The sequence below is a fragment of the Syngnathus leptorhynchus genome, chromosome 4 (genome assembly GCF_054491065.1).
Source record: "Syngnathus leptorhynchus isolate UIUO chromosome 4, UIUO_Slep, whole genome shotgun sequence".
NCBI lineage: Eukaryota > Metazoa > Chordata > Actinopteri > Syngnathiformes > Syngnathidae > Syngnathus > Syngnathus leptorhynchus.
In genome coordinates, this window is record NC_141198.1 from 3406902 (window position 1) to 3551080 (window position 144179).

Genomic DNA, 144179 nt, shown 5'->3' on the forward strand with positions numbered 1-144179 from the left:
TGTGGACGAAGCAACGTGACTTAATATAAGTACTCTGAAGAACTGTTTTACTGCTTTTTCATCTTTATCTTGCATTGGGGCATTGTCAAAGAGAAAAGCCCAGCGCTGTAACTTTTTTTGAACCCAAAGAATCAATAAGAACAAATTGGATCAAATTCAACCCATCTGGTGTGAGTATGGCTTTGTTGTGTTAGTGTGAAATCGTCCTTAAACAGAAAAAAACGAATAGTCAATTGGTATTAGTTTTATGCCGCAGGGTATGATTGGGCACCCCCTTTGAATTTTCCAAAAAGACGAAGAAAAAATAAGCCATGTCAGATGGATACTGCAGTATGTGGTTACAAACACAGCCCTGTGCCGCTCTCTAGTGGTGACATGAGCATTGCAGGTAAAGGCTACGTCCTGCACAATCTCAAGTGAGTAAATAGCATTTACAGTAATCCCTCCTACTTCGCGGCTTCAACTATCGCGGCTTCGCTATATCGCGGGTTTTCAAAAATGCGGAAGTGAATTATTTTATCGCAGAAATTTCATCATTTCACGAGGTTTCGCGGCCACTTGAGTTTCTTCATTTTCCTTTAATAATGATAGCTTACGTTTAAAAGTGAAATGAATAAATTAAAGAGTCAGTACAGTATACTTTATCGTCACATGTGACTTCAGGGCGTTCTCGCTGTTGTATATTTTGGACTAACTCATGTTCCGTAGTGGGAAAACCCCGGATGTGGGAGGGGGAGCTTCGGGGACGTTCAGTGTCGCGATGTACGGCCAGTGAACTGACTGTGATGAAAGGAATAAAGCAGAAATGAATAAATGAAATTGAATGAATAATTGAAATGAATAAATTAAAGAGTCAGTACAGTATACTTTATCGTCACATGTGTCTTCAGGGCGTTCTCGCTGTTGTATATTTTGGACTAACTCATGTTCCGTAGTGGGAAAACCCCGGATGTGGGAGGGGGAGCTTCGGGGACGTTCAGTGTCGCGATGTATGGCCAGTGAACTGACTGTGATGAAAGGAATAAAGCAGTATCCATCACGTCGTTGTCCGAACCATGCTTGCTACATCAGAACCTGGAAAATAGTAAAGATATAACACTCTCCACCGGCGGTGGCCTTCATCTGGACATAGCAATACACTGTTAGTCTCGTCGCTAAGGCATGAATGCGGAGCGCACAGTCCATTGATATGAAAGTCCCCTAGCAGCGAGCTGGTTGATGTCAGCGATAAAAATAGAATATCTTCCAAGAATAGCTCAAAAAAATCTAGTTTCTATTTCGCGGAAATTCCCATTTCGCGGTTGGGTCTGGAACGTAACCCCCGCGAAGTAGGAGGGATCACTGTATTGTCTTTCTCATTAACCAGTTCTGGGTGGCCCCGCCTACTGCCCGATGACTGCTTGGATAGGCTCCATTGGATAGGCTCCAGCATGACCGCGACCCCTGTGGGGACAAGCGATATAGGGAGGGACGGATGGAACTCACTCACTCACTCACTCACTCACTCACTCCATAACTCCATACAGGGATCCGAGAGTAAGAACACGCACTGAGAACGGTGTTGTCAGCGAAAAAAAAAGTTCTCTGTAACCGTTCCAAGATAAAATACGTCCGTGGTTGAGATATATTTTCATATACCCATGTAGTTCGACATTGCAAACAGTTAGTGAACTTACAACTTAAGTTAAACTTTAAGTTACTGTCTGATAAGTAACTCCTGGCGTCTTGCAAGGAAAGACAAATGCACCCATCCAGTTTGATTGCTTGAAGGTGTTATCGGTTCCTGGTTGGAGACTTTGGTAATTGCGCGCTGTTGTGACCATTCGCCTCAAGTTGAACAGAGCCCACAGAGTCATTTGTGATTAGTTAATTTGCGTATTCAGGCCGGGTCCAAAAGGAGACGGTCGCGGTAACAGAAAAGAGAGACACGAGGAGACTCGCGCGGAGACAGAGGCGCGCGGACGCGAGGTAACGAGGAGACAGCATGAGCAGGAATAAAATATTTCTTTCGAACAAAGATGTCTGTGTCACGAGAAGTCATTTTCCAATCACCACCCAGCTTTGCCCGGTGGCCGGTCCGGACGGGCGCCGGGACGGACCCATGCCTCAGAAAATACACATAATCTTGACAGGCATCCTGTATGTGCAGCATACCCATCTTTACCCATTTTTTTGACAAGTGCTATCGCTTAATTTGTATTGGTAATTATTTGTTTTTTTTATAATCTATATATTGTAATGTTACATTATTCCAATAGCCATCTTCACCCCTGAAATTAAACTATGATGGGAAAAGTGAAACGAGATGATGAAACATGCAGTTTAATGTACATTTTTCCAAGTCAACAAAGTGTATCTGCAAAATAATGTTATAATGCCCAACAGTCACTGTAAAATGTTGATTCTATGAGATCTGGGTAGTACCCACTGGGTACAATTGATTTAAGCAGCAATAAGCGAGGCATCTTTAACCGATCGCTCACGTTGCCACATCCAGTTAGATAACGACGTCGACGTAGGACTCGGAGCTTGACGGGGGGATTTAGCGTTTATATGTCTGTGATTCTAATTCGGTTTGCTTTTTTTCCATTAGCCACAGTGCGGCAGAGAGGTGGACGCGCATCCGGTCAGCTATGGCACCGTTTGGACTGAAAGCCGTTGTTGGAGAAAGTAAGAAGTGTTTTTCTCGTTTATTATCTGTTATTTGATCAACACCGAGTAATGACCTTCAAGCAGTACAACCAACGCTTGTACTGTTGTGTTAATGAAGTTAAATTTCAAACGAGTGAAAACAAAAAAAATCCTCAAACTGTATTAAAATTTCAAATTGATGTATTTTTAATTTTGAATCCTCCTGGTTGCGTTTTCTCTCTCTCTCTCTCTCTCTCTCTCTCTCTCTCTCTCTCTCTCTCTCTCTCTCTCTCTCTCTCTCTATCTATCTATCTATCTATCTATCTATCTATATATATATATTTTTTTTTTTAATTATTTATTTTTTTTCATTCATCTTCCGAACCGCTTATCCTTACGGGGCTCGTGCGGCACGGTTTTTTTAAATGCTTGCATTATTTTCATAATGTGGCTCGAATTTTTTTACAAAGACTACGTGCCATGTTTTTAAACTAGAATATCTTAAACATTAATTTTGTTTTCGTAATAAAATTAGTTCAATTATGTATTATTTTTGTATTTTTCTTATAGTCCAATAAAACACCAAATAAACAGCCTCCAAAGGGTCGTTTCAGATGTTGCCAAGTGTTGAGGGAGGAATTGTTACTGGTAAAAGATCATTGTATGTAGGTCGTTTTAAAACGTCTTTCACATCTTAAAGAATCTTCATTACTGATCCAGGCAGGGCGCCTCCATTTTATTTGATCTTCATAATTTTTTTATATCACTTAAACTGTCCAGGGTCACGGGGAGCTGACAGGTGATAGGCAAACTTCAAATTTAATTCAATTTAATTTAGTACCTATAGTTCCAATGTAATAAAAAAATATTTATCAACATTTTGCATTTGCTAGTTTCATCGAGACCATGTCTGGAGACTAAATCCAGCATTGTTGCCAATATTGTCATCATTAAAACATGTCATGCCAGAATCTTAGTCCTGTCCAAAAGTCACTTCTAACAATTGAGACAAAAATAGGATGAATTCTTTCAGGGGTTTAGTTTTTTGTCTATCTGTTTCTGAGGCCTGTTGTTTTTCTGTGACGATGTCACAGAACACAGAACCGCTCTGAAATAGTAATGGCGAGTGTTGTATGGGCTAAGAGGATTTGAAGCAGATTAGAGGCAGGGATTGCGTTTACCCTCCATAAAGGACAGACTGGATTGTTAAACCCCAGTGATGGAAACTGGAACACTCCTTATCTGTATGCCCATCCACCCAAGTAAAACAAATTGTGAACCATCAGCAGTATTCTAATAGGTTTTTTTTTATGCTCATTTGCTTTTTGTTTCAAGTTCAAATCTATTGCTGTGCATCCAAACTGCGTCGATGCTTGAGGTTGTCTCTTTCGATGTATCAACACTCTGCAATCTGTTCAGACTCAATCGTGCATTTTATCCCCAGATGGGTAGACTCCCACTCTCGTACCCCCAGTTGGCATTGTGGTACAACTAGTGCAAAAAGACACGTTAAACCAAATAGTTTAGTGTATTCTCAACAGTTGTCACCCTACGAATGACACCTTCCTATTGTTGCAAAGTTGCAAGCCGCTGTTATAAGAGTTAGTTCAGTGGTTCTTAACCTGGGTTCGATCGAACCCTAGGGGTTCGGTGGGTCGGTCTTAGGGGTTCGGCAGAGCCTCCACTGCGGAGGTCTGAACACGCCTTTAAGTCGTGTAAATTTGTGATGATGCAAAAGTCACACTGATTTCCTGGTATGTAATTTGTTGTGAGTTCATGCATTGTGTTGGTTTTTTTCTTTGAATAAGGTGATGTTCATGCACGGCTCATTTTGTGTACCAGTATAAAAAAAATCTGTCTTGAATTTGAAAAAACATAATTTTTTTTTTACTGAAGAGGGGTTCGGTGAATGCGCATATGAAACTGGTGGGGTTCAGTACCTCCAACAAGGTTAAGAATCACTGAGTTAGTTTCCATCCATCCATCCATCCTTCCATGCATCCCATGTTAGGTTAGTTGAAATGGGTGAGGGTTAATAGTGCTTTGTAGATATGTTCCCTCTGACTGACTGGATTGTATCCATCAAATATGGAGTCACCTTTCTGTATATGGTTGTTTCTGTTGTTGATCATAACAAGAAGTTGGATGCAGGGGCATTGTTGAGGCGACAAGGAAATACATGCTATGTCATCTTAAAGAAGTCCGAGGGCCCTTTATTGGTAGACTGACATCCATTCACATGGCATTAAAACAGGTATAATTTATTTTTCGTGCCAGCGCGAGTCTAGTCTAGCGTGTTTGGGGCATTACGGTGCACGGAGTTGCTTCTCCCCGACACTTGATAATTTGGTAACACAAGGTTTGTCTTATAAATCGATGCATGTTCATTTTCATGCCAGGTTAAGTCAGCGTGTTTGTTGATTGCGTTTGGCATGTAAATGGATGCATGTCCATTTTTATGTCAGGTTAAGTTAGTGTGTTTGAGAAGTTAGTAGACACACTGGTGCGCCCCCCCAGCGCATCTCAGAATTTGGTGACAAAAAGTAGACTACATTTTAGATTACTTGCAAGGAATTCTGTTGTGCAGCGTAGGTGGTGTAACACAATCTTGGTGGATTTGATGGAGGCACAGCAAACAGATTCGTGTGTGGTGGATGTCATCTATTTTATTCACAAATATGACAACAACGTAGGACAATCCCTCAGAATACTTGTGTGAATAAATTAATGAGCATTATGGGTAAAATGCATTGTGAGAAACAAAATGCCTAAATAATCTTGTTGTTGTCTTTTAATTAGTGACCATGAAAATTTCACAGACTTAATAAAATCTCAGTCTGAAGACTCGGCTTTGTTAGGTTGGTTCCCAGTTCTTTATCTTTAATGCTCGCTATGCTAACAGTAATAACCAAGAGTCAGCCTTCGCAGTTTAACTATTTAATGTATGCCAGGATGATCAAGACACAGCTGTGGAGCCTTTTCTGCTGGATGCGGAAGAAGGTCTAACCCTGACCGCTAGGATTCCTGCTCTTATACTACTCTGGGTCGCCCTCCTGCAAGGAGGCGACGCTGCCTAGCCTGTGCGATAATGTGTGACCTTGTAGTCTGAACTGAGAGCGACCTCTACGTATGCGCAAAGACTGTCATTAGGGAAGAGAAAGCTAATGAAGCAAGAGAAGGGTTACAGCGTATAACGGCATAACTCAAGCTACCTAGCTAATCACATGTGCCAAAGAGGCCTATTCTAACAATTAGGACTAAAAACTCTACAATTTGTCTTTAAATGTGAGCAGGTTTGAGATTATAGTCTCTCAAGGGTCTTTTCCAAATCTCAGTCTTCAGATGTACAGATTGCATTAATTGATGCACGCCACTTTGTAGGATGCAACAATTTTCTTGTCTAAAGAAAGGGTGGTTGCAGTGTATTAATACGTTCTGAACTGATGATTGATTATTACATTTATGTACACTATGAAGAAAATATAAGGGATATTTTTAATATAATAATTTATTATTGATAGATTCATTGGGGTGGAAGGTGGGGTGGCAATACCTTTTGGTGGGGTTGGCAACTGCCACCTATCGCCACTCTGCAAAACCGTCTATGTACTTGACCCTTTTCTTTTTTGTCAGGAAACCCTTGCCTTTGCACCACCAATAAGTTTTCAGATGCTGAAATTTGGAGTTCTCCAAGTCGATGATTCAAAATGGCTATTACTCAGTTACATTATTCTAATATAAAACCATAGTTTTTAATTTTAAGAAATATTTTGTCATTCCATTTATCTAGTTGCAAGCGGCACAGTGACGAACTGGTTTGCACGTCCGCCTCACAGTTCAGATGTTTAGGGTTCAATTCCGTCTCCAGCCTTTTTGTATGGAGTTTGCATGTTCTTCCCATGCCTGTGTGGGTTTTCTATGGGTACTCCGGTTCCCTCCCATATTCCATGGTAGGCCAATTGACCACTTCAAATTATCAATTATTATGAGTGTGAACGATCTATACAGTATTTGCCCTGCTTGCGACCAGTTCGGGGTGGACCTCGCCTACTACCTGAAGATTGCTGATATAGGCTCCAACAACTCACGAGAAGATACGCTGTTCAGAAGATAAACGAATGAAATGAATTTATCTAGTTGCATTTATATTAATATTAAATGGTGCCACTGTGCCAAAAAATATCCTAATTTAAGTCACATTGTCTCACATTATTTCTCACATTCAATGCCATTGGCGGTGATAGACGTCAAATATGCCTTTTACCAGGAAGTTTTTTTAAATAAATAAATAAATAAATAAATAAATTGTTGTGTACCTCTCATGTTACAGAGATTATGAACTGTGTCATCAAGAAGGCAAGAGAAAAAGGAAAATGGAAAGTAAGTGCATGTTTTCTTCTGGATTCCCAGAGTATTTAAGTCCATAAATTCCCCATTATGAAGAGTTCTGTCTCTTGTTTGTAGGTGCTTGTGGTAGACAAGCTAAGTATGAGGATGATTTCCTCCTGCTGCAAGATGACAGACATCATGTCAGAGGGAATCACCAGTGAGTACCATTGGTTTTACCACTAGAAATTCACGTGACAGACAAAAAAATTCTTTTTATGGTTTACTTCAGGATTAATGATGTCATAGTATCATTTGTGTTTCTCTTCACGCTTATTCTGCTAAGTACCGTAATTTTTGGACTATTAGTCGCTCCGGAGTATAAGTCGCACCAACCGTAAAATGCACAATAAAGTGAAAAAAAACATATATAAGTCGCACCGGAGTATAAGTCGCACTTTTGGGGCTAATTTATTTGTCGAAATCCAACACCAAAAACAGACATGAACAGGCTAAACGATACGGTATGCTAACGTGACATATACACAAACGAAGAGCTGAGAAAGGGCCTGACGTAACATTCAGAGTTATTCAAGTAAGTATTACATAAATAACACGTTTATCAAATCATCTGTGTTACTCCAATTCATTAAATCCATCGAAGGGGCTTTATGTAAACAATGCCGCGTATGCACCGCATATGCTGACGTCGAACCCGTTGTAAGTTGCATTTCTAATTATTCCACAGACCCATATAACGATATATAAAGTATATTTCAAATAACTATCATATTACAACAATATTATCAAACCATCTGTGTCACTCCAAATCATTAAATCCATCGATCAAATTCTTCGTTCTTTATGTCAACAACGCCGCGCGTGCGCTGCAGAGATCTAGTATATAACTATATTGTAGCGTTAACAAAGTACCAGGAAAGACGTGGGTTTGGTAAACGGCTCTTTATTTAACAAAACAAGAGTTCAACGAGCCAACAACTACTGAACTAAAATAGGGACCGGGCGTGCGTAAAAGCCATGTCCGAGCCCCATCCACCGTCCCTGGAAAGCCACCCGGCCGAGCACCGGCCCCCGACTTCCATCCACGGAGGTGAAAGAAAGCTCCGTAGAGTATGACCGGGCGTGCGTAAAAGCCATGTCCGAGCCCCATCCACTGTCCCCGGACAGCCACCCGGCCGAGCGCCGACCCCCGACTTCCATCCACGGAGGTGAAAGAGAGCTCCCGTCGAGTATGACCGGGCGTGCGTAAGAGCCATGTCCGAGCCCCATCCACCGTCCCCGGACAGCCACCCAGCCAAGCGCCGACTTCCATTCACGGAGGTGAAAGAGAGCTCCCGTCGAGAAGGACCGGGCGTGCGTGAAAGCCATAATAGTTTTTCAAACCTTCTGTGTCACTCCAAATCATTAAATCCTTCAAACTCTTCGTCCTCCGTGTCACTTACAAACAAAGCCGCTAATGATGCCGGTAGTACATGGGGCCCTTCGTCATCTTCGTCATCTTCGTCATCCCGTGATCGAATCCTTTGCCCTTTATGTAAACAACCGCCGCGTGGCACGGGTGACGTCACTTGCAGTTCAAATGACAGTAATCCCTTGCTACATCGCGGTTCGTTTCTCGCGGTTTCACGACATCGCGGATTTTTGAATCTTGACAATTTGTGAAATAAATCACATATAAGTCGGTCCTGAGTATAAGTCGCCCCCCCACCCAAACTATGACAAAAACCGCGACTTATAGTCCGAAAATTACGGTAAGATCTGCAGCTGTCTGACCAAGGCTGCAGATTCCTGGTATTGGGGCACATTTGCTCAATAATTTGTCTTGAAAATGAAATTTCACAGCTCTTCAAGACAAATTATCTGCTTCTTTTTTCCCCACCTTTGGTTATTGAGATATGTTAATTATCTAGTGCAGAGGTCTGCTACCTGCAGCTCCGGAGCCGCATGCGGCTCTTCATTCTGATTGTAGCGGCTCCCTTTGGCCCTGAAACCCCCCCATTAATAAATGGTATTTCTTCATTCATTTTATTTATTTATATTATTATTATTAGTTTATTGTGCGGTGGATTTCCTGGAGCAGGATAATGAGAACTTTGCTTCATATGGCCACACAGATCTTGTTTTTGTGGAGGCCCTCAACGTTCAAGTCAAGTCAAGTTTATTTGTATAGCCCTAAATCACAAGTCTCAAAGGGCTTCACATAGACAATCAATTGACACTTATTCTCAAAGCATCCCCTGATCTTGGGCTCCCAAAAGGGCAAGGAAAAATTCAAAAAAAACCTACCAGGGGAAAAATGAGAAACCTTGAGAAGGGACCACAGATGGAAGGATCCCCCTTTCAGGATCACCAGGCTGCAATGGATGCAAAGAGCGCACATAAAATAAATAATATGGAAATCAAAAAGTGGATGTCCAGGCCAAAGTGAAGAGCTGTCGGAGGTGCCTTCGATTGTCCTGGCAGTGTCCTCTAGGAGGGTAATCCGCTGCAGTTCATTTGCAAAGTTGTAGGAAGCAATGGTCCACAAGCAGCTTCTTTTACTTTGGCACCTTATTGCTTTCGGGGCCGAGGGTCTAACCTTTTACCACCCCGAAAGCGTCTCCAAAGTATAGTTTTCAGCCTGGACATGTCAGACAGTATCCAGTTTCCAGGGGTCACCACGAGGAGGTAAACGAAATGAGTCCCTACTGCACACCTGCTTGGTGTCGTAGTGCTCACACCCGTTTAATAGACAGGCCAATAAACGCCGCCGCTCTGCGCTTAGTGACAGGTTCCCTTCATCACACACTAACGAACAAACTGTACATACTTGCGGACATCCAACTCCTCCGTAAGAGAGCCACACTGTCTCTGGCTCGCCAGGCGCAGGAGCCTGGTTACCTTCTGCGCGTTCGTCTACTCTCGCCAACACCTAGAGGACACCGGCAACTCAAGTCGAGACACCCATTTGTCCCTGCTGCACTGGCGCTGCTGAATGAAGCTGACCAGTCAGGCAGCAACGTAAAAACTTGGGCAGACAACAAATGGAACACAGACTGGAAAAAATAAACTCTTCCCGACTCTGCGGATTCATTGCAAGACCAGGACAATACCACCAGCAATATGTTTCCCCAGACCAGCTTGGGAAAGGCTTAACCGCCTTCGAACTGGTGTTGGTCTCTTCCGCTCAACCCTGCACAACCCTGGGTTTGGCGCCTACTGCGGCATGCACAGAGGAATAGACTGCAGACTATGTTATAACATCTTGCCCCATCTACCACCATCCTGGTGGGGCCCATGGTCTGACCTCCATAGATGATGCTCTGGTCAGCTGGTTGACTGACACTTGCCCTCAAATATAACATCTGCACCTTCAAAAAACCATCTCCTCCATGTGAAGAAGAAGTAGATTAGTTTATTTTTTTGGGCAGTTATCTTGGAGTTTGAGTTGATGCCATCTAATTATAAAAATTTAAAGTAAGTAAGTTACAGCCCCAAGGTATATCTGCAACGAATTTTAGACACAGAAGTCACATTAAAAAAAAAAGCAAAAAAAAAAAAAAACTCAGAGGACCAGAAAACACTGATATGGGCTTGTTAAAGACGCTCCTAATTTATTTCTAAAACTGCTAAGCTGCAGCTAAATGTTTTATTCATATGAAAGTGGGGTGGTTATTATTTTACTTTTACGCAAATATAGGAAGGACTTATTAATAGGCCTACAGTTCGCAGTTTAATCTATTTCAAAGTATGCCTACACTGCATTTCTGTTGTTATATTCAGTGGTTGTAACAGGTAAAATAAATAAAAGTTGAAAACTTTTAAAAGTTTACAAGCGCTGTTTTTCTTTGCGGCTCCCGACGATTTTCTTTGGGTAGAAGAGGGGGCAAAATGGCTCTTATGATAGTAAAGGTTACAGACCCCCGGATCTAGTGAATAAAGTGATATACAGCTAGGTACCAGTAGAGAGTGCTAGTGATATGCATATACAGTGGCCTAAGAGTCTGGGGAGACAGTAAAAAAAGTGAACTGCCATGGAGACCAGTTAAGTGTTACCGCAATAAAATCAACTCAAATGACAAACTCGAGCATACATTGATAGAGTAATATCTCAAATTATTACAAAACATTAGGAATGTCGTAGAATAATGAATCGGTGGCCCGAGGAGGGCAACTCGGTGAGCATTAGTTAGCACGTCCGCCTCAGAGTTAGGAGGGTGCGGGTTCGATTTCTACCTCCGGCCCTCCCTGTGTGGCGTTTGCATGTCCACATCCCAAAAACATGCATGGTAGGTGTCAGCCTCAGCTATATATAGGAGCAGCAGAACATAAATAGGGTCTTAAATATTATTTGTTGAGAGGATAGTGAATGTGGTGCTTCCAAGGAATACATTGATCTGTGGACTGATCTTTTTGGGAGATGTTGGCCAAAGCATCAGTGAAGATGCTTATGGTGAGGAGATGGAGCCTGTCTGTCTATTCTAGATTCATCATGTCAGATTTTTAATAATGGATTGACAGTTTAAACATTGTTATTTTTTTGCAGTTGTAGAGGACATAACCAAGCAGCGGGAGCCTCTGCCCAGCATGGAGGCCATTTATCTGATAACACCCTCAGATGAGGTAATAAGAAATCTGTGAAAAAACAAATAAACCGTATGTATGTATGTATGTATGTATGTATATATGTATGTATGTATGTATGTATGTATGTATGTATGTATGTATGTATGTATGTATGTATGTATGTATGTATATGTATGTATATCTCTCCCAAAATACTCCCGAAGCACCCTCCACAGAACCTCCCGAGGGACACGGTCGAACGCCTTCTCCAAGTCCACAAAACACATGTGGACTGGTTGGGCGAACTCCCATGCACCCTCGAGGATCCTGCCGAGGGTGTAGAGCTGGTCCACTGTTCCACGGCCAGGACGAAAGCCACACTGCACCTCCTGAATCCGAGGCTCGACCTCCCGACGGATCCTCCTCTCCAGCACCCCTGAATATACCTTACCAGGGAGGCTGAGAAGTGTGATTCCCCTGTAATTGGAACACACCCTCCGGTCCCCCTTCTTAAAGAGGGGAACCACCACCGCAGTCTGCCAATCCAGAGGCACCGTCCCCGATGTCCACGGAATGCTGTAGAGGCATGTCAGCCATGACAGCCCCACAACATCCAGAGCCTTTAAGAACTCCGGACGGATCTCATCCACCCCCAGGGCCCTGCCACCGAGGAGTTTTTTTAACTACCTCAGTGACTTCGACCTCCAAGATTGGAGAGTCCGCCTCAGAGTCTCCAGGCCCTGCTTTCACAATGGAAGGCGTGTCGGTAGAATTGAGGAGGTCTTCGAAGTATTCCCCCCACCGACTCCCGACGTCCCGAGTCGAGGTCAGCAGCACACCATCTCCACTGTAAACAGTGTTGACCGTGCACTGCTTCCCCCTCCTGAGACGCCAGATGGTGGACCAGAATTTCCTCGAAGCCGTGCGGAAGTAATTCTCCATGGCCTCGCCAAACTCCTCCCACGCCCGGGTTTTTGCCTCAGCAACCGCCGAAGCCACGTTCCGCTTGGCCATCCGGTACCCGTCAGCTGCCTCCGGAGTCCCGCAGGCCAAAACGGCCCGATAGGACTCCTTCCTCAGCTTGACGGCATCCCTTACCGCCGGTGTTCACCAGCAGGTTCGGGGATTGCCGCCACGACAGGCACCAACAACCTTACGGCCACAGCTCCGGTCGGCTGCCTCAACAATGGAGGCGCGGAACATGGTCCACTCGGACTCAATGTCCCCCGCCTCCCCCGGGAGGTGGGAAAAGCTCTGCCGGAGGTGGGAGTTGAAGCTCTTCCTGACAGGGGATTCTGCCAGACGTTCCCAGCAGACCCTCACAGAGCGTTTGGGCCTGCCAGGTAAGACCAGCATATACCTCCACCATCGGAGCCAACCCACCACCAGGTGGTGATCAGTTGACAGCTCCGCCCCTCTCTTCACCCGAGTGTCCAAAACATGCGGCCGCAAATCCGATGACACGACCGCAAGTCGATCAACGAACTGCGGCCTAGGGTATCCTAGTGCCAAGTGCACACATGGACACCCTTATGCTTGAACATGGTGTTCATTATAGAAAATCCGTGTCGAGCACAGAAGTCCAACAATAGAACACCGCTCGGGTTCAGGAGGGCCGTTCCTCCCAATCACACCCTTCCGGGCGAGGGAAAACTGAGTCCATTTTTGTTTGTCAAAATCAGTGATATTTCAGAAGTGAAATCAAGTTTATAGGATTTACAGAAAGTGTGCAATCATTGCCTAAACAAAAGTAGGCAGGTGCATAAATTTGGGCACCCCAAAAGAAAAATGACTTCAATATTTAGTAGACCCTCCTTTTGCAGGATTAACAACAGCCTCTAAACACTTTCTATAGTTTCCAATGAGAGTCTGGATTCTGCTTCAAGGTATTTTTGACCATTCGTCTTGACAAAATATCTCCAGTTCAGTCAGGTTTGATGGTTTCTGAGCATGGACAGCCTGCTTTAAATCACACCACAAATTTTCAATAACATTCAAGTCTGGGGACTGAGATGGCCATTCCAGAATGTTGTACTTGTTCCTCTGGATGAATGCTTTAGTAGAATTTGAGCAGCGTTTTGGGTCGTTGTCTTGTTGAGGTATCCAGCCCCTGTGCAATTTCAACTTTGTCACTGATTCTTGAACATTGTTTGCAAGAATCTGCTGATACTAACTTAAATCCATGCGACCTTCAACTTTAACAAGATTGCCAGTACCTGCACTGGTCACACAGCCCCACAGCATGATGCCCTACCAAATTTGACTGTGGGTAGCAAGTGTTTGTTATGGAATGCTGTGTACTTCTTCCTCCATGCATACCGCCCCTTGTTATGTCCAAATAACACAATTTTTGTTTCATCAGTCCACAGCACCTTGTTCCAAAATGAAGCTGGCTTGTCCAAATGTGCTTTACCATACCTCAAGTGACTCTGTTTGTGGCATGTGTGCAGAAAACACTTCTGCCGCATTATTCTCCCATACAGCATCTCCTTGTACAAAGTGCACTGAATAGTTGAATGATGCACAGTGTCACAATCTGCATGAGGATTATGTTGTAGGTGTTTGGAGCTGCTCTGTGGGTTGACTTTGACTGTTCTCACCATCCTTCGCCTCTGCTTATCTGAGATTTTTCTTGGCCTGCCATAACTAGAACTTTGTTTGTGGTCTTCCATTTCTAAGTTCCTCACAGTGCAAACTGACTGCTAAAATCTCTGAGCTAGCTTTTTGTATCCTTCCCCTAAACTATGATGTTGAACAATCTTTGTTTTCAGGTCATTTGTCAGTTGTTTTAAGGCTCCCGTGTTGCCACTCGGCGGGGTACTGGGTAGCACGTCCGCCTCACAGTTAGGAGGGTGCGGGTTCGATTCCACCTCCGCCCTGCGATTGGCTGGCAACCAGTTCTGGGTGTCCCCCGCCTGCTGCCCACTGACGGCTGGGATAGGCTTCAGCACGCCCACGACCCCCATGGGGACAAAGCGGTTCCGAAGATGGATGGATGGATGGATGGATGGATGGATGGATGGATGGATGTTGCCACTCTTCAGAGGAGATGCAAAGACGAGAAGAACTTGCAACTGGCCACCTTAGATACCCGTAACTGGAGATGTTTTGTAAAGAAGAATGGTCAAAAAACCTTCAATCAGAATCCAGACTCTCATTGGAAGCTAAAGGAAGCGTTTAGAGGCTGTTATTTCTGTAAAAGGACAATTATTCTGTTGGGGTGCCCAAATTTATGCACCTGCCTTCTTTTGTTCAAGTAATGATTGCACGCTTTCTGTAAATCCTATAAACTTCATTTCAGTTCTCAAACTGCACTGTTTGTATACTATATGATATATTTAACTGAAATTGCTGATCCAAACAACCAATGATTTGTAAAGTAAAATCATGAAAATGATCAGGGGTGCCCAAACATTTGCTTACGACTGTATACACTGTATACATATATACACTGTTCCACACCCTGAACAAAACTCACAGTGCTCCCCCTGAATCTGATATTTTACTTCCCGATGGACCCACCTATCCAGGCTCCAGCATCCCTGACTAGACCTTACCAGAAAGGCTGACGACCTCTGTAGTTGCCACGCGCCCTCTGGTCTGCCTTTTAAAAAGAGGCTCATCACCCATTTTTGCCAATCCAGAGACACTGTCCCCGATGTCCATGCAATGTATACAGGCGTGTGAACCAGCTTTGCCATCAAGGAAGTTTTTAACCACCTCAGTAACTTCAGCTCCAGAGATAGGAGACCCCAGCTCATTTAGATCACAATTCCAGATTGCCCACATGAGCATTAAAGTTCCCAAGCAGAACAAGGGAGTCTCCAGTTGGAATGGGATACGGGACACCTTGTGTGGGTACTCTGAGCTCTTGTTTGGTATATAGTAATCCCTCGTTTATCGCGGAGAATTGGTTCCGAGACGACCCGCGATAGGTGAAAATCCACGAAGTAGTGTCACCCTCTCATTTTTAACATACATACATTTTTTGTGTATCAATAAATGTATATTAAACCATATAAGTGTATATGTTATTAGAACATTAACTAATAGTTTCAAACATGCAAATACTATATTAATAGTATAATGTATAAATAGTATAAATATGATACCTGTGTTTCTGTGTGTAACATATGTAGCTATAGCTAAAGTATACATTCTGTAAATGTTTTTAGAACTCTTTTATTATTATAACAACTTTTTTATAACAAAGTACAAGTGTACATACTGTAAATATGTTTTTAGAACTCTTATTACTATGAGAATTTTTTACAACAAGGTACAATACTGTAAATATATTTTTAAAACTATTATTATTATTATTATTATCAATCCATCCATCCATTTTCTGAACCGCTTTGTCCCCACGAGGGTCGCGGGCGTGCTGGAGCCTATCCCAGGCGTCATCGGGCAGTAGGCGGGGGACACCCTGAACCGGTTGCCAGCCAATCGCAGGGCATACAGAGACGAACAACCATCCGCACTCGCACTCATACCTAGGGACAATTTAGAGTCTTCACTCGGCCTACCAAGCATGTTTTTTGGTTGTGGGAGGAAACCGGAGTGCCCGCAGAAAACCCACGCGGACACGGGGAGAACATGCAAACTCCACACAGGGAGGGCCGGAGGTGGACTCGACCCGCACCCTCCTAACTGTGAGGCGGACGTGCTACCCAGTGCTCCATCGAGCCGCTATCATTATTATTACTATTATTATTATTATAACAAGGCGGCTCGGTGGCGCACTGGGTAGAAAATGGATGGATGGATTATTATAACAACTTTTTTTTATAACAAGGTACAAGTGTATGTAGTGCAGTTGTGTGGGCACTCCTTGGCTTCTGCTGGTGTACGCGCAACTTTCGTGCCATAATTCCTCAATTTAGAATTTCTATTTTGAATTTTTTTTGGGAGGGAGAGTCCGCGATGTACTGAAGCCGCGATAAATGTATGCGATATAGCGAGGGATTACTGTATAGGCGCAAACAATAATCATTAAGGTGGAGGGAGGCTACGCTCTCATCCATTAGGGTGAACCCCAATGTACAGTTGCAAAGCCGACGGACAATGAGAATGCCCATACCTTTGGATGGATGGATGGATGGATGGATGGATGGATGGATGGATGGATGGATGGACAAAATATTACTCGTCCCAAAAGCCACAGGTTCATACCTTACAGAATGGAGTTTTTCTATGTGACTAAATACATACACTTGAGTCACATGCTTTTACCCTCAAAGCACTGGAAACCTCACTAACCCTAACCCTTCACTCATGGTGCCTGCTTAATTTGGTGGTGAAACGCAGGAACGCAAATAGTTATAAATATAATTTATTATTATTATTATTTTAAATGTTTCATAAATGTTATATTCCACATAGTCATCACATGATTTCCTTATGTAAACAAAGTGTCTTTATTAATAGTCTAAAAGTGACCACTTTTTACTCAAGCTCATGAGAAATCATATCATCTGTTCACAGTCCGTTGAGGGTCTTATTGATGACTTCAGAGATCCACGGTCTCCTAGGTATAGAGCAGCCCATGTCTTCTTCACTGACAGTGAGTAACAATTACATGTGTAATACATTCATCTTGTAATACATTCATCTTGAAAGAAATACATGCAACAAATGGTTTATTTATAATAACAATATACTAAATAGCAGCACGGTGAGGTACTGGTTAGCAAGTCCGCCTCACAGTTCAGTTCAATTCCACCTCCGGCCCTCCCTCTGTGGAGCTTGCATGTTTTCCCTGTGCCTGCGTGGGTTTTCTCCGGGCACTCAAGTTTCCTCCCACTTCACAAAAACATGCATGGTAGGCTGATTGAGCACTCCAAATTGCCCGTGAGTGCAAGTGCGGATGGTTGTTCGTCTCTGTGTGCCCTGTGATTGGCTGGCAGCTGGTTCAGCGTGTCCCCTGCCTACTGTTCAATGACTGCTGGGATAGGCTACAGCACGCCTGCGACCCCCATGGGGCGAAGTGGTACAGAAAATGGATGGATGGAATATACTAGATATAATCTTTAAAGTTTTACAATAATGCTTTTTGACTGCTGGGGTTACTATTAGACTAAACCTCAACCTTTTGGTTAAATGGAGCTTTTTGTCTGTGCACGTCTTAAAATGAAACACAATTCACTGTGAGCATTAATTGATTTGCTGAGTGAATATTAACTAAATTAAATACCAATTTTGGGTTTGATTTATTACAGCAATTCCAGACTCCATGTTTGGACTCTTGACCAACTCTCGCGCCTCCAAAGCCATGAAGGCCTTGGCTGAGATCCATGTAGCCTTTCTGCCCTATGAATCTCAAGTAAGAAAGTGTGTTTTACTGGCAATACATTGACTTATCTTAATATTATCTGAGTCAAGACAAAATCACAATGGTGTTTATATTTTCATTAAAATTGTCTGTACTGTATATAATGTAGCTACTCAATATGAATATATGTTTGCTACAGCCCTTTGTTCATCAAAACCCATTTAATTATTTAGCAATTGTGACACCATTGGTTTGTTACAAACATCCAACAGCAGCCAGACGGACGGGCGATTCTTTCATGCCATAGCAATAATAAAATAACCATGAACAGATTGGACGCGTACACTTGAAGCCTCGATTAATGAATGTTTTGAGGACCATTTGGATGAATGGTTGAATCCTCTTTCCCTTTGGGGCAGGTTTTCTCCCTGGACAAAGTAGATGCTTTTCAGGACTTCTACAGCCCTTTTAAAGCTGACGTGAAGAACAACATGCTTGAAGGGTGTGCTGAACAGATTGCAACCCTCTGTGCTACACTCAAAGAATATCCTGGAGTCCGATATAGAGGGTGAGACGAACAATCCTTTTCGCCATGGGGTATACAGTCCCCTCTCTCTCTCGCTCGCGCTCTCTCTCTCTCTCTCTCTCTCTCTCTCTCTAATAAAAAAACATTTAGATACAGATTTTTGTTTTTACTTTTGTTATTGTTGACTAATATTTGACCTTTGACTGAATATTTCTTTGGTAATGATCATCGTAAATGTAAGAAACTAAAGAAAGAGCGAACACCTTTTAACATTGAGCAACCTATTGTACGAACATCATAAGTCAAGTGAGTAATTAGTAATTGCAGCATGAACGCTCTGGCCGAATATGAACTATGATTTCATAAACATCATGTAAATCACTCATTTGGGTAATAAAATGCTGTTAGAGGATGCAGCTTCCTTGCGCTCTATAGTAGCACAATGAATACTTGTTTGAGTCGTCACTTGCATCCACAAACCAGCTAAACTAGATGATGTTAATGAAGCACTGTCAATATCAGTTTTTTTTATGTTGTGGGTCCAAGGGAGACCTGTTTGGAGTGGTGGCTTGCATTGAGCAAAATGAGAGCTTAGTGCAAAAAAATGAGATGATAAGATGTCTGCATTTTTTTTTTTTTTTTTTTTTTAAATAGTAATGAATACAAGGCAGCACGTTGGAGCACTGGTTCGCACGTCTGCCTCAGAGTTTAGAGGTGCAGTGGTCGATTGCGGCTCCGGCCTTTCTATTTGGCGTTTGTGTGTACTCCCCGTGGCTGTGTGGATTTTCTCTGGGTACCCCAATTTGTTCCCACATTCCAAAAACATACATGGTAGGCCGAGTGAGCACTCCGAATTGCCGGAACATGAGATTGTGAGTGTGAATGGTTGTTTGTCTCTATGTGCCCTGTGATTGGCTGTAATAATACCAGAGCAACACGGAAGTAACACAGCACTAATAGGGGTGGATAAAAAAAACATACCAGTAAAAGTCACTGAGACGCGGCAATAACAAAGCAGCAACACGGTAGCACAGCACTAACAGGGCTGGTTAAAAAAATTTACCAGTAAAAGTCACTGAGCGCCGTCTTCATCTTCCTTCTGTGCACTGAAACCATTGAATTCTTCCTTCTCAGTGTTCGATTGGAATAGCGTCAGATATACTTCGCCACACACTTTCTCAGTCTCTCTTTCGTTGCTGCTTTTATGCATTTCTTCTAGCATTTTCCATGATGATGGATGCTGATTTTATTCATGCACAAAGGGCCAAGTTACATCAAACTTACGAGCTAGACGTATAGCTCCAGAGTAGATGTGACCAGGAAATACATAAAGAAAAAGGGTGACGCATCTGCCCAGTGCCCCCGAGTGACCGGAAGAAACCTCTACAGTGCATGTTAACAGCCAAATCGACTGCCTTTAATTTAAAAGCAGCATCATATACATTTCTTTTGTCCCCCCCCCAAAATGAGGGTTTGTGTATAAAAGCTTCATTTCTTCAGTAATGTCCGTCTTGATCTTGTTCTGTCTCTTCTTTGTGTGAATTGAAATGAACCAGCTCAGTGGCCTAGTAGTAGAGTGTCCACCCTGAGACTGGAAGGTTGTGGGTTCAAACCCCGGCCGGGTCATACCAAAGACTATAAAAATGGAACCCATTGCTTCCTTGGTTGGCACTCAGCATTATGGGTTGGAATTGGGCGGTTAGATCACCAAATGAACCCCGAGCGCGGCACCGCTGCTCCTCACTGCTCCCCTCTCCCCCAGGGGATGGATCAAAATCACATGGGGATGGGTTAAATGCAGAGGACAAATTTCACCACACCCAGATGTGTGTGTGACGATGATCATTGGGACTTTTTTAACTTTTAATTATACGGCACTATTTGCCTGGCGGATGGACATGCAATCAACACACCACTCTTCTCCCCTGTGACCATGTCACATCTTCCTCCACCCAGTAAAGTGGTGTCGCACAACAGCGGTCTACAGCCTTTTCACGAGTGTATAAGTGATCAAGTCCTCACAAAAATCTAAAAAAATCCAGAGATATGTCGCACCGGACGACAAGCCTTCAGGTTTCAAAACTTGAGCAAAAAGTATTTTGGGGAACACTACATTTTGGGGGGAAAACTCTCCCAAAATGGTACTGTAACTATTAAATTTTTTTTTTTGCGTGTGTTATTCAGAGAGTACAAAGACTGTGCTGTTCTGGCCCAAATGCTACAGGACAAGCTGGATGGCTACAAGGCTGACGACCCCAGCATTGGGGAGGTGGGAGATTTAGATAAACACAAAGAAGCAAAAGTAGAAATGTTTTTTTTAAATATTAACCAATGTTAAACTTACTTCACATTATAGAAGTAAATGTTAAAAAAGGCCTACATACATTTACATGACCCACACATACTACCTTGAAGAAACAGTAATAAGTTGATAACATTTATGTTGAGCTGCCACAATGTGGACACTTTGTAAAGATTTGTCGCTCTATACATCAGCAGGATGTTCGGAGGCCGCGATAAGGTTTTTAAAGACTTAATCTGTTAATCCTAATCTTTCATATTGTACTTTAAAAAAGAATGCTGTGGTATTTACCAATGTCTTCCTCTCTGACAATTGTTTTGGAAATACATATTATATTACACATTCTTACACAATAGTATATGCACAGCCTTTTGAAGTACAGAATTGGTTCTTCAAAATTATCAGTGATTACACTACATTGTTTTGATGTGATTTTACTCTGCTGAATCCCTGTGTATATATATGTATGTATGTATGTATATCATGTTTCTCCAGGGACCTGATAAATGTCGGAGTCAACTTATCATTCTGGATCGAGGATTTGATCCAGTGTCACCACTTCTACATGAGCTCACGCTTCAGGCAATGGCCTACGACCTGCTTGGCATTGAGAATGATGTCTACAAGTATGTAGGCATGCACGCACGCACGCAGACATATGCACACACAGGATTCAGATAAGAATTCGGATCCCTGAAAGGTTTGCAAGTTCTTTTAATAATAAATAATTAAGTAAGCCCTTATTTATTGAAAATGAATTCATCAAAGAAAATTTGTTTTATTTCGGGCGTATTTTCAGTGATCCCTCATTTATTACTGATAATTCGTTTCAAGACGATAGGTGAAAATCCACGATGTAGGAATCAATCTTTGTACGACAGCCGCAGTTTTTTTTTTAAACACTTAGGCACGCACGCTCCTATTCTATGAAGCTCTCTTCCATCTCCGTGGATGGAAGTCGGGGGCCGGCGCCCGGCCGGGTGGCTGCCCGTGGACGGTGGATGGGGCTTGGACATGGCTTTTACGCACGTCCGCTCCTATTCTATGGAGCTCTCTTCCACCTCCACTTCCTTAGCTCTGTTAATGTTTAGAGTAAATTTACGGATCAATATGGAAGGAAAACATAGGTAACCAGTACCAATGTGTTAGATCGGACTTTAGTCAGTTCCGATCATTTTATAAGTGCTCGTTTGAGAAACGCGATTGTTTACACTTTGCTGAGACTCATGGGAGTCTGCGAGCTGAGGCTCATGAGAGTTTGCGGGTGGTTAATGCTATAGTGATAGCTGCTATACGCACGAGGCTATTTCATGTCAAAATCGGCTGCTCTGTTAATGTTTCGAGTAAATTTACGGATCGATATGGAAGGGAAACATAGGAAAGCAGTACCAATGCGTTAGATCGAACTTTAGTCAATTCTGATCATTTTATAGGATAGTTTGAGAAACGCGATTGTTTACAGAGGGCAGCTCATTGGTTATTGGCTAGTGGATGCATACCGCAACCCTAGTCAACCGCAGTTTGTTGCAGTATAGCTTCTATTTTATGCGCTTTATAATCCGGTGCACCTTATATATGGACAACGTTTTAAAATGGGCCGTTCATTGAAGGTGCACCTTATAAACTGGAACCAGCTCAGTGGCCTAGTAGTAGAGTGTCCGCCCTGAGACTGTGGGTTCAAACCCCGACCGGTTCATACCAAAGACTATAAAAATGGAACCCATTGCCTCCCTGCTTGGCACTCAGCATTATGGGTTGGAATTGGGGGGTTAGATCACCAAAATGATTCCCGAGCGCGGCACCGCTGCTGCTCACTGCTCCCCTCTCCCCCAGGGGATGGATCAAAATCACATGGGGATGGGTTAAATGCAGAGGACAAATTTCACCACACCCAGATGTGTGTGTGATGATGATCATTGGGACTTTAACTTTAATCCGATGCGCCTTTTAGTCCGGAAAATACGGTAAATCCCAAGTAATTCAAGTCAAGTCACAGATTATGTCAAGTCCAAGTCAAGTCACCTTATTATTGCAATTTTACCCGCAGAATCTGATCTTAATCACGTGAAAGGACAAGATATAAATAATTTTAAGTAACCATCATTGTCCAATGTGTCTAACGTGTTTAAAAAATATGACAATAATTTGGATTTGCACTGTAATTACTGATATTCAGTAAAATACACCATGGAATCAAACAAAAAATACCTCGTACGATGATTTATTGACAGCTCAATCTAAACAAATTAACATCTGCCGACAATGTTTGTCACATTTGAGTTGCAAATACTGGGCAGAATGGCTCTTTAAATGACAGACAAAGTTTAAAGATGTCGTCAGGCTGTCTGAAATGTTTCTCTTGCATATTTTGCACTGGGCTGTCCGTCTTTTGCCGTCATAAAGGTAATTACGGTAGACAAAGGTCTACCGCTCCCGCTCCCATGTTTGTGTATGTCTGATATAAAGGGGCGTGATTCTCCAATAAACACGTTAGGTACGTAGAGAGGGCACGGCTGATTGATTGACAGGGTAATGATCCAATTATGACAACGCTATTCTCAGCCTGCGCTCCTACCGTGTTATCAATGTTGTTGTTTTTTATTTATTATTAAATTTATATTCAAACTGAAAACATGAACTAAATAACACTGAAGTCATTCAAGTCGTGTCTCAAGTCAAGTCCCGAGACTTTAACTTCCAAGTCAAGTCTCACAAAGTCTGTTGTTGCTTGTTCATGTCTGTTCTTGGTGTTGGATTTTGTCGAATACATTTCCCCCAAAATGCGACTTATACTTCGGAGTGACTTACATATATGTTTTTTTTTTCACGTTATTGTGCATTTTTTGGCTAATGCGACCTATATTCCGGAGCGACCTTTAGTCAGAAAAATACGGTATTTAATATATGCCCTAAGGCAGGGGTGTCCAAACTTTTTGCAAGGAGGGCCAGATTTGATAAAGTGAAGGGGCCCGGGGGCCAGTAGTTTTTTCGGACATTTTTTTTACTACAATTTCATTCAAATAAACACTGTTATAAAACAAATTTCATTCTCCCAATTGTCACAAAATAACCAAATATAAGCCACTCAGGCAGATGTGAACAACTCTAAAAACACAAATTCTGCCTTTCATTCATATCTGAAGAGTCCGATAACATTGAACAAACTGTATGAAATACCTTAAATTTACATGAGTTTAAAATTATTTTCGCCTCATGAACATTTTAAACAGGAGTTATAAGTAATACATAAAATACGATAACATTGAACAAACTGTATGAACTGTATGTATGAGTTTAAAATTATTTTCGCCTCATTAACATTTTACACAGGGTTCACGCAGCCGGTTCGCGCGTACCCTTTTTACAACGGGTTTATTTCCGCATTTGACTTGCGCATGCGCCGCATAGCAGGACAGCTGGAGTCATGTTCTCGCTGTGAAATCACGCCGGGTCGCGCGAGATTACATTTCTGCGGCATAAATATAAAATAGCTTTGGTACGTGTGTATTAAAGCGCTGGTCAACAATGGCGGCGGGCCACATACTAAAGATTTTATCACAGAGGCTGCGGGCCTGATGAAATTTGACCACGGGCCGCAATTGGCCCGCGGGCCGGACTTTGGACACCCCTGCCCTAAGGTGTGAGTGTGGATAGTATGCCCAGCGATTGGCTTGTAACCAGTTCAGGGTGTCCCCCACCTACTGCCCGAAGTCAACTGGGATAGACGCCAGCACGATCGCAACCCTCGTGACGAGAAGCGGTTCAGAAAATGGATGGATGGATGTTTGAACAAATTATCACTGTAACTCTGAGTTCAAAAGAGGAAAAAGAAAAAAAAAATCATCTAAATTAACAAAGAGGAGCAAGAAGAATGAATTTGAAATCAACTTCACACATTCCATTGCATAATTGGGTAACAATATTTGAAATACCGTAATTTTCGGACTATAAGTCGCGGTTTTTATCATAGTTTGGGTGGGTGGGGGGTTGGGCGACTTATACTCAGGAGCGACTTATATGCGATTTTTTTCACAAATTTTTTAAATTCAAAAATCCGCAATGTAGTGAAACCGCGATAAACGAACCGCGATGTAGTAAGGGATTACTGTCATTTGAACTGCAAGTGATGTCACCCGTGCCGCGCGGCGGTTGTTTACATAAAGGGCAAAGGATTCGATCACGGGATGACGAAGATGACGAAGGGCCCCACGTACTACCGGCATCATTAGCGGGTTTGTTTGTAAGTGACACAGAGGACGAAGAGTTTGAAGGATTTAATGATTTGGAGTGACAGACGGTTTGAAAAACTATTATGACTTTTACGCACGCCCGATCCTTCTCGACGGGAGCTCTCTTTCATCTCCGTGGATGGAAGTCGGGGGCCGGCGCTCGGCCGGGTGGCTGTCCGTGGACCGTGGATGGGGCTCGGACATGGTTTTTACGCACGCACGGTCCTATTTTATGGAGCTCTCTTCCACCTCCGTGGCTGGAAGTTCAGTAGCTGTTAGCTCGTTGAACTCTTATTAAATAAAGAGCCGTTTACCAAACCCACGTCTTTCCTGGTACTTTAATGCTACAATATAGTTATATACTAGATCTCTGCAGCGCACGCGCAGCGTTGGTGACATAAAGAACGAGGAATTTGATCGATGGATTTAATGATATGGAGTGACACAGATGGTTTGATAATATTGTTGTAATATGATAGTTATCTGAAATATACTTAATATATCATTATATGGGTCTGTGGAATAATTACAAATGCAATTTACAACGGGTCCGGCGTCAGCATATGCGGTGCATACGCGGCATTGTTTACATAAAGCAAGATCGATGGATTTAATGAATTGGAGTGACACAGATGGTTTGATAAACGTGTTATTTATGTAATACTTACTTGAATAACTCTGAATGTTACGTCAGGCCTGTTCTCAGCTCCTCGTTTGTGTATATGTCATGTTAGCATACCGTATCGTTTAGCCTGTTGTTGCTGGTTCATGTCTGTTTTTGGTGTTGGATTTTGACAAATAAATTTGCCCCAAAAGTGCGACTTATACTCCGGTGCGACTTATATATGTTTTTTTCACTTTATTGTGCATTTTATGGCTGGTGCGACTTATACTCCGGAGCAACTTATAGACCGGAAATTACGATAATTGTATTCTTGAACACGTTTTAAACATTTTAAAGTTAAACTGACTTTTAAACATTTTTAGGGCTTCACTAAATCTCACAAAGGTACAAAAAAATAAAAACCTACCGTAAACATGTCACGGCTCCGCTCTGCTATTGCCGTGTTTGCGCTGGTCCGCGGGGTGCACATATCCAATGCGGAGATGCTCGCGCTAATCAGTGTTGATCGCTGCCACCTGTGCCCTTGTTACCAGCTGATTAGGGTGCGTATTTAAACCCCGTAAGCCCATCAGTCTGCAGTGGTTCGTCTACCTCGATACACGTATGTCTGCCACCTGGTTTTGCTATGCCACCTAATTCCCGGTTGCTTGGTCCACTGTGTAGCGTGATGCGTGTTTCATGATTCACTGTTTTTATGATCTGCTCTGGATTCTGTTTGGCTTGACCTTTGCCTGGCCCCGACCACCAGATTGCTATGACCGTCTGCTTCGATGACATACAATGCGCGCTCGCTGACTGGCTCAACAGCTTCTCTTGTTGTCCTGCTTTGGCGGCATTCCAGCCCTCCTTGTCTCTTTTAAACTAAAGAGCCTGTATTGCATTTGGTTGTTCTGCCCCGTTCTTGACAAAACGAAGCACTGCATCAGAGATGCTGCTGATTGTGCTGATGCGAACGAAGTGGAAGAGTGGATACGTAGTGGGAGGCTGAGATATAGCGCGGTCAAAACTGCTCTTACAGCTCTAAGCCAAACAGAGGCAAGGATACAGATCAACATGTTCCCATTGGTCTCATCTCCTCTACCGGCAAATTGTGTACTGTAAAGTCTTATGGGCGAACAAAGGCCTGCGCTCCAAGTGACGCTGCAAAAATCTGCGATGCACCGAATATATCCGCAATATTTATTTTCATAAAAACCAGAGATGAACCGAGGCCGCAATAGGTGAAGCGCAAAGTGGCGCGGGATCACTGTACCTTGAATAATGTTGCTAAACATGCATTGTCCCCTTTTAACGAAAATTGACACATATTCACTCTCTTCTGTGTGATACATCTGAACACTCCCACAATGACACACAATTGAGGACAAATAGTCTTGGTTCATCAGAACTGATGATTTTGTTTCACCGAACACATAGGTTCAGGTATCAAGATACCGTTACTACGCTTGTTTGCTATAGTCTGCATAGAGTCTTACCGAATTAACCATGAGCAAAACATGCCTGCAGAAATACGCATGTTGAAGATGAGGGAATTTGTTCTCGCTGTGTCAATTTTAAAGTAGAAATTTTTTAATTTTTAGTAAGTGGGATGTTTCGTAATAGATAGGCCAAAGATAAACTGTTATATTTGGAATGAGAAAAATACAAGCGTGGGTGATGTGAATATTTGGAATGAGGTGCTCATTGTATACATTTCGATGTCAGGTTTGAGACCAGTGGAATGGGGGAGACTCGAACAAAAGAAGTATTACTGGATGAAGATGATGACCTCTGGTTGACTCTGAGACATAAACACATTGCTGAAGTTTCAACGTGAGTGTATATTACCCTTTTTGACATGGTAATGTGAAATATTTTTGAAGGAGCAAGTATAACAGCAGAGATTACCGAAGCTTACTTTTGTATTTCTTAACAAATATGCTGACAGGATTTATGTTATCTTTGTCTTGTTTCCATAGGGCTGTGACTCGCTCTCTGAAAGAATTTTCTGCCAGCAAAAAAATGAACACAGGAGAAAAGGTAGAGGAAGAACATCCACATTACTTAGAACAATCTTTCTTGGTATTTGACTGTATTTTAGTCTATTTTATTCACGTGCACAAAGGCAAAGGAATCATGAAAAATTAGGGACACAATGTGGCTGCAAGAATTTCATAGAAATGTTGATATGCCATTGTGCCACCAGCGCAGATAAAGTGAAAATATATTAAGGTAAAAGGTCATTGACGAAAACGTTTATCTTCAGTTGGAGTTTTTGCTTATTGACTGGGTTGAATTGCATGTAACGTACTCCTCTGCGCTTGTGGGAGTACTTTCCATGCAATACAGCTTCCTCTTCTGGCCCTAGTTAAGACATTAAAAATGTAAAGATACAATTGTGTCCCTTTGTCTTTTTTGATTGATGACCAATCTAATCTCCAATAGCCTATCATGACCTTACAAAAAATCTTGTTAGTTTCATAGTCCAACTTGGTGAACACACCATTGTTGGTATGCAAAAGCCAAACACATTCTTAATGTTGAATCTGAAACTTTTTTGCGTGGCATTGTGGAATGGAAAGTCTGTACAATGGGTACATATTTGTAAAGTACAACCAAACGAGTTTGGATTAGCTAGTGACCAATTCAGGGTGTAACCCTATGTCCAACTTTCTTTTCTTGGTAGTCCATCGGGGTCCGATGATGACGTTGTCTCTGTACTCAGCGATGATTGCGCATGTGGCTCCGCAGACCGAAGCTGGAAGCACATAAGCGCCCGCAGGTGCTACATTTAAAACCTGCATTTTGGGTTGAGATGGACGCTGCTCTGTGACATCTGCCCCTTGCTGCAGCTAAACACTGTCGCCGATCCCTCTCAAAGGCAGTGGGTGTTTTAAAAGTGAGAGACCTGCATTCCGTTCTCACACGAGCATGCACTTCCAGATGGCGTGGTTGAATATCACTCGACTTCAGATTGCTTCTCAGAGTGGCCTTGTACCCCAGTTTGGGAATGTCCTCGTTGCTGTGAGCCCTCTTTCAGCTCACCATAGATGACCAGCTCAGGGGCTTAGTGGTAGAGTGACCGCCCTGAGACTGGAAGGTTGTGGATTCAAACCCCGGCCGGGTCACACATGTAGGACAAAAGGTAAAAGAAATGGATAGGAAGTTGATTAAATACTTTGGCACCCCTAAAATGAAGTCTACATTTGGACAGGGACGTTCGTATGGAGGGCAACACAAGTCTAGCCTTATTTCTGGTGTTATGGCAGTAATAGTCTTCCCTTCTCCTGTAAAAGCTATTGAGTGTGCTGAGGAACTGATTGTGGGTTGCTTTGAAGACAAACTGAGCTGTGTGGAGAAGGTTTACCTGGTATATGCTGAGAATTGATAGTTCCTGGAATAACGGTAGTGGATGAGCCAGGTAGTTAGCATGTAGAATGATTCGGACACAACGCTTTTGTAGACAACAAATACGATTCAACTTGGTAGGTAGGATGAGTGCTGGCCCAAATTACGTTGCAATAATTGATATATGGGTAGATTAGGTATGGATGTTGAGTTTTGTTCGCACAAATCTGTGGTCGGTCTAACAATCTGCACCTCATATTGCCCTTGTCGAAAGAATATCTTTGCTGTCACGTGTCAGATCAGCACTTATCGACCTTAAGTGACCCGACCCTCCGTTTAAAGGGTTAAACTCCCCTTCGACCCCGCTGCTGTAACGCAACCCTCATAGGGAGACGAGAGTTTCCAGGTCAGGGCGGGGAAGGATTTGTCCGTTTCTAACTGCCTCTAAGATATCAATTCGGACAGAATTAATTCATTCTTTTTAGGACGCCAATCCCTTTAAAGTCACTCTGAAACTCAGAGTAACCACTTGAGGCCCGGAATCAAGATGACTGCGCCCTTTTTACCAGCGGCTACTTCCCCTTTTTTGATTTGAAGCATTTGTTATCGCTCGGATAAATTTATCTGTCTTTGGTAAAATTTGTTGATTTACTAAAGCGCACTCACCCGAGCTGAGCTGAAGATAACTACTTCGAAACAGATCTGACAATTCCTGATGTTAAGGATTAAAGCTGTCTTCACTTTAAAAAGAATTGAACGGATTGAAAGAATGACTATGATAGGGAAATAAAGAAAAATTTAAGTTCTAATCACTGCATATAAAACCATGCTCAACATAGTTAATACGAAATAATCGACAACCGAATAAGGGATTAAGAAGAAATTTAATGAATAATAAAAAAAAAAATTACAAATCGAAATTACAACAACGAATTCCACAACCATCTCAGAACAAAAGGAGACAAAAGGTCTAAAATCCTATTTGGTTGAACAAGTCTCGTGATCGCCTCTCCTTTGTTCCAAAATCTGAATTCTGTTTAAAAAAAGAGGAAAGGTCTGGCCATGAGGAGATTAGCCAACGCTGTAACATTGGCGTCTTCCCCTTTCTGCCTGAAGCGGCTGTCTCCTCTGCCTTCCTTGACGCTTAAAATTCCACAAAGACCTATTTGAAGCTTGAAATTTGATGAAATTAAATTTGAAGACTTTGAAAATTCATTTTAGTAGATTTTGGTCCAATCTCAAAAAGAATGACAATCCATCTTCGTCTAAACGGCGTTCTTTATCCGGGCAAGAAGTGCCAGCATACTGGAGAGAGAGAGAGAGAGCAAGTTTCTTGTCCAGAACCAAGCTTTTATAGGCTCCTGGCATTACCTCATCGGCACTACCTCACCGGTCCGTGAGGTGGCCTTTCTGGAAGTTTCGAGAATGTTCCTTAGCTGATTCCTGTCTAGGTCAGCTGGAAACCACTGGTTGTATTGGCAACCTTGCTTAAAGGGTACCTTTAGTCGACCTGTATAACGCAGGCACTGATTTAGTATAAAGTAAATGTACAATATCAAAAAAGAAATAACACAACTCCTTTTAGGGACGAGATATATAGCCTGAAACATTGCCATTGGTAGGTGCTTATGATGGTGAGAAAGTGCTTGTTACTGATAGGAAGGTGGAGCTTCAGGAGTCTCTCAGTGATGCCAGTGGGGAGGCTAGGAATCTGTCTGAGAAGGCTGGTCCTGATGGCAAATCCAAAACCATGTATTCTTTCTTCGTCCTTAGCTTTTCCTTTCCATAAAAAGGTATATCCACTTCCTGTTTCGGACACTGATCCGTCCTCTGCAATCCGAGTTTCACTTATTGTGGCAATATCGATTCGGTATCTTGCCAGTTTTTTGGCTACGAGTGCTGTTCTTCTTTGAGGTCTTATGACACCATCATCTCTGTCCATAAGTTCCAAGTTCCTATAAGAAGCTTCTTTTTCTGTTTCTGTTGTGGTTGACCGCAGGTGGTAAATCTTGCCAACCGCGGTTAACTGGCCAGATTGGTTAGGGTAGGAATTTCTTTAGGGCACCTTTTCTGGCCCCTTCCCTTACTAGGGTGAGCAGTGCGATCCTACAGAGGCTGCTCAGTCGTCTAGGATGCTGCCGGGGTTCTCCGCTGCCCTGGGTTCGTAGAAAAAACAACCACTTGTTCCCAGGCCGCCTACTTGCAGGCTTGTGACTAATGACTTCCAGTGGTTACCTCCACCTGCCACCGTCGCCACTCCCCCAATGCCGTAGGACTTTGAGTGTGTGTCGGGAAACTGAGTAGCATAGACACCTGTGCGTGATGTTGATTTAAGTGGGAGAACCGTTGCACGGGGAAAACCTCTCAGAAGAAACCTACCCCAGTGCTACAGAGAACCATTACGCCTGGAGACCTCTCCTGCCGCAGTGGATGGCCGTGACGTCTTTCGTGCTCTGTCACGCCCTTAGCATGCCACAATGCCTTGCTGCAGCGCCTTCCCAGCCATTGAACCCTTGGAGGGTTTCCTCTGCCTAGTCTGCTGTAGCAGTCTTGTACGTCGTTCGGGTGAGCATATCCCTAGATGGATTGCCTGCCAAGGCTATCAAGTTCTATCTACCCGGTTTAGTGAGCCGTGCTTTGTCTGGACGGTTTCCAAGGACCCTTTTGCCATGGGTGACCCTACCAGGGGCAAACAGCCCCAGACAACTTGGCACCGAGGATCATTAGGACACACAAAGCCCTCCACCACGAAAAGGTGACGACTCACGGAGGGGCTATATGCAACAATGAATCAATTAATCAACAACTAATACCATACTGTACCTGATGGGTAGGTAACTTCGGTCCTCAAGAGCTGGCGTCCTGCATGTTTTCTGTCTCCCTGTTGCAACATAGCTGATTCAGATGATCAGATAATTAGCAAGGTCTGCAGAAGCTGGATAACAATCCGTTTCATCATGAATCATCAAGGACCGGGGTTGCCTACCCATGCTGTACAGCCCGGTGGTCACCACCACAATTTCCGCTACTCCATTGATGAGGCTGACCCCAAAGACCACAATGTCCACCTTCCCCTCAATTGCATCAGAATACTTGTCTCATACATTAAACATTTTGTGTTATACATTTACTCAGACTTGTTTGTCATGTTGAACACGTCAAATGAATCAAATGACACAAGCAGTTGCACCAGTAATGTTTTCTTCTTGAGTTGGAAAAATTAAGTTTAAGTTTTTCCACAGTTTTTCAGGTTTTTCATACTCACTTCTCTAGATGTAAATAGCTGTAGCTAAAATGTCCTGTCCTGAATAACCTGGTCGCTTGTCTCATACTTATATTTTGATGGCACCTGGTTTATTTTATCAGTGTACAGCAAGAATAAAGAAGGAAACACTAGCCTCCATATTCCAATACTATCTGAGGTGAATATTCAGATAATATCATCAAATAGATATGGTCACTGCTAAAGGACTGCACAGCAGTGCACATGCCAACAAGAAGGTCAGAAGAGAATTCATCAAATCAAATCAAATTCATCACTCATTACTGTCACTTTTGTCTTTCAGACCACAATGAAGGAACTGTCACAGATGCTGAAGAAAATGCCTCAGTATCAAAAGGAACTAAGCAAAGTAAGAAAAGCAATTGTTGAAATGTTCATGTTTGCTGTTGCTGCCTTCACAAATAAAATAGTACCGTATTTTCTGCACTATAAGGTGCACCAGATTATATTGAATCTTTTGTTTTAGAAATTATTTCATATATAGGGCACACCGGATTAAAAGGCGCATAGAATAGAGCCACTGCATCGAACTGGGATTGACTAGGGTTGCAGTGTGCATCCACTAGATGGTGATGTGCTAAAGGGAATGTCAACCCAGTCAATGAGGTAAAGTCCGTTTCTGTGTAAAAGTGATACGAAGTGATACGGTTTGGCTTCTTACTTGGTCCAGCAACCCCACTCATTTTTTCTGATCATAAACTTTCTTTAGTTTAAAAGAAAGAAGCAAGTGAGTGTGTTGATGCGTAATGCATTGATCAGCTTCTTAGCTTTGGTGTCTATGTGCTGCGATGAGGGGTGGGGGGTTCACTGTGACTGCCTCCTGACAGGTTTACCTGTATGTCAATCAAACGATGGGATGAAAGTGATACGTTTGGCTTCTTACTTGGTCAAGCAACCCCACTCATTTTTGCTGGTCATAAACTTTATTTATCGTATTTTTCGGACTATTAGTCACGTTTTTTTCATAGTTTTGGGGAGGGGGGGTTATACTCAGATTTATATATGAATTTTTTCACAAATGTTCAAAATTCAAAAATCCGCGATGTAGTGAAACCACGATAAACGAACTGCGATGTAGCAAGGGATTACTGTAATTTGAACTGCAAGTGACGTCAGCGGCGTGGCCGTTGTTTACATAAAGGACAAAGTATTCGATTACGGGATGATGAAGATTACGAAGGGACCCACGTTTGAAGGATTTAATGATTTTAATGACTTTTATTTATTTTATAGTTATTTTATATATTTTATTTTGTGTGTCAACTTGTTTTTATCGTTACAGTTCAGTAGTTGTTGGCTTGTTGAACTCTTGTTTTGTTAAATAAAGAGCCGTTTACCAAACCCACATCTTTCCTGGTACTTTGTTAACACTACAATATAGTTATATACTTGATCTGTGCGGCGCACGCGCGGCGTTGTTGACATAAAGGACGGGGAATTTGATCGATGGATTTACTTATTTGGTGTGACAGATGGTTTGATAATATTGTTGTTATATGATAGTTTTTTGATATATACTTTATATATCGTTATATGGGTCTGTGGAAAAATTAGAAATGCAACTCACGACGAGTCCGACGTCAGCGGGGCATACGCAGAGCATAGGTGGCGCATACGCGGTATTGTTTACCTAAAGGACAATCGATGGATTTAATGAATTGGAGTGACGCAGCTGGTTTGATAAATGTGTTATTTATGTCATAGTTATTTGAATAACTCTGAATGTTACGTCATTCTCAGCTCCTCGTTTGTGTATATGTCATGTTAGCATACCGTATCGTTTAGCCTGTTGTTGCTGGTTCATGTCAGTTCTTGGTGTTGGATTTTGACTAATAAATTTGCCCCAAAAGTGTGACTTATACTCCAGTGCGAATTATATATGTTTTTTTTCCACTTTATTGTGTATTTTATGGCTGGTGCGACTTTTAGTCCGAAAAAAAACGGTAGTTTAAAAGAATGAACCGAGTGCATGCGTTGATGCGTAATGCGTTGATTAGCTTCTAAGCTCTGGTGTCTATGTGCTGCAGGGGGGGGGACCATTGTATGCGCAGCCAAATCGCTGCAGTTCACTGTGATTGCCCCCTGATAGGCTTACCTGTATGTCAATCAAGCAATGGAATTAAAGTGATTCGGTTTGGCTTCTTACTTGGTCCAGCAACTCCACTAATTTTTGCTGGTCATAAATGTTCTTTAGTTTTAAAGAAAAAAGTGAGTGTGTGCGTTGATGCGTAATGCGTTGCTTTGCTTATTAGCTTTGATGCCGGGCTTGCTGCGGTGAGAGGGGGGTTTCACTGTGACTGCCTCCCGATAGGCTTATATGTATGTCAATCAAGCGATTCTAGCCTATAGAAAAAATGTTTTTTTTAAAGGTCATGCGATCGACCAGTAGTAATTTACTTCAGTGATGCCCCTGACCACGGTTGCCGTGATTCTGAAAGCGATGCGACCTTGTAATTTACTCATCAAACTAAAACGTACGGAAACATTTTGGCAGAGCGCTGTGGACAACCAGTATGGATCAACAAATTCATCAATTGATCCATATATAAGGCGCTATGCATTATAAGGCGCATTATGTTTTTTTAAGTACCGTATTTTTCGGACTAAAAGTCGCTCCGGAGTATAAGTCACATCAGCCACAAAATGCACAATAAAGGGGGAAAAAAAACGTATACAATTCGCACCGGAGTATAAGTCGCATTTTGGGGGAAATTTATTTGACAAAATCCAACATCAAGAACAGACATGAACCAGCAATAACTGGCTAAACGATACGGTATGCTAACGTGACATATAAACAAGCGAGGAGCTGAGAACGGGCCTGACGTAACTAACAGTGATCCAAATAACTATAACATAAATAATACCTTTATCAAACCATCTGTCACTCCCCATCATTCAATCCATCGATCGAATTCTTCGTCCTTTATGTAAACAACGCCGCGTGTGCGCCGTGCCGCTGACATCGGACTTGTCGTCAGTTGCAGTTCAAATTATTCCACAGGCCCATATAACGATATATAAACTATATATCAAATAGCTATAATATAAACAATTTTATCAAACCATCTGTGTCACTCCAAATCTTTAAATCAATCGATCGAATTCTTCGTCTTTTATGTAAACAATGCCGCGTGTGCGCCGACGTCATCAGTTGCAGTTCAAATTACAGTAATCGCTACATCGCGGTTCATTTATCGCGGTTTCACTACATCATGGATTTTTATCCCTAAATTAAGAAAATAAAATTCAAAGTAAAACTTTTTAATTGAGGGATTATGGCACGAAATTTGCCCACACGTCAGCAGAAGGCAGGGAGTGCCCACACAATTGCAGTTCGTACACGTGACCTTTTTATATATTTTTTTTATAATAATAAGAGTTCTAAAAACACATTTAAGAGCATTATACCTTTTTATAGAAAAATCATTATCATAATAAAACAGCTCTAAAAACATATTTACAGTATGTACACTTGTACCTTGTTATTAAAATTGTTATAACAATAAAAGCTGCTCTAAAAACATATTTACAGTATGTGTTAAGAATTCTCCATGTTATTTATCTTATTCAGCCGTGCTTTGATTTGAGGTAGGTTGCTTTATTTTGAGGGCTGTTTTCAGCCGATACCATTTCAAATCATTAAATCTCCTGACTCCGGAAGTCAGTGAATGGAATTGTCAGTGAGGCTGCAATTATTCCACAGCCATAGTGCGCCCTCATACGGTTTAAAGGGAAAATAACGTGAAGTGATCAACTATACTAGTAAGTAATGTGTTAATGATCAAGTAAAAAATTGTGAATAATTTCACTTATAAGTCCCTCCTGAGTATAAGTCGCCAAAAAACTATGAAAAAACCCCGCAATTTATAGTTCGAAAAATACGGTACATTTTAAGTTTTTAAGTGCATCTTATAGTGCGGAAAATATGGTAACATATTTTTATTCAACGTGCAAATGTTTGCATGTCAAATTTTGTCTTGTTCTCAAACAACTACTCTAATGATCTTTTTTTCTTAGTATTCAACCCACCTTCACCTGGCTGAAGATTGTATGAACCGCTACCAGGGAACGGTTGACAAACTCTGCCGTGTGGAACAGGTTATTAAAAAAATAATTATAATAAATAACAATCGTTAGTACCGTGTGCAATGATGAACATGAACTTTGACCAGCGGTGGGTCGAGTTGCCATAAATTGTACCCGAGAGAATCTAAGCTAAGAGTCAGTGGGTGTTTTTTTTCTTTCCATTTAGTCAAACCAGTGATGTTGTACTTTTCTAAAAAGATCATACATTTGTATGGTAACTTGGTTACAAGTGCCCCCCTGAGTGCAACCATACCAACACTGAACCCAGTTATGAAAACAAGTTTTACACATCTGAAGCAAATTACTCTTGACCTTTTTCTTCCATTCTGAAAGGACCTTGCAATGGGCACTGATGCAGAGGGTGAGAAGATAAAAGATCCCATGAGGCTTATTGTACCAATCTTACTGGACACCAATGTCAGCGTCTGTGACAAGATTCGGATCATTCTGCTTTACATCTTTCTCAAGAATGGTCAGATGTGTACTTTTCATACTGTACTGCATAATCAGAATCTGAGACATACTTCACCCAAGTAAATGCACATTTTATAATTTTTAAATGGCTTATTTTGTATACTTTTTTACTACTATTCCGTCATTGCCATAATCAATAAACAGAGACTTACTTCATTTGTGAGTAACCTAGCTCACAAATTCAGCACTGCTATTTCTGTTTTCATATATTATCCAAAATTTTGACCTCTTTTGTGATACTTAATAATTTCCAGGATTTCTCCCACCTCACTATAGATGTGAATGTTTTACACATGTTTACAATGTTTGCTTATATCTCAACTGTGCATGTGTGTGTATGTGTTGCGTATATGTTTCAGGTGTGACAGAAGAAAACTTATGTAAGCTGCTTCAGCATGCCAGCATCCCACCAGAGGACAGTGACATCATTTCCAACATGGCACACATGGGTGTGCCTATCATCTTTGAGGTGTTCTGTGTTCTAAAATCCCCTTTTACATATGAAAGAGACGATCCTGATGTATTTTACACCTGATACCCCAAACACCTACAACAGGCATAGTTAAATTTGGGACCAATGTGTGCTTGAAATCCCTGCATTCTTCTAACAGGAAGTAGATGGAAAGTAGAGACACATTCAGGGTTGGCTTAGCATCTGTCTCACTGGAGGGATAAACAAAATAAGATAAAAAAGAATACTTCTATAATGCTATAATGGAACCAGTTCCAAGTTGGGATGTTGGGTAAAATGCAAATAAAAAAAGATTACCCTGATTTTCAAGTGTGCTGACATCTAGAAGGTCACCCAGCAAAGGCCATGAGCCTGTCCAGAAAGCGGAGTCTATCTCACCCAGATAGTTTCCACCAAAATCCGTTTCACCAAGTAAGTGTAGGTTCAGGAACCACTCATCTGTCCAACATCTGCAAATGTGTTGGACAACGCCTCGGAGCACTGCAGAAGCTGGCCAACAAGCTTGATGCAGAGCCAATATCTACAAGACCCAGGGTCCAGAGCTTCATAGAGTACTCCTGCCTAGCCTGGATGTATGCCACTCAGACCGCTCTCAAGCGGCTTGACACCATCCAGAAAAAAGGCCTTAAAAATTATTGGAGTGGATAAGGACCTTACCCTACAGCAGTATGCCATCAGCAACCTGAGCCATTGAAGAGTGGTTGGGAGTGAAACTGTAAGTTGCACACCCTCAGCTACCCAGTGGAAGTCAATGTTCTGCTACCCACACCCCACATCCCAGGTCGCATTAGCCGGAGGACACTACCAAGCAACACCTTGGAAATCCCTAAATCAAACACCAAATTACTCAACAGTAGCTTTCTTCACTCAGCAATTATGATATGGAACAGCCTTCCCTTTGCGATTGTTGGAGACATAACATAATGCTGAACAAACACCTCAGTATATGACTGTGGCGACCCTTTAAATCTCAAGGATATAATTAATGTTAAAACTATTTTTTTGGGGAGACAATTCTCACGTTTTGCGAAAGTGCTGAAACCAGAAGAGGAAGGTTGAAGAATTATCAAAAAACCATGAGGACCATTCTATAGCTGAACAGGTAATTGGAAACACGTGATCGTCATGATTGAGTGCAAACAATGTTGTGAGGTTCACCACTTAGTGAGCAAATGTGTGATGTCCAACAGTTTAAGAACAAGGTATCACAACATATAATTCCTAGGAATTTCGAGATTGCATTGCCTATGGTTCATAATTTTAAATTCCAAAATTTGGAGAAGTGGCAAGGTCACTTACAAACTGTTTGCAGGAATTATGGATAAGGTGTCAAAAAAGAGCATGGATTGTTTTTAACAAAAAGTTAAAAATACAGCATCTGTGATGGTATGTGGGGGTATTAGTGCCCATGGCATGGGTAATTTGCGCATCTGTGAAGACATCAATAATGCAGTATATGCAGATTCTGGAAGAATGTATTCTGCCATCCATGCAACATGTTTTTCAGGAATGTCCTTGCATATGTCAGTAAGACATTGACAAGCCACATTTTGCATGTTACAATAGTTGGCTAAGTGGTAAAACAGTGTGAGGATGTGACTGTTCTGAGAGTCCAGACCTGTCCCCCATTCAAGGGTGCAGAGAGAGCTGGGTGGCGGCCAAAGGCGGTCTGATCCCCGGCTACAGAAGCTGGCTTTAGGGACATGGAATGTTATTTTTCTGGCAGAGAGACAGCCCGAGCTGGTGTGCAAGACAGAGAAGTTCTGAAGATGGCCGACCTGGCAGACCCAAACGTATTGCGAGGGTTTGCAAGGAATGTCTGGCAGAATGCTCTGTCAGAAAGAGTTTCATGTCCGGCAGCAATTTACCCCCATGCCCGAAAGGCGGACAACATTGAGTGTGACTGGACCATTTTCCGCACTGCCATTGTTGAGGCACCCAATCATTATTCCCGTAAGGTGGTTGGTGTCTGTCGTGGCGGCAGTCCCCAAACCCACTGGTAGACAACAGCAGTAAGGGATGCCATCAAGCTGAAGACAGAAACCTATCGTTCCTTTTGGTCTGTGGGACTGTGGAACACAGCTGTGGCAGTTGCTGAAGCAAAAACTTGGCCATGGGAGGAGTTTGGCGAGGCTATGGAAATCAACTTTTGGATGGCTTTGAGGAATTTCTGGTCCATCCGGCGTCTCAGGAGGGGTATACACACTGTGTAAAGTGGAGATGGGATGCTGCTGACCTCAACTCAGGATGGTTTGAACCGGTAAGGAGAATACTTCGATCCTCTCAATTCTACTGACATGCTTTTCATTTAGGAAGCAGAGGCTGGAGACTCTGAGGTAGGCTTTCCTATCTCTGGGGTTGTTCACCGAGGTGGTTAAAGAACTCCTCGGAGATGGATGAGTTCTTAAAGGCTCTGAATGTTGTGTGGCTGTTATGGTTGCCAAGCATCTACAGCATTGGTTGACATCGGAGATAGAACCTCTGGATTGGCAGACCAGGGTGGTGATCCTTCTTTTTAAGAAGGGGGACCTGAAGGTGTGTTTCAACTACAAAAGTATCACATTCTCCAGCCTTCCTGGTCAGGTCGATTCAGCGGTGCTGGAGAGGAGAGTCCGTCGGAGGTGAAATCTCAGATTCAGGACGAGTAATGTGTTTTTTGTTGGAACAGTGAACCAGCACTACAACCTTGGTAGGGTTCTCAAGGGTACATGGAAGTTCGCCCAACCAGTCTTCATGTGCTTTGTGGACTTAGAGAAGGACTTTGACTGTCGCTCAGGGAGCTCTATGGGGGATGCTTCGAGAATACGGGATACCAAACCCACTAATAAGGGCGGGTCGGCCCCTGTCAGAGTTTGTTTCTGGTGACGGTTAGACTCTGCCGAGGCTGCCCCTCATTCTTCTGTTAACAACCTTTATCGACAGAATTTCTAGGCGCAGTGAGGCATTGAGGGTGTCCAGTTTGGTGATGTCAGTATTGCCTCTCAGCTATTTGCAAATAATGTGCTGTTGGGTTCTTCAAGCTGTGATCTTCAACTCCTACTAGAGAGGTTCGCAGCCAAGTGTTAAGCAGTTGTGATGATCAGGACCTCCAGATCTCAGTCGGAAAAGGGTGGAGGAATGCCCTCTATTGGTCTGTGATGAGAACCTGCCCCAAGTGAAAGAAGTACCAGGGTCTTGTTCAAGAGTGAGAGCAGGATGCAGTGGGATATCGACATGCAGATCGGTGCAAAGTCTGCCATGATGCAGATTATGTATACGTGGTAGTGAAGAGAGAGCTGAGCCGGAAGGTCAGCTATGTTCCGACCCTCCAACTATGGTCATGAGCTGTGGGCTGTGACACAAGCGGCCAACATGTGGTTACTCCACATGATGTCCAGGCTTTTCCTTGGAGATACGAGGGTGAAAAGCTTGGTCATCCAGGAGTGACTCCGAGCTGAGCCACTGCTCCTCCGCGTTGAGAGGAGCCAGATGAGGTTGTGTCAGGTCTAAATATGATCAGACATGAAATCAACCGCTAGAACAAAGAGGAGAAGACAACCAGGATAAGTTTACTCGCGAGGAGAACGATAGAGAAAGGAAGCTCAGTTACAATCTCCATCAATTCTGAGTCCCAACTCCGCATACTCCTCTTTTTAATGTTTTGGTTGCCCTGGTTACAGAGGCGTTGCTACACTAAAGGGAGGGGAGATAGTGGCTGTAGCAACGCTGATTAGCTAAGGAATGTAGTGTGGTGTGATTTAGCACTTAATTGTCGGCCCATGACCCTCGCACCGGACTTGCAGTCTGCGACTGTGATCAGATAACTTGAAGCACATTGAATGCCGCTTTCCTGTGGAACAATGCAACTAAACCTTGCTAGGTTTATCTTCTTAATAAACACAACACATAATAATAATGAGTAACTAGTCCTACCTAAACATTTCAACACATATTAAGTAAATGTGAGGTAACTGATATACAGTTCCTTAAACAAACATTGAGGAAATATGGGATAACTTATGTGCGACTACTTCAAACTGTATATAACATTTCACAAAGAAAAACAGTTCCTATTGTTGCGTGTTATGCGGGATGTCAGTTGTTGAGCCAGGAAAGCAAAGGTGTGGAGTTTGGAGTTGGTTCTTTATTGGCAAGATCTTGGGTTGTTTAATGGTGGTCAATACACAAGGCACGGCGTACCTGAGGCGGGAACTTGTCACATGACCATTTTGTACCTGAGTGTGGGGGGCGGCACCCCCCAGTGTGTGCGTGTGTGTTTGCCTATGTGTGTTGTATTCGTGTTCTGATTGAGCAGTTATGTTTGCATAAAATAATAAAAGAATTGTACATATATGAGCATCATATTGTACAGAAATTGTCCACCCTAATAGAACATGTCCACATTGCTGTTGCTCCCTCTTCACTATCAACATTAATCTATGAATCAAAGCTACAGTTAACTAAAAGGAATGAAGTCCCTTTGAACTAAACAAAGAACATCTCACCTATGCAAAGAAGCTCTGCTCATTGTTAGTGAAGACCTCTTACAAAAACAAACGTAACATAAGGACAGGAAGGATACATAAGGCTGACGGGGATCAAAAGACATTCCTTGAACTGAATAGGAAGTACTTAATTCAAAGGAGAGTCGTAAACTCGTAAAAGATAAGGCCTCCATGTCTGGCAGGCCAAGGCCTCCCCGAGATTATTCCAACAGGTTGCTCAGGCATCTGAGGTCATCTGGGCATGTCCCACTAGAAGGAGGCCCCGGGGATGACCCAAGACACGCTGGAGAGATTGCGTCTCTCGGCTGGCCTTGGAACATTTTAGGATCCCCGGGATTAGCTAGACAAGAGGGAAATTTGGGCTTCCCTACTGAACGACAGCTCACGCGACCCGACTCCAGATAACTAGTAGAAAATTAATGAATGGATGGATGGGTTTGTAGTAATTATCATAAAAAATTCAAATGATTCCATTGCAGGCCACTTCCAAGAAAACCAAAAAGCCTGATCGTAAGGAGCGAATCAGTGAGCATACTTACCAACTCTCAAGATGGACTCCTCTCATCAAGGATCTCATTGAGGTGGGTCGTTTTGTGCAAAATGATTTTGTTCTTAAAATGGAGAAGTGATATTGAGAACTACCAGAGATGGGCACTTCACCAAATCACCATCCTTTGTCATTGGCCTGGACTACCATCTTCATCGTTAGTCTGTCATTATTTATAATGTATAAAGACAGATGAATAATGTTTTTTGTTTGTGATGAAATAAAACAATGTGGTACAACAATAGCATTGTGGTTTGTGGAACTGAGAGGCATACAGGATAGTCAGCTTCCTTTATCAGATGGGACTGACAAAATAAGGAGCAGCAGACTTGGAGAATTGGGAGCAAGGAAGTCGGAGTCTCTTGTGAGTGGACTGAAATGTTTACACCGTGTCAACAACAGTTACGTACAAAAGTAATGCAGTTTAACTACTTACATCTTATAGTTTTGTAATATTATTACCGTTACTAACTCTTGTAATGTGTTACACATTTTGGTACAGTTACCAAGTCTCGCAACATGTTAACAATTCCTGGCACAAGTTTAAGCAATTTAGAACGATTTTATCAGATGAATTTCTTACTTTGATAATCGCGAGGAGCACTTCTTAGTTACCTGAACTGGTCAAGCAACTTCGCTGGATATTCCCCCTATAATCTGCTTTTTTCAGAGGCTTTATGACCATTATCACTTCTAAAATCACTGCCATGGTTTAGTTGTCATTGTTTGCGACACCAATCACTTGTTTTAAAATTCAAAACATATTTTCCAAATGCAAGCAAGAATAAACCTAAGTAAAACATAGCAAATAAATTGTGAAGAAACAAGTGTCAATTTAATTCAATTCAGATTTACAAGTGCAACGAAAATTCAAAGTCAGTGTGTTTTAAATTAATTTTGTGCAATTGCAATATTATCAATTGTAGTATATCTTAAATGGTGATGATTCAGATTGGCTGAAGGGAGTAAAATGCAAAACTGCCTCTGAGCGGAGTGGAAGACGTGCGGTGTTCGACTACGTCATGCTCTGGCAACTTCAGTTAGACAAACAACATTATGCCCCATAAAATTTGTGGCTTAGAATAAAATCTGTCAAAGTCAAGACATTTAACTTTGTGTCCAACAGGATGCCATTGAGGATAAACTTGACACCAAGCAATACCCATACATTTCCCAGAGACAGGCATCAGCGAAATCCAATGCTCCATCAAGGTTAGTATATCACAGTATTACATATTTTATATCCGGTTGATTGTAGTGCAATAAATATCCATACATCTATCTTCTTAACTGCTTTTGTCCTCACGAGGGTTGTGGGCGTGCTGGAGCCTATCCCAGCTGACAGCAGTAGGTGGGGGACACCCGGATCTGGTTGCTAGCTAATCGCAACAAATATGTAATACATTATTATTATTATTGTTATTATTTTATTATTATCTGATACCCCATAACTGTTTTGTTTGTTCCCTAGAATGGGACTCATGAGTGCATCTCAGGATGCACAATCCTATTATGGATAAACACAAAAATCAATTCACATTTGTACTTTCTCAATGTCTGGATTTTGTCATTCATGCTTTTATTCACTAAGAAAAGAAAATGATTTATTTTTCCTTATATTCAGCAAAGTACATGTATTTCAGGTCATGAAGGGTTTTGCCAACTTGCTCTCATTTCGCATGTTTGCTCATCGCTATCAAATGTGGCAGGTGATGAATGCAAATATTGTTGGGCAGAACTGTATTTTATGGATTTTTTTCTGCAAGTAACTGTAAGCTGTGACTGCTGTGTAATTTTCGCAGACGAGCCTTCAATATGAAATATTGTGTTTTAGCTGCATGAACATACAATTCAATCTCTAGGCACTTGTTTACTCACCTTTCCTGGATGTGTATGGTCTGGTTTAGTAGGTATTGAATACAGTATAAATGTAAATGGATATTTATGTCATGTTTCTCTTTTTTTCTTTTTATCTAGTAGTGCCCGCTATGGTAACTGGCACAAAAACCGGGGCCCCACAGAGGTGAAGACGGGGCCAAGGATTATTGTCTTCATTGTTGGAGGAATGACCTACAGTGAGATGCGCTGTGTGTATGAGGTCACCCAAGCCAATGGCAAATGGGAGGCCCTAATTGGTACGTTCTCAGATAGTTACAGGCCTACCCTACTAATTTTTATTCATTACTTTTGGTTGTAAATGGACTGCACTTATGTAGAACTTTATCTACACCAGGAGTGTCAAACTCATTTTTTTCACGGGTCGCATTGTAGTCATAGCTTCTTTCGGAGGGCCATTATGACTGTCAACCCGAATAAATGTATGAGCACCTCATATTATATAGAAGCTACAAAACAAACTGACGAATAACTTGTTTTCAAATCAGATTCGTAAAAACTGGGCAAATATTATTAAAAGTGAAGACAATTTGCAATTCTAGTAATGACACAAATTTGATGCACAATTTGTCTTCGCGGGCCACATAAAATGATGTGGTGGGCCGTATCTGGCCCCCGGGCCTTGGGTTTGACACCTGTGATCTACACCATATAGTGCCAAAGGCGCTTTACAGTGCTTTACATTCATCCATTCCAAGACACACATTCATACACCAATGGGAGGCTGCTGCCATCCAAGGCACTGCCAGGTCCACTGGGAGCAAATTCATTGCAGTGTTTATAGATGTAAAATTCCTCAGTCCCCAAGTTTATACCTGTGAAAGACCTGTAGAAAGAAAGGGTTATAGATATTTTTCACCAGTTTTCTGACGCTGAGCTATGATTAGTTGTGACCTGGGCAACTGCGATGTCATTTTCAGTCGACAGCAAGTGGCAAATTGGCTTCCCCTTCTGAGATGGCTAAAAAAAACAGATGAATCTTGCTCCTAAACAAACATCACAACACTGTGTTTTGCTAGTTTGTGCACATACAACATTGTAATGCCCTCAACTTGGTCAAAGATTAAACCAGTAGCGGGTGCAATTTATTTGCTTTTATTAAACTCAAAATAACAACTTATACATTCATACATGAGCTGCTCACATTTCCCATAATGCACAACAAACATTACACTGCCCTCCCCTTTATGAAACCCTCGACCCCGAGGGGTCAACAAACAAAGTCCTCCAGCCGTCGCGGTCTTTGCCTCGTCCTCTGAGGGCGGTCTGGTCTGTTTCCATCTCCAGCCGGCTGAGCAGGGACATCCATGGAGGAACTTGTGGAACAGGGCTCCACAGCATGTCTTAAGGGCGGAGACGATACCGTCTCAAATACGGGCACATCACTGTCCTGGTAGGGGGCTAACCTGTCTCGATGCAGGGCTACTCCTACCTCGATGGGGAACTGCCACTCGGTCCACCACCTCCCCCACCCACAGTTACGCTGGCGAGCTGCTGCTGCATGGTACAGTTAAACCGTTCCACCAAGCCATCACTCTGTGGATGCAAAGGTGTTGTGCATGTCTTCTGCATGTCCAGGCGTTTACAAAGGGTAGCAAAAACCTTGGACCCCAAGTTCCTGCCCTGGTCACTGTGGAGAATATCTGCAGTTCCAAACTGGCAAAACATGCCCTCCAGTAGAGCGTCAGCCACTGTGCGTACACCTGGCCACTTTGGAAAATAGTCCATTGCACACAGAACATAACGGTTCCCTCTGTCTGTCAAAGAGAAGAGAGCCATGATATCAACAGCCACCCTTTCCATGGGTGTTCCAACCCTCTGTTGTTGAAGAGGCGCGTGTGACTGGTCTAGAGGCCCTTTTTACGCCACACACTCAACACAGTGTCTGCAAAAAGCCTCCACATCACGACGGTGCTGGCCCCAGTAAAACCCTTGGCGCAGCCATCTGAGAGTCTTTGCGCTACCAAAGTGTCCCGAGCCGGTGCCATCCAGGCATGCTCTCAGCACCGCCTCTCTGAGAACTCCGGGAACCACCACCTGCCACTTCTCTTCTCCTGTGGATGGCTCTTTCCACGCCCGTTGTAGTACGCCTTCGTTCATGCGCAACACCAAGAACTTACTCCACAGGCTCTTGGTGGCAACCGAGAGTGCCATCACACCCTCCCAGGGTGGCCTCCTGCCGTTCCAGACCCACTGCTGCAATGGTTTGAGATTGCAGTCCTCCTCCTGCTTGACAAGCCCACCCTGCAGCATCCACAGTTTCCAGGGTGCAGCATGACGGTCCAGCAGCCGCGGCCTCTTCTCCACGTACTTCCAACTCCCTGGCTTCCCGCTTGTCGCAGTAGCCGCAATCATCCACAGCACATGGTTGCCGGGAAAGGGCATCAGCATTGGCGTCCTGCGCCCCAGCCTGATGTACCACAGTGAAGTGAAATGCCTGCAACTCCTAAAGCCACTGCACCACCTGGCCTTTCAGTTCACTGAACCACATCAACCACTGCGGTGCCGCGTGGTCCATCCTGATGGTGAAGGGCACGCCACACAGGTAATATTTGAAGTGGCGTGCAGCCAAAACAACTGCCAGCAGTTCTTGTCGCGTGATGCAGTAGCGACGTTCACTTTTACTGAAAGTGCGACTGAAGTTGGCTCAACCTCTGACGTCACTTGTGACAGCACCCCCTCCCCATGCCGACATTCCTAGCATCTGTGTCCAGCACGAAAGGCAAGGTAGGATCCAGTGGCACAAGGACAGGAGCGCTCATGAGGGCTCTTTTTAGGTTGAAGAATGCCTCCTGACAGTCCGGCATCCACACAAAGGGTTGGTTGTCTCGAAGCAGACGAAACAGGGGTGCTCCCATGCACAAAAATCCCTTGAGGAACAGTCTGTATTACGAGGCAAGCCCCAAGATTTGACTTTCTCCTCCAGCGTACCGATGCTCTCTCCATTCACTCTGTGGCCCAGAAAATCCACTTCCCGCTGCATAAAGTGGCACCTCTCTGGGTGCAGTTTCAGTCCAGCTGCCGCAATTCTCCCTAGCACCAGCCTCAGAGAATTGAGCAGGGCTGCGAAGGTCCGGCCATGAACTAGAACTAGAACGTCGTCTAGATACACCAAACACTCTTGCCAGGGAATGTTCACGAGCACGGTGTCCATCAAATGCTCAAACATCCCTGGTGCATTGCATAGTACAAAACCTGACCTTAAACTGCCAATGTCCACTGATGGTACAGAATGCTGTCTTAGGTCTGGACTCAACGGTGAGGGGGACCTGCCAGTAGCCACTGCGCAGTGGACGAGAACAGTGGCCACTGCGCAGTGGTTCTCGAGTGACGAGAACCATGCAGACCCTGAGACCAGATCCAAGGTCTCATCTATCATCGGGAGCGGCTACCAATCCTTCCTTGTCATTTTATTGAGTGGCCTGTCATCTACACAGTACCGTGGTCTGGTGCTGTTTTTTCTCGGGACCATGACCACACCAGCTGCCCATGGGCTGTTGGACCGCTCGATGATTGTTTGCCTCCAGCAGCAGACCTCCTGATCTGTAGCCTCCTGCCGAGCCAGAGGCAGACACCGTGGCCGCACCTTGACAGGTACCGCCTCACCAGTGTCGATGTGATGCTCAACCAAGTGAGTGAGGCCCATTTCATTCTCATTGATGGCAAAGATGCTCTCAAACTCCCAGAAGACCTGCCACAACTGCTCCACAACTGCTCCTTCTGCTCGGCAGTCAGCCCTTTGCAGTTCCTTCCCCAGATGGACCGGATCGCCCCAGTTCGGTCCTTTGCTGCCACTGACAATTCTGGGCTGGACGACTTTGCTCCCCCCAGCATGCGGTCCATCATAGGGTGAGCAAATTCTACCCGCCTTGCCTTTGACTGCTGAGGTTAGTGGTCTGGTGCGGGCTGGACCTGCAGGTTGCCCGCAGTAAGATCTGTTGTATTGATGGTCACCCCCTCATTTCTGCCTTGCGATCCTGTAATCATCTTCATTCATAGATCATTTGGCAGGATGAGCACACCAGCTCCCAAGTCCACCACACACTTTGCAGCTCTCAAGAAGTCCCGACCCAGAATACAAGGATCACTCACATCCGCCACCCAAGCTGGGTGCGTTAACAACCCCCCCAGGATGAACTCAAATGTTCCTTTGCCCCTCATCTGAGCTGTTTCTCCAGTTACTGTCTTCGTCTTAGTCGAAGCTGGTCCTAAAACGGATTCCACTGGAACAATGTCAGGTCTCACAATTGTGGCTGAAGACCCAAAGTCCACCAGGGCTGCGCAGGAAACATTTCCAATCCGCACGTGAACATGACTATGGTCCCCGACATCTGTCCAGCCCACAGTTATAACAGCCTCGTCCTGGACATGGGGGGCCCCCCCACATGCGGCTCCTTCACATGCAGGTTGCTGTTCTCGGTCCACAACTGGAAGGGTCTGCGTCATCCCGGTTACACGGACCCCTTCTCGTTTCCAAGCTGATTCCTCAGGTAGCTTCGCAGGAGATGACCTGGCTGGCCACACCCCCAGCAGACAGTGGAGCGTGCTTGTCAACTGCTCTTCTTCTCATGCTGTGCAGTTGTGCGGGCATTAATTGCGCACACCAGCTTCTCCACCCACGTAAGTCTGCACCCCTCCGCTGCCAACGACATTGCAGACACAGGGCAGATCGTTGTCTGCATGGCTCCCTTCACTGCGATCTCTGTTTCCATCGTGAGAATAAGCACCACCCCCAGGGATGCCGGGTGGTTGAGCTGAACATGCAGGCGCAGCTCATCTGGTCTGAGAGATTGGACAAACTGGTCACAAATCAGTTTATTCTGGACCCCATTCGGCATACCATAGTATGCACACCAACCCAGGGTCACAATCTCATGGGCAAGACAGTAGAGCGGGTCTCCCGGGCAGCGATCACGCTGCTTGAACTCACAGCGTAGAAGGCTCTCAAATTAAATGATCCAAAACGCCTCTGCAAAGAGCCCACTAGCGTGTCGTAGTCAAGTCAGCTGTGCCGCTTTCACCATCCCAGACTAACCAGCAGCATCAGCCACCAACTCAAACTGTGCTTGATAGGCCTCCCAACTTCCTTTCAAGTCAAGTTTATTTGTATAGCCCTAAATCACAAGCAGTCTCAAAGGGCTTCACATAGACAAACAATTGACAATTATTATCAAAGCATCCCCTGATCTTGAGCTCCCAAAAGGGCAAGGAAAAACAAAACAAAAAACCTACCAGGGGAAAAATGAGAAACTTTGAGAAGGGACCACAGATGGAAGGATCCCCCTTTCAGGATCACCAGGCTGCAATGGATGCAAAGAGGGCACATAAAATACATAATATGGAAATAAAAAAGTGGATGTCCAGGCCAAAGCGAAGAGCTGTCGGAGGAGTCCCCGATCATACTGGCAGTGTTTTCGAGGAGGGTAATCCGCTGAAGTTCCCTCATCCTGAATTTGTTCCATGAGAATCTAGATAGCAGCTGTCAGCTTGGGTGTCACCTATGTCTCCCAGTCGGGGAGAGGGAGCAAAAACAAACTCCACCCGAATCGGCCACTACAGGTTAATTAAAGGCCATCCATCCATCCATCCATCCATTTTCTGAACCGCTTTGTCCCAACGGGGGTCGCGGGCGTGCTGGAGCCTATCCCGGCTGTCATCGGGCAGCAGGCGGGGGACACCCTGAACTGGTTGCCAGCCAATCGCAGGGCACACAGACGAACAACCATCCGCACTCACACCTAGGGGCAATTTGGAGTGCTCAATCGGCCTACCAAGCATGTTTTGGGGATGTGGGAGGAAACCGGAGTGCCCATATAAAACCCACGCGGGCTCGGGCAGAACATGCAAACTCCACACAGGGAGGGCCGGAGGTGGAATTGAACCCGCACCCTCCTAACTGTGAGGCGGACGTGCTACCCAGCGCGCCACCGAGCCGCCCTTAATTAAAGGCCATATCATAGAAAATGTCTTTAAACATGTCTTAAATGTTTCTACTGAGGTAGCAGTTCTAATATCCATTGGTAGGGCATTCCAGAGCTCTGGAGCCCGAATAGAAAATGCTCTAGACCCTGCAGACATTTTCTTGGCCCTCTTTGTCACTAAAAGACTAGCGTTTTGCAAACGAAGGTTACGAGACGGAACATAAGGAACAACTAGGTCGACGAGATATGAAGGCGCTAAGCCATGCAATGATTTACAGGTTGATAGAAGAACCTTGAAATTACATCTTAAATGGACTGGGAGCCAGTGTAAGTTGGCTAATATTGGGGTAATGTGATCAAATTTTCTTGTCCGTGAGAGCAGCCTTGCAGCTGCATTTTGTACTAACTGTAGACTTTTGATGCTGGACTTGGGAAGACCAGAGAATAATGCATTACAGTAGACCAGGCGCGACGTGATAAACGCATGTATAATAATTTCCGCATCACCGGTCGAGAGGATTGAGCGAATCTTAGCAATATTACGAAGGTCAAAAAACGCAATTCTGGTTATATTCTTAATGTGCTTTTGAAAGTAGAGCGTTTGGTCAAATATTACCTCGAGATTAGTTACAGTATCACTCTGAGTGATAGTATGGTTATCTATAGTTATAGTGGTTTCCTTAAATAAATGTTGATAACGAGCTGGACCAATTATCAACATCTCAGTTTTATCTGGGTTAAGACGAAGGAAGTTGAGAGACATCCATTGCTTGATCTCCGCGAGGCAAGCCTCAAGATCTGTCATTAATAACGGCATATATAATTGGGTGTCATCCGCGTAACATTGAAAACTAATATTATATTTACGTATTATGTCCTCAAGCGGAATCATATAAATATTAAATAGAATTGGTCCTACTACCGATCCCTGTGGGACACCACACGTAACCTTATAGAGCTCAGAGGACGTATTGCCATGGACCACTCGGTGTGTCCTGTCTGATAAATATGAGTGAAACCAGCATAGTGCTGACCCTGAAATACCAACACAACCTTTAAGACGCTCTAATGAAATATCGAAGTCTACAGTGTCGAAGGCAGCACTAATATCGAGTAGTAACAATACCGATGAAGTGTTTGAATCCATAGCTATGAGGAGATCATTAGTCACTTTTGCAAGTGCTGTCTCAGTGGAATGATTAGCTCTAAAACCAGACTGAAAAGATTCAAATCGATTATTAGCGACCATGTAATCAATAAGCTGCTGCGCTAATACTTTTTCAAGAAGTTTTGTTATGAATGGGAGATTTGAAACTGGCCTATAATTACTGAGACAGTCCGGGTCAAGATTTGGTCGCTTAAGTAGCGGTTTAATGATAGTAGGCTGTTGGCACTATCCAAGAGGAGATAGACAGATTAATTATATTTAAAACGGACGGTCCTAAGATTTGAAATAATTCTTTAAATAGTTTGGCTGGAAGCGGGTTGAGTAAACATGTTGTTTGTTTAGCTGCACTAACTAATTGTGTAAGCCTTGAATGATTCTTGATGAATTCAAGATGGCGGCGCGTGCACACGCAGCGGCCTCTCTCCGTCCCAACCGATCGGTGTTTTGTTCATTTAATAAGTGTTTGTCTGATCGTACCATGTTGCGCTACAAGTACAGCAGGCAGGTTCTGCTCGACATCGGCGAAAGCGAGTTTTGCGGCGTTTCGGACTTTGATACGGGGACATTAAAGTCACTGGGACTGCTCCGGCCTGAATCATCGCCGGACTCGTCTGCTACTCCTTCCCCGGACAAGCAACGTCGGAAGCGGTGTGCGAGGAGGCAGAAGAGGGGAAAGCGCGGAGGCGTCCGGGCCAGGCTAGCGGCGAACCCAACTCGCCCGGCCGCAGTTAAGTTAAAGTTAACTAGCGCTAGGCTAGACTTCCAGCATGCACATAGCTCCTTGTGTAGACTAGAGCGTCACAGTTTGAATAGTGCTACAGTACACATGAACACACTTTCTACTGAGGTGGCAGACAAATCCAAACGCTCCACCCCGACCGGTATAGCTGATGATATGGTGCCTGTTTCAGATAATATTACGTGTGTACCAAATATTTACTATCAAATTCCTACGGTCGTATCGTCCCACCGCGCGAATAAACAATTGAGAGGTGATGTCAGGCCTAGAGAACACAATCTTACTTTCATTTTGTTCAAAAATCCTCTGATAAATACAAACCCCGATTACACTTAAACTTGGTTTTATGAATATTAGATCGCTTCATACAAAAACAGTTCTCGTTAATGACCTCATCACGGAACATAATCTAAATATATTTGGTCTTTGCGAGACCTGGTTAAAACCTAATGAACTGCTACCGCTTAATGAGGCCTCGCCTCCAAATTTTGTGAGCTCGCATGTGGCGCGTCCTCGAAAAAAGGGTGGGGGTGTTGCCCTCATCTCAAATTCCGATCTTAGATTTACGCCTCGTTCGATTAACATATTTGAAACATTTGAAGTTCTCACTGTCCGATCTACCGCTTTACCGTCATTTTATCTTGCTGTTATTTACCGTCCACCTGGGGCTTACGCTAGCTTCCTGGATGAATTTTCAGAATTCGTGGCTGATCTAGTGACAAACGCGGACAATATAATAATCATGGGCGATTTTAACGTCCACATGAATTTACCGTCAGAGCCACTTACTTCGGCGTTTCAGACTCTAATTGATACGTTTGGTTTTACGCAAGCCGTACAGGTAGCAACGCATAAGAATGGTAATACCTTAGATTTGGTATTATCCCGAGGACTGGCAACCTCTAATATAACAGTACTGCCATACACTACTGTTTTGTCTGATCACTACTTAATAAAATTTTAAATTTTAGTTCTTAGTCAAAGACAAGAGAGTAATCAGAATTACAGCAGCCGTAATATTAACTCCATGACTGCGACTGCGCTATCTGGGCTATGCTGCTGCAAGGCTGCTCTCACGGACAAGAAAATTTGATCACATTACCCCAATATTAGCCAATTTACATTGGCTCCCGGTCCATTTAAGATGTGACTTCAAGGTTCTTCTATTAACCTATAAATCATTGCATGGCTTAGCGCCTTCATATCTCGTCGACTTAGTTGTTCCTTATGTTCTGTCTCGTAACCTTCGTTCGCAAAACGCTAGTCTTTTAGTGACAAAGAGGGCCAAGAAAATGTCTGCAGGGGCTAGAGAATTTTCCATTCGGGCTCCAGAGCTCTGGAATGCCCTGCCAATGAATATTAGAACTGCTACCTCAGTAGAAACATTTAAGACACGTTTAAAGACGTATTTCTATGATATGGCCTTTAATTAACCTCTCCCCGACCCCACTCCCCCGACCCCTCCCCGGCTGGGGAGGTGGTTAGGTGACACCCAAGCTGACGATGGCTATCTAGATTCTCGTGGACCAATTCAGCATGAGGGAACTGCAGCGGAATACCCTCCTGGAGGACACTGCCAGGACAATCGAAGGCACCTCTGACAGCTCTTGGCTTTGGCCTGGACATCCACTTTTTGATTTCCATATTATGTATTTTATGTGCCCTCTTTGCATCCATTGCAGCCTGGTGATCCTGAAAGGGGGATCCTTCCATCTGCGGTCCCTTCTCAAGGTTTCTCATTTTTCCCCTGGTAGGGGTTTTTGAGTTTTTCCTTGCCCTTTTGGGAGCCTAAGATCAGGGGATGCTTTGAGAATTATTGTCAATTGATTGTCTATGTGAAGCCCTTTGAGACTGCTTGTGATTTAGGGCTATACAAATAAACTTGACTTGACTTGACTTGGCCTTTCGAGGGACACGCTTTTAAAATTTGAAAGGGTTATTGCATGATCGCCAGCACCGGTAATCGGCGGTCTCGACTGAGCGATTGGAATGGTCATCTTGATCTCATCCCTAATGGATTCAATCTTTCGAGCGAAGAATTTCATGAACTCGTCAGCTGAGTGAGAGGAGCTATCGGGGGTCGGCTGGCGTAGTGTTAGCTTTGCCACTGTATCAAATGGGTATTTAGGATTGTTTTTATTGAGATTAATGACCTGCGAAAAATAACGAGTTTTTGCTAAAATAAGCACATCTTTATATTTCAGGAGGCTGTCGCGCCATGCCTGATGGAAAACCTCAAGTTTGGTTGAACGTCATTTGCGTTCACGATTTCTACATAATTGCTTAAGCGTACGTGTTTCATCCGTGAACCATGGAGTAGGCAATCTACGGCGAGTTTTCAGACGTAGCAGCGGCGCAGAGTCGATGGCATTTAACAATGCAGCATTGAATTCATTTGTAAGATTATCAATAGAGCCGGTATATGGGGAGGGGGGGGGGTACGGCAGTTGCTGGTAGCAGTTGCTCATATAGCGCAGTTGCAGTCATGGAGTTAATATTACGACTGCTATAATTCTGATTGCTCTCTTGTCTTTGACTAAGAACTAAAATTTTAAATTTTATTAAGTAATGATCAGAAAAAACAGTAGTGTATGGCAGTACTGTTATATTTGAGGTTGCCAGTCCTCGGGATAAGACCAGATCTAAGGTATTTCCATTTTTATGCGTTGCTGCCTGTACGGCTTGCGTAAAACCAAACGTATCAGTTAGAGTCAGAAATGCCGAAGTAAGTGGCTCTGACGGTAAATTCATGTGGATATTTAAATCGCCCATGATTATTATATTATCCGCATTTGTCACTAGATCAGCCATGAATTCTGAAAATTCATCCAGGAAGCCAGAGTAAGCCCCGGGTGGACGGTAAATAACAGCAAGATAAAATGATGGTAAAGCGGTGGATCGGACAGTGAGAACTTCAAATGTTTTAAATACGTTAATCGAGCGGGGCGTAAATCTAAGATTGGAATCTGAGATGAGGGCAACACTCCCACCCTTTTTTCGAGGACGCGCCACATGTGAGCACACACAATTTGGAGGCGAGGCCTCATTAAGCGGTAGCAGTTCATTAGGTTTTAACCAGGTCTCGCAAAGACCAAATACATTTAGATTATGTTCCGTGAGGAGGTCATTAACGAGAACTGCTTTCGTATGAAGCGATCTAATATTCATAAAACCAAGTTTAAGTGTAATCGGTTGATCAGGGTTTGTATCTATCAAAGGATTTTTAAACGAAATGAAAGTAAGATTGTGTTCTCTAGGCCTGACATCACCTCTCAATTGTTTATTAGCGCGGTGGGATGATACGACCATAGGAATTTGAAAGTAAATATTTGGTACACATGTAATATTATCTGAAAGAGGCACCGTATCATCAGCTATACCGGTCAGGGTGGAGCGATTGTATTTGTCTACTACCTCAGTAGAAAGTGTGTTCACATGTACTGTAGCACTATTCAAACTGTGACGCTCTAGTCTCCACAAGGAGCTATGTGCATGCTGGAAGTCTAGCCTAGCGCCATTTAACTTTAATTTAACTGACTCCAAACCCATCCTGACAGGTGGTCTAATCACCTGTGCCCCAGCCTGCTCTAAAGTGACCTGTCTTGAGTGGCTCAAACAGTAATCTATATTCCTAGAAAGAGTTAAGGCGCCTTCACGGTTAGGATGAAGGCCGTCCTTCCTCAGCAGGTCGGGGCGGCCCCAGAAGGAGGACCATGTATCTATAAAATACAGTCCCTGCTTTTTACAGAACCCAGCCAACCATCGATTAAGGGAGACTAATATACTAAACCTCTCATCAGAGCCTCTCCCAGGCAGGGGGCTAGAGACAAATACTCGATGCCGACTCATCTTTCTGGCGAGATCACGTCCTCGCTATGTTTTTCTTTGTGATCTCAGATTGCCTCATCCTAACATTATTGGCGCCGACGTGTATCACTATGTGCGAGTAGCTAGTGTTGTTGGAACTACGCTGTTGACTAGTCCTATTGCGAGTCAGCTCCCTAAGATTAGCTTCTATGTCGGGTAGCTAGTGTTGTTGGAACTATGCTGTTGAGTAGTCCTATTGCAAGTCAGCTCCCTAAGATTAGCTTCTATGTCGGGTGCTCTGCCCCCAGGAATAGACATTACCGTGGCTGGATTTTTAAACGTGATATTTCGGGTGATGGAGTCACCTATGACCAAGGTGCGAGGGCCAGTAGACCGAGATGACTTTGGACGGCTATGCGTCTTACCTGGCTCATCGCGATTAGCAAGCCGCTTGGGGCTAATCCTAACAGGGCTAGCGTGCTGCCTACAGTCCGCGACAGTGTCCGCCACATCTACTGTTATCGCACGATTCTGCTCTAACTGGCGGACACGTCCCTCCAGCAGGGACAACTTCTCTAACAGAAGGGTGCAGTTGGTGCACGAAGCCGTACAAACCTCTTGATCCGCAGCCATACTTACGTGTCCAATGATCGACGGTAGACAAACGGCCACCAAACAATAGCAACCCGGAAGGCTAGTTCGATTTAACGATTTAAATGATCAGCGTATCAGCAAGATTTGAAAATGCCTGAAAACGATCCTGATGATTTGAAGCAGATGTGCTGCAGTCAAAACGTCCAAACGCAGTCCGGCCACACCCTTCTTGAGGTATGGTAGCACGGGAATTTCACATACAACTTTGGCGCCTTCATTACTGGCCATGCAAGCCCGAGGGCGCCGCCATGCGCATGCACCCCCGGACCAACCGCGGCAACACCCGCCACATGCGTCGTAACGCAAACCCGTCATGGCGGCCTCACGCTCCTTCGGGCGCGAAACTCCAGCCTCGAAGTGACCGTGCTCTGCAGCTCTTGGCACTAGCATGTCAACAACACATGACGCGGCGTCCTTCTCCACCTTAAGCTGCGCGCCAGGGCCGCCGCATGGTCCACCTTCCTCCTTCACCGTCACCGATAGACGAGATCATTGAACATCTTGACACACGTCGGGTGGACAGCAGATAGATCCCACTTCTTACACCAAATGTAATGCCCTCAATGTGGTCAAAGACGAAACCAGTAGCGGGTGCAACTTAGTCGTTTTTATTGAACTCAAAATAACAACTTACGCATACTTTACACGGGTTGCTGACGGCCACAACTCATGCCCAACCACTCTATAATCGCGCCTTGGTTCCGCATCATTTCCTGTGAATGATTTCAATGTGAATGTTAAAGCGTATGTAAAGGCACCTGTAACATGTTTTAGAAACCACTCAGAATGTTCAATTATATTCACCTGTATCCAAATAATACTATAGAATTTGAAATAAAATTGCATTCGTGAGCCAAACGCAGTCAATTTGTGTGTATTTCTCGATCTTTCCTGCCCTTGTCATGAGCCGCGGCATTCTGGATCACATGGTACCGTGACGTAGATGATAGGACTCCCCCCCCATTGTTTACCGATTGATTGTGCAAAGATCCATACAATTTCCTGGTGTTTTGTCCCCTAAACGTCACATATAAGCTTAAATTTGCATACAAATTAGTGTTTAAACGTCTGTTCCATGATGGTGAAGATTTGTGTTGTCCAATTTTGTACCAATACGCACAAAACCCACAGTTTACATCGTTTCCCTGCAACAAAATCAATACGACAATGGGTTCGTTTTGCCCAAACAAAACGAGCCAATTTTAAGATCCCGCCGCCAGACTCTCAAGCTGTCATTTATGGAGATCATTTCACTCCGGAATGTTATCAGGGGTCAATGATGGAGCATCTTGGCTTCAAAACTAAGAAACTTCTCAAGCCAGACCCAGTCCCTACAGTCCAACCTGTGCCCACAGAAGCACAATTGCTTGCCATGGGGAAGAAGAGACAACGGAGCCCCCCCCCCAAGTTTACCCCCCCCCTCCGAAAGTACCAAGACAGAGCCGTGCAATTGCCAAAAGGGAGATTCTTGGGGGATGAAAATGTTACCTTTTTCGGTTTGATTTTCTCCTGATCCGGCTGCACCTTCCGCGCCTTCGTTTTGCAATACTTCCGTCGCTGGGGTACTTCTTACTGGTTCAAATTGGTAGCCTTGTACCCCAAGAAAGAAATCATACTCTTCTTCATTTTCGTCAGAAGGTGAACAGTCATCTGAGGGAGATTACTCAGACGACATCGCTTCCACCATCATGTTTCAAGGCTGCCACCATCATATCTGTGCCGAAGAAAACTGCTCCATCCTGCTTCAATGACTACTGCCCTGACAGGCACTGACACCCTTCATCACGAAGTGCTTTGAGCTGCTTGTTATGATACACATCAGATCCATTATCCCCCCCCCACCCTTGACCCCTTCCAGTTCGCGTACCGAGCCAAACGGTCCACTGAGGATGCAATCTGCTCTGCCCTCCACTCAGCCCTCACCCTGGAAAAAATGAGACTCTTATGTGAGATTCCTGTTTGTGGACTTGGGCTGCATTCAACACCATTGTACCACAGCGACTCATCTGCAAACTCGACAAACTGGGACTCAATAACTCTGCAACTGGCTACAGGATTTCCTCTGTCAGAGGTTTCAGGTAGTACGTGTTGGCGACAATATCTCAGGCAGCATCACGCTGAGCACGGGGGCCCCCCAAGGCTGCGTGCTCAGTCCGCTGCTCTTTACCTTGCTGACGCATGACTGCACTGCGACCTACAGCAACAACCGCGTGCTGAAATTTGCTGACAACACGACTCTGGTGGGTTTCATCACCAAGGGCGACGAGACTCAATACAGGTCGGAGGTCGACCTTTTGGTCACATGGTGCAGGGACAACAACCTCCTGCTGAACGTCAGCAAGACCAAGGAGATTGTTGTTGACTTCCGGAAGGGTCACACCCAACACCTGCCACTGACCATCGACGGTGCTGTGGCAGAGAGAGTGAGCAGCATCAGATTCCTGGGGTGCACATCAGTGAAAACCTCTCCTGGACCACCAACACTGCATCACTGGCGAAGAAAGCTCAGCGCCGCCTATACTTCCTGCGGAAACTCAGACGAGTCCTGTACTTTTGCGCTATATTCTGACTGTCCATTTTTGCTCCATTTATTTATTTATTTATTATTTGTTTTTACTTTTTGTGAATATTTTGTTTGTTCGGGGACCAATATAATATAACACACACACACACACACACACACACACACACACACACACACACACACACACACATATATAATATGTAATGTGTCTTGTCACCGTGGGATAGTAGGAAACAAAATTTCAAACTCTTTGTGTGTCTTGACATGTGAAGAAATTGACAATAACGCAGACTTTGACTTTGTATCCGCCATGATGCTTACATGGGCTAGGTAACTCGGCAACGCTCAGCCTCCTTATAATCTACGGCACAGTCACTTTGGCAATTTCCGGGATGAACTTCAATGATCACAAACAAACCGTTGCTTTTTCATTGATTTCTCCTCAATTCGCAATTTTATTCAAAAATTCACAACAGTTTCCAAAAAAACAAGTCCATCTTTATCAAATACATTTTGGGACCTCATAGTGTCTTTACATGCCCTTTAACAACCCACCGTCTCTATTGCTCATCAAAGCAGACTTACGCCATGACGAACAGGGCAAGGCACACAACCGGTTGCCAGCCAATCACAAGGCACACAGAGACGAACAACCACCTGCACTCACACTCTCACCTACGGGCAAATTGGAGTGCTCAATCATGTTTTTGGGAAGTGGGAGGAAACCAGAATACCCGGAGAAAACCCATGCAGGCACGGGGAGAACATTTACACACCAAACAGGGAGGGCTGGCAGTGGAATCGAACCCGCACCCTCAGAACTGTGAGGTGGACGTGCTCCACCATGCCACTACTCAAAAACGCTACACATAAAATAATAATCCAGAAAAAAATGGTAGAAATCCTCTACAGTTAGATCGATTTAAAACGACGGCGCCAGGCTTTACCGGAAAGGGCAATGCCAAATGAGATTTTACCGGAAATACATCTTTTTTTACTTTTTACATTTACTTCGTGGTTATAGTCCATGGTGTATTCTCTGTGACAAGAAACAATAAGCAAATTTTTTTTTAAGGTTGGACAGTAAAAAATACTGCACCCAATTTTTATAATAATGCACTCAATTTTTATAATAAAACGGTGCATTTTGTTGGCTTTCATCACACTTTGCAGTTGACTCTGCATTAAGTTTGAGCAAAGGTGTTTGTCTTTTGCAGGTTCCACCCACGTCCTTACACCTCCCAAATACCTGAAGGAACTGCAGCACCCAGATTTCATGGACCCCAATGCACCACCTGAGACCACTGGAGAGCAGTCAACACAATAATACATGGCGGTAAATGCTCTCGTTTATGGATCACTATATTGACATTTCTACATGCAGTACATTTACCATATTTATTTAACAAACAACAGTAGTATTCATTTACAACCTAAATCTTCATTCTTCTTTGGGTATACAATTGTGTAGTAATGGAAATTCAAACTTGAGACCATCTGTCAAACACATTTGATGAACGCTCCTAATACAGAATGTCTGAAGGGTTTGAAAGGTGCTAATGCCTGCAAATAGGAGAAATTTCATTTTCTGTGGTTCTAAAAGCTAACAAGAAACTTGAGTATGTTACGCTCATTGCTTCATATCTTGTTGCTACAGTAAATATGAGATAAAATGATTGCTCTAAAATTGGACAAATTGGACTTTCTCCCAGAATTTAGGGTCCAACTATCTCCACCATCATACCTGTCAGAATCTGTCTTCAGTACAGATGAGGTTGTTTTGTACTTTCTTTTTCTGTCACAGTTTAACTATGTTATAGTATGGTCCATTTCTACTGCCAAAATGTGGTAAATTGATTTTGTGAATCACTCAAAGGAGTTCTCCTCAGTATCTGGGACTGCTCCGTGATTGACCTGATTGGCCAATGGTTCACCTTGTGTATGTCAAACAAACTTTACTTTTGATCAATTTCGACAGTGGAAGCCAATATTGTGACCAGCATCTTCATCTACTAAAAATAAACAAGAAGAAAAATGTGGTTAATTCTGCAAGAACAGAATTAATTGCAGCGTCCATGCATTCATCCACGGGTAATGCCATGTTTTGTTTTTTTGTTTGTTTGTTTTCCCTGACTTTGGTACTTCTTATTTTTGTCACAGCAGCATATCCTACTCCCCAAACACATTGTTACTTTGTGATAGGTCTGCACTTTGGTGGTTCAGCCTGAACAACGCTGACTTGCTGAATGTGAATCAGAACACCCTAGAATGGGTGGCTGTTTGGCCTGACAAGCTATGATGATGATGATACAAAGTCATCATTTAAATGACTCTCGCCTTGTTTTTGCTTTTTATTTTTCGTCTTCATTTGATTGATGATATATAGTTTACATGTTGGAAACAAATAAAATGTATTCATTCATTCTGTGTGTCCTACGATAATGGATGGATGGATTGGATATTGGTTTGATAGTAAGCTCTCACTTAACTAAAAGGGACACAAAATCCACAATGGTCTATTTTACACGAACGAGCTCAGTTTATGTATTTTTTTTTATCAAGAAAATGAAAAAAATATGCTCTATTTTATCTATTCATTTTGAAGGAATAATTAAATAACTAATGCCTTCAAATGCCCACATTCCGTGAGGAATATGGCTCCGCCTCCTCTGCTCCCTTCAAGTCTCGACACGAGTGAGCAATCACAATTTGTACATTGGAAATTACCTTCTCCTGGCTTGTTTTGATTTGTTTTTTTAAATAAGCTTATCAGTTCAACCTTATTTACCGTTGTATTGATTTCCTTTCTGTTGACCTTATCCTCAAATTCAGAAAGAACACAAGAGGAATTGCACACTCCTTGCGGTTAGTTTACTTGCAGTTAACTTCAAGCTATTCCCACTCAAACAGTATATTTTGTGCTGTGCCACAACATTAAACAGAAAGCTGGTCGTTAGAAAAGCTCAAAAAAAGACTCTGAACATACTGTCACTATACAAAACATCATTAGAAAATAACGGAAATCAAAGAAATTAAAAAAACAAATTATTTATACTAGCCATTTGATATTGATGCAATATTTTTATTCACATTAGTATTCTTTTGATACTACGATAGTCCTACTGAGGCCCACGGCAACCCCTGAACACCTCAGAAAATGATTCTTTCCATGGCTGACTTAAACGTGTTTGTTCAACCATTAACATTGCATCGTCAAAGAGAGTAAGATGAATACATTGGTCAATAACTTGAAAAAATAAGCAAAATAAGACCCATGTGTGTTGAATGGTTTGTAAAAAAACCTTGGCAGTTAATGTTTGTCTTATGTTTCAGGAGCAACTGGAAATGGTCACCCTTTCCTCAATTTAAAAACCTCCAAAAGACTCAAAGAAGAAAGAAAACACCGAAGAGCATTTTTGTATTGCTTTGAAACAGCCAAATAGATGGTTTCCCCACCTACGCTCTAAAATTTGACAGTTGTTGCTGTCTGCAGGACTCTACAAATACAATATTTATACTCTGTTTCACATAAAGCACTTGCAAACCTTTTTTCTGTCGATAAATATCATAAATTGTGTTTGGTCAATGTTTATTTAGCTATAATATTTTTTTACTTATCTATTTTATTTATTTAATTAATTTAATTTATTTTACTGGTTCTTTTATCACAAACAAGATATTTAGATTGAATTACCTGACATGTTTCGACTTGTACTTCCGCCTTCATCAGGACACTCTGATAAAAATAGTCAAGTAAAATAATTGACAAGTAAAAACAAAATGAACACAGTACAACGAATCATTTAATTTACTGTGCAGTGGTGTTTATTTCTTAATGTGAAATAGTTAAGATCTCGGAATGAGGTTCAAATGACATGGAATTCCTTCATCTCTTCATTCACAATCACATGTAATGCATGTGTTTTTTTTTCAGTGGAGAGGTATTCAATTATTCTTGAAATAAATGCTCTAGTTGACTTTACAGTGGTCATAAAAGGAACCAACAATGAAAGTTTGAATACTAAACTAGAAAATACTACAGTTAAATGTTATGTTGATTCAAAATACATATTTGGGTGGCCATTTTCATACATAGATACCAACTTCCGCTGTTATGTTAGATAATTTTCAAGAAAGCTTGGGGTTTTGTTTTTTTACAATTGATGTTATTGTCTTTCGTTTTCTCTGTTTTCCTGTTTTCTTGACTGTCAATTGTAGTGCTTCTGATTTCAGTATTATCTGTTTATTTGTATTCTAGATACAAAAGGTCCAGATGAATAATCTAGTTGAGGAAAAATGCTATCATTAAATCAATGTTAGTCTATTACTGTTACATCCCTCCCGTTTGATCTGCATATTCAATGTGACACTTTTTAATGCACTGTGTGAATTAAATACTTTAAAACTGAGGTATCGTTCTTTCTTTTTTCAGTTCTCATTCTTCATTTTTACTGCACGTGATGAATTTGACAATCAAATAGTCAAGTAAAACAACAACACAGCCTCTCGCCCAATGAGGAACCTGGTTGTTGGTCTTTTGTAAGTCTTGTATAGTTTTTCAAAGTACAACCACTAAGACTTTTTCATCTTTTTCAGTATTACAAATATAACTCTTGGTCTTTACAAAAATAATAATTGTTTTTATAACTCAACATTATTACATGAACGCTCATGTTGAGGATCTCATTGTACTGTATAAGCTGTATTTCTTGTACTGCAAGTTATTGTCTTATGAAAATACCAGAGATGGGACCAAGTCACACGTGCAAGTCTCAAGTAAGTCTAAAGTCTTAACCTTAAAGTCTCAAGAACCATACTTTCCGGACTATAAGACGCACCTAAAAACCTAATTTTTTCTCAAAAGCCGACAGTGCGCCTTACAGTCCGGTGCGCCTTATATATGGATCAATTGATGAATTTGTTGATCCATACTGGTCTGCCAAAATTTTCAGTACGTTTTAGTACGAATAGTAAATTACAAGGTCGCATCGCTGACCAGCATTACGGCAACCGTGGTCAGGGGGCGTCACTGAATAGCTGATGTACCCGTGCTCCATTGTTTCGAGTAAATTTACGGATCGATATGGAAGAGAAACATAGGTAAGCAGTACCAATATGTTAGATCCAACTTTAGTCAGTTCCGATCATTTTACAAGCGCTCATTTGAGAAACGCAATTGTTTACACTTTGCTGAGGCTCATGGGAGTCTGCGAGCTGAGGCTCATGGGAGTTTGCGAGTGGCTAATGCTATAGTGATAGCTGCTATACGCACGAGGGTATTTCATGTCAAAATAGGCTGCTCTGTTAATGTTTCGAGTAAATTTACGGATCAATATGGAAGGGAAACATAGGTAACCAGTACCAATGTGTTAGATCAAACTTTAGTCAGTTCCGATCATTTTATAAGTGCTCGTTTGAGAAACGCGATTGTTTACACTTTGCTGAGGCTCATGAGAGTTTGCGAGTGGCTAATGCTATAGTGATAGCTGCTATACGCACGAGGCTATTTCATGTCAAAATCGGCTGCTCTGTTAATGTTTCGAGTAAATTTACGGATCGATATGAAAGGGAAACACACGAAAGCAGTACCAATGCGTTAGATCGAACTTTAGTCAATTCTGATCATTTTATAGGATAGTTTGAGAAACGCGATTGTTTACAGAGGGCAGCTCATTGGTTATTGTGGCTAGTGGATGCATACCGCAACCCTAGTCAACCGCAGTTTGTTGCAGTATAGCTTCTATTTTATGCGCTTTATAATCCGGTGCGCCTTATATATGGACAACGTTTTAAAATGGGCCGTTCATTGAAGGTGCACCTTATAATCCGGTGCGCCTTTTAGTCCGGAAAATACGGTAAATCCCAAGGATTTTTTTTCTTGGGCAAGTCAAGTCACAGATTGTCAAATCCAAATCAAGTCACCTTATTATTGCAATTTTACCCGCAGAATCTGATCTTAATCACGTGAAAGGACAAGATATAAATAATTTTAAGTAACCATCATTGTCCAATGTGTCTAACGTGTTTAAAAAATATGACAATAATTTGGATTTGCACTGTAATTACTGATATTCAGTAGTAAGTAATTTTAGGTAACCATCATTGTCCAATGTGTCTAACCTGTTTAAAAAATATGACAATAATTTGGATTTGCACTGTAATTATTGATATTCAGTAAAATACACCATGGAATCAAGCAAAAATTACCTCGTAAGATGATTTATTGACAGCTCAATCTAAACAAATTAACATCTGCCGACAGTGTCTGACACATTTGAGTTGCAAATACTGGGCAGAATGGCTCTTCAAATGACAGACAAAGTTTTAGGATGTCGTCTGGCTGTCTGAAATGTTTCTCTTGCATATCTTGCACTGGGCTGTCCGTCTTTTGCCGTCATAAAGGTAATTACGGTAGACAAAGGTGATGACTCGCGGTACCGCTCCCATGTTTGTGTATGTCTGATATAAAGGGGCGTGATTCTCCAATAAACACGTTAGGTACGTAGAGAGGGCACGGCTGATTGATTGACAGGGTAATGGTCCAATTATGACAATGCCATTCTCAGCCTGCGCTCCTACCGTGTTATCGATGTTTTTTTTAAATTTATTATTAAATTTATATTCAAACTGAAAACATGAACGAAATAACACTGAAGTCATTCAAGTCATCGTGTCTCAAGTCAAGTCCCGAGACTTTAACTTCCAAGTCCAAGTCAAGTCTCACCAAGTCTGTTGTTGCTTGTTCATGTCTGTTCTTGGTGTTGGATTTTGTCTAATAAATTTCCCCCAAAATGCGACTTATACTCCGGAGTGACTTACATATATGTTTTTTTTTCACGTTATTGTGCATTTTATGGCTAATGCGACCTATATTGCGGAGCGACCTTTAGTCGGAAAAATACGGTATTTAATATATGCCCAAAGGTGTGAGTGTGGATAGTATGCCCAGCGATTGGCTGGTAACCAGTTCAGGGTGTCCCCCACCTACTGCCTGAAGTCAACTGGGATAGACGCCAGCACGATCGCAACCCTCGTGACGAGAAGCGGTTCAGAAAATGGATGGATGGATGTTTGAACAAATTATCACTGTAACACTGAGTTCAAAAGAGGAAAAAGAAAAAAAAATCATCTAAATTAACAAAGAGGAGCAAGAAGAATGAATTTGAAATCAGCTTCACACATTCCATTGCATAATTGGGTAACAAAATTTGAAATACCGTAATTTTCGGACTATAAGTCGCGGTTTTTATCATAGTTTGGGTGGGGGGGGGCGACTTATACTCAGGAGCGACTTATGAGATTTTTTTCACAAATTTTCAAAATTCAAAAATCCGCGATGTAGTGAAACCGCGATAAACGAACCGCGATGTAGTAAGGGATTACTGTCATTTGAACTGCAAGTGATGTCACCCGTGCCGCGCGGCAGTTGGGTACATAAAGGGCAAAGGATTCGATCACGGGATGACGAAGATGACGAAGGGCCCCATGTACTACCGGCATCATTAGCGGGTTTGTTTGTAAGTGACACAGAGGACGAATAGTTTGAAGGATTTAATGATTTGGAGTGACAGAAGGTTTGAAAAACTATTATGGCTTTTACGCACGCCCGATCCTTCTCGACGGGAGCTCTCTTTCATTTCCGTGGATGGAAGTCGGGGGCCGGCGCTTGGCCGGGTGGCTGTCCGTCGACCGTGGATGGGGCTCGGACATGGCTTTTACGCACACACGGTCCTATTTTATGGAGCTCTCTTCTACCTCCGTGGCTGGAAGTTCAGTAGTTGTTAGCTCGTTGAACTCTTATTAAATAAAGAGCCGTTTACCAAACCCACGTCTTTTCTGGTACTTTAACGCTACAATATAGTTATATACTAGATCTCTGCAGCGCACGCGCGGCGTTGTTGACATAAAGAACGAAAAATTTGATCAATGGATTTAATGATTTGGAGTGACACAGATGGTTTGATAATATTGTTGTAATATGATAGTTATTTGATACTTTATATATCTTTATACTTATATATACTTATATACTTTATATATACTTATACTTATATATCGTTATACTTTATATATCTTTATATGGGTCTGTGGAATAATTAGAAATGCAACTTACTATGGGTCTGACGTCAGCATATATGGCGCATACGCGGCATTGTTTGCATAAAGCACAATCGATGGATTTAATGAATTGGAGTGACACAGATGGTTTGATAAACGTGTTATTTATGTAATACTTTCTTGAATAATTCTGAATGTTACGTCAGGCCCGTTTTCAGCTCCTCGTTTGTGTATATGTCACGTTAGCATACCGTATCGTTTAGCCTGTTGTTGCTGGTTCATGTCTGTTTTTGCTGTTGGATTTTGACAAATAAATTTGCCCCAAAAGTGCAACTGATTCTCCGGTGTGACTTATATATGTTTTTTTTTCACTTTATTGTGCATTTTATGTCTGGTGCGACTTATACTCCGGAGCGACTTATAGTCAGAAAATTACGGTACTTAAAGAACACCCACTATAATGTGCCATCGTAGTGGTTTAAAAAAAGTAAAAGAAAAAAAGAACAGAAAAGAGAAACTGTCGTTTAACAATTTGCACGGTTGAACTGAAGGGTGTAATGAAACTGATCTGAACTCACAGAAATATTATTCAGTACAGCTCAATATTTAAAACTTAAGACATCACAAGATTTCATTTTCCCTCATGGCAAAGCTGCTGGGGAAGATGCCTATTCTCCCTGCACAATGTCCTTCCAACCACTCATCGTTTACTATAAAGAAAACAGAAAGAGGCACATACTGTAAAAACTAAACACAATGCAGCCATACACTCAAGGGACAAAAATATTGATCTTAAACACAATAAATAGTAAATAAATAGTAATTGATCTTAAACACAATATTTGATCCAAGCAAGATATTTTGTATAGGTTGGAGAAAATGACCTTTCTGTACCAACATTCAGATTATTTGGTCATTGTTTTTTCAGTTAGTCAACTAGTCTTAAAACCTGATTTGTTAGGGTTTTTTTTTTTTTTTTTTTTTTGGAAAATGCTTCATCTTAGTTTATTTTTATTAGTTTTAGAATTAGCTTTGGGTTGTTTTTTTTAATATATGGAGTATTTCGTGAGTCTAAAATAAAATACAGTCGAGCCTCAGTTTTCGAACACAATCCGTTCCAGAAGGCTGTTCGAGAACTGAATCGTTGAAATTCCGAATCATGTTTTCCCATTACAAACAATGGGAAAAAAATCCGTTCCAAGAAAAAAAAAACGGCTTTTTTTAAGTATTTTTTCATTTGCGTATTTCTGTCCGATCGCGCAACTGCAGCGCACCGCCAAACGCGCAACCGTAGCGCGTCACCGAGTGCACAACTGCGCCACGCTGATCGCATTATTGTGACAGAGCCGTCGCTGAAATTTAGAAAATATTTTTAAAGTCCTGATGTACTTTCTAAAATTTAAGTGGACCTCAGTGCGCAGGGAGCTTAATTTTGTCAGATCGCGCAACTGCAGCACACCGCCGAACGCGCTACCGTAGCGCGGCGCCAATCGCGCAACTGCACCGCGCTGGTCGCATTATTGTGACAGAGCGGTCGCTAAAATTTATAAGATATTTTGAAAGTCCTAATTGATTTTCCAAAATTTAAGTGGACCTGCAGGGAGCTTAATTTGGTCCGATTGCGCAACCGCAGCGCGCCGACCGGGCGCTCACTGTCGCATTGCTTGAGGAGCGTCTTTGTGTTTTAAGATGGCTTTACTGCTCCCACTTGCTTCATTTGGAGGCATGATTAGAGGTGATGCAATCCTCAGAGTAACGAGAATGTAATAACGAACGGAGTCAGTTGGCATGCGGGTCCTCTCGGCTCATCTCGTGAGGTTCGACAACCGAATTTCGTCCGACATCCGAAGCAAAAGAATCTCAAATTTTTTGTTCGAATTCCGAATTGTTCGAGAACCGGGACGTCCGAAAACCGAGGCTCCACTGTGGTGTGGTAATAAAGTCAATGACAATACTCAAACGACTGTTTGACCTTCCTTCTTCTGTACGGTCATATGAAATAAATGCATTTAAAATGAATACCAAAAGCGTGTATGATATTAAATGACACTGATGAAAACACAGGACATTTTTGCTTTAACTATAGTTAGTTTTATGACCGTAAGAGGAACATAGTTTCAATAAGTTATTTTTTTAAGAATTTTTGTGACTATTTTATTTTGGTAATTAAAACGTTTTTTTCAATTCAGGTTTTAGTAATGTTGTTACTTTTCCTTCACTATTATACCTTTGTTCTTAAGTTCTGTACTTAAGTTCGGAGTAGAAGAACTTCACTGCCCTGCCCTAAATGTCTGGTAACCGTCAACTAACATCCATCCGTGAGGACAAATTAGTTAGGTCCAAACGTCCAGAAGTGCTCCAAAGATTTTTAGAAACACTCATAAAAAGAGAGAAAGTTATGTCACTGAAAATAACTCCACGAGTTATTATTTTTTCAATTCCTGAAGATACAATGTCTTTGTGTGAGAATACCGTATTTTTCGGACTATAAGTCACATTTTTTTCATAGTTTGGGTGGGGGGGGACTAATACTCAGGAGTGACTTTGTGAATTTTTTCACAAATTTTCAAAATTCAAAAATCCGCAATGTAGTGAAACCGCAATAAACGAACCGCGATGTAGGAAGGGATTACTGTCATTTGAACTGCAAGTGACTTCACCCGTGCCGCGCGGCGATTGTTTACATAAAAGGCAAAGGATTTGATCTGAGTATAAATCGCCCCCCCCCCCCAAACTATGACAAAAACCGCGACTTATAGTCCAAAAATTACGGTATATATGTTTTTTCCACTTTATTGTCCATTTTATGGCTGGTGTGACTTATACTCCGCAACAACTTTTAGTCCGAAAAATACGGTACTTTTTTCCCTAAACGTTGCAAGAATAAACCGCAGAACTGTACCTTCACAAAGGATGTCAATGGTATCCCCTTCGCTGAACTCCAAATCCTCTTGACCCTGAGCAGCATAATCATATAGTGCCACCATTTGGTAGAGGATGGTATGGTTGCGTAGAGAATCTTCTGCCTGAATTAGAAGAGTGCACACGCCGTAAAGATACACATTCCTGCTCGGTAGATATTCATCAGTACATTTAATTAGTTATCGGTGTATGTTTGGAAAGTTTAGAAGCTGACCATCACCTATCACAGTTCTGTTCGAAGGCATCACTGTGTTTTTATTCATTGCAATTTTTTTGCCACATTTAAGGCCTATGCAAATACAAGAATATAAAGTATTGTCACTCCAGGGTGCAAGAATGAAATTACTTTTTGTTTTAAAACTTCGTTTTGGGGTGTTCTTGCACCTTGAGAATTACTGAGGTATTTTTGAGCACATGACGTGCTGCAGTTGGCAGCCTACAAAAACAATAAGGTTGCTGCTTGGGCCCTAATTACATGAAAAAAAAAGTTTTGGAAAAAAAAAAAACATTTTGTCTGGTACTACTTTCTGTCTTGCGTTATTGGGTGGAAGAAAAAAACAAAGAAGTTTTCAGAACATCAATGTTAATTCAAATCCTCACCTGACACCACAAAGTTGTTCTGCCAGACTCCGAGAACTCTTGTATGGTCCTCCCTGGCTCTAATTCCCATTCAAGAGGTACAAGTACCTGAGAGCCATGCTTCCGATGTCTAATGAGAAACAGAGCAGCATTTAAGGGAGTGGTATGTTTAGAAAAAAAACATACGTTCACATTCATCAAGTTAGAGCCTAAACAGAATGCTGTTTGACGGAACAAGTCAGAGAAAAAACATTTGCAAATGTCAAGTTGACAGACAGTTGACAAGATTTGGAAGTGGGAAACAGGATGAAGACTTCCTGAGAAAATTGTTACTTCCGTGAGAAAATGGTCACCTCATTTGATTGAATCCGGTTGAGATCGGCCGAGATGCAGGTGCAGCCTATTCTGGAAGCATTTGGGTCATCTGAGGCCAATGTAAGTCATGGAAAAAAACTGGTACGTGACCAAGCAGGCATAGTACCTACCCACGAACTGGACTGTTATAAAAGGTTCGTTCGGACAAGGAGGAGCACTCTCTCTCTCCCCGTCGGGGCTTGGCCCCTGCGGCTACTGCCGGGGGTTGAGAACGCCGATTAGACAAAGATAGATTTCATTCTTTCTGAGATTAACCCAAGGTCCGTTAAAATGAATTTATACTATCTTCAAATTGGACTCAGTCAAAATTTAAGCTTAAAGACAGGCTAGGAGATGCAGACCTCGGTGCAGGAGAGAGGAGCCATTTTTAGGGTGTCGTCATTCTTTAGGCCAGCCTGTTCTTTTAAACAGAATTCGGATTTTGGAACAAGGAGAACTGATCACTCGACTTTTCCACCAAACAGCATTTAAGACCTCTAGCCTCTTACCCTTTTTGAGTTTTCAATCGAGAGAACTTTGAGACTGAATAATTTTTGCTCTATTGAGAATGGTGAGTGAAAATTATTGTTAGTTGTTCGAACAATTTAAATTTGTAATTCTCTTTCTTGCTCATTCATTAAATTTCTACTTTATAATCATTTAACTTCGAATAATGATTATTTTGATCTTTTGTACTTTAAATCTCCTTTGTTTCTCGATCTTAGTCACACTTTAAACCGTTCAGTTCTTTTTTAAATGAAGACAGCTTTAATCCTTGACATCAGGGAGTGTCAGAATCTGGCTCGAAACAGTTAACTTGAGCTCAGCTAGTGTGGGTGCGCGCTAGTGAAAATAAACAAGTTTCTGCGGTTTTAACAAAGACAGCTAAACTATTCCGATTAGATAACAAGAGCAACAATCTTAATAGGAAAGGAGAGCCGCTGAAATGGCCGCCATCGAGGAGATCCTAGGTCTCAACAAAGTAGTTACTCAACCCTCGGGTTTCTTTGATTTCAGCGGGACTGGCATCCGGAAATGACGGAATTAAATCTAACAATAGATTAGTTACCTGAACAGCGGTTAGATTCGGAACTAATCTCCTTCCCGTAACGGCTTAAATCAATTCTTGTCTCCCCTACAGACTGCGTCACTGCAGAGGGGCTAAAGTACAGAATTTTACCCTTTAAACGGAGAGCCAGTCACTTACATCAGATAAGTGCACAATTGACAGTGGAGCCTTGGTTTTTGAATGTCCCGGTTCCCGAACAAATTGATATTCTAACAAAAAATTCGTGATTTTTTTGCTTCGGATGTCGGATGAAATTTCGGTTGTCGAACCTCGCGAGATGAGCCGAGAGGACCTGCATGCTAACTGACTCCGTTCGTTGTTACATTCTCGTTACTCTGAGGATTGCATCAACTCTAATCATGCCTCCAAAGGAAGCAAGTGGGAGCAGTAAAGCGATCCTAAAACACAAAGACGTTCTTAAAAAAACAACGGAAACTCAGGCGAGCAGGTGCTCCACCAGCCATCATGATCACCTTCTACCGTGGCACCATTGAGAGCGTCCTCTCTAGTTGTATCGCGGTGTGGGGTGGTAGCTGCACTGAATACAACATGAAGGCCTGCAGCGCATAGTGAAGACAGCCGGTAGGATTATTCGTGCTTCACTCCCCTCCCTGAAGGACATTTACACCTCCCGTCTCACCCGCAAGGCGACCACGATTGTGTGTGATGTGAGTCACCCCGCTCACGCTTTGTTTGATCTGCTGCCCTCTGGGAAGAGGTACAGGAGCCTGCGCTCCCGCACCACCAGACTCACCAACAGCTTCATACTCCAGGCTGTTAGGATCCTGAACTCTCTCCCCCCTCCGCTGCATAACGTCCTGACCTTTTGGGCCACGTTGGCTGCCTTGCACTACTCTCGCGCTGTATTCTGACTGTCTGCTGTATGCACACTTGCTCCATTTTTACTCTTCTTATTTGTTTATTTATATTCATTCGTCGCTCTTGTTTATTCATTGTGCCTTCTTGTTTTTACTTTTTGTGTTGTTTTTTTGTGATGTTTTGGTATATTATATTGTTATATTGTTGCGCGATCAGACAAAAATGAGAAACTGAAAAAATGCATTAAAATGTCGGTTTTTGCTTGGAATGGATTTTTTTTCCATTATTTGTAATGGGAAAATCATGATTCAGAATTCGAACGATTCACTTCTCAAACGCACTGTGGTCGAAAACCGAGGCTCCACTGTACTGTAAAGATAAACCGTTTCTAGACTTCATTATTATTCTAACTAATCTTGCAGGACTTTTTTCCAATAAACAAAACACATTTGAGTTTGAAACAAAAAAAAAAGCTTATTACATATATGACAATTTAAGGCAACAAACTGGACAGTTACCTGAGGCGCAGAGAAGATGCTGGCTGGTCCAATTGTTGAGCAATTTCTTCCTTCAGTTCATGATATGATGCATTTGAAGGTACTGACAGTGCCACGGTGTATGAATAGTGAACTTTTACAACCACAGAGTCTGTTTCTACTTCTTGGACTGAGGTGATATCCTGTGAAAAAGAAATAATCACAAATAGAAAACATCATCCGATAACATACTCAGGTTTGGAGAGTAATGGGATAAACGTACCAGCGTTATAAAATAAAATAAAAAAGTAACTGTATTCTGTGGAGGGTGCTTCGCGAGTACGGGGTGCCGAGCCAACTGATAAAGGCAGTTAGGTCTCTGTATCACCGATGCCAGAGTTTGGTCCACATTTCCGGCAGTAAGTCGGATTCATTTCCGGTGAGAGTTGGACTCCGCCAAGGCTGCCCTTTGTCACCGATTCTGTTCATAATTTTTATGGACAGAATATCGAGGCGCAGTCGAGGCATTGAGGGGGTCCGGTTTGGGGACCTCAGCATCGTGTCTCTCCTTTTTGCAGATGACGTGGTGCTGTTGGCTTTTTCAGGCCTTGATCTCCACCTCTCACTGGAGTGGTTCGCAGCTGAGTGTGAAGCGGTCGAGATGAGGGTCAGCACCTCCAAATCCGAGTCCATGGTCCTCGGTCGGAAAAAGGTGGAATGCCCTCTCCGGATCGGGGATGAGATCCTGCCCCAAGTGGAGGAGTTCAAGTATCTTGGGGTCTTGTTCACGAGTGAGGGCAGGATGGAGCGCGAGATCGACAGGCGGATCGGTGCAGCGTCGGCAGTAATGCGGACTCCGTACCGGTCCATCATGGTGAAGAGAGAGAAGAGCCAAAAGGCAAAGCTCTCGATTTACCAGTCGATCTATGCTCCTACCTTGACCTATGGTCACGAGCTATGGGTAGTGACCAAAAGAACGAGATCCCGGATACAAGCGGCCAAAATGAGTTTCCTCCGCAGGGTGTCCGGGGTCTCCTTTAGAGATAAGGTGAGAAGCTCGGTCATCCGGGAGAGACTCTGAGGAGAGCCGCTGCTCCTCCAAGTTGTGAGGAGCCAGATGAGGTGGCTCCGGCATCTCATCAGGATGCCTCCTGGATGCCTCCCTGGGGAGGTGTTCCGGGCATGCCCCACCGATAAGAGACCCTGGGGACGACCCAGGACGTGCTCGAGAGACTGTCTCTCAGCTGGCCTGGGAACGCCTTGGGATCCCCCGGGATGAGCTGGATGAAGTAGTTGGGGAGAGGGAAGTCCGGGAGTCGCTCCTGAAGCTGCCGCCCCCGCGACCCGACCCCAGATAAGCGAAAGAAGATGGATGGATGTATTCCATTACAGTTAGAGGGGAAAACACGGTAATCAGATTACAGGTACATTTATTAAAATGGAGTCATTCCATACCAACTGGACTAGATTTTAGAAGTGTTCCCAATTCAAGTTATGGATTTTCCTGATTATCATATATAATATGTATTACCGTATTTTTCGGACTGAAAGTCGCTCCGGAGTATCAGTCGCATCAGCCATGAAATGCACAATAAAGTGAAAATAAAACATACATGTCGCACCGGAGTATAAGTCGCACTTTTGGAGCAAATGTATTTGTCAAAATCCAAAACCTAGAACAGACATGAACCAGCAACGATAGGCAAAAATACGGTATGCTAACGTGACATATACACAAACGAGGTGCTGAGAACGGGCCTGACGTAACATTTAGCATTATTCAAATACCTATTACATAAATAACCCATTTATCAAACCATCTGAGCAACTTTATCAAGCAACTGAGCATGCGTGAGGACGCGGCGCACCTGGCAGCCGCTTCTCGCTGCTCCAACTTCGACTGATTTTTTAATTTCTTTTTTCTTGTTTCCTCGATCTCAAACTGGATCACCCACCGAATTACAGAGGATACAAGAATCTTGGCGCGATCTGTGTTTGCTGTGTGCTGGCTAGGCTTGTTGGTGCCGTGAGGCTTGGCGTGAGAGCCATTGACGCGACCTGGACGTGGTGGGCTCCTTGGCGGCCCTGCATTGCCAGCCAGTGCTGCCGCAGCTTCCTGCCCCCGGGGCTTTGCCTGGTGCGCCGCCGTCGAGGACAACGCAGTTGCTCGCGCGTCTCACCATCTGGCTTTCGACTGCGGCTAATGCCTCCACTCCTCTCCAGGATTCGCCATTTCTCCACGTCCGTCATGGTATGCCACTACATGCCTGCCGAGCTTCGCCGACTCGTTCCCGCGCTTCCTCCTTCCGGGGAGTTGGTTAGCGCACTCCGAGACCTTGCCCTTCTGCGCCGACCCCCCTACATCCACCGCGGATCTCGCCGAAAATCCATTAACACTTCAATTTCTGGAAACTGCATCCCAACAATTTGGACTGACCGCAGCTCACACAACGGCTTCCACACCTCCTCCTTACGTCATCGCACCAACCCACGTCATCAGAGCCCGTCCTCTGCGAACCTTTTCAACCTCCTGTCAATTCCAACCACCCCCCCCAACGGCTTTAAAACAAAAGCCGCTGAAAATCGCCCTTTTCAACACACGTTCCCTCAACAATAAAAGCCTTATTCTCAATGAATTCATCACAGACAACAAACTTGATCTTCTCTGCCTAAATGAAACATGGCAAAAAACCCTGGACTATTTTTTACTAAATCAAACCACCCCTTCAGGTTACTCTTACTTGGACAGCCCACGCATTGAGGGCAGAGGAGGTGGCATTGCTCCAATTTTTAATCAAAACCTCAAACCCCGCACCACGTCTCTTCCCTCTGCCCCATCATTCGAACATCTGGCTTTTAAACTTCCAGGACCTAAACCCCTCATCACTGTTATTCTTTACCGCCCCCCCAAACCAAACCCATCTTTCCTATCTGACCTCTCAGAATTCATCACTGCACTTTTCTCTGTTTCATCATCCCTCCTGCTTCTTGGTGATTTTAACCTGCACATTGATTCCCCTGACGGTAAACATTCTATGGACTTCCTGAATTTCCTCAACTGCTCCGGCTTCACTCAACACATTACCTTCCCTACCCACAAGCATGGACACACCCTAGACCTAGTCTGCAGCACTGGCCTCCATATCCATAACATTTCTAGCTCTGACCTTACCATATCAGATCACCTAGCCATCTTATTTGACATCCCCCACCCTTGATCCAAAACAAAACCGCACAATTATCTTCCGTAATCTAAAGACCATCTGCTTAGACACTCTCTCCACCTGCATATCAAAAACCCTTTCAGACCCCACCCCCCCGGAAAACTCAATGCCCACGGACCTTGTCAACACCTACAACATTATGTCGACCTCCTTCAACACAGTGGCTCCTCTGAAAACCAAAAGAGTCACCTTTACTCACTCCGCACCCTGGTTCAACCCTGAACTCCAGAAACAACTTCAACAGCTAGATCGACTATGCAAGAGAACCGGTCTCACAGTCCATGCCCTCGCCTACAAAGACCTTATGCAGCACTACAAATCAGCCCTAATAAAGCTCGCTCATCTTACTACTCTGGTGTCATCCACTCTGGTTCTTCAACCCCACGTTCCCAAACTCCTCAAACCCCACGACAATACTTCATCATTCACCCCAGAGAAATGCGACACTCTTTTGACATTTTTCAACTCAAAAATTGAAAACATCTATCACCAGCTCTTATCCTCCCCCTCTAGTATCCCACAACCTGAACCCACATTCTTTTCATCATCCGTCACCCGGCTATCAACTTTTTCCCCCATAACTTCTGCTGATCTCTCCCAAATACTCGCCACCATGAAATCCTCTAACTCCCCCTTGGACCCCATGCCATCTCAACTAGTTAAAGACTGCCTCACCCCCATTGCTCCTCTGATCATAGACATCAACTCCTCCCTCACCTCTGGCACAGTCCCCTCACCTCTTAAGCTTGCTGCCATCATTCCTCTCCTCAAAAAACCCGGCCTTGACCCTGAGGACCCCAACAACTACAGACCCATCTCTAATCTCACATTTCTATCAAAACTACTGGAAAGAGCCGTAACATCTCAACTCAAGACCCACCTCCTTTCAAATAACCTGTATGAACCACTCCAATCTGGTTTCCGTACACACCACAGCACTGAAACGGCCCTACTTAAAGTCACTAACGATCTCCTGCTTTCCTCTGACTCTGGTTCTTTTACGATCCTTCTCCTCCTTAACCTCAGAGCTGCCTTCGATACAGTAAACCATTCCATCCTTCTCAACCACCTAGAATCCATCGGCATCACCAATACTGCCCTCTCCTGGTTCAAATCCTATCTGTCTGACAGATTTCACTACATCACCATTAACCAACACAAATCCTGCACCACCCCTGTTGCACACGGAGTCCGTCAAGCCGCCATGGTTTCAATTTCCACTGCTACACTCTACATCTCCACCAAAACCATCTCTCCTGCCATTCTTTCCACCCTCACTCGCTGCCTCACAGACATTAAAGACTGGATGACCCAAAACCTTCTCAAACTAAACAGTAACAAAACGGAATGCATCATCTTCAGTCCTAAATCCAGCCTCCCCACCTACCACAGCTTCACACTCTGCATTGACGGTCACTCTGTCACTCCCTCCCCTTTAGTCAGAAATCTTGGACTTTATATGAATCCCACACTCTCCTTCAAATCACATATCAACTACGCCACCAAAACATCCTTCTTCCATCTACAAAACATTGCACGCCTACGTCCCTTTCTTTCCACCCCTGCAACAGAGACATTAGTTCATGCATTTATTACCTCCAGACTGGATTACTGCAACAGCATCTTGTACGGCCTCCCCTCAACTGTCCTTCACAAACTGCAATATGTTCAAAACTCTGCTGCCCGACTGCTCACCCGCTCACCCAGCAGACACCACATCACCCCTGTCCTCCGTCATCTTCACTGGCTCCCCATAAAACAGTGCATACATTTCAAGATCCTTGTTACCACCTATAAGGCCCTAAACAACCTTGCCCTCACCTACCTATCTGAACTCCTGCACTGCTATACCCCCACCTGCCAACTCCGCTCTGCTGATGCCAACTTGCTCACCCCCTTTACCTCGACCAAATACTGGACCATTGGAGATAGAGCCTTTGCTGTTGCTGCCCCCACTCTCTGGAACTCTCTTCCCCTGACGATCCGTAACGCTGACTCCCTGCACTCCTTCAAACACCATCTCAAGACTCACCTCTTCAACTCTGTGTATAACGCCTAACTCGTTGTGTGTGAGTGTGTGTGTTTTCTATGTAAAGCGGCTTTGAGTGTTTTGAAAAGCGCGATATAAAACCGATCAATTATTATTATTATTATCGGTGTCACTCCAATTCATTAAATTCACTGATCGTCTTTTATGTAAACAATGCCGCGTATGCGCTGTGCCGCTGATGTCAGACTCGTCGTGAGTTGCAGTTCTAATTATTCCACAGACCCCTATAACAATATATGAAGTATATATCAAATAACTATCATATCAACAACAATATTATCAAATCATCGGTGTCACTCCAAATCATTAAATCCATCAATCAAATTCCTCGTCCTTTGTCAACAAGTACCAGGAAAGGCGTGGGTTTGGTAAACGGCTCTTTATTTAACGGGAGTCCAACGAGCCAACAACTACTGAACTGTAACGATAAAAACATATACAAGTTGTTACACGAAATAAAAAATATATTAAATAACTATAACATAAATAACAACTTTTTCAAACATTCTGTGTCACTCCAAACTCCTCATACTCCGTGTCACTTACAAACAAAGCCGCTAATGATGCCGATAGTATGTGGGGCCCTTCGTCATCCCATGATCGAAACTCAGGCGAGCAAGTGCTCCTCCCGCAATCATGACCACATTCTACCGTGGCACCATTGAGAGCGTCCTCTCCAGTTGTATCGCTGTGTGGGGTGGTGGCTGCTCTGAGTACAACATGAAGGCCCTGCAGCGCATAATGAACACTCTAAGTAAAATCATCGGGGCTCCACTCCCCTCCCTGAAGGACGTTTACTCCTCCCGTCTCACCCGCAAGGCGGCTGCGATTGTGTGTGATGTGAGTCACCCTGCTCACTCTTTGTTTGAACTTCTGCCCTCTGGGAAGAGGTACAGATGCCTGCGCTCCCGCACCACCAGACTCAGAAACAGCTTCATACTCCAAGCTGTCAGGATCCTGAATTCCCTCCCCCCTCCGCCCTCGGATGCATGACGTCCTGTTCTTTTGCGCTATGATCTGGCTGTCTGCTATTAGCACGCTTGCTCCATTTTGCTGCTCTTATTTATTTATTTATTTATTTATTTATTTATTTATTTATTTGGGTTATTTGCTTATTACTTATTCGTTGCTCTTGTCTGTTCGTTTTTAGTCTTAGTGCTATTTGATTGTGAGTGTTGTGTACGTTGTCTAGTCACCGTGGGACGGTGGGAAACGTAATTTCGATCTCTTTGTGTGTCTTAACATGTGAAGAAATTGACAATAAAGCGGACTTTGACTTTGAATCCTTTTTTCTTTATGTAAACAACCGCCGCGCCACTTACATCACTTGCAGTTCCAATTACAGTAATCTCTTGCTCCATCACAAAAGTCCCCAAAGTCCCAATGATCATCATCACACACACATCTGGGTGTGGTGAAATTTGTCCTCTGCATTTAACCCATCCCCATGTGATTTTGATCCATGCCCTGGGGGAGAGGGGAGCAGTGAGCAGCAGCGGTGCCGCGCTCGGGAATCATTTGGTGATCTAACACCCCAATTCCAACCCTTAATGCTGAGTGCCAAGCAGGGAGGTAATGGGTTCCATTTTTATAGTCTTTGGTATGACCCGGCCGGGGTTTGAACCCACAACCTTCCAGTCTCAGGGCGGACACTCTACTACTAGGCCACTGAGCTGTTTTTTCATGGTTCGTTTATCGCTGTTTTACTACATCGCGGATCTTTGAATTTTGAAAATTTGTGAAAAAATTCACATATATGTCTTTGCTGAGTATAATGCCCCCCCCCCCCCCCCCCACTCAAACTATGAAAAAAAAAATGCAATTTAAAGTCCGAAAAATACGGTATATGAAAATAATGATGTGTCAATATATTACCTTGAATTGTCCGTCTGCCCGACCGCCCATCCATCCATTATCTGTACTGCTTGTCGCGGGTGTGCTGGAGCCTATCCCAGCAGTCATCGAGTAGTAGGCGGGGGACACCCTGAACTGGTTGCCAGCCAATCGCAGGGCACACAAATAGACGAACAACCACCTGCGCTCACACTCAATTTCGGAGTGGTCAGTCAGCCTACCGTGCATGTTTTTGAAATGCGGGAAGAAACTGGAAATAAGCGGAGTAAACCCACGCAGGCATGGGAAAAACATAGAAACTCCACACAGGAAAGCCGGACAGAGCTGAATCGAAAGCACACTGTGAGGCAGATGTGCCAACCAGTGCACCACCGTGATGCCCTACATTGACATGTATCTTTTTGAAGTATTGTATACTTACGTTACAAACTACATTTTTTGACAACTAGTAACTGTACATTTTAAAAGTAACCCTCGTAACCCTACATACATTATGAATTATGTCACAAAAACCCTCTATTATACTGTATTGATTTAACAAATTTGCAGTTTAATTTCAGTACCTTAGTACCTTAGATACTAGAATTTGGAATGTCCCCGTTCCCCCCGCTCTAACGAAAGATAACCATTTATCCAGGTTGGGCAATTGAGAACAGATTCTCACTGAGTGTAACTTACTTTACTGCTGGCTGAACTGGCTGTGTACTTAGGAGTGTCTGGGGCTGGTAGTTCAGTATGGGTAGCAGTTGAGTAGGATGGAGGTGGTGTTTCTGAAGAAAACTGTCCTCCTGCAAAATGCAATGCTCAGATGCAATGTGAAGGAACACTAGGGTAATGGGCAGATAATATTCACGTTCACAATAACACCAATTAATGAAAGACAAATTATACAGTTGACGGTAATGATAAAACATCAATTACATACACTTTACAAAACCATTGTAGTGTCTGTGACATTTTAACACCGCTCATTAAATATTTAAGGATAAATTTGGTTTTGTACAGAATTACCAATTATCTATAGAGTATGTTAGGGTGTCAGTCAGTTGTGCATACCAGCACAGTGTCATTAAATCGGCGGATCTCAAGGCTACTACCTGCTGTCATACATGTAAAAACCTGCAATTATGTATAATAGTGTAAGTAAAAATAAATGTTTTTAAACCAAACATGTTTTAAACATTGTACTCCTACGTGTTCATTGCATATGAACGTAATGTTTTCCATAGTAATGAGATTTAACTGCTTTAAATGGAGACCGAGGGCTTATAACAGTAAGGATCTAAAATTAATGTCATGGTATAAGTCAAATCTCTTCACAGTTATGGGGCATTTAGAAATGTAAAGATTAAAATGAAACTATTTCTGAATGGGCCATTTAAATGTGACAGTTAAACATTTCCCATTATAGAGGTTCAGAAAGTATCATTATTCTTCTCCTGTTCATTAAAATGTTGCATTCTCATGTAAACATGTCTGCATTTTCTTTGATGGGGCTGGCATGGCTCAGGTGTTACTCCCACCCCAAAAGTTGGGGAGCCCAAAATTAAGATGAAACTGATTTTACCCCAACTAGTAGCTGCTGTTCGAGACCAATTTTGTGGACGAGAGGGTGGCTTCAGACCAGGAGGGAGGGGAATCCCAGTCGCAAGTGTCTGAAAGATTAATAAAGCAAAAAAACACAAGCAGTATTTATTTATTTATTTATTTATTTATTTTATTTTTTACATTGTACAAAAAACCTCAACAATGATGATGGGTATATTTGTCCAACTGGATCTATTTCCACTAATCACAGTGGACTAATCAAGTTACCTATGATCCATATCTTTCAGTTTGTTTTGTTGCTCTTGGAGCCATATATACCATATTTTCGGAGTATAAGTCGTGTTTTTTATCCCATAGATTTTGTGTGTGTGTGTGGGGGGGGGGTGCGATTTATATTCAGGAGTACCCTACCTCAAATCGAAACATGGCTGAATAACATAAATAACATGGAGAATTCTTAACACATACTGTAAATATGTTGTTCGAACAGCTTTTATTATAACAATTTTAATAACAAGGTACAAGTGTACATACTGTAATTATGTTTTTAGAACTGTTATATTATCATAACGATTTTTCTATAACAAGGTATAACACTCTTAAATGTGTTTTTAGAACTCTTATTATCATAACAATTTTTTATGAAAAGGTACAAGTGTACGCACTGCAATTGTGTGGGCACTCCCTGCCTTCTGCTGACGTTTGGGCAACATTCATGCCATAATTCCTCCAATTTTATTTGTGTATGTATGTAGTGAAACCGCGAGAAACGAACCGCAATGTAGCAAAGGATTGCTGTAATTTGAACTGCAACTGATGACATCAATGGCACGGCGCACACGCGGCGTTGTTTACATAAAGGACGAAGAATTCGATCGATGGATTTAATGATTTGGAGTGACACAGATGGTTTGATAAAGGTGTTATTTACGTTATAGTTATTTGGATAACTGTTAATGTTACGTCAGGCCTGTTCTCAGCTCGTTTGTGTTTATGTCACGTTAGCATACCGTATCGTCTAGCCTGGTTTTGCTGGTTCATGTCTGTTCTTTGTGTTGGATTTTGTCAAATAAATTTCCCCCATAATGCGACTTATACTCCGGTGCGACTTATATATGTTATTTTTTCCCCCTTTATTGTGCATTTTGTGGCTGATGTGACTTATACTCAGGAGCGACTTTTAGTCTGAAAAATACGGTAGGTCAAAGCAAATACCTAAATTGTATCAGCACTCTTTCAATGGCTGATAAATTACCAAAAAAAAAAGATTGTTGTCAAAGTGACAGCAACCAATTTTAAACCTCATTGCTTTTTTCCCCTCAAATATTTACTCATTTTAAATGTGATGCCTATAACACAAGTAAAAAAAAAAAAAGGGCATATTAACTACTGTGCCCCCTTTCCTTTTAACAACATAATTGTTTGCTGAGTCCTTGGGTACATTTCATATGCATGCTGTATTTTTTCATATTGCCCAAATTTTAAATTCATAGAATGGTCTGTTGAGGGGCTGGCTGTTTGGGTGACTTAAATTAAATTGGCTCAAATTCAATGAAAAATGTGTTTGCATAAGAAAATCAATGCTCTTCTTGTTAAGGGTATCAACATTTGCTTAAATGGCACAGAAAGAAAATAAGGGATTTTTTACAATAATTAAAATGTGTGAGTTAATAATAAAAAAATGTGCTTAATCACGATTAAATATTTTTAATTGCTTGACAGCACTACTGCTTTTTTAATGTAGTGCCGCCTCTGGCATCAAAGTTTACAGGCATTATATAGAGATATTTCTTCAGATTTTCTAAACCTTTTGAGGAGCCCTCTTGGGCTTCAGATGATGAAATTCCTAAATTACTTGCAAATGTGTATCTTAAATTGTTGGACTATTTTATCATACAATTGTTTTAAGTGGTGAACCTCACGCCATCCTTACTTGTAAACATCTGAGCTTTCAGGGGATGCTCTTTTTAGACCCGATCACTCAACTTTCTGTACACCTGTGTAATGTTCTAAAATTATTTATTTATTTATTTATTTATTCATTCATTCATTTTCTGAACCGCTTAGTCCCCACGGGGGTCGCGGGCGTGCTGGAGCCTATCCCAGCCGTCATCGGGCAGTAGGCGGGGGACACCCTGAACTGGTTACCAACCAATCGCAGGGCACACAGAGACAAACAACCATTCGCACTCGCACGCACACCTAGGGACAATTTGGAGTGCTCAATCAGCCTATCAAGCATGTTTTTGGGATGTGGGAGGAAACCGGAGTGCCCGCAGAAAACCCACGCGGACACGGGGAGAACATGCAAACTCCACACAGGGAGGGCCGGAGGTGGAATCGAACCCGCACCCTTCTAACTGTGAGGCGGACGTGCTACCGCCTTATTTATTTATTTATTTATAAATCTTTTTTCAACATGCCTAGTCTTGTAAGGACCCCATCACAGTTATTCAGGAATGTGTTGGACCCATTCAAATCAGACTGAAAACATTTTTTAAAAAACTAAACATTTTGTCTTTGTAGTGTAATGAATATAAGGTTGAAAGGGATTTAACCGCCCGTCTCTCTCTCTCCCTCTCCCTCTCCCCCTCCCCCCCTCCCTCCCTATCTACCTACGTCTCTATCTACCTACCTACCTACGTCTCTATCTACCTACCTACCTACGTCTCTATCTACCTACGTCTCTATCTACCTACCTACCTACCTACCTACCTACGTCTCTATCTACCTACGTACCTACCTACCTACCTACCTACCTACCTACCTACCTACCTACATCTCTACCTACCTACCTACCTACCTACCTACCTACCTACCTACCTACCTACCTACCTACCTACCTACCTACCTACCTACCTACCTACCTACCTACGTCTCTATCTACCTACCTACCTACCTACGTCTCTATCTACCTACCTACCTACCTACGTCTCTACCTACCTACCTACCTACCTACCTACCTACCTACCTACCTACCTACCTACCTACCTACCTACCTACGTCTCTACCTACCTACCTACCTACCTACCTACCTACCTACCTACCTACCTACCTACCTACCTACCTACCTACGTCTCTACCTACATACGTCTCTACCTACCTACCTACCTACCTACCTACCTACGTCTCTACCTACCTACCTACCTACCTACCTACCTACCTACCTACCTACCTACCTACCTACCTATCTACCTACGTCTCTACCTACCTATCTACCTACGTCTCTACCTACGTCTCTACCTACCTATCTACCTACGTCTCTACCTACCTACCTACCTACCTACCTACCTACCTACCTATCTACCTACGTCTCTATCTATCTATCTACCTACGTCTCTATCTATATATCTACCTACGTCTCTATCTACCTATCTACCTATCTACCTACGTCTCTATCTACCTACGTCTCTATCTACCTATCTACCTACGTCTCTATCTACCTATCTACCTACGTCTCTATCTACCTATCTACCTACGTCTCTATCTACCTATCTACCGACGTCTCTATCTACCTACGTCTCTATCTACCTATCTACCTACGTCTCTATCTACCTATCTACCTACGTCTCTATCTACCTACGTCTCTATCTACCTATCTACCTACGTCTCTATCTACCTATCTACCTACGTCTCTATCTACCTATCTACCTACGTCTCTATCTACCTATCTACCTACGTCTCTATCTACCTACGTCTCTACCTACCTATCTACCTACGTCTCTACCTACCTATCTACCTATCTACCTATCTACCTACCTACCTACCTACCTACCTACCTACCTACCATCCATCCATCCATCCATCCATCCATCCATCCATCCATCCATCCATCGTCTTATTGGGTGGTAAACCACCTGCCAGACTCCAACACGTTTTCTTCCTAAATGCCCCTCTATTTGGCTCCATCCATTTTCCCATCAGCTCCTATCTTCCCTGTCAATCCTGAAGAAAAGCAGCGCCAGACCATGATGCTACCGCCTCCAGGTTTGAGAGTGGTGTGGGTTTTATTAGGGTGATGATTTGTAGTATTACTTTGAGACCCAACATAACATTTTGCATTGAGCCCAAAAAGTAACATTTTGGGCACATCTTCTTTCTCGTGTTTTTTGTGTCTCCCAGGTGGCTTGGCAAACTTCAATCTGGACATTTTTGGTGGTTGTTCAGAAATAGCTCTTGCCACTCTTCCATAATGGCCAGATTTGTGCAGTGTACAAATGATTGTTATCCTATGGCCAGATTCCCCCACCTCAGCTGTGTATCCCTGGAGTTCATCCACGGTGATCATGGGCATCCTAGCTGCATCTCTGATCAATGCTCTGTTTGGGCTTGAAAAGTTAGAGAGACGGCTGCATCTCTGTAGGTTTGCAATATAATTGTTCACACGGTGCTCTGTGAAATGTTTCATAGTATCCTAGCCTATCCTAGCCTACCCTACTTTAAACTTCTCCACCACTTTATCCAGGACCTGTCTGCTGTGTTCCTTGTCCTTCATGATGCTTTTTGCTCCTCAGTATTCTTTTACCAGACCTCTGAGACCATCACAAAGCAGGTGCATTTATACTGAAACAAGATTACACATTCTATAATTAGTCAATTAGGTCAACATTTGACCATTCTGAAATCACAAGGGAACTTCTGGAGTGAGTTGGCTGAACTGACAGTAACGGTGCTGAATAATATCACACGTCCCACTTTTTACGTTTTTACTGCTAAAAATAAGTGAATTTGTTCCACTTCACAATTGTGTCCTACTTGGCGATTCTTCACCCAAAAACAAAAAAAATGAATTTCATATCTAGTATATATTTGAAGCCTGAATTGTGGCAAATAGGCTTCCTGTCAGTTATGGGCCCTTCATCAGTCATCATTTTTCTATTATATAAACTAATTAATTACACTCTCAGTTTTGCCTGTGGTCATCTTGATATCTGCCGGCTTGAGCAGAGACATTGGCACGAGTCCTCTCTGAAAATAAAAGGCTTTAAATCAGCAACTGACGGTCTTTAATCAAATCTTTAATTAGTATTTTATTGATTTTATTATACTTTCTTTTTCTCTTACCTGTCCATCATATATGACAGTTGCCATCCCGTCCTTGTCCTGATCTTCATATAAAAATACCTTAGAACCGCCTGGCACTGTCAAGTGGCCAGGCCCTCGAGCCATGTAAGGGACTGTCATACACATGTAGCGGCACTCCCTGTCAAGTAGTGACATTTAATTAAACAAATGGATATATGTCATGGCAATGTTCATGTTCACTGTTATATGAATTCCAAGTACTTCTAAGAAGGCTGTCAAATCAAAAGACAGAAGAACCATCCTTCCATCCATCCATTTTCTGTACCACTTTGTCCCCACAGGGTTGCAGGAGTGCTGGATCCTATCCCAGCAGTCATCGGGCTGGACACCCTGAACCATTACCAGGCAATCGCAGGGCACAGAGTCGAACAACCATTCGCACTTGCACTCACACCTACGGGCAATTTGGAGTGCTCAATCAGCCTATCATGCATGTTTTTGGTAAGTGGGAGGAAACCGGAGTGTCCAGAGAGAACCCACACAGGCACAGGGAGAACATGCAAACTTCACACGGAGGGTTAGAGGTGGAATCGAACCCACAACCTCTGAACTGTGAGGCGGACCACCATGCCACCCTAAGAAGAACCACCACACTGGTTTGGAGGAGACCAGATTGCTTCGTCAAAGTTGCACCCATAGAGGAACACACACACTTTTCGCAGTGAAAGGGTCCACCACATAGGTTTTTTTGCACACGTAGGTTTCTCACACTGCCCCCCTGTGGTTGGGCTATGGCTGTAAGTTATCTTTAAAATATAATACTCACTTAGCACCATCTACTTTGGGTTGATAATAACCAGGTTTCTGTTGAGAGGATGTGATAACAGACGGTAGTTACAGTGGATGGTATTGAAAATAACAATGACGGTAAAATATAAAACTCTGCTCTTACCTGTAACCTGAGAGGTTCAAATCCACCAAAATCATCATTGGGAATCATGGATGAAATCACCTATTGGTAGCAAGAAAAATAAACATTTCTATATATTTTATATATTATGATAATGTTTCTTTTTTTTCCCATTTTTATTCAGTTCAGACACTTCCCACATTAAATATTTGGCTCTTTTGACAGAATCAGTCCTTTTAATCTGCCAAATACTGTATGTATAGCGAATATGAACATCACACACAATAGTTCATGTTAACCAAAGACTTCTGGAGGTCAAGACCAGGACAAGACCAAGACTTTTGGGGGTTGAGATTGAGACAGGACCAAGAGTAGAGTCCCCCCGGTCTTCCAAAGTTGAAAAAAAAAAAGGAAAGAACAAAATGACCGGTATTTTTTTTTCTCATTACTCCATATATATATATCCATATATCAGGGATGAGAATGGCAAATGTGAATAAGAACAAAAAAGTAACAGGAGAGTATTTATCTTTTATTTGTCCCACAGCAGGGAAATCTGCACGTGGGGATGAATGTTTAACATGATTTTACAATAATTATAAAAAACTGTATTTAACAAATATTGTAAAAAGAACAGCAAATTACTGTTGTAAATGCACCCTAAATTTTCTGAAATTGTGTACCTTTTCAGTCTGCAGCAAAACTAAAGCAATCTAACCCTTTTGCAAGAGTGTATACACCTGTAAAAATGTATCAATTATACTGCAGTACTTTTTGTACTTTGATTGGAAATGGGCCATGATGTCTGAGGAGCAAATAAAATCTCTGCATACCTTTGCTTTTCCCAAGAAGTCTCTCTGCTTGAGCTGTTCCACATCCTTTTTTCTGGGACGAAACACCACGCCCTCAGGTACAGTAAGAGGTGCAAGGTTTTCATTTCTCTGTATTGTAAAAGAAAACTTGCTTACGTACTCTCTTTTATAGTTAGCAAATAATGAATAATATGATAAAAAAATACTAGTAAAGTATATTTCTTTTATTCACATAACTATACAGTTTCTCTTCACTAAATGTGCTTGATTCTGTGTACAAATCAATTTTATGCTCTGTGGTGAATACTCTAAGACTTTACTTGCTTTGTGAATGATCTGAACACATGGTTTTGTTTTGAACATAGAATAACTGGTTTTGAGGTGAAAACGGGTGGGGGTTTCAAGAAAAATATTTAACAACTGTGGAAAACTGGAATTGATATGCTGCCTTTTCACATGAAAATTGATTGACACTCACCAGGACACAGTCTAAAGCCATTTCTAAATTGCCCCCTTGAGTTTGTGAGATGAGAATATCTCTGGCTTGATCCCACTGGTCCATTCGACAGTACACAGCTGCTGCATTATGTAACACCTGAGAGAGACTTCAAAATTAGACTGATGCCTTCTCATGCCAAGATTTTAGAAGCTGTAACACGAATTAATTGATTACAAAAGAGTTCATGCTTTGATATTCTGTGGTTTGGGACATGAATGAAAAAAAATTAACCTTTTAATTAAAACATCTTGTCAACTTTATTTCATTTTTTCCTCAACGCCTCTTCTTATTTGAGACGCGTAACTTTTGTAAGAAATCGCTAACAGCTTTTGTGTACTGAATGCAAATTTAAGAAATTCTAAGTGAGCATGGATGGAGATCTGAACTTGGAAAAAAAAGTATGTTGGGAAGTTGTGTATGCAGACTAATGTCACACCTGCCAGCTGTAGAGTTTATAACGCAGCCCAAGTTGTCTGTAGTCAATGACCATATTTCCTCTCAAGTGTTTCTGTGCCCAGACACAGTCAGACAGAGCCTCGTCCAACCTGCAGAAGAACCGAATAAAGTCATGAACCAGTATAACTCAAACCCTCTCAATTATCAACTAATCAATCAAAACTTCATTCATAGAGCGCTCTTCATCTAGTAATTGTAACTTCAATTGTTTTACAGATTAAAATTATGCAGTATGTAATGAGATATTTTTTTTTTGCAAATCCTGCTGGACATGACAAGGAAATAACAAATGACAGCCTCAGACATCAAAGAACAGTAAGCCAGACGAGCCAGACCCCATTTTTCTCAGCAATATTGTTCTGATGGTGGGTAAAATTCTTTGCTCAAGGGCACAACAAAAGTAGCCAGGGCGATGTGTGTCAACTAACCCAATTACCCCAGACTAATCGGGGGACCAAGCACAATGGCATTTTTGTCCCAGAGACAGAAAATAACGTGAAGACACCACAGAGATGTCAACGTATTCAAGTTAGGCAAGCTTAGATATTGGCAACGTAAGCCTCAACAGTCATTGTTACCATTTGAAAGATGAGGAGGTCATTGAAGTATTCCTTCATTTACAGTGTAAGATGTAAAGTACACCGTGCTAAATATTCTCAGGGTAAGTATACCTGTACACTCAGTGGAGAGTTAGATATTGAGTAGTTAATCATAAAATAAACAAAATGACAATTTCACATTGGCAATAAAATTAACTGACAAAACACCCACAAATACATTTAATCATTGAACAAAGTACATAAAATAATTATAGTCTTTGTCCTACCTGTCAAGCTGCATCATTACCGCTGCTCTCTGGAAAAATGCAACTGCGAGATGTTGATCCTTGACAATTGTGAGATCTAAAGCCTAAACAGACAAAACAGGACATGGGTGAATATTGTTGGTATTTTCTTTTTCAATGCCTACACATCTGTCTCTCTGTCTCTACATCTTGATACATCTTGTTTAAACACTGACACTTTTTGGAACTGTTTGGAACAAATTTGTGTCCTAATGATCGGGAGATTACAAATCACTGATTTGCTTGTACTATCCCCCTGCATGCATTTCCCAGTTCACGAGTCAAGAGGTTGTTGAGGAAAACACATCCACAATGAAATTTAGGACATACTTTATGCAGTCGTATGCAAAAGTTTGGGCACCCCTAATCATTTTCAAGACTTTCCTTTATAAATCATTGTTTTTTCAGATCAGCAATTTCAGTTACATATATCATATAGCAGACAAACACAGTGATATTTGAGAAGTGAAATTAAGTTTATATAGTTTAAATATATAGTATAGTAATATAGAGTAGTATAGTTTAATTATATAGTAGCACGTCCGCCTCACAGTTAGGAGGGTGCAGGTTCGAGTCCACCTCCGGCCCTCCATGTGTGGAGTTTGCATGTTCGCCCCGTGTCCGGGTGAGTTTTCTCCAGGCACTCCGGTTTCCTCCCACATCCCAAAAACATGCTTGGTAGGCCAATTGAAGACTCTAAATTGTCCCTAGGTATGAGTGCGAGGGCGGATGGTTGTTCGTCTTTGTGTGCCCTGCGACTGCCTGGCAACCGGTTCAGGGTGTCCCCCGCCTACTGCCTGATGACAGCTGGGATAGGCTCCAGCACGCCCGCGATCCCCGTGGGGACAAAGCGGTTCAGAAAATGGATGGATGGATAGTTTAAAAGTAATGGTGGTACGAAATCTCAATAAAATATTTATGAGATGTATTATGGACCTCTTCGTTTGACAAAAAAAAAAAAAGCCCCTCCCAAAAGAGGTCTCTTATGATTATGGCATTCAGCAAATATATATAATTTACTTATGTACACTGCTCAAAAAAATTAAAGGAACACTTTGAAAACATCAAATTTCAATGGTGAAAAAAAAAGTTGGATATCTATACTGATATGGACAGTTTAATGTCTCAGGAACAAAAGGATGCCACATCTTTTGATGGAAATAAAAGTTTTCAGACTACAGAGGGCTCAGTATATAGACACCCCAAAAATCAAAGTGAAAAAATTATGTGGCAGACTCGTCCATTTTGCCTAAATTCAATTTCTGCAATTCAAAACTCTTTTCAATATCTTGTGTAGCCCCCACATGCTTGTATTCATGCTTGACAACGTTATGGCATGCTCCTAATGAGACGACGGATGTTGTCTTGTGGGATGTCCTCCCAGATCTGTCAAAGGGCATCAGTGAGCTCCTGCAAAGCCTGCAAGCTGGCGGTGTCTGATGGACCGAAACATTATGTCCCAGAGGTGTTCTATCGGGTTTAGATCAGGTGATCGTCAGGGCCATTCAATTGTGTCAATTCCTTCATCCTCCAGATACTGTCTGCATACTCCTACCACATGAGGCCGGGAATGTCGTGGATCAGGAGGAACCCAGGACCTACTGCACCAGCGTAGGGTCTGACCATGGGTGCAAGTATTTCATCCCGATACCTAATGGCAGTCAGACTGCCGTTCTCTAGCCTGTAGAGGTCTGTTTTTCCCTCCATGGAAATGCCTCCCCAGACCATCACTGACCCACCACCGAACCGGTCATGCTGAATGATGTTGCAGGCAGCATAGCGCTCTCCTTTGCTTCTCCAGACCCTTTCACGTCTATCACAGGTGCTCAGGGTAAACCTGCTCTCATCTGTGAAAAGCACAGGGTGCCAGTGGTGGACTTGCCAATTCTGGTGTTCTATGGCAAATGCCAATCGAGCTCCACGGTGCTGAGTAGTGAGCATAGGGCACACTACAGGTCGTCGTGCCCTGAGGCCACCCTCGTGAAGTCTGTTTCTGACTGTTTGGGCAAAAACATTCACACCAGTAGCCTGCTGAAGGTCATTCTGTAGGGCTCAGGTAGTGCTCAACCTGTTCCTCCTTAGACAAAGCAGCGGATATTGGTCCTGCTGATGGGATGAGGACCATCTACGGCCCTATCCAGCTCTCCTAGAGTAACTGCCTGTCTCCTGGAATCTCCTCCATGCTCTGGAGATTGTACTGGGATACACATCAAATCTTCTTGCAACAGCACGCATGGATGTGTCATCCTGGAGGAGTTGGACAATCTGGGCAACTTCAGGAGGGTTAAGAAATTGCCTCATGCTTCCAGTCGTGATAATGACTCTTGCTAAACCCAACACTTGTGGAAAAACAGTTAAAAAAGATCAAGAGGGAGGAGCTTGAAATGGCCTCCACCTGCAAAACCAGTCCTGTTTTGGGGACCGTCTCGTTGCCCCTCTAGTGTACCTGTTGTTAATTCCATCAACACCAATGCAGCTGAAAGTGATTAACAACCCGCTCTCCCACGTGCCTGACCAAAACCTTATCAGAAAAGTGTAATTGAATTCATGCCATACCCTGATAAAAAACTGGTCCTTTAATTTTTTTGAGCAGTGTATAATTCATATAAATAATCGTAATCCCAAAATACGTCTCAAGATTATGGCAACAAATGTACATAATTTTGGTAATCTTAGTTAATGTAGAACAGGCAAAATTTAGTCTGGCTTCATGTCAGCCCATGAGATGTCTGGCTTCAACTTTAACTACTGTATCTATGTATGTCTGCTCATCATGTTTTATCTTATAAAGACCTTTTATACCAAAGCATGCAATTCACCATAAGGGCAGAATCCAGCTGCCCCAGACAAATGTGTGCTGATGCAGCATTGAAGAGAGTACGATATGTTGGTTCAGCAATCTGGTCCAGCTTTTCCAGAGCACCTTGCCAGTCCTTGTTATCCATTGCATGCACGGATTCATTCCACAATTGTAGTAACTCTGTATACAGCATTTTTGCTGTTGAGGACAAAAACAGCAATTGATTAACATTTTATCTTTAGCAAATGTAAACAACAATGCATTGGATTGACAAGCATAGTTGTGTTTGTATATTGTATATGGAATACTGTGGTATTATTTGCATTCTTCGCCAACAGAGATTCGTGCTTCGTCGTCAGGGCTTTTCAAGAGGGTTACCCCAGGCAGGTTGTTCTTCGCCAGTGTTTTGCCACTCTCCCATTCAAAGCGTCATTGGTGACTTTGTGACCGGGGACCCCGCACCCTGGCTTTAAATTTGCTTTTGTCCCAATCAGCTCCTTTTTTTCTTCCGATGAGTGCCAAGGATCTTTTGGCTATCCTTTTTTTTTTCTTCATAAAAGTGAAAGTAAACAATGAGGAATTCTGGGATATATGGCACTAACCAGTGATTTTAATTATCTATGTAAATAACTTTGATGGTGTTGTTTACAAACGACGTGGCTAACCATGTTTTGAACAATGCATATTTTAAGGGAAAGTCAACCCCAAATATTTTTTGTATTACAATAAACGTGAATCCACAGTTTATTTTAGCGCACAGATATTGAATGACTTTTTAGCTTAGACGCCAAGTATGTTGCTCTCACGTCAAAAATCTCTTATGGCACTCACATTTCTTGACGGTTCAGTTTTTATGACATTGACTGATGTCATGTATTTAAAGGAAAGAATCCAGTCACTTTTCAAACTAAAAACTAAAATCTCTTTTTTTCCCGACATGGTCCAAGGGGTCCCGGTGGTGGGGAGTTGCTGCCTTAAGGCTAGTCTATGAAAATGACAAGATGGATGTAATCAAAACCTCTTATCAGTTTAGTCGTGATTACCGTATTTTTCGGACTAAAAGTTGCTCTGGAGTATAAATCGCATCAGCCACAAAATGATATAGAAACGATATATCAAATAGCTATTATATAAACAATTTTATCAAACCATCTGTGTCACTCCAAATCATTAAATTTATCAATCGAATTCTTCGTCTTTTATGTAAACAACGCCGCGTGTGCACCGTGCCGTTGAAGTCATCAGTTGGGGCTCAGATTACAGTAATCCGTCGCTACATTGTGGTTCATTTATCGCGGTTTCACCACATTGTGGATTTTTATCCCCAAATTAAAAAAAAAAAAAAAAAATTTAAATAAAACGTTTAAATTGAGGAATTATGGCACGAATGTTGCCCACACGCCAGCAGAAGGCAGGGAGTGCCCACACATTTGCAGTGCGTACACTTGTACCTTTTCATATATATATTTTTTTAAAAGAGTTCTAAAAACACATTTAACAGTGTTATACCTTGTTATAGAAAAATCATTACAATAATAAAACAGTTCTAAAACATATTTACAGTATGTACAATTGTACCTTGTTATTAAAATTGATATAATAATAAAAGCTGTTCTAAAAACATATTTACAGTATGTGTTAAGAATTCTCCATGTTATCTATGTTATTCAGCCGTGCTTTGATTTGAGGTAGGGTGCTTTATTTTGAAGGCCGTTTTCAGCCGATACCATTACAAATCATTAAATCTCCTGACCCCGGAAGTCAGTGAATGGAACCCATTGTAGGTTGTCGGCTCCAATTATTCCACAGCCATAGTGCGGCCTCATGCGGTTTAAAGTGAAAATAACATGTGATCAACCATCCTAGTAAGTCAGTAATGTGTTAATGATCAAGTAAAAATGTGTGAATAATTTCACATATAAGTTGCCCCCCCACCCAAACTATGAAAAAAAAAAAAAAGCTCATTGTAGTTTGAAAAATACAGTATTTTTAAATAATCAGAAAGAAAAATACGGTTTTATATTTTTTAATGTATTGGAATAGTATGAAATGATACACCACTAAAACCGTGATTAAATTTCAATTTATTTTTATTTCCGCTCAAAATAATACAGTTAAACAAGTATTTAGTATCTCTGAGTGTAAATGTCTCTTTGTATTCTCACGGTTTGCATCCTAGAGTCACCATGCGAATGAAGATAATTTGCTTAAGTAGTGCCTTCAATTACGGGCTACAATTTGCATGTGTGATGACAAGGCAGTTATTATAGGAGACATACAATTTCTGCACAAAAAATGTGTTAATAAATTGTCTATATGATGGTTCCATGACAATCTTCTTTTCCTTTCGGCTTTTCCCCTCAGGGGTCGCCACAGCGAACCATCTGTTTCCATCTCACCAGGCCAAGAATATTTTTAAAAAATCATAACCCTGTTTTCAATCTCTATCTTGACTCAAAATCAAACCAAGGTCCATCAGGCAAATACACCCTTAAATTCACAGACAATCTTGGTCATCCAAGTTATTTTGATACACTTTAAGACTTTAAGACAGGGGTCACCAACATGGTGCCTGTGATGAAACACGGATTTCAAAGGGATGTTGTAGACACAGATTTGTAGAAAACAAATGCTGCATATTATTCATCTGTTGTTAACCATCCATTTTTTATACCGCTTGTCCCCACGGGGGTCGCGGGAATGCTGGAGCCTATCCCAGCAGTCATCGGGCAGTAGGCGGTGGACACCCTGAACCGGTTGCCAGCCGAGCGCAGGGCACACAGAGACAAACAACCATTCGCAATTGTACTCACACCTAGGGGCAAGTTGGAGTGCTCAATTGGCCTACCAAGCATGTTTTTGGGATGTGGAAGTAAACCGGAGTGCCCGGAGTAAACCCATGCAGGCACGGGGAGAAGATGCAAACTCCACGCGGGGAGCGTCGGAGGTGGAATCGAACCGGCACCCTCCTAACTGGTGCGCCACCGTGCTGCCCCTGTTGTTAACCATTGCTAATAATTACAGTGAGAAATAATTTTATGTCTTCACATAAATGAGATTAATTAGTACAGTACCAACAATAAATATGGTCAAAGATAACATGATCAAATTGATCATTTCAGAAATATGTATCAAGCTGGGATGCATTGGCAGCAACCAGTACTCAGAGTAGCTCGCTCCTTTGAAAAGATTGGTGACCTCTGCTGTGCAAAACAAAAATTACAGAGTAAAGGAACTAAACTGTCCATAAATTAACACTTGGTGGAAACAGTGGGCTCTAAAAGTTATATCTGCCTTTGTCAGTACGAAAACAAACACAATAGAAAAGAATAAAGTCAATAATGATGAATGGAAAACACCATTGTGATTGTACTAGCTATGGATTTATATGAAAACAGCTCAGTCAACAAAGATGTACTCACTCCTTGTTTGTGTTTGATCATAACATAAATTTAAAAGAAAATATATCCATAACAGCATCAATAACTACTTTTTCAGGATTAAAAAGGATAGTCAGTGAATAATCGACATGTAGTTAGTTCGTTAACTGGACACATTCAAAGATGGTTTAACATTCATTGCACAAATTAAATATTTTTTACCTTCTGGTGTGAAGAGCTGACTTTGGATTAAAATCTCTTGCTGCCTTGTGATTTTCTTCCGCGGAAACAGGGAAGTAAGAATTACTAAAATAGGTCTACACCTCTAAGTCTCCAGTCTGCCGCTACAAGGAAGTAATTTAACCACATTCCTTTAAGGGCACCTGGAGAAAATAAAAGTTAGTTCACTGGACACATTCAAAGTTGGTTTAACATGTATTGCACAAATTAAAGACTTTTTACCTTCTGGTGTGAAGCGTTGACTTTTTAAATCAAAATTTCTTGCTGCCTTGCAATTTTCTTCCGTGTAAACAGAGAAGTAAGTATTACTGAAATAGGTCTACACTTATCAGTCTCCACCCTGCTGTTACAAGGAAGTAATTTAATCGCATTCCTTTAAGCTTTGGAATTCACCTGTCCATGTGACATGAGCACAAGAGAGCTAAACCTGTCTGTCCTGAACATCTGCATGCTTATTCGTGTTAGTCAAGTGCTGGGCATTCTGTCCTAGGGACGGAACAGACAAGGGATGAGAAAGTTAAAAAAAATAAAAAATAAAAAAAAAGATGGACTGAGGACTGAGAGGTGTTCATCCGTTCTCGTAATCGTTCCTATCCGTGTCAAGTGCTGACGAAACTCTCAGTCCGCCCGCCGGGCCGATTAGGAAAACGAACATGATAAGTCTTACAAAGGTTTCGGTTTCCGCCTTGTCTCGCATGTGTAATCGGTACTACAGACCGAATGTGAACGATTAATAGAAAAGTTTGTTTCTTCATGCAGGTGGTGGCAAAAGGAGGCTTACCGTAATTTCCGGACTAAAAACCCACCTAAAAACCTAAAATTTTCTCAAAAGCCGACAGCACGCCTTATAGTCCGGTGCGCCTTATATATGGATCAATTTATGAATTTGTTGATCCATACTGGTTGTACACAGTGCTCTGCCAAAATTTTCAGTACGTTTTAGTACAACTAGTAAATTACAAGGTCGCATCGCTTATTAGCATTACAGAAACCGTGGTCAGGGGGCGTCACTGAATAGCGGTTGTACTAGCGAGGCTATTTCATGTCAAAATAGGCTGCTCTGTTAATGTTTCGAGTACATTTACGGATCGATATGGAAGAAAAACATAGGTAAGCAGTACCAAGGTGGTAGACCAAACTTTAGTCAGTTCTGATAATTTTTTAAGCCCTTGTTTGAGAAACGCGATTGTTTACATTTTGCTGAGGCTCATGGGAGTCTGCGAGCTGAGGCTTATGGGAGTTTGCGGGTGGCTAATGCTAGGATAGTTTGAGAAATGCGATTGTTTACAGAGGGCTCATTGGTTATTGGCTAGTGGATGCATATCCAACCCTAGTCAACCGCAGTTTGTTGCAGTATAGCTTCTATTTTATGCGCCTTATAATCCGGTGCGCCTTATATATGGACAAAGTTTCAAAATGGGCCGTTCATTAAAGGTGCGCCTTATAATCCGGTCGGCCTTTTGGTTCGGAAAATACGGTACACGTGTTTCATACGAGAAAATGAAACCCTTCATCTTCATCTTCTTCCGCTTATCCGGGGTCGGGTCGCGGGGGCAGCAGCTTTAGGAGGGACTCTCAGACCTCCCTCTCCCCAGCCACTTCCTCCAGCTCATCCCGGGGGATCCCAAGGCGTTCCCAGGCCAGCCGAGAGACGTAGTCTCTCCAGCGCGTCCTGGGTCGACCCCGGGGTCTCCTACCGGTGGGACATGCCCGGAACACCTCCCCAGGGAGGCGTCCAGGAGGCATCCTGATGAGATGCCCGAGCCACCTCATCTGGCTCCTCTCAACGTGGAGGAGCAGCGGCTCTACTCCGAGTCTCTCCCGGACGACCAAGCTTCTCACCCTATCTCTAAGGGAGAGCCCGGACACCCTGCGGAGGAAACTCATTTCAGCCGCTTGTATCCTGGATCTCGTTCTTTCGGTCACGACCCATAGCTCGTGACCATAGGTGAGGGTAGGAGCGTAGATCGACCGGTAAATCGAGAGCTTTGCCATTTGGCTCAGCTCTCTCTTCACCACGACGGACCGGTACAGAGCCCGCATTACTGCCGACGCTGCACCGATCCGCCTGTCAATCTCGCGCTCCATCCTGCCCTCACTCGTGAACAAGATACTTGAACTACACTTGGGGCAGGATCTCATCCCCGATCCGGAGAGGGCATTCCACCCTTTTCCGACCGAGGACCATGGACTCGGATTTGGAGGTGCTGACCCTCATCCCGACCGCTTCACACTCGGCTGCGAACCGCTCCAGTGAGAGCTGGAGATCACGGACTGAAGAAGCCAACAGCACCACGTCATCTGCAAAATGCAGTGACGCGATGCTGAGGTCCCCAAACCGGACCCCCTCAACGCCTCGGCTGCGCCTAGAAATTCTGTCCATAAAAATTATGAACAGAATCGGTGACAAAAGGCAGCCTTGGCGGAGTCCAACCCTCACTGGGAACGAATCCGACTTACTGCCGGAAATGCGGACCAAACTCTGGGCATCGGTGATACAGGGACCGAACCGCCCTTATCAGTTGGCTCGGCACCCCGTACTCCCGAAGCACCCTCCAGAGAACCTCCCGAGGGACACGGCCGAACGCCTTCTCCAAGTCCACAAAACACATGTGGACTGGTTGGGCGAACTCCCAAGCACCCTCGAGGATCCTGCTGAGGGTGTAGAGCTGGTCCACTGTTCCACGGCCAGGACAAAAGCCACACTGCTCCTCCTGAATCCGAGGTTCGACCTCCCGACGGATCCTCCTCTCCAGCACCCCTGAATAGACCTTACCAGGGAGGCTGAGGAGTGTGATTCCCCTGTAATTGGAACACACCCTCCGGTCCCCCTTCTTAAAGAGGAGAACCACCACCCCAGTCCGCCAATCCAGAGGCACCATCCCCGATGTCCACGCAATGCTGTAGAGGCGTGTGAGCCATGACAGCCCCACAACATCCAGAGCCTTTAAGAACTCCGGGCGGATCTCATCCACCCCCGGGGTCTTGCCACCGAGGAGTTTTTTAACTACCTCAGTGACTTCGACCTCCGAGATTGGAGAGTCCACCTCAGAGTCCCCAGGCTCTGCTTCCACAATGGAAGGTGTGTCGGTGGAATTGAGGAGGTCTTCGAAGTATTCTCCCCACCGATTCACGACATCCCGGGTTGAGGTCAGCAGCACACCATCTCCACTGTAAACAGTGTTTACCGTGCACTGCTTCCCCCTCCTGAGACGCCGGATGGTGGACCAGAATTTCCTCGAAGCCGTCCGGAAGTCATTCTCCATGGCCTCGCCAAACTCCTCCCACGCCCGAGTTTTTGCCTCAGCAACCGCCGAAGCCGCGTTCCGCTTGGCCATACGGTACCTGTCAGCTTCCTCCGGAGTCCCACAGGCCAAAAAAGCCCTATAGGACTCCTTTTTCAGCTTGACAGCATCCCTTACCGGGTTCGGGGATTGCCGCCACGACAGGCACCAACAACCTTACGGCCACAGCTCCGGTCGGCTGCCTCAACAATGGAGGTGCGGAACAAGGTCCACTCGGAGGTGGGAGTTGAAGCTCTTCCTGACAGGGGATTCTGCCAGACGTTCCCAGCAGACCCTCACAGAGCGTTTGGGCCTGCCAGGTCGGACCGGCATCTTCCCCCACCATCAGAGCCAACCCACCACCAGGTGGTGATCAGTTGACAGCTCCGCCCCTCTCTTCACCCGCGTGTCCAAAACATGCGGCCGCAAATCCGATGACACGACTACAAGGTCGATCAACAAACTGCGGCCTAGGGTGTCCTGGTGCCAAGTGCACACATGGACACCCTTATGCTTGAACATGGTGTTCATTATAGAAAATCCGTGTCGAGCACAGAATTCCAACAATAGAACACCGCTCGGGTTCAGATCGGGGAGCCCGTTCCTCCCAATCACGCCCTTCCAGGTCTCACTGTCATTGCCCACGTGAGCATTGAAGTCACCCAGTAGAACGATGGAGTCCCCAGAAGGAGCGCTCTCCAGCACTTCCTCCAGGGACTCTACGAAGGGTGGGTACTCTGGGCTGCCGTTCGGTGCATAAACACAAACGACAGTCAGGACCCGTCCCCCCCACCCGAAGGCGGAGGGAGGCTACCCTCTCGCTCACCGGGGTGAACCCCAATGTGCAGGCGCCCAGCCGGGGGGGCAATAAGTATGCCAACACCTGCTCGACGCCTCTCACCGTGGGCAACTCCAGCCCCTCTCAAGAGGACTTGTACCAGAGCCCAAACTATGTGTGTAGGCAAGTCCAACTATGTCTAGTCGGAACTTTTCTGCCTCACACACCAGCTCGGACTCCTTTCCAGCCAGAGAGGTGACATTCCATGTCCCTAGAGCCAGCCTCTGCAGCCGGGGATCGGACCACCAAGGTCCCCGCCTTTGGCCGCCGCCCAGCTCACTATGCACCCAACCCCTTTGGCCCCTCCTATAGGTGGTGAGCCCATTGGAAGGGGGACCCACGTTTTCTTTTCGGGCTATGCCCGATCGGACCCCATGAGCGAAGGCCCGGCCACCAGGCGCTCGCCATAGAGCCCCACCTCCAGGCCTGGCTCCAGAGAGGGGCCCCGGTGACTCGCGTCCGGGCGAGGGAAAACGACATCCATTTATTGTATTCCTCATAAGGGGTCTTCTGAGCCGTGCTTTGTCTGGCCCCTCACCTAGGACCCTTCTGCCATGGGTGACCCTACCAGGGGCATGAAGCCCCAGACAACATGGCTCCTAGGATCATAGGGGCACGCAAACCCCTCCACCACGATAAGGTGACGACTCACGGAGGGGAAAAATGAAACCCACGAATGCATTAATGACTGCTCTCCAGGAGGAAACTGGATGGGAGCTTTGGACATTACCGCTGAGTGCCAATAGGAGAGCCATTTCAAGGCGTAAGGGCTCTCCTACCAACACGGCTGCACCATCAAACGGAACTTAATACAGACTGGCTGGTGGCTTTGTGGTCAAAGTTGTCCGATACTGCCCCAACTGGACAGGAGAGTGTGCACCAGTGTGGGTAACAGACCACATCTGAAGATACAGCATCATCAGATGACAACGGCACACAACTCTTCTGAACGTCGACGCTGTGTTGCCACCTTTGAACCACATTACTCCGTCTGGGGTGCAATTGTCCCTGACAGCCACAAAGTGTGATCCATCGGAGACAAAGTCCTTCATGCACTTTTTTCCTTGGATCGGAGTTGGAAAATAATCACTCTTCATCGAGACACTGAACTATTGTTTTTAATCCTTTGTGAATCTCTCGCTGCAAGTCTATGATGGACAAAATAGAGAGATTTATGCTATTAGAGTGATGGTCTTGCAAAACAGGATGGTTCTGAACTTGATGACTGCAGCACAAGGGACCTGCGTGTGCCACATTATTGGGACTTCCTGCTGCACATACATTCCAGGAGTTAATGATACTTACATTAACGACGCTGTGAACTCAGAAGAATTTACAGCGGACCATGTCGGAGGACAAGATTCCACATCAATGGGATTTCTTTTCATGGCTATTCTCTGCTGTTGAAACTTGTGACTCCTGTGATTGTTGTGCTGGTATAGTTGTGCTCATTTACGACCCGTTGTCTCATGTTTGAAGTCTGCTGTGACAATAGTTGTGTCTTCTCGCGCAGCACAGATACAAATACAACTTCTCAGGCATGTCGAATGTGATGATTTTAATGCGCTGCAGACAGAAGATTGCAATAATGCTGCTTAGCTGAACGTTTTTCACGGAAACTTGATGATTTGACCATCGAAAATGCCTCGCAAGTGTTGAATACAATGATGTTTGTCTTTTTATTTTTCTATCTTCATTATATTTTCTTGCTTATGTTTGTTAATCGGGGTGACATAATCATATGATAAACAGGAGGAATATGTTAGGGTTGATAGATTAGTTTGATCCTATGCTTATGTTGGAATGTAACCTGTAATTATTAACCAAACTCGTCTATATTTTGTTAAATTAACAACATAACAAGGTGTGTTCAAATGGAATTAAATTAAATGCATTTTAAAAGTAAGATGTTTATTTTAATATAATTAATAATAATTTAAATAGTAGGGAAAAAAAAAAGCAATGGCCCACGATCCCATTGTCAGAATTTTCTTTGGCCCGCGTCCAAAAGTAATTGCCAACCCCTGATCTCCAGGCTAGAAAACTGCAGTCTGACTGCGATTAGGTATCGGGATGAAATCCTTGCACCCATGGTCAGACCCTACGCTGGTGCATTAGGTCCTGGGTTCTTCCTGATCCACGACATTCCCGGCCTCGTGTGGCAAGAGTATGCAGACAGTATCTGGAGGATGAAGGAATTGACACAATTGAATGGCCCTCACGATCACCAGATCTAAACCCGATAGAACACCTCTGGGACATAATGTTTCGGTCCATCAGACGCCGTCAAGTTACTCCTTAGACTTTACAGGACCTCACTGATGCCCTTTGACAGATCTGGGAAGACATCCTACAAGACACCATCCGTCGTCTCATTAGGAGCATGCCGCGACGTTGTCAAGCATGCATACAAGCACGTGGGGGCTACACAAGATATTAAAAAGAGTTTTGAGTTGCAGAAATTGAATTTAGGCAAAATGGACGAGCCTGCCACGTCTTTTTTTCACTTTCATTTTTGGGGTGGCTATATATTGAGCCCTCTGTAGTCTGAAAACTTTTATTTCCATCAAATGATGTGGCATCCTTTTGTTCCTGAGACATTAAACTATCATATCAATTATTTCCACCATTTAAATCTGCTGTGTTTTCAAAGTGTTCCTTTATTTTTTTTTTTGGAGCAGTGTGTAAACTATGTATCAAATAACAATAATACAAACAACAATTTTACCAAACCATCCGTGTCACTCCAAATCATTAAATCCATGGGAATCTTCATCTTGTGTCACTTAAAAAAAACAACACAGCTGTTGACGTCAGATTAGATATATCAAATAAATGTAATACAAACAACAATTTTAATGAACCATTCGTCTCACTCCGAATCATTTAATCCATCGGAATCTTCATCCGCTGTGTCACTTAAAAAACAAACAAAAAAACAGTTGTTGACGTCAGCCCTGTCGTTAGTTGCGTCTCCAATTATTCCACAGATCTACGTATATAACTATATTGAAGCGTTACCAAAGTACCAGGCAATACGTAGTTTCATACCTGGCTCTTTATTTTACAAAACAAGAGCTCAACATATGAGCCAACACAGTGCTAGAAGCTAGCGCCCTGGATCGCTCTTCCCATCTCCCCCCCCCGCTGCCCTCACGGCCTTGCTAGCCAATCGGAAACTTCTGAAATCTAAGAACATAGACGTTGATACTCTAAATAAACTATATATCAAATAACAAGTTTATCGAACCATCTGTGTCCCTCCAAATCATAAAATCTCCTGACTCCGAAAGTCAGTGAATGGAATTCATTGTCAGTGAGGACCAATTATTCCACAGCCATAGTGTGCCCTCATGCGGTTTAAAGTGAAAAGAACTTGTGACGTGATCAACTATACTAGTAAGTCAGTAATGTGTTAATGGTACAAATTTGTGAATAATTACACGGAAGTCGCTCCTGCGTAGAGATGCACCGATCCGATATCGGCCCCGATATCAACAAAATAGATGGATCGGGTATCGGAAAATGCAGCCGATCTGTGAGCCAATCTATATCTAATCTATTAATTATTATTAATTATATCTAAACTATTAATTAAATCTATTGGGACGCAGGCTACGTCATACGTCAGCCGCACGTGTGCCGCATGCCACGAGCCTTTTCTAAACAAACGCAAACATGGAGCGAACGAAAGAGTCAGCTGTGTGGAGGTATTTTAAACTGAACACGCCAACTACCTCGACGGCAGTTTGTAATGTCTGCAAAGCTAATGTTGCCAGGGGTGGTGGTAGTACTGCTAGTTATAGTACTACCGATTTAATTAAACATCTCCAGAAAACACCACGCAACGGAGCGCCAGGAGTTCCAGCAGTTGGGCAAATCAAAGCGAGCGGGAAGTGGACCTACACAGCAGTTAACGTTAGCAAATGCACTGCAAAGACGGGAGAAATTCCCAGGCAATAGCGCAAAAGCTATGAGAATTACCAAGAAAGTGATGGAATTCATAGTTTTAGATGGACAACCGATGAGTGTTGTTGAAACCGACGGCTTCCAACGTTTACTTGAGCACCTGGAGCCACGGTACAATTTGCCATCGCGCAAGTATTTTTCTGAGACCGCACTGTCAGAAATGTATGAGAAAGTATGCGAACACTTGTCACAAGAATTAAGAGATGTAGATGCCATGAGCTTCACAACTGATATCTGGAGCTCGGAGGTGTGCCCCATGTCTATGTTGAGTTTAACTGTGCACTGGTTAGACAGGAATCACACCCCTCGCAGTGCCGTGCTGCAAGCTAAAAACTTCCCCGCAGCACACAACGGTGACACAATTTTGACTGCCATTAAGGCAATGCTTTTTAAGTGGAATATTCCGCTCAACAAAGTGCATGTCATTCTCAGGGACAATGCCAGCAATATGAAAAAGGCCATGGAAATGATGGGAGTGTGCAGCTTGGGCTGTTTTGCTCACACACTACAACTCGTTAACAAAGGGCTACTGTCTCAGCAAAGTGTGAGCGATGCGATTGCAAACGGCCGACAGATTGTGAAACATTTCAAACATTCTCCACTTGCTTATTCACGGCTATATAACGTCCAACTCCAGATGCAAATGCAACCTAAACGCTTACAACAAGACGTCAGAACAAGATGGAACAGCACCTACTTCATGATACAGAGTCTGCTGGAACAGAAGCGCACACTAGGTGCCTATGTTGTGGATTATGATCTGCCCACAACACTGACTGCTAACCAGTGGGCCTTGCTGGAGAAAACTAGCACTGTTTTGGAACCATTTGAAGAGCTGACCAGGAAAATAAGCTCATCCACCGCCTCCACTGCTGATGTCATTCCAGCCATCACTGTCCTCAACCGCATCCTGACCAAGGAAGAAGAGACAGATGCTGGCATTAAAACGATGAAAAAGACCCTGCTCCAAGCTGTCAAACAACGTTTTGACTCAGTAGAAGATGAGCCTCTGTACGTCCTGTCCACTTTGTTGGACCCAAGATATAAGGACAGGTAAGATATTTTAAGCTAACATACTCAACAGGCCGTGAGCTATTAGCTGTGGTATAATCACAACATATTACGGTCTGAAGTGAGCTATTGCTTTTATATAACAGATACCAAGTATGGCAATATGAAAGTTATAGACACCTAAGCTGTTCTGTCTGTTTCAGATACTTTACAAGTGAGACTTCTACCAAGCATGCAAAAGATGCACTGTTGAAGGAGCTTGAAGACAGGGGCTTGACCAGCACAGCAGGAGCAGCAGAGGCTTCACAGCGACCAGAGAAGGCCCCTCAGATGGAGACTGCAGCAGAAGCAATAGCAGCTCCAAGCAAGAGCAGTTTCATGGAAGCATTTGAGCAAATTTTGGAGGAGAGTGAGGATGCAAGTGCAGTAAGCAGCTCAAGCCCTGTAGTTCAACTGAATGAATATTTAGCTGAGAAAACCATCACTGCATCAGACAGCCCATACATTTACTGGGAAGCCAACAAACATCGGCTACCTGATCTTGCTGCTACTGCCAAAAAGTATCTTTGTGCCCCCTGCACCGGTGTGGAAAGTGAGCGATTGTTCTGCAGTTTCCAACACTGTGAATGACAAGCGAAACAGACTGACTGCAGACAGAGCAGAAATGCTTGTCTTCTTGACAAAGAATTTGTCATTGCTGCTTAAGTGAGCATTAATGAGAGGGAGAGACTGCAAAAGTTTCAGAGCACTTGTTTTCAGGGAGCACTTCTCATTGCTGCCTAAATGAGCATTTAGAGCATCAACAGGTCATGAGTGGTGTGGAACGGCACCTAATGTTTACATGTTACTATTTCTTTTAATATTTGGTTAGTATGCTTGATCACCCTTTCTAAACTGCAACATTATTTATTTATTTTTTAAGAAGTTTGTATTGAATTTAAATGCTGATACACTTTATTGCTGCTGTTGCACAATTTTTGTTATAAATAAATAGTTCATTGCATTAATCTGCTTTATCTTGTTACATTTTGTCTTAGGAAAGAACTGTGTAGTCATGCCTGATGCCATTGCCTTTAGTCTTTTCTGTTCCACATGTAGAGGTATGTAGCTTTTTAAAGCGAGCATAATATCGGATATCGACCGATACGCAAAGCCAAGGCATCGGTATCAAAACTGAAAAAGTCGGATCGGTGCATCTCTACTCCCGAGTACAAATCGCCCCCTCACCCAAACTATGAAAAAAAAAACACGACTTATAGTCCGAAAAATACTCTAATCATAAATCTAGTTATCACTAATTGTATTACTAGTTGTACTCTAATTGTACAGAACGTTGACATATTTTCAATATCTTGTGTAGCCCCCACATGCTTGTATGCATGCTTGACACAATATCTGATGGAATGTTGTGTGTGGTTTGATAGGTGTGTTTGTTGTATTTTTTCATGGCCTTTTTGATGCATTTAAAAAAAAAAAAAAAAAAAAAAACCATAATCCAGGACAAAAAGCAGCACTACGCAATGAAGCTGCAGGTATATTAAAAACAGCTAAATCACCACCCAGTAATATTACAAAACAGGAAGCCAAAGCAATGATCACATGAGCAAAAAATAAAGACATTACAATCCTCCCAGCGGACAAAGGCAGAACAACAGTAATTATGGACACAGACACTTATGAAGAACAGATGCAACAGCTACTACTGGACGACACCTATGAAGTAATAAAAAAGACCCAACAGAAGACAAGAAAAATTAACTCAAAGCATTACTTAAACCACTACTCATTGAAAATAAGATAGAAAAACAGTCATACAACCACTTAATACCCACAGCAAACATCCCCAGAATCTATGGCACACCAAAAATCCATAAGCCAGCTACACCTCTCCACCCCATCGTAGACAGCAGAGGGTCAGTCACACAAATTTTAAAAGCACTCACAGAAATAATAAAACCACTACTAGGACTCACAGACCAACACTGCAAAAACTCAAAACAACTCACCACAGAACTCACGCACAAAGGTACAGAAGGATGAAATGTTCATATCACACGACGTCGTTTCACTCTTCACAAAAACACCCACACAGGCCACCATACACAGTACATGACAGACTATTAGCAGACATGACACTCGAGAAACGCACAAATCTAACAGCACAAATCACTCAACTCCATTTCATCGCCACCTCCACATACTTCCAATACAGAAACACAATCTACAGGGGGAAAAAAAAAAAAAAAAAAAAAAAGGGATTTCCCATGGGAGACTCTCTTTCTGCTATCATGTGCAATTTTTTTTTAAGGAGGATTTGGAACAGAAAGCACTCTCAACAGCACCGGACACATACAAACTCACACTATGTAGATGATATTCTAGGAAACAGAACAGGACATACATAACACCTCGCAGACCACCTCAACACCATAGATACCACCGGCAACATAAAATTCACTCATGAAGGAGAAACAGATCGATCGATAGCCTTTCTAGACATCAACACACACCACACAGACAATGGAGACATACAATTAAAAGTACACAGAAAACCCACACACACACCAACCAATACCTCCTCTGGACATCAGAACATCCCACTATACATAAACTGTCAGTGGTCAGAACACGAAACGAACGCACAACAATAATCACGGACCCGGAGGACATAACATAGGAAGAAAAACAACACACTCAAAAAATGTCTGTATCCACAATGGGCACCAACTAAAGGTGCAGAGCAGGTAAAAAAAACAAAAAATACACAACACGGGGAAAGAAAAAAGCAAACACGGAAACAAGAACCCAGCAGAATGGTGACGTTGTATGTGAGAGGAATTACGGAACGCATCAAGAGGGCCATGAAAAAATACACCTATCGAACCACACACAACACTCCGTCAGATACTGGTTCACACAAAAGACAGAATCAACCCGGAAAATAAATGCAACTCTATGTACGAGATACCATGCAAATCATGCAATAAATCATACATCGGGGAGACAGGGAGGAATTTCTTCACCAGGAAAACAGAACACAAGAAGGAGTGTCAGAAGGAGACAGCAACAAGACAAACAAGAGCAATAAAGCAACAAGCAGAACATGAACACTACAAGTCAGCCATTACCGACCACTGCAAAAGAGAAAATCACATCATGGACTGGGAAAAGGCCAGGCATCCGCACCGAAAAAAAATAAACATCAGCGTTGGATCAGGGAGGCCATTGAGATCCGTAAGCGGGGCCCGAGGACCATCAATAGGGACGAGGGAGCTTACATGCTCTCTACCACCTGGAGGAGCATTTTGGAGAGGTGAATGGACAGCAAATCTGCCAGGTGAGCCACGCTTTCATCCATCAGCTGATAGACGGCGTCACAACCACTCCAGTGACACTCTGATGAAGGTGCAAGTACACGCCGAAACATGTCAGGTAATGCAACCTAAAATAAATTGTTTGTGATAAAGGAACCAGTGAAGTGATTTACAAGTAAAACAAAATGAACTTAGTACAACAATTATTGTTGCATTTGTAATGTATGTATATGATGCACTTTTTCCACATTTTTTTTTTGTCTCACCAAGTGTGGCTTTCATGCATTGCTCTTGTTTGAAGCACGTGTGCTTTCAGCTCCCACTCATCGGTTATGAAATGCGCAGTTAGAGTAACAAATGACTCGGTGGCTGCAGATGTCAGATTTTAGATCACCAAAAATGATTCACGAGCGTGGCGCCGCTGATGCTCACTGCTCCCCTCTCCCCCAGGGGATGGATCAAAATCACATGGGGATGGGTTAAATGCAGAGGACAGAGCCCTTTGAGACTGCTTGTGATTTAGGGCTATATAAACTTGACTTGATTGATTGAGATGTCCACGCATCACATGTAACGGTGACTCGGTCTGCATTCAACAGCGATGATGTTATTTCTGTTTTAGTCTGCTTGTAGAGTGCCGGACGGCCGTGTCGGTGAAAGAGCGTCGGGGTGGGATGACGTACCTCAGCTCCTTTGCCTCCATCATTCTCCGAAATCCCCGATTCTCAACGATCGAGTACGGTTGCAAACGCATTGCATCGAATTCCGTGATGCCTCTCGACGATCGAAGCGTGGTCAAGGACAGGCAAGTGAGACAAAAGACATGAAGACATTACAACAGCAATGATCCGACGGGGAGTGAGGGGCAGACAGGACTTAAATACAAAACAGGTAACAAGAGGCAGGTGACTGTGGTCACATTGATTGAGGTGACACAGGAGGGGAGGTGCGACACGAACAGAAACCATGCCAACCTAGACACATAGCAAAACTGGGGATGAGACGTGACAGTACCCGCTCCAAAAAGGACGGCTCCCGACGTCCCAAAAAAACGAAACCCCCACGCGGGGGCCGGGGGGGAAGCGCACCAGTCAGAATGACCTCACTGGCCATGGCAAAGTCCTAACCGCGCTCGGCGGCATTCGGGAGAGTCTGGACCGCACTCGGCGGCATTCGGGGAAGTCAGGACCGCACTGAGCGGCATTCGCGGGGTCATTGCCACAATCGGGGACATTCGGGAAATCAGGACTGCTCTCGGCGGCATTCGGGGGAGTCAGGACCGCACTCTGCGGCATTCGGGTGGCGGAGCTGCAATCGGCGACATTCGCAGGAGTCAGGACCGCAAGCGGCGGCATTCGGGGGGCGGAGCTGCAATCGGCGGCATTCAGAGAGTCCACGCCGCAATCAGTGGCATTCAGGGAGTCAGGACCGCAGTCGGCGTCATTCAGAGAGTCAGGACCGCAATCGGCTGCATTCGGGGGAGTCAGGACCGCAATCGGCGGCATTCGAGGGAGTCAGAACTGCAATCAGCAACATTCGGGGGAGTCTAAACCGCAATCGGCGGCATTTGGGGAGTCTAAACTGTGATTAACGCCATTCAGGGAGTCTAAACCGCAATCGTCGGAATTCGGGGGAGTCTACACCGCAATCGGTGGCATTCAGACGAGATGTGACAGAACTTCTGGAGGCAACGAGAAAAAGGTTCTCCAGCCTTATGCCTGGGGGTGCTCATGATCCCGGGATGCTTCATGCACCCACCTGTGGAATAAGTGATCTCCAGTTCAGATTTACAGTGAACTGAGGAGCAGTCGTCCATTTATTTCGTTTTACATTCGGGTTTTTTTTTTTCGTTTTTACATTTCGTTTTACAATGGAGGATTACCCTTCCGTGAGTCGTCACCTTATCGTGGTGGAGGGGTTTGTGTGCCCCTATGATCCTAGGAGCCATGTTGTCTGGGGCTTCATGCCCCTGGTAGGGTCACCCATGGCAGAAGGGTTCTAGGTGAGGGGCCAGACAAAGCACGGCTTAGAAGACGCCTTATGACGACTAAAATATATGGACCTAGTTTTCCCTCGCATAAGGGTGTCCATGTGTGCACTTGGCACCAGGACACCCTAGGCCGCAGTTCGTTGATCGACCTTGCAGTCGTGTCATCGGACTTGCGGCCGCATGTTTTGGACACTCGGGTGAAGAGAGGGGCGGAGCTGTCAACTGATCACCACCTGGTGGTGGGTTGGCTCCGATGGTGGGGGAAGATGCCGGTCCGACCTGGCAGACCCAAACGCTCTGTGAGGGTCTGCTGGGAACGTCTGGCAGAATCCCCTGTCAGGAAGAGCTTCAACTCCCACCTCCGGCAGAGCTTTTCCCACGTCCCGGGGGAGGCGGGGGACATTGAGTCCGAGTGGACCTTGTTCCGCGCCTCCATTGTTGAGGCAGCCGACCGGAGCTGTGGCCGTAAGGTTGTTGGTGCCTGTCGTGGCGGCAATCCCCAAACCAGCTGGTGGACACTGGCGGTAAGGGATGCCGTCAAGCTGAAGAAGTAGTCCTGTAGGGCCGTTTTGGCCTGCGGGACTCCAGAGGCAGCTGACAGGTACCGGATGGCCAAGCGGAACGCGGCTTCGGCGGTTGCTGAGGCAAAAATGACTTCTGGACGGCTTCGAGGAAATTCTGGTCCACCATCCGGCGTCTCAGGAGGGGGAAGCAGTGCACGGTCAACACTGTTTACAGTGGAGATGGTGTTCTGCTGACCTCAACCCGGGATGTCGTGAGTCGGTGGGGGGAATACTTCGAAGACCTCCTCAATTCCACCGACACGCCTTCCATTGTGGAAGCGGGGCCTGGGGACTCTGAGGTGGACTCTCCAATCTCGGAGGTCGAAGTCACCGAGGTAGTTAAAAAACTCCTCGTTGGCAAGACCCCGGGGGTGGATGAGATCCGCCCGGAGTTCTTAAAGGCTCTGGATGTTGTGGGGCTGTCATGGCTGACACGCCTCTACAGCATTGCGTGGACATCGGGGACGGTGCCTCTGGATTGGCGGACTGGGGTGGTGGTTCCCCTCTTTAAGAAGGGGGACCGGAGGGTGTGTTCCAATTACAGGGGAATCACACTCCTCAGCCTCCCTGGTAAGGTCTATTCAGGGGTGCTGGAGAGGAGGATCCGTCGGGAGGTCGAACCTCGGATTCAGGAGGAGCAGTGTGGCTTTCGTCCTGGCCGTGGAACAGTGGACCAGCTCTACACCCTCAGCAGGATCCGCGAGGGTGCATGAGAGTTCGCCCAAACAGTCTACATGTGTTTTGTGGACTTGGAGAAGGCGTTCGACCGTGTCCCTCGGGGGGTTCTCTGGAGGGTGCTTCGGGAGTACGGGGTGCCGAGCCAACTGATAAGGGCGGTTCGGTCCCTGTATCACCGATGCCAGAGTTTGGTCCGCATTTCCGGCAGTAAGTCGGATTCGTTCCCAGTGAGGGTTGGACTCCGCCAAGGCTGCCCTTTGTCACCGATTCTGTTCATAATTTTTATGGACAGAGTTTATCAACTTGATACTCTCGAGCCCCCAACGTCACTCTGCTTAGTTTGGCATAATAAAAATTGCTCTTGGGGGCTCTAGAGTTCAGAGTAGACCATTGCACATAAAGAAATGACCACCTGCAACGTTTGGTTTATGTTTTACGCGTGTTTTTTTTTTTATTGCCGAAAGCACATTTTATTAAGTCAAAATAACCAGACTGACGGGATAGTAATAGGATAAAAATAAAAACACAATTCAGCGACAATTCAGAAAACGTGCTTAACTCGTCGAGAAAATGTGATTTCGGCAATAAAAATAAAAACGCGTGTAAAACATAAACCAAACGTTGCAGGTGCTCATTTTTTCATGTGCAATGGTCAACTCGGTACTCTAGAGCCCCCAAGAGCACATTTTTTTTATGTCAAAATAACCAGAGTGACGGGAGAGCGACAATTCGGAAAACGTGCTTAATTTGTCGAGAAAATGTGATTTCGGCACTAACAACCAGTTGCAGATGGTGACTGCTTAGAGGATTCCGGTACTTACACACAGGGGTTCCACCTGGAGCCCACTGCATTGATATGGTTTAGATTAGGTAAAAATGATGATGATCAGGACTGCTTCAGGCAGCAACACTTACCCACACGGGTCCAACAAGTAGACCCGCTGTGGTGATTAGGCACGAGGATGGTATAGGTTGTTGTAGCGTCCCAGCAGTGGCTAATCCAGCGAGTATGAATACCCGTTGAACAGTCAAACACACAAAACAACGTTCGTTTCTTTCACTCTTGAAAGCTGCTGCGTCAACATACATGTTGGATATTGATTAAACATCATGACAATAATAACATATACTTTCACAATAGTCAACTTAACACAATCATAACTATGATCATGGATTCTCCTAGTTAGCAGATTAAAACACTCAAGCAGCTTCAAAACGTATTTTGACAAGATGGTGACCTCTAGGTCAAACTCAAGGGTGGGATCGCAGTCTTCCACCAACAGTATCTGTCAAGCCCCTGTCCTTACTCAACTCTTAATACATCCATCCATCCATTTTCTGAACCGCTTAGTCCCCACGGGGGTCGCGGGCGTCATCGGGGGACACCCTGAATTGGTTGCCAACCAATCGCAGGGCACACAGAGACGAACAACCTTTCACACTCGCACTCACACCTAGGGACAATTTGGAGTGCTCAATCAGCGTATCAAGCATGTTTTGGGGATGTGGGAGGAAACCTGAGTGCCCGGAGAAAACCCACGCGGACACGGGGAGAACATGCAAACTCCACACAGGGAGGGCCGGAGGTGGAATCGAACCCGCACCCTCCTAACTGTGAGGCGGACGTGCTACCCAGTGCCCCACCGAGCCGCCCTAACTCTTAATACATTCATGTGTAAATGTAACATCAGTGATATGATGCTGCTCAAGTTGCTACTAACTAATAATATGGCAAAGCAGAATAAAATAAAGTATATTGCAGTTTACTCTAACTGTGATTAACATGTCTCATTCTCATCACCTAACGATGAGCATGGGCTTCTCGAGTTAGCAAATTAAAATACTCAGTTTCAAAGTATATTATAGAAAAATAAAATAAGATAAATATCATTCAATATTGAATAGAATATTTTATAATATAACGTAATCCAAAATTGTGTGTTGCTGTGTTTCAGAGCAAGTCTTAATCTTGTCGATGACTTTTTAAACTATTAATTTACTATGTTAGGTCAATCTGACTTTGGCACCATCTTCTGGTGAAATTTGGAACGGGAATGGAGGTTGAATGGTTCAACCAACAAACTCCCATTTACCAGTTCAACAATAGTTGATTTTGAAGAACTAACTTTTAAGTAACCCTTACTCAGGCCCCCTTATTCAGGTCTTCCATATCAAGCTTTGTCATCATCTTCTGGTAAAATCTGTAATTTCATTTGAGCCAATTCGTCTGGGCCAAATTCCAATACACATTCACGCACCATCTTGTACCATCCTATCCTCCATGTAACTTGACAAGAAAAAAGTAAAAAAATATATAAAAGGATAAATAAGCTAAATTAGTTTTAAGTTAAAGTTGTGTAAGTTGGATAACATAATTGAAAAATATAAAAAAATATAAAAAAATAATAAGCTAAGTTAGTTTGAAGTTCACATATTGTAAGTTACAGTAAATTACGGAACATAATCTCTATGTCTCAAAAGTACAGTGACAATAAAAAAACTTTTATTGGATATTTCTTTGTAAATTATAAAAACTTTTATTGGATATTTCTTTGTAAATTATTTATTTTTACATCTCTCTGATATCATGCATTTTTTTTAATGCTATGTGTAATTATCTGGAGCATTTATTAAAGCGTTATCGTTGGGTTTTTGGCTGTGGAAAGAATTAAACGGAATTATGTACAATGTATTCTTATGGAAATATTTGATCCAACATACGACTATTTCAACATACGAAGTAGGTCCCTGAATAAATTAAATTCGTATGTAGAGGTATGACTACTTACGAACTTGAAATCATATCGTCGAGCTCCCGACGGGTACGGTCGGTGTTGAGCCAAAAGTAGGTACCCGTGAACATCTCCTGCAGGAGTGCGCACGCATTGAGTGAAAGGTGGAAGCCGTTACCGTGCGTCAGACAGTACCAGCTTGTTTTCAATAAAAACATGAAGAACACACTTTTGTATTTGCCAATTTCCATATTTAGAAGCTATTTTCCTTTCTTTTTATTTCTTTTTTAAATTCTCACTCGCATTCTGCTCGAGGTGCGTATAATGATCACTCGGAAAACTCCCCAATTTCACCAAAAGGTAATGACGAGTATGTGAGCATATTGCAAGGAGTACGTGGAAGCAGACAATAATTCATGAGCCTGCCAGTGTCTTCTTGGGGGTAATTTTAGCAAGTGCAGAAAATTAGGTTTCTGCCTCCCCAAGCAAAGCTTGGGGTTCAAGAAAGTGACGTTTATTTTTTTTGTTATACAGGTTTGAAAAAGCAAAAATAAAACTGTTGTTTTTGTTTTCTGTGTGTTTTGCAGAGAGTAATAGCACAACAAGTGTGACTTTTGGTATAGTCCAGCATGCATTATTTGCTTTTACATTGACTCCTATGGAAAACGTTGCTTCTACTTAAAAACTTTCTACTTACAAACTCAATCACAAAACTAATTAAGTTTGTAAGTCAAGGTCCCACTATGTGTGTGTGCGTGTGTGTGTGTTAATGTATGTCTTGTTGCATGTTGTGCGGGATGTCCTTTGTTGAGCCAGGAAAGCAAAGATGTGGAGTATAGAGTTGGTTCTTTATTGGCAAGATCTTGGGTTGTTTAATGGCGGCCAATACACAAGGCACGGCAGCAGATGAAACAACAATTTCTGTCTCCAGGTCAGCTTGTTTTATACTGTCCGGAAACTTGTCACATGACCATTTCGTACCTGAGGCGCGAACTTGTCACATGACCATTTCGTACCTGAGTGTGGGGGGGCGTCACCCCCCTGTGTGTGTTCATCCAGTTGTGTGTGTTGTATACGTGTTCTGATTGAGCAGTTATGTTTGCATAAAATAGTAAAAGAATTATACATATATGAGCATCATATTGTACAGAGATTGTCCATCCTAATAGAACATGTACACATTGCTGTTGCTCCCTCTTCGGTATGTATGTATGTATGTATGTATGTATGTATGTATGTATGTATGTATGTATGTATGTATGTATGTATGTATGTATGTATGTATGTATGTGTGTGTGTGTGTGTGTGTGTGTGTGTGTGTGTGTGTGTGTGTGTGTGTGTGTGTGTGTGTGTGTGTGTGTGTGTGTGTGCATGTGTATATGTATATGTATATATACAAAAATATATAGATATATACATATAGATATAGATATGTATGTATACAACAAACAGTAAATTGACAAAACAGGAAGTGAGCCCAAACTTCCCACTGGCTCCGAACGCACCACCCTTGGGGTTTGTGATCGTGTGCTTCCAGACTGACTGGCAGCAGTGAAGCATGGAACTCACCAACGAGCGGTGAGCGACCCAGGCTGTGGACAGCCCTGAACCTGTATGTTCGCGCTCACGTCAACCAATTTTATTTACTAGACTCTTTATCATCACTCGTTGACATTAATTTGGGGCTGGCGGTAAAAGACAAACGAAGGACGTGGGACTGACTTGGTATCAATCCCTGTAGGAGGATGGAGATAGAGAAAATGACGAATGGGTTCGAGTACCCGGAGAGAAACAACGCAAAGCCGGTTAACGGTAGGCTAACAGCAACGTTTGAATGAAAGTTGAACTGTCAAGATAGCCCCTGTCACTGACACATCTGTTTAAACCAGCTTGTCACCGATGGGCTAGCTGACCACAACACTACCTGTAACACAAACCTGTGTTCACTCTTGTCAAGTTTAAAATGTTATTTCCATAACTCAATGTCGTGCCGGATTCTTTTGCGCCTTGTTGTAATGTTGACGTGTTTTTCTTTCATAGAGTGATGATGAATGTAGGTGGATCTCTTGCCTTGGCTTTCCTGCCTCTTAAAGTGCGTGCGCGGGGGGCGCGCAGAGGGCGCGTGTGTTAGGAACAGAGGTCGGAATGTTTTTATTTGGTGGTGGTCAGTCAGGCGCGGGGTGATCGTAAAAGGTGAACTTTTGAACTTGGAAGAAACACTGACGCCATCAGTGCCCAAATCCGGTGTTGCACGCGCTCCATAAATTGGAAAAGAACCCAAATGAAGACAGTGAGACCTAGAAGATGACACATTTCTATTAGCATCTCTTTTGTAGTCAGCTGTGCTTCCGGAGTCTGTAAAGTCCTCAGTCGACAGTGCTCTTGCTACGTAAGATGAGTTAAGAGTTGAGCCCCGGGCCCACAACTGAACTGTGCCTTTACAGCATTGTCTGTCAGGCGCCAGTCCATATCGTTACCCCCACGCGGGTGACCAATGATTTATTGACGTTTCCGAGATTAAAATTCCTCTAATCCCCATGACGGATGTGGAGATTTATTGTGAGGTTTGTTTGATTTGTGCCCATCGTTTGATTGGAAAAGAACAATCAAATGATGTTTTCCAATTCAATACACGATGCCTGTAGATACATGTAATTAGTCATGCTCAAAAGTATTGCAACACGATTATTGTAACAATAATGAAAACGAAATAATTATATTACTTTTAAAATTTAGGCGAGCTACATGTAGTTATTGTAACCAACAGATACTCATAAGAAATTGATACTTTGGGACTGAGAATAATAGAGCAATTAAGAGCAACTAAAATGTATTCAGACATTCCCTTCTAAATCATTTGTATTTTATATGATTGCAAACTAATTTTCTAAAGAATCATCATCTGCCTTGTAGATTTAATTGCCCATTTGATCCCTAACTAGCATGAGCAACCTCATGTTAGTACACATATTGTTCTTGTTGATCTATAGTTGTGGTTAAAAAGCTACAGTTTGCATTTTAAATGTATATGTTTTTTCCCGTTTAATAATGAGATCATGTCAAGATCTTCACTGAGTTAATTTCTTGATTAAGTAATTGACTTCTAAAAGGAGTACTGTTTTCCTTACATTTGACCACTTGATACATTTTCAGATGGTTGTCTACTGATATTTTCCTCATTGCTTCATATGTTAAAGTCCAGCTGGTTAACCTGTCACTCGCTGGACGGAGAAGTGCAAAACTGTTGACTATTTAAGCCTTTCTATTACCTCACATTGTTTTCCAAACAAAGCAGCTTACCCCCCCCCCATCCACCTTCTGTTGCAAAGCCTCCACGAAGCCACTTTTGAAGAACAAATTGAATTTTTATTGATATTTGAATTGAGAAAGGAATTTCTCTCCACCTCCTGCTCGATGAAATGTGCAGGTTTTAATATAATTAAGTTCACTGCAATTAGAGGACAAAGCAGAAAGACAGGTTGGATGGGAGGCTTGCATATGTTTGGCCCAGAGGGGGTGGGTGTGCAGCCTGGCATGGTGGGGCAAATAGGCTGAAAGAAAGTGCTTTGTCAGCTCCTGCTTTGGCTTGGATGTAAAGATGTTGGCTCTAGAATCTGGCCTGTCCCTGAGGGTAGGGTGGAGGGAATGGCTGGCAGTGGGTGGTGCAGTGACAGGATGCAAGCCACCTCCTGCCGAGATGCTTGAATGATGAGCATGGAGGAGTACAGTAGAGAAGGGGCTCATGCAGAAGCTGGGTGGAGGAGTCGGGTGTAGACGCCATCCATGAAGATGTGATACATCATGTAGGGGTTTCCGCCGCTTTCTGTTTTGACAGCCATCACTTTGTAATCAAACAATGTTTTATTACAACCCCACTCAAAAATCATCAGCGTTGAATGGAGTTTTTGTGAAAAAAATTGCGTGCATCACTCTAAAGATGATTCGTCTCTCTTGGCAACCCAGGTCAGAAACGATCACACGGCGCAGTGCTTTCAATGGCGTTGAACCACAAATTACTTAATCTTAATGAGATTGTTTCTGTTTCAGTAATTTATTTGGTCTTTGCACCTTTGCACTTTCATGTCCCAAATTCTAAATGTTTTCCGGTTCTTTGGGCAAACAAGAAATAATACATTCACGAAAAATGAAAAGTTAGTTAAAGCAAATGTAGTGTCAATGAAATGGGTGAAAACAATGAAAAAATACCAGAATGTCAGAAAGTAACAGCTTGAAACAACTTTTTTTTTGATTGGGGGAAGAAAAGAATAATAAACTTTTCATTTTTGAAACCATAAACTCAGTTCATAACATTTCAAACAAGTTCATTTTAAAATTTGTAAACTGAAATTTCAACTAGTTTGTGTAAAAAAAGAATTTTCCCAGCACCATAAACATTCATTCATTCATTCATTCATTTTCTGAACCGCTTAGTCCCCACGGGGGTCGCGGGCGTGCTGGAGCTTGTCCCAGCCGTCATCAGGCAGTAGGCGGGGGACACGCTGAACTGGTTGCCAACCAATCGCAGGGCACACAGAGACGAACAACCATTCGCACTCGCACTCACACCTAGGGACAATTTGGAGTGCTCAATCGGCCTATCAAGCACCCGTGGGGACTAAGCGGTTCAGAAAATGGATGGATGAATGGACTTTTATCCATAACCTAGCAGCCCTACAAACCAAAGTAAATTTACACTTAGCTGTTGAGACAGTAATGTTTTGTATATTTCCAACTATCAATCAGATGTAACCCAAAAGAAGTATTTTTGAACCCCCCCATGTAATTCCCCCACCTTCAAAATAAGTCTTAAAACTAGATTGCCAAATGCATTAGGATTTCAAACAATCCAAGTGATTCATTTCACAGCACACTCCATGATAGATGGTGAGAGGAATTTAACAACTCAGTTTTGATTAATGTAGCCAAATAGTTGCCAGGGAGCAATTAAATAAATCATTTGTGTTGGGTTTAATGTCCTATGCATAATGATAAACGTGGTTACATCATATAGTGAAATTCTTATTTTGCATGTATTTTTGTGCAAAGTACAGAAAAAAAGGTAGTTTATTCTTTGCAGAAGAAATATTCACCAAAGTAATGTGCAATAAAAAAAAGTGCGATGTAATGACTTACAAATGATTTACGTTTAAGTAGACTAATCTAAATTAATGGGTTATACAGATTATAAAAATGGATACAACTACTTTATTTTCATCACAATTATATGTATATATTACAGTGTTTATAGTTTGAATTTTTTTTCTGTTAGTTATGCATCTTTTTAAATGCTGCTTAAAAGGATTCAATTTCAAATGGAAGACAGTACTTTAAAAATATTTGACTGAAATTTAAGAGATGCTTGTAGATTTACCTGTATTATGTCTGCAATTTAAAATACAAATACACATAACACGTGTTATTGCTGAATTTGACTATTTTAACATTTAGTCTGCATGTATGATCTATTTAATTCTTCTGATGTACTAATGCACAGGAAAAAAATGTGGCATTGAAATGGCTAACAACAAGCAAGTATTAGCACAGGGGACACTGAATGATGATGATGATGATGATGATGACGACAATGACAACGAAGGTCTTCGTCTGGTCTAGAGGTGTTCAGGTGGGACAGCCTTCATGTACGTAGTTGTTTCCAGGTAACACACATATAGTCACCATAGAAGGGTCAGATGGTGATGTAACCACAATAACAATACATTTACTTGCCACTTTTTGTTTTTCAAGCTAATTGGGTGATTTATTTATTTTTATTTGAACTTTTGCATTTGCGTTGTTAGATTCCACTTTCTACTCTCGGCTGCAGCTGAGAAAGCAAATTGACCAAATTCTCTCACTAATAAAAATAAAACTGTATTTGACATGCGTATTTCCTACGGAATGTTAAAAAAAGTTTATCCTAGTTACTTTTAATTCTGAATATGAATTATTGATAAGGAAAAAAAAATGTGTTGTATGTATATATTGATTCTGAATTTAGTTCAAATACAAGGGCTGGAAAATAATCAAAAAAAATAATTACAACAATGTTAGTGAATCACCATTAATTCCAGAGATATATCTTTTGTGTTTAAAATAGCCCAGATTGTATTTCCCGTAATTGTGGTAATCATCAGCTCAGTGTCATGTTTGTGGTTTTTGTTGTTGTGTGTGATCTGATGGTCTTGCGGGGGAGGTGGCAGCAAGCACTATGGGAACGGTGACCAGGGTCAGTGGGATGTTGCTCTTGAAGCATTAATGCCTGCTCTGCTGACCTCCGTGTAACCCAGGAAAGTATTTACAGCCTCCACTAGATCCATGAGCAACAGCCCATATGACAGTGAAGCTGTTTTGTGAGGTTTCTGATAGCTTCATCCTGGCACAATCCAAGGCTGAAATAGCTGCCAGGGATTTGAAAGGGAAGGAAATGGCAGTGTGTGCAATGAGCGTATTTTGAAGGCGAGATTGGCCCAAGCTGTCAAGGGGAATTGGTACTGTAATGTTGGTGAGGTGCCGGCTATGCTTTTATCAGGCCTGTGTGATATTCAACACGCCATAAACATCCTCCATTTGAGTTTGAATTTAGGAGGAAGGCGAATTCACAGGCAGATGCAAAAGACTGAACTTGGTATGTCAATTAGAAATGGCTTCCCTGTAAAATTTCCTGTGTTGGAGGATGCAGTTGTCACTGGGCTGTAAAGCATCAACGGAGAAGGTCCTTATCAAACTGGACTTGTTGCTCTGTGGTGTCATCTGAATGTATCGAGATACACAAGTTGTGTTTTGTTGTGAATGAGCACCTCTACCCTGGACAAAAATATTACAAAAATGCTTGCTGGTTAAAGCCAACCATGTGCTGCAGCACCATGTCCTCCCATGGTAACTGGTTCACTGACGCAGTCGAGGCACCACAATCATTTCACAGCCAACAGAAAAGACACACAGAGCCACATACATTGACTCTTTGCGGGAATCTGCTAAAACCGTTTAGTTGTAATTACGGATTCCCACAAACACTGTAGTGTGATACTTTTGTCTTGAAGAGACTACACGGTATTGTTGACAGTGTGCTAGTATATGTATATGGCTGGACATTAATATATAGTAAATCACATTTACAATGATGTCCTTCCTTGAATCACGTTGTCTTATTTCTACACAAATTGTGAACTTATAATCAAATGGTATAGGTACAATAAATTTAGTATAATGACTTCAGCACACACAAAGGCCTAAGGGAGTTGAGAGGTCGAACGTTGGTACCCATCACAACCGGAAATCCTGCATCAGCATATTATGATACGTGATGACATTTTTTAACTCGAATGGCTAATGTAAGGGTTGTTTTGATCATGTGATGATTGTTATCAGATGGCTGCCCTAGGCTTGAGTTTGTACAGTGCAGTATGCTGGCTGACTCTGTGAGGCAGTAAAACTCTGACCCCTGGCATGATGAAAGGCAAGTTGTTCCTTTGAGCATGTGAAGCCACGTCGAAGAAGCCCCCACCCTGATGACCATAACGTGACCCTTAGTTGGGACGCCTGGCGGGATGAGCGCAGATAAAGACATACATTCATTATCTTAACATAACATACGCATACGAATACTGCAGAATGCTCAGCCTTGAGGGGCTATAAAAGGGGCCTTCATCCTATTGTTTGATCTTTAAGAATTGTATTTGCTCTGTGGCCATCACTGAAGAAACCAACTTTAATCTGACGTGGGGCGAACATTGTGACACATTTCTAATCAATGATTTAATGTATATTTGCAACACAAGTGAAGCGACAGAATGCTTTCTATGAATCCCACGCTGTACATCTGAAATGTTACGTAAAATTTATGTGAGGAATACATTTATGAGAGACAAATGGTTTGCTTGTGGGTTAATTTGTTAAAGAAGATGGTAATGCTTTCATTATTTTTAAGCTTTTATTTTAAATTCCACTCAAACCTAAAATAGTAAATTCTGGTGCAAGTACATTTATCTTCCTCAAATGCATTTACCATATTTTTCGGACTATAAGTCGCGTTTTATATGTGAAATTATTCACAAATATTCTAAATCTGCGACGTAGTGAAACCGTGATAAACGAACCGCAGTGTGATTACTGTAATCTGAACTGCAATTGCGGCGCGGCACATATGCGGCGGTGTTTTACATAAAAGACAAAGGATTCGATCACGGGATTTAATGACTTGGAGTGACACAGATGGTTTGATAAAATAGTTATTCATAATTATATGGGCCTGTGGAATATTTTGAAGTGCAACCGCCGTCAGCGGCGCGCATCCGGCATTGTTGACATAAAGGATCGATGGATTTAATGATTTGGAGTGACACAGGTGGTTTGATAAAGGTGTTATTTACGTTATAATTATTTGGATAACTGTCAATGTTACGTCAGACCCGTTCTCAGCTCTTCGTTTATGTTTATGTCACGTTAGCATACCTATCGTTTAGCCTGTTGTTGCTCGTTCATGTCTGTTCTTGGTGTTGGATTTTGTCAAATGAATTTCCCCCAAAATGCGACTTATACTCCGGAGCGACTTATGTATGTTTTTTTTCACTTTATTGTGCATTTTATGGCCAATGCGACACATATTCCGGTGCGACTTTTAGTCCGAAAAATACGATATGTCTCTTTTAAGGCCACTGTATTAGTGTGCGTTACATTTGCTTTTTTACTTTGGTTCAGAGAGCAGTTTGGTTGGATTGGTTTCTCCGTGTTCATCTCATTACAGAGCTGAAGTTAACAGTCAATATGGTTTCTTTAGAATAAAGATTGAATGCAGATTATACAGCTAGCCTGGCTGTGGTATTCAGTCAGCATGCCTGATTGTTACACGGTTCCAAATTTGGTTTCGCAAGTTTGCTGTCATGTAGCATGATTATAATCACACGTCTTATGATGCTATAAATGATATTGTTTATGTAGTGCTGTATGCAGGAAATGAGATTAAACTGAATAGATGGAACATGGCAAATCCATCATTATCAGGTGGTTTAGCAACACAAGAGATGCTGTGAACTTGAGTGACACTGGGATGCAATGCCACAGGGACTGTGCGCTTTGTCAGGCAGAAGCTGAGGGGAGGACAGAGTAGACATTGTGCTGAACTGTGTTACACACTGAGGTCAAGGGTCAGGTGTAGAGGTCAAAAGGATAACCACAAAGCAGCCTGTGAAACCAATGCTCAAGTTCCTTCACAATCTGTCATATGAGATGCATTTAGGAGAGTTGTGTGCCACACTAGCTGGAAGCTGATAGTTTTATTATGAGACTGTTTTTAGGAAAGTGCACAAAGTGTACTGTAACCCCTTGCATAATAATAGTTTTCTCTTCATAAATTCACCCATTTTCATTTCTTCTTCCTGTGGACCCTACCCTATTGACTGCAATTTGTTGAAACACTAAACCTTTTGCGTCTTTTATGCTCTTTTAGAAATGCCCTAAAATACCACAAGATGCTGTCAAAGGCCTGCCTGAATCCCAAAGTAGTAGAAATTGGTGTGAAGTATGTTAATGTAAGTTGTGGAGTCACACATCACCATCCCTCCCTCCCTCCCTCCCTCCCTCCCTCCCTCCCTCCCTCCCTCCCTCCCTCCCTCCCTCCCTCCCTCCCTCCCTCCCTCCCTCCCTCCCTCCCTCCCTCCCTCCCTCCCTCCCTCCCTCCATCCATCCATCCATCCATCCATCCATCCATCCATCCATCCATCCATCCATCCATCCATCCATCCATCCATCCATCCATCCATCCATCCATCCATCTGCCTGTCCCTGCCTCCCTCCCTCGATCCGTCCGTCCATCCATCTTCTGTACCGCTTGTCCCCACAGGGGTCGCAGGCGGGCTGGAGCCTATCCCAGCAGTCATCGGGCAAATGGCGGGGGACGCCCTGAACTGGTTGCCAGCCAACCAAACCTAACTCAACCCAAGAGTACTAAAGAAACGAAACGAAACAAAACAAAGAAAATATTGAGTGCCAAATCAAGAAGCATTAATGGCATTAATTAAGTATGTGGGGGTCCACAAGAGTCGTCAGACATGTTTATATTTCTCAGCCATGTCACGTCTCCGTGCTAGTCCTTGGGAGCATGATGACCAATACGGAACTGCGCGCGCTAATCAGTGCTGACCGCAGCCACCTGTGCCCTTGTTATTGGCTGATTTGGACTTGTAGTTAAACCCCACATGACCGTCACTCTTGGCCGGTTCGTCAACGTTGGTGCACGCATGCCTTTCACCTGTCTGTGATCTGATCCGCTGTGCCTGGCTGCGAGATGCCTGTTTCCTGACTCGCTGTGTAGCGAAATGCCTGGACTCTAGCCTGACCTTCTGCTTGTCCCCAACCATGAGCTTGTTTTGCCCCTGTCTGTTCCAACAACGCATGACGCGCACTTGCTGACGTGCTCGTCAGCTTGCCTCGTGCACTTGCTCTGCTGGCCTTCCAGCCCTCCTTTTTCCCTTTTTCCCCTTCCCTAAATAAAGAGACTGTGTTGCACATCCTGCCTCATCTGTGACAACCCCTCAACCCATTTTGTTTTTAAAATATTTTTTAGATATTATTGGTTTTATTTTGACAACTTGGAGACCTCGCACTCGCGCCGTCGGTTGTACAAGATGAGGAGAGCGAGGAATCACATGCTGCCCGCGAGTCACTAGTTGCCCACCCATCCCTGAGTTTAATAAAGACCCAATAAAGCTTTCATAGCATCTGTAGAGATAAAGAGCACAGCATCCAGGTGGCTGTTAAGCATTAGAAACATCTTCACAATTTGTGACGACACCAGCTGCTTCGTCAAAGCTCTCTGTGGCAAATTGAAACTCTGCTACGCTTGGGCGTCTCTGCTACAGGGTTGTTAGATCAAGTGGTGCCTGAGGGGTGAATAGCTCCTTTAGACTCTGATGACCTCACAACAATACCAGCATCCATTCTGCCCCAATGCAGTGTGAAAACAATGACCCATTTGTAGCTACTGGTTTCCTCCCATCCATCTTACAGTCAGGTGGTGAGATTGATGGATTGATTGATTTTGCCGAGTGTTGTTGTCACCCAAACCTCAACTTTATTGTGCAATCTCACAAACCATTTCCTGTGTCAGCTAGTCATTAGAAAGCTAAACCTTATTATTTAAAAAAAAGAACAGATTTTTATAAATGACTGTGGATCACTGAAAAAGCTGTTTTGATCCATCATTTCATTTATATTGGGATTTATCTCCCGCACTAAATAAACACAGATCGTATTCCAACCATTAATATGTAATATTTAGTTTGAACCCTATCATTTTTTTGGGGCTCGAATCACCTTAGAGTTGTGTTACTTTGTATTTTGGTTAACCGTCATGTCGACAGTTAGTTCAGCAGGTGAAAGTATCAGTTCTGGAAGTACAAAGGTTAGCACTCCTTGATGTACTAATGTCACCAACAGTGGCAACCTTACTCTATTCATTTCCCCCTAATCTGTGTTGAAGGTATTTTTGAAAGAGTGCTCATCAGGGATGCACCAGTGCGCATGAGCACTGGACATTTCTTATTGTGCTCATAATTGTGAAATTTGTCAGTACGCTTTTGCGCATTAATAACAGGGCAGGCCAGCCTCAGTTATACGTAAGTCAAGTCTGAACTTCGAACTAATTTGTGTAGAAAATTAACTTTCCCAACACTAAATCGGAGAGAGATTCCAGGGTCCACTAATGCATAGTTGCTGGTTCCTTAAACATGTTCAATAAATACTGTTCCGAACATGTTCAATAAATGCTGTTCCAATTTCTGAAACATAATTTATGTGAATAATTGTGATTTCAATATTGAACAAAATTATTGTGATCCAGATTTTTAGCCATAATTAAGCAATCCTACTATCCAAATACAGTATTACTTTGTTTTTCTTTTATTTTGAAGTTGATCTTTGCAGCGTGTTACACAGTAACCTATTAACAACCGTTATGACTGGGTTGACTTGGCAGCGCTATCAGCGACATGGTTCAATATATGTCCTTATGCGAAAGCAGTCAGTGGGGGGAGAAAATGACAGCCTTTACGCTACAAGTAGCTTACAGGTTTAATAAACCTACAAAAGCGAAACTAATGTCTTTGCCACGTCTGCAGAACGCACAAAGCCTAGCTGATTTAGCGTTACTGCAGCTCAACGTTGAAAGCCTGACCACCGCGAAACTTAACGTCATCAAACAGATCGCCATTAAAAACAAGGTGACTATAGTTCTACTGCAGGAGACCCATATCGAAAACAAGAACTTCTTGAAGCTTCCTGGGTACACTCTGGCTGGTCACACCGCCGACAAACATCACGGCATAGCGATGTTCGTAACGACATGGCTTGGTCAGCCATAGCACAGTCCACAAAAGATGCAGAGGTGGAATGGATTACAACTAAAGTGCAAGACACCGCCATCGTCAACATCTACAAGCCGCCCCCAAACAGGTTCACCCCAACATCTCTGCCAGATGTCCCAGCCCCCGCCATGTATGCTGGTGATTTCAACAGCCAGCACACAGAATGGGGCTAGAGCAGCTCCAACGCTGATGGTGAATTCCTGGCAGAATGGGCCTTGGCTGCGGAGGCAATACTCCTATACGACCCAAAGAAGCCACACACTTTCTACTCTGCACGCTGGAACAGCACCACCAACCCGGACCTGCACTTTGCAAAATCCAGCGACAACGAACCGCTACCAGAAAGACGTATCCTGGACAGATTCCCCCGTTCACACCATTGACCATCGCTTATAACCATCCCATCTCTGGCCCAGCCTGTGGAAGAGAAAGACGTGAAGAGGTGGAACTTCCGGAAAGCAAAGTGCCGCGAACACCCTAATCTACAGACTAAATGAGAAATGCAGGCAAAGGTGGATGGAGACAGTGGAATCATTTGACTTCACACACTCTAGCCGTCGAGCGTGGCAGACCATGAACAAGCTGAAAGGGGGATCCTTCCATCTGTGGTCCCTTCTCAAGGTTTCTCATTTTTCCCCTGGTAGGTTTTTTTTGAGTTTTTCTTTGCCCTTTTGGGAGCTCAAGATCAGGGGATGCTTTGAGAATAATTGTCAATTGTTTGTCTATGTGAAGCCCTTTGAGACTGCTTGTGATCTAGGGCTATACAAATAAACTTGACTAAACAAGCTGATGGGCAAGTCGACAACCCCAGCACAATGTCCCATCTCTGCAAATTCCATCGCGTCCCTACTGCTGAGCAATGCCCGCTTTCCCAACGCAGACAAGGATTTCACCAGAAGAACATCGGCGAGGGTCCATGAGCTGCACAGGGTACCAGGCTGTGATTTCAACCTATCCCACGACTTCACAACACAAAAAATCGTGCTGGCCATCCAATGGCTGAAAACTGGGAAAGAACCAGACATCGACGGCATCCACCCAGAATACATAAAACATCAAGGCAAGAAGGCAACCCGACTGGCTGGGCTCCTTCCTCCCCATGTGTCTCCAGTGTGTGAAGGTACCAAAGATCTGGCGCCATGCCAAGGTGATTGCGCTGCCGAAACCAAACAAGCCTAGTGATGACCCCAAGGGATACCAACCCATCTCACTGCTCTGTGTTCCATACAAGCTCCTGGAACGTCTCCTCCATGCACGTCTCAACCCAGTGATTGACCACCAGTTGCCGAAAGAACAGGCTGGCTTGCGAAGCCGTAGGTCCACGACTGACCAGGTGACCCATCTGTGCCAAGATATAGAGGAAAGCTTCCAAGCAGGGGAGAAGGCTGGTGCTGTCTTTCTGGACCTCACAGTTGCATACGACACTGTCTGGATGTGTGGGCTGCATATGAAACTCCTGGAAACTATCCCAAACAAGCATATGGTAAACTTCATTATGGAGATGCTGAGCAACCGCAGCTTCCGGCTACACACTAGCAATGGACAATATAGCAGGGTGAGGAACAGCGTCCCACAGGGCTCAGTGCTGGCATCAATGCTGTTCAACATCTATATCCATGACCTGCCTGCAACCCAGTCAAAGACATATGGCTATGCAGATGACCTGGCCATCCTACTTAGCAAGCCATTCTGGGAAGCAGCAGAGCAGGGCCTCTCTGAGGACATGAACATCTTGTCCTCATGCCTGAGGAACTGGCGTCTCAAGCTCAGCATGGGCAAGACAACATCTTCAATGTTCTACCTCAACAACATGGAAGCAGCTCGTGAGCTGAACGTCATGGTGGATAATACCCCGCTACAGCACCAGCCCGTTTCCACGTACCTCGGTGTGAAGCTTGACAGAACACTGGACAACAACACCTGGACAGCGCCAAGGCAAGACAAGTGCCCGTGCCGCCTTTATACGCCGCTTAGCCGGCACCACCTGGGGAGCCACGACGAAGATACTGCACATGTCTGCGCTGGCCCTGGTGTTCTCAGCTGCAGAGTACTGTGCCCCGGCCTGGTGCCGTAGCCCCGATGTCAAGAAGTTGGATGTCGCCCTCAACAGCGCCATGCGGACTGTCTCGGGGTACCTGCGAGCCACCCCAGTAAACCAACTGCCCGTCCTTGCAGGCATTGCCCCGGCTAACATCAGACGGGAAGCAGCCACGCTGGCCCTCAAAAGGCACATACCAGTGAATCCCTCCTCTTCCATAAGATCGTCACAGAGACACCACGACACGTGCGCCTTAAGTCACGACACCCCTTTGCCATGTAAACCCATGAGCTGCTCAGCACAACATCAGTTGACACTTCCAAGGCCACCTGGGTCAGGACGAGATGGAGAGAACAGTGGAAGTCAGCAGAACCATCTAGGCTGCACCATTACATCAATGACCCCACAGACGTCTCTGGCCAGGACTTGCCGCGGAAGCAGTGGACAACCCTCAACTGCCTGAGGACCGGCGTTGGACGCTATGGAGCAGCAATGAAGAGGTGGGGACTCGCAGATAGTGCCTCCTGCGCGTTTGGGGACCCAGTCCAGACAGTAGAGCACATAATCAGCAGTTGCCCCAAGCACCGGCCACTGAATGGCGAACAAGGCCTGACTGACCTGGACGACGACACGTTGACCTGGCTCGCCTCAACGGAGCTGCAAGTCTGAAGACACACGACAGAAGAAGAAGCGGTCACTGGTGCAAAAAAGGAGTGGATTGTTGCCTAAAGAACTAGCTTAAATAAGCTCGCTGCTCACAGGGTCCCCTACTGAAAGTCAGAGGCAAATATGAATATTAATAAGGAATTGAATGTCCGTCCGCCCAACCCACCTGACCAGCCGCCCGACTGTCTGTCCGTCCATCCATCCATCCATCCATCCATCCATCCATCCATCCATCCATCCATCCATCCATCCATCCATCCATCCATCCATCCATCCATCCATCCATCCATCCATCTTCTACCGCTTATCCGGGGTTGGGTCGCGGGGGCAGCAGCTTTAGGAGGGACGCCCAGACTTCCCTCTCTCAAGCCACCTCGTCCAGCTCATCCTGGGGGATCCCAAGGCGTTCCCAAGCCAGCTGAGAGACACACTCTCACCAGCGTGTCCTGGGTCGTCCCCGGAGTTTCCTGCTGGTGGGAGATGCCCAGAACACCTTCCCTGGAGGGCGTCCAAGAAGCATCCCAATGAGATGCCCAAGCCACCTTATGTATCTGGCTCCTCTCAACATGGAGGAGCAGTGGCTCGACTCCGAGTCCCTCACAGATGACCAAGCTTCTCACCCTATCTCTAAGGGAGAGCCCGGACACCCTGCGCCGGAAACTCCTTCAGCCAATTCTATCGGGGATCTTGTTCTTTCGGTCGCGAACCATAGCTCGTGCCCATAGGTGAGGGCAGGAATGAAGCTCGACCGTTAAATCAAGAGCTTCGCCTTTTGCTTCAGCTTCCTCTTTACCACAATGGACCGGTACAGGTGCTGCACCAATGCGCCTGTCGATCTCACGCTCCATCCTGCCCTCACTCGTGAACACAACTCCATGGTGACAGACCCCAAGATAACAAAAATCAGGATTTCATCCCCAACCCGGAGAGGGGATTCCATCCTTTTCCAACAGAGGACCATGGCCTCAGATTTGGGAGTGTTTATTTTCATCCTGACCGCTTCACACTCCAACCGCTCCAGTGAGCATTGGAGATCACTGGTTGAAGTAGTCACCAGCACCACACTGCAAAAGCAGAGATGCAATCCTGGGGCCACCAATCAGGACTGCCCCTCAACGCCTCAGCTGCACCTAGAAATTCTACCCATAGAAGTTATGAACAGCATCTGTTACAAAGGGCAGCCTTGTCGGAGTCTCATCCTCACCGGAAATGAATCCGACTTAGTCAAGTTTATCTATACAGCCCTAAATCATAGACAAGCCTCAAAGGGCTTCACATGTGTACCATTGACAATTATTCTCAATATCCCTGGATCTTAACTCCCAGGAGGGCAAAGAAAAACTCAAAACCTCAACTGGGGAAAAATGAGAAAACTTAAGAGACCACAAATAGGAAGATCCCCCTTCCAGGATGACCAGGCTGCAATGGATGTAGAGAGGGCACATTGAACACATAATGTAAAACAATCCAAAGAAAAAGTAGATGTCCATAATCAAAGTGAAGAGCTGTAGGAAGGTGCCCTCAATTATCCTGGTAGTGTCTGTGAGGGTGGTAATCCGCCTCAGATCCCTCATCCCGATTGGTCGACAGGAAATCCAGGCAGCCATTTTCAGTTCGGGTGTCACCAAACCCGCTCCCCAGCCGGGCATGGGGGGGGACGGAGAACACAGACTGCAGCCGAATCGGCTAACACAGATTAATTAAAGGCCATAGCATAAAAATGTATCTTTAATCGTGTCTTAAATGTTACTAATCTACTGATATAGCAGTTATGATATCTATCAGTAGGGCATTCCAAAGCTCTGGAGCTCGACTGGAGAATGCTTTAGACCCTGAGGACTTCTTTTTGGACCTCAGGGTCACTAAATGACGAGTGTTTTGAAAACAAAGGTTTCGGGACGGAACGTAAAGTACAACTAGGTCGACGAGATTCGAAGGCGCTAAGCCATGCTGTGTTTTATAGGTTAATAAAAGAACCTTGAAGTTGCATCTTAAATAGCCTTGGAGGCAATGCAAGTTGACTTACTGCTGGAAATGCGGCCAAAACGCTGACATCGGTGAAATGCCCATATCAATGGGTTTGGTACTCCGTATTCCCGAAGCACCACCTCACAGAGTGAATGCCTTCTCCAAGTCCACAAAACACATGTGGACTGGTTGAGCAAACTCCCTTGCACCCTCAAGGATCCTGCCGAGGGTATAAAACTGGTCCACTGTTCCACGGTGGACGAAAACCACATTGTTCCTCCTGAATCCGAGGTTCGACCTCCCGATGGACTCTCCTTTCCAGCAATAATAAACCTAACAGAATAAACCTTACCAGGGAGGAGTGTGATTCTTCTGTAGCTGGAACACACCCTCCTGTCCCCCTTCTTAAAAAGGGAAACCACCACCCCAGTCTGGCACTGTCCCTGATGTCCACGTGATGCTGTCGAGACATGTCAGCCAGGACAGCCAACATCCAGAGCCCTTAAGAACTGCGGACGTATCTCATCCACCGCTAGGGCCTTGCCACATAGAAGCTTTTTAACTCAATCAATCAAGTCAAGTTTATATAGCCCTAAATCACAAGCAGTCTCAAAGGGCTCTGTCCTCTGCATTTAACCCATCCCCATGTGATTTTGATCCATCCCCTGGGGGAGAGGGGAGCAGTGAGCAGCAGCGGCGCCGCGCTCGGGAATCATTTTTGGTGATCTAACCCCCCAATTCCAACCCTTAATGCTGAGTGCCAAGCAGGGAGGCAATGGGTTCCATTTTTATAGTCTTTGGTATGACCCGGCCGGGGTTTGAACCCACAACCTTCCAGTCTCAGGGCGGACACTCTATTACTAGGCCACTGAGCTGGTAACTACCTCGGTGGCTTCAACCCTAGAGATGGGAAAGCCCATCTCAGACTCCCTAGGCTCTGCTTCCTCAATGGAAGGCGTGCTGGTGGAAAGGTGGAAGTCTTTGAAGTATTCTTCCCACCGACACACGATGTCCGGAGTCGAGGTCAGCAGCACCCTATCTCCACTGGACACAGTGTTAACAGTTCACTGCTTCCCCCTCCTGAGACGTCGGATGATGGGCCAGAATTTTCTCGAAGCCGTCTGGAAGTCATTTACCATGGCCTAGCAGACCTGTGCCCACTCCCAGGTTTTTGCCTCAGCAACTGCCGAAGCCAAAAAGGCCCGATCGGACTTAATGTACCGTTTTGGCCAGAATATAAGAAAATGTTTTTTGCATTGAAATAAAAATGAAAAAGTGGGGGTCGACTTGTATTTGTTATTTTCATTTGTGCACAGCGGTAAGTTAAAGGTTGCTGGTATCGACTGTGTATGTTGCTGTGATCGTGTGCGTCTTTGACACAAAGTGAGTATATACATTTCATTGTATCTACTGTCCACTGTTGTGCCGTTTGTCCGATCGCGGTTTGCTTCGTGTGCGCGCCGTTTGACAGCTTCGGCGCGCTCCTTTAAGTTTGCCTCGCATCGTACGAGTAGCCGTTACGCAGCCGCACGGCGACTAACGGTCGCCAGCAAATGTATTTTCTTGTCTCGATCGATGACTTATGTTTGGTGTGTTGCCGAGAGAATTTCATTTATGTTTTTTTTTTTTTTGCCAATAATTTAGTAAAGCAATCAAAACTGAACCACGTCTTCCCTCCTGTGTTCTGACCGACACCCGGGGGCGAAAAGAGCATAACCATTCAAAGCCAACCCCCTTTACAGTCCTCAGGCTCCCCAACAATAGTGGTAGCAGTTTGCATTATTTTATTGCAATGTTTTTCCTTATTCAGATTTGTTTCAAGACTACAGTTAGACTTCACTTTGATGGTTAATGCACTTATTGCAATTTTGTTGTTTTATATAGAATAGTTTATTTACATTTCAGAAACCAGAAGCCATTCGTTTACAAATGTGATTGCACTTTAGTTTACATGTTTAAATGTTTAGATATTAAGATGCGATAGACAGTTTTTGCATGATTTGAATGAAAATAACATGCTTTTTCATTTCAAATGTAATTATTTTCTGTATAAAAATTTTATTTGGTGTTCAAAAAGTCTTTTTTCAAATTTGAGTCTTGAAAAAGAGGGGGTCGTCTTATAATCGGGGTCGTCTTATATTTGGGCCAATACGGTAGTTTTATAAAGCACTAACTTAGATTCTTTCAATAAAATGCCATTGTCTATGCCTGGTAAAATTATGTTGTTCAATTCAGAAAATAAAAAATGAAAATCCAGGATTTTTTTTTTTTAAAAAAGGTTGTTCAAGATATTACAATGACGCAATACATGTATTAACAATAAAATGTGCCCAGATGTGCCTTTAGTTTTAAGTTCATTCATGAGATTGATGGGTCTGGAAAATAAATGAGCACCAAATAACAACTTTTGAGAACTATGCTAAAGATTTTCTGTGCATTCCACTCCAGTCCAGTATATAATATGGTATCTCAGGATAAGCGTTTCAATACCTGCCTGTTTATTTATACTGTATACCCATCCTCAGTATCAGATGTTTAGGCAGTAAACTAGTTTTATTTGTGGTGCAAAGTTTAATGAATAAAAACAAAAGTTTTATTTTATGGCAGAAAAATAACGTCAGTCCCACTGGGGTAGTTTGAATGGCATTCTAGGGACTGACAGCACCAGAGATGACTCCACAAACAAAATAATAAACATGAGACGCTAACTTCTACACTTTTTTCCCCATTTGAAATGGCTATTTTTATTCATAACAAAATACTCTATTTAGCGATATATGGTTTGTTACTTGTGTAAATTCCCTGCTGCAAAAAAACCTCCATCCCTTTAATTAAGGTTTCTGCAAATAAAACTTTTATAGTCAGCCGATAAAACTAGTCTTGAATATGATGTGTGATATTTGATCCGAGAGAAAGCTCAATAAAAAGTAAGTATGGAAAGTTAAAAATATATATATACAGCTAAGCCTTGATTTTAAGAGCTTCAATTTCACGCAACATTTTGTCTAACGGGGTATGGTCATGGAGCTACATTTTTTTCTTCATAAATACAATTTACGACTAACCTTAAAACATTTGGAAACCAACACAACCATCACATAGATGGCAATCTATAAGGGCTGTTTGAGCCTTGTAACTCCTTATGCTAAAAGGTTCGGACATCCTGATCGCTACCCGGAAATGGTGAGTGGACCCCATTAAAATGATGCATTTTCGAGACATCCGAGATTTCTCAAGGAAGCAACGGACTAAAGCTGTAAAGCAAAAGGGCAATCTGGACTATTTTAAACATGGAAGTTAAGAACAACTTTTGGGATTAATTTAAAGTCATGAACGTGTTCAACATTTTCATGTACCGTATTTTCCGGACTATAAGGCGCACCTAAAAGTCTAAAATTTTCTCAAAAGCCACCTAAAAGTCTAAAATGTTCACAAAAGTCGACAGTGCGCCTTATAGTCCGGTGCGCCTTATATATGTATCAATTGATGAATTTGTTGATCCATACTGGTTGTACACAGTGCTCTGGCAAAATGTTTCAGTATGTTTTAGTACTTAGTAATTACAAGGTTGCATCGCTTCCCAGCATTACGGCAACCGTGGGCAGAGGGCGTCGCTGAATAGCTGTTGTACTCATGAGGCTATTTAATTTCAAAATAGGCTGCTCTGTTAATGTTTTAAGTAAATTTACGGATCGATATGGAAGGGAAACATAGGTAAGCAGTACCAATGTGTTAGATCGAACTTTAGTCAGTTCCGATCATTTTATAGGAGCTTGTTTGAGAAACGCGATTGTTTACACTTTGCTGAGGCTCATGGGAGTCTGCGAGCTGAGGCGCCTGGGAGTTTGCGGGTGGCTAATGCTGTAGTGATAGCTGCTATACGCGCGAGGCTATTTCATGTCAAAATAGGCTGCTCTGTTAATGTTTCGAGTAAATTTACGGATCAATATGTAAGGGAAACATAGGTAAGCAGTACCAATGTGTTAGATCGAACTTTAGTTAGTTCGGATCATTTTTTAGGAGATAGTTTGAGAAACGCGATTGTTTACAGAGGGCAGCTCATTGGTTATTGGCTAGTGGATGCATACCGCAACCCTAGTCAACCGCAGTTTGTTGCAGTATAGCTTCTATTTTATGCCTTATAATCCGTGTGCGCCTTATATATGGACAAAGTTTTAAAATGGGCTATTCATTGAAGGTGCGCCTTATAATCCAGTGCACCTTATAGTCCGGAAAATAAGGTAATGTAACAAAGCAACATTACATGTCAGTTTATCGACGTTCTTTGTTTCAGAGATAGAAAATTTCATTCAAATAACGTTTCTTGAACACGTGTAGTTCTTTTTTATCTGCTGTTGCACTATTTTGTTGTCGTTCGGTGAGCATGGTTTTGCTGCAGTAAAATGATGTCTATTAGTTTTGTGTTCTGATGTTTGAGACCAAATTCATTTTGGTAAAGACTTTTTATATTTTTATTATTATTATTATATTAGAAATTATATTATTATTATTATTATTATATTATTATTATTATTATATTGTAAATATTTCATTATGAATATTATTCCCCAAATGCAAATACGTGTTTCTTGATACGTTTCTCCTTACTGCCATTTCACTTTCATATCTGTCACGCCCGTGCCAGAGCACGCTCAGCCGACAACTTCCCTCAGCCACACCGCTTTCGTTATCGTAATTAATGTCTGTCACCTGCTTCCTCTTGTTACCTTGTGTATTTAAACCCTGCCCGTGTGTTTCTCCCCGTCAGTGTCTACTGTTGTTTTCGGTTCCTGTCTGCGCCCGGTGTTCCTGTCGTCTGGTTTCCCCCCGGACTTGTCTGGAGGCTCACGGTCAGAATTTTAGCCTTGTCCGAGTGGATTCTGTCGCTCGGTCTGTCTGTCTGTTTGCTGGCCGTGAGTCTCTCTTCCCTTCAATAAATCCTGGTTCAAGCTTCATTTGGTCGCCTTGGCTCAACTCATTCCTGACAGTATCTTTTTCATTGTTCTGTAAATTCCCTCTAAAGTGTGCAGCCAGATTTAAGAGTTGTTCGCTGGGTGGGCTTGATTTAAACAGTGTCTGTCCATATTTTGCCAGGCTGGCACGGAGAGGCCAAGCTACTCAAATAACAAGCTGACGTTGCCCTCGGTTGGCCATGCGTAACCTCAGCCATCTGTGAGTGAAAAACAGGGACAGTAATGGACTGATAGAAGTGATATGAATGTCGGAGAGATTCCAGGGTCTACTAATGCATAGTTGCTGGTTGAGGATTTCACAGAGTGAGGTACTTAGTGTACATTCAATATCTGATGCATTAAAATCATGGTTGAAGCTTCCTCTTGTGGCATCTTGCACAAACAATGCTACTATATCGCACCTTCTGTGGATAAAGCGATTGTATTGGAAAGTGACATTTACTGGTCGAACATTTGGAAATTTTACAGACATTTGGCTTATTTGTTCAGGTTTCCCTAAAATTAAATTCCAAGACATTTTGCCCAAAGGCAATTTCCATTGACTGTCTCCAAGAGAAACCACGTAATATCCATCCATCCATCCATCCATCCATCCATCCATCCATCCATCCATCCATCCATCCATCCATCCATCCATCCATCCATCCATCCATCCATCCATCCATCCATCCATCCATCCATCCATCCATCCATCCATCCATTCCATCCATCCATCCATCCATCCATCCATCCATCCATCCATCCATCCATCTTCTTCCGCTTATCCGGGGTCGGGTCGCGGGGGCAGCAGCTTTAGGAGGGACTCCCAGACCTCCCTCTCCCCAGCCACTTCATCCAGCTCATCCCGGGGGATTCCAAGGCGTTCCCAGGCCAGCCGAGAGACATAGTCTCTCCAGCGCGTCCTGGGTCGTCCCCGGGGTCTCCTACCGGTGGGACATACCCGGAACACCTCCCCAGGGAGGCGTCCAGGAGGCATCCTGATGAGATGCCCGAGCCACCTCATCTGGCTCCTCTCAACGTGGAGGAGCAGCGGTTCTACTCCGAGTCTCTCCCGGATGATCGAGCTTCTCACCCTATCTCTAAGGGAGAGCCCGGACACTCTGCGGAGGAAACTCATTTCGGCCGCTTGTATCCTGGATCTCGTTCTTTCGGTCACGACCCATAGCTCGTGACCATAGGTGAGGGTAGGAGCGTAGATCGACCGGTAAATCGAGAGCTTTGCCATTTGGATCAGCTCTCTCTTCACCACGACGGACCGGTACAGAGTCCGCATTACTGCCGACGCTGCACCGATCCGCCTGTCGATCTCGCGCTCCATCCTGCCCTCACTCGTGAACAAGACCCCAAGATACTTGAACTCCTCCACTTGGGGCAGGATCTCATCCCCGATCCGGAGAGGGCATTCCACCCTTTTCCGACCGAGGACCATGGACTCGGATTAGGAGGTGCTGACCCTCATCCCGACCGCTTCACACTCGGCTGCGAACCTCTCCAGTGAGAGCTGGAGATCACGGACTGAAGAAGCCAACAGCACCACGTCATCTGCAAAAAGCAGTGACGCGATGCTGAGGTCCCCAAACCGGACCCCCCTCAACGCCTCGGCTGCGCCTAGAAATTCTGTCCATAAAAATTATGAACAGAATCGGTGACAAAGGGCAGCCTTGGCGAAGTCCAACCCTCACTGGGAACGAATCCGACTTACTGCCGGAAATGCGGACCAAACTCTGGCATCGGTGATACAGGGTCCGAACCGCCCTTATCAGTTGACTCGGCACCCCGTACTCCCGAAGCACCCTCCAGAGAACCTCCCGAGGGACACGGTCGAACGCCTTCTCCAAGTCCACAAAACACATGTGGACTGGTTGGGCGAACTCCCATGCACCCTCGAGGATCCTGCCGAGGGTGTAGAGCTGGTCCACTGTTCCACGGCCAGGACGAAAGCCACACTGCTCCTCCTGAATCCGAGGCTCGACCTCCCGACGGATCCTCCACGTAACATATTAACTGTATTAAACTTCTTTAGGACTCTGTTTAATAATGTGTTGCATTCATTACTATTCATTTACAGCCATAGTAAATGAGCGGATCTCTCTCCTTTTTGTGTGTGTACCATAACATGGAATGCTTAAAAGGTACAAAAAAGTTAAAATATCACATGCGTTCCATGCATCAGTTCTGATTGCGAATCATCCATCCAACCTCCTTTTCATCGGGGATTCAAGAACTGCCAGAGAGAAAGGCCTGATACAGTACTGAACCACTACAATAAATGCCAGACAGAGCATTTTGGTCTACATCTAAGGAGGGAGATATATGGGACACGAGCATGTATGTTATTTGATGAGGAGGTGATAAAGCTGGAGGTTGTGGAGGTTTATAGGTGAAAGGTTAAAGATGCAGCCTTTCTTTGTCAGCACACAATGGGCCATAGCAGACCAGGCTATATTGCCTGCTTCTTAAAGCTTTCTTAGCCTCGGGCCATAATGATCAATAAGATGTCACGAGGATTAGCAACAGAGACCACACACTGGTCATTTTCAGTACACACTGCTATCTCAGAGAACTGCATGAACTAAGAGAAATCATGTCCTCATCTCGAAAACATTTGCCTGTATTGAATAGTTTAGCAAGAAACCATGGTAACCAGTTTTAATTTTCAGTTATTTTTAATATTGTATGGGCTGAGCGAGTGAGTTAAAGAGGGACTAAGGGAGCAAAGAGACAAACTGAAGGGTAGCTTCGTATGTGTGAGCCTTGCATTGAACATAAAAAATAAAGCACTTGGATTCACAGCAAAGGTTCGTGAATTAGCCCTGACGTGCAGGTATCTCTGATTTATACCCTCCGGTAGCAGACAGAGTTCTCTTGTTCTGGCACAATGTTCTTGTGCCCTCGAGCAAGAATTGCTAACACCTGGCTAGAATATTTGAGACAAAAAGTCCATTGATATGTTGAATATAGTCATCTGAATTCATGAGTTCTAGTCTTTTTTGTAGTCTAGAATTTTGTTTACTTTCATGTCTGCCACATATCGTTGACTAAGATCTAATGGAATTGAAATTGTCCGTGGTACAAATTTTCATTGGATTCCTCTAAAAATTATTTGTAACCGAGCCTCTAAATAGATACATGTTAGAGTTTCACCAATGTTAAAAGTCCTATATGTCAGAATCAGTTCTTTTTCCTTCACATTTTTAGTTTAGGTTTTACGTCTATGTGATTTATTGTTTGCATTCAATAGCTTTTGAAAAGCAAAAGGCCTGCAAAACGAGGACATTTGAGTCAGTGCCGTTTTGACATACTATAGATTCAGTGACATGCGGTTCATGACTGGGGAGGCACTAACGTCACCCGCCTTCCCGGTAAAATTTGTCCGACACCTAACCGTATCACAAAAAAGGTTGGGGAACGCTGCTCTAGAGTAACTTATTCATTATTTAATTTGAACCATTTTAATTAAAATCCCATATCAGCAGTCTTCACACATAAAAACACTCAATAAAGCACATGGAATCAAAAACTTGTTTTCCAACGTGCGTACCACTCCGTTTGAAAAGACATCCTCCGAAGTTCCGTTGTCCGAATCAAACCTTTTAACTCCGGAGTTTGTCTTCTTTTACTGACTACCTCCTGCTTCGACCGAAAATCCATAGTTGAAAATCATTTGAGTTTGCATTTGTAATCCTCCATTGTAAAACGAAATGTAAAAAAAAAAAAACGAAATAAATGAACAACTGCTCCTCAGTTGTTCACTGTAAATTTGAACTGGAGATCACTTATTCTACAGGTGGGCGCATGAAGCATCCCAGGATCACTAGGGCTCCCTGCCATAAGGCTGGAGAACTTTTTTTTCCTTGCCTCCGTTGGGTCTCTTTTCAAAGCCGTTTTTTTCATCTAAAGCGGGTGTCAAACTCACATTTTTTGCGGGCCACATTGTAGTCGTAGCTTCTTTTGGGGGGCCATTATGACTGTCAACCCAAATAAATGTATGAGCACCTCATATTACATACAGTAAAAGCTACAAAACAAACTGAAAAATAACTGGTTTTCAAATCAGACGAGTAAAAACTGGTCAAATGTAAAAAAAAAAAAAAAAAAATGTTATTAAAAGTGAAGACAATTTGCAATTCTAGTAATGACACAAATTTGATGCACAATTTGTCTTTGCGGGCCACATAAAATGATGTGGCGGGCCGTATCTGGCCCACGGGCCGTGAGTTTACCACCTGTGATCTAAAGAAACATGACGTTACAGACAGATGACAAAAAACACTAGATATATATATATATCAGCTTAACTACGGAAATTAGTTAATATAGCCACAGTGTTTGAACACTTAAACAGCGACATAGAGACAGACAGCAGTTAAGTCTGACTACATAGCCTGTCAGCATCGGCAGCCGTGTGATTACGCAATCCTCAGAGGAGAAAAGGCAGGAAGTTTGCTCTTCTTTGGAACCAGAATTGTACTGTATTAAGGCACGTTTTGTGAATTTGATCATCTTAAGGTTTCACACACAAATATAGTACATCATACACAGATTTTTTTCCAAATTGACTTCTGAATTAAGGAATTATAGCAGAAAACCTGCCCACATGCCAGCAGCATGTAAAAGCTAACAGGGAGTGACTGCGTTGGTAAGGTGAAGCAGCTCCAGGCTTAACTGGCATAACAACAAAACAATGATTCTTCATGCGGGGCTGTGAGTCAAAAGTAAATCAAAAGTTAATATTAAATATTACGAAGTGGCCATGTTAATACTGTTGATGTTAAGAACCTGTAGACGTGACACAAACTATTACTTTCTGAAAGATATTATAAATGACGAGCAAATTTCACTTGTTATAAGTTTTAATAACAGCCAACTTTGCATTACTTATAACTCTTGTTTAAAATGTTCATGAGGGAAAAATAATTTTAAAATCATGTAAATTTAAAGTATTTCATACAGTTTGTTAAATGTTATCTGACTCTTCAGATATGAATGAAAGGCAGATTTTTTGTTTTGTTTTTCACATCTGCCGGAGTGGCTTATATTTGGTTATTTTGTCATTTAAAAAATAAAGACAATTGGGACAATGAAATTTGTTTTATAACAGTGTGTATTTGCACAACATTTATGTCGTTAAAAAAAAAATGTTCGAAAACACTTTTGGCCCCCGGGCCCCTTCACTTTATCAAATCTGGCCCTCCTTGCAAAACGTTTGGACACCACTGTGTTGAATATAACATTCATTAGTTTTCTTATCACATGTTATCGCGTGATCCCAACTTTGGGTGATCGCACACAATCTGCTTCCTTTATTAACATGTTACACAAAAAAATGTAAATTCTAATTCTATTCCTGGTTGTCCTTCTGCTTCTTTCCCCCAAAATGTTCACTTTCTTTTTATTTACAGCTTGGTGGTGGTCCAGGTGGCGGCCAGAAATCTCTTACATTGGCCCTTATTCTGTTGGTGTTTTAAAGTTAATATCAATCATCAGCAGAAATGGCAACTTTTTTGCAATGTGGGCAACCTCTGATTTAGACCCCCCCCAATAAATAATACCCAAATAGGGTGTTCAGACATCAGTATGACTTGAGCTTGACATTTATTTCATTCATGTAACCTGTTAGATCCAGAGTCCTTGTAGTGGGGGGTCGTCATAAACAGCAGCCTGTCCGCAGCCTGTTGCGTGTCATATGTCAGTTTAAGTGTCTATTTATGGCGGGCCACCAAGGCACGTGTATGTTTGAACAGAGGTTGTGTGGGTGAATGCTCAAGGGAAAACATATGCTAGTGTTGACTATGGGGCGGAGGGTGATTGTCTTGGCAGGGGACAGGTGGTGTGTTTTGGGTCATGGGGTGTACAGCTGTTGAAAGGATGGTACACTGACACAGATAGGGGGATCTGATGCTCTTAGAGAACACATCACGCAGCTCTCTGAATATGAATGATGGAGTCACCAGGCAAAACGTATCAAAATTAAGCTCAAGTCTGAAAGACTTTGCTTTAGACAGCAGTGGAACAATTATTGAGGTGACAGATTGTTGCAGGGGTGAGAATTTTCCGCGGATCCGCGGAAAGTATCATTTTTGTGAATCGTGTAAATCCGTTGAGAAAATTATTTTTTGGCCAGGCAACATTAGCCTCGGTGACTCTGAGCATTCGCCTGCCCGCTCCGACGCCATCTTTAGGCACATCTCAAAACAAAATTAATAAAACTGTGAGTACGGAAATCGGCTTGACTAAACCTAACTCACTGGCAGCAGTGATGCGACAACATCCGCCTTACTTTCGGCAGTATTTTGGCGCTACTTTTGTCACATCATTTCCACTTGTTAACTTACACGGAGAACTGTTTTTACACCGCCGCAATGTGAATTTACGATTGGGTTTTCATCACTTGTAGACGAGTTGTTTAGTCGAACGGGGTAAAGAACTGCTTCAGATGGGCATGGTTCGAGAGCAGCGTCATCGTACAACTCGGAACACAGTCCGTAACCACGTGCCAGACGGAACATATCTGTAAAATAGATGTCCCAGGGAAGGTTTTGTGTATTCTCTGTCAAGATATGATCAGCTATGGAGGAACATTAAAGAGCAGATTGAAACAAAGAAAACACAAAGCTACCTTTTTACTTTTACAAGCATGTGGGTTTAGAAAGTAACATGTTACATGTAAGCTAATGTTAGGCCATTGTCATGATATCGTTAAAGAAAAAATCTTCAATATATATATATATATATATATATATATATATATATATATATATATATATATATATATATATATATATATATATATATATAATGTTAAAAAAAATATATAAAAATAAACACCCCCTCGCTACTTTTTCACATTTGCCATTCTCATCCCTGTTGTTGGGGGCATCTTGACCTCACATGAAGAGCTGGTGCCAGGGGTGTGGGCCCTCTGAAAAAAATAATTTTAGGACACTTTAGTGCCACATTTTGAAAATACTGTCCTGTATGAGTCCAATAAAGTATCAGAACATGGTTCATCT

At 43.3% G+C, this 144179-nt stretch overlaps 2 protein-coding genes and 1 long non-coding RNA gene across 8 annotated transcripts; 2 read left to right on the forward strand and 1 right to left on the reverse strand.

Moving 5' to 3' along the window:
• Positions 1–1754: 1754 nt before the first annotated feature.
• LOC147057659 (syntaxin-binding protein 1-like) lies at positions 1755–63082 on the forward strand. Of its 3 annotated transcripts, XM_085910738.1 has the most exons (22): positions 1755–1799; positions 1884–1968; positions 2594–2670; positions 6962–7011; positions 7096–7177; positions 11504–11580; positions 17011–17089; positions 17745–17848; positions 18217–18365; positions 20508–20592; positions 21121–21251; positions 27184–27291; positions 27438–27498; positions 32373–32438; positions 36110–36190; positions 36512–36650; positions 37012–37121; positions 42088–42189; positions 43282–43367; positions 44133–44290; positions 60082–60200; positions 62198–63082. In XM_085910738.1, exons 3-21 carry the CDS (start codon positions 2634–2636, stop codon positions 60189–60191), a joined length of 1815 nt encoding a protein of 604 aa, XP_085766864.1. In that variant the 5' UTR covers positions 1755–1799; positions 1884–1968; positions 2594–2633; the 3' UTR covers positions 60192–60200; positions 62198–63082. The 3 variants fall into 3 exon arrangements, with proteins under 3 accessions (XP_085766864.1, XP_085766865.1, XP_085766866.1); XM_085910739.1 differs by lacking the exon at positions 1755–1799 and having other exon boundaries at positions 1828–1968; XM_085910740.1 differs by lacking the exons at positions 1755–1799; positions 1884–1968 and adding an exon at positions 2154–2202.
• Positions 62667–110029, reverse strand: LOC147057660 (neutrophil cytosol factor 2-like). 4 transcript variants are annotated; one of them, XM_085910742.1, is made up of 17 exons: positions 109883–110029; positions 96766–96820; positions 93183–93361; positions 90346–90428; positions 89500–89608; positions 89043–89159; positions 88586–88693; positions 87795–87854; positions 87669–87706; positions 86882–87020; positions 86717–86785; positions 81837–81924; positions 80948–81057; positions 73184–73344; positions 70445–70553; positions 69825–69948; positions 62667–67632 (listed from the first exon to the last, which is right to left on the reverse strand). In XM_085910742.1, exons 3-17 carry the CDS (start codon positions 93354–93356, stop codon positions 67544–67546), a joined length of 1578 nt encoding a protein of 525 aa, XP_085766868.1. In that variant the 5' UTR covers positions 93357–93361; positions 96766–96820; positions 109883–110029; the 3' UTR covers positions 62667–67543. The 4 variants fall into 4 exon arrangements, with proteins under 4 accessions (XP_085766868.1, XP_085766867.1, XP_085766869.1 ...); XM_085910741.1 differs by lacking the exon at positions 109883–110029 and adding an exon at positions 97006–97389 and having other exon boundaries at positions 96766–96926; XM_085910743.1 differs by lacking the exon at positions 96766–96820.
• A 6609-nt stretch (positions 110030–116638) lies between these two features.
• On the forward strand, positions 116639–125625 carry LOC147057661 (uncharacterized). The gene is made up of 4 exons (XR_015065789.1): positions 116639–116774; positions 116904–116974; positions 124608–124689; positions 125001–125625. It is a non-coding gene; the product is annotated as an uncharacterized LOC147057661 (long non-coding RNA).
• The last annotated feature ends 18554 nt before the right edge of the window (positions 125626–144179 follow it).

Excerpts from the sequence above, each read along its gene's own strand:
- LOC147057659 (XM_085910738.1), top strand. The coding sequence starts at position 2,634 with ATGGCACCGTTTGGACTGAAAGCCGTTGTTGGAGAAA. Across the intron at positions 2,671-6,961 it reads GAAAGCCGTTGTTGGAGAAA|AGATTATGAACTGTGTCATC; the intron begins GTAAGAAGTGTT and ends CTCATGTTACAG. Across the intron at positions 21,252-27,183 it reads ATTGAGAATGATGTCTACAA|GTTTGAGACCAGTGGAATGG; the intron begins GTATGTAGGCAT and ends TTTCGATGTCAG.
- LOC147057660 (XM_085910743.1), bottom strand. The coding sequence starts at position 93,356 with ATGCTGTATACAGAGTTACTACAATTGTGGAATGAATCCGTGCATGCA. Across the intron at positions 89,160-89,499 it reads ATAAACTCTACAGCTGGCAG|GTGTTACATAATGCAGCAGC; the intron begins GTGTGACATTAG and ends AGTCTCTCTCAG. Across the intron at positions 81,058-81,836 it reads AACAGCAGCTACTAGTTGGG|GAGGACAGTTTTCTTCAGAA; the intron begins GTAAAATCAGTT and ends TGCATTTTGCAG.